Genomic DNA, 128,663 nt, shown 5'->3' with positions numbered 1-128,663 from the left:
TCCACTTAAATCTCTCTCACGCGCAAGTGTCTTTGTGCACACTCATCTATCATAGATGAAAACGCACAAAGACAATCGTCATCCTCGGTTACTGAGAGACTACTACTAGACCTTATCACCTGGGTACAAGTCACTGAGAAAGAAGTCTATAGGTCCTGCTTGTACAGCAGCTCCAGATTCATAGAATTCTCACAACTTGATTTGCAAATCCTGTATATATGAGGCAATAGAAGTATACCCCCCTAGTAATGATGTGTATACAGGCAAGGTTTAGCCTGCATAGGAGGATATCCAAAAAGCATCTTAAATGGTGAGATGTGTAGATCTCCCCGGGGCCAGCTTCCAAGATACAATAAGGCCAGAGGGAGAATTTCAGGCCATTTTAAATGAATCTCGGTACATGATTTGCCAATCATAGTCTTAAGATCTCTATTCATTCTCTCAACTTGGCCTTAGCTCTGAGGATAGTATGGTAAATGGAATTTTGGAGTTATCCCCAAACAAGAATAAATCTGAGACAAATCGAATCAGTGAAATGAGTTCCCCTGTCTCAATCAATGCATGCTGGCAGGCCAAAGTTGGCACATTGGCAACAAAAGCCACTGTGGCTCAAGCAGTTGTAAATGCTTCAAGTCATCTAGTCAGCTGATTTACTATGACCAGATAAAATTTATACTGTCCAGCTTTTGTCATAGTGATAAAATCAATTTGCAGGTGTTCAAAAGATGTGTCAGAGGACGCTCACCAAAAGCTTTGCCACAAAAGGAGTGCTGATTGAATGTTTGGCAGATAGGGCAAGTTGTACACATTTTAGAGGCAATGGGAGTTATTCCATGGGCTATGCCCTGGGTACCAAAATGACAATTTTTGTGAATGGATTGGCAAATTTGGTGATAAAAACTTCAAGGGAGTAGAGGTTTTCCTTCAGATGATACCCATACTCCCCTTTTCAATTTTGCTTTAAATTTATGCGTCCATTTTCCAACTTCCTTGTCATTATAAGAAAGGGACAAATTTAAGTCATCACTAGTTGCCAATGTTAAAATTAAGTCAGGCCCTTCTAAGACCAATAGCTTTGCAGTGGTATCGACTTGGTCATTCCCCCTAGAGACAAAATTAATGCCACCTTTATTGGCAGAGCAATATATTATAGCTAGGGTTTCAGGAAGCTGAAGGGCAGAAAGAACTTCTTTAATAATTTCTGCATTTGCTGATTTTTCAGCTGATGTTAAAAATCCCCTTCGAAGCCATAATATACCTACTGCAAGATATATTTCAAATGCATATCTAAAGTCTGATAAATTGCAGTCTTCTTATCTTTGGCAATTATACAGGCATGTTTTAGATCTATCAGTTCTGTACCTTGAGCACTTATATTTGAGGGCAGTGAAGCTGACCACACTGGCGAATTTTGTGACTACAGTAGCTCCAGTGTAGTGAATACCATCCCTCAAAAAAATAAAATAAAATAAAAAATCAGTGAATAAAACTAAGTCCGGGTTGTCTAAAGGGCAAGAAATTATCTTGAGGTTTTTCTGCCATAGACACTTAAGATTCACAACTGTGCAAAGGTTCTCCTGAAACTGGTAAACCAGGAAGCAAAGTTAGAGGATTACCTAACAAGCTTACTTCATACCCTGCAAGTCTCTGATCAGAAAATGCCTGTGTTCTAAGTTTTAGCAATAATGTTTCAACTTCATGTGGACACATTATGGTTAAAGAGCATCCGAATACTAATCCAGTAAATTTTGTTACTAGCAAAGCTGTGGCAACTACACCTCTAAGACATGGTGGTGCTTCTGAAGCTACTGGGTCTAACTGAGCCACGTAATAAGCAATTAGGCACTGAGCAGGTCCCAAAGTTTGAGTCAGAACACCTAAAGCTACCTTTCTCTGTTCATGTACATTCAAAGTAAACGGCTTATTGTAATCTGGGATTCTTAGAGCAGGGGCAGACAGTATAGCCTATTTTAATTTAAAAAGAGTTGACACGTATTTTACCTCTAAGTGATTCAGGGACTGATTTTTTGTCAGTTTTATAAGGGGTTTAGTAATTTCCCCAAAGCAAAGGGTCACTGCCTACAAAACCCTGTTGCTCCAAGAATTGCCCTCAACTGTTTCTTAGTGGAGGGTGCTCTCAATTTTTTAATTCTTCAATGTGCTTAGGGGAAATAGAACAGACACCAACATTTAAAATAAACCTTAAATATTTCACTTTGGGGAGACACCACTGAACCTTTCCCTTTGAGACCTTGTGGCCTCTCTTATGCAGCTCTAAAAGAAGCTGTTTGCTATCTTCCTGGCATACTGTGGCATTTGGTGAGGCCAAGAGCAAATCATCTGCATATTTAAGTAAATTAAATGGCTATTATTAAATTTAATATCTGAATCTTGATGTAGGGATGTCTACAAACCCTTGTGGCAGCTGACACCAGGTCCACAGAGAACTTTTCCAGGTAAAGGCAATTGTATTCCTGGAATTCTGATGAATTGGTATTGAGAAAAATGCTGAGCACAAGTCTACTACAGTAAAGTATGTAGCTATGCTAAGAATCGAGGAGATAATTGTGTTTGGGTTTGGAGCCACAGGATATCTCTTTATGACATGATTATTTACAGCCCTTAAATCCTGGACAAATCTATAGACAGTTTTCCCATCAGAGCTTAATTTTGACTTTTTTACAGGTAGGATGGGTATATTATATTCAGATTTGCATGGAATTATTATTCCTTGTTCAATTAATGAATATATCCCTGGGGTAATTCCCTCAATTGCCTCTTTTGATAGAGGATACTGAGGAATTAAAGGAGGTGGACCACCTTTTGTCCTAATTTGAACAGGAACAGCTGATTTAAGTAGGCCAACATCAGAAGATGATGTGGCCCAGAGAGACTCAGGTATATTCAAAAGTGGAAGGCTCCTTCATCTCCTGACTGTCTGAAAGAAGTACAGGGAGTGGGTTTCTGGTCAAGATGGTGGCTTAGAAGCAGCAAAAGTTCAGACCTCTGAAAACCTTTCCTTACCCATCACAAACTGAATGCTCCTAGGGAACTGAAATTCAAACTTAACAAAAGGACAGAGGGAGGGAACCCTGCTTCTGGACTCAAATCAAAAGGTATGTCCCCCAAAAACCAGGATCTGAGAACACTTGGGTCTAAGGGAAAGGAAGAAGATAGGTCCCAGGAACCCTCCCCCCCCAACCCAGAGTGCTGAGCCCCCAGCAGCAGCGAAAACCTCTGGGCCAGCAAAGGTGCTGTTCTGAAGGGTGCACCTTGAAAGCATCAACACAGATGGCAGGGAAGCAGCCGGAGGCTACGTGGCTGGGTCCTTCAATCAGAGTCTCACCAGAGGCTTTTGCCTCAGGGCACATCCAGACCAACCCAGTTAAACATAATCCCAGCAGGAGTCCTCAGAGCTCAGGGAGACCAGAACCCCTCCCCCCCCTAGAGTGCAGGGCCTCCTGAAAGGAAAAGAACCTCTAGGCCGGCAAAGGTGCTGTTCTGAAGGGTGCACCAGGAAAGCAACCTGGGCCAGGCGTGGGGCGTCCAACACAGACAACAGGGAGGGAGATGGGGGGAGCCTGCAGCCCAGTGGCTGGGTCCTTCCATCAGAGTCTCACCAGAAGCTTTTACCTTGGGGCACATCCAGACCAACACAGTTGAACATAATCCCAGCAGGAGTCCTCAGAGCTCAGGGAGGCCAGGACCTCTCCCCCCCAAGAGTGCAGGGCCTCCTGAAAGGACATGAACCTCAGGGAGGGCAAAGGCACTGGAGTACCTTGCGGACAGTGCTGTGTCAGGCTCAGAGCATTGGAGTAAGGCAGGGGAGAAGCAGCTGAAGAGAACTGAGAGCAGTAACACCCGAAATGCCGGCAGGCAAGGGAGGGCAGACCCTGGGCTTCCCCAGGAAGACAGCACAGCTGTGGAGAACGGACAATTTGCCTGGGGCTAAAGCCTCGGCTCATCAAACCCATAAACAGAGAGCCAGCCCTCCCCACTCAGATTTCTGCCTGGAAAGGGGAAGAAAAACCATAGAGATGGAAAACAGTGCAGATGTGCAATAGCCTCCAAACACCAAGAAAAGCAAGAAGAAGGGTATGACTTTGGTCACATTATATGGACCAAGATTACAACATACAATGGAGATAGAAGAGGAAACACAAACAAATGCTCCAAAACCTTCCAAAAGAAATGGAAATTCACCACAAGCTCTTGAAGAATTTAAATTGGAAATTATCAAAAAGATGGAAGGCTTCTGGCAGGAAAAATGGGAAACAATGCAAAAGGAACTCAGCAATCTGAGGGACCAAAATATGCAAATGCAGAAACAGCTCAAAGCCTCATAAAACAGGTCAGACCAAACTGAAAAGGAAAACCAGTCTTTAAAGGTCAGAATCAGGCAACTGGAAGATAATGATCTTGCAAAAGAGCAAGAATTAATAAAGCAAAGTCAAAACACTAAAGAATTAGAAGATAACATAAAATATCTCACTGACAAGGTGACAGACCTGGAAAACAGAGGAAGGAGATATAATCTGAGAATCATTGGCCTACCAGAAAAGCCAGAAATAAACGGTAATCTTGATATCATAATACATGATATCATCAAAGAAAACTGCCCAGAGATTCTAGAACAAGGGGACAAAATATGCATTGAAAGAGTTCACAGAACACCCTCTACACTAAATCCCCAAAAGACAACTCCCAGGAATGTAATTGCCAACTTCCAAAGCTTCCAAGCAATAGAAAAAAATCTTATAAGAAGCCAGAAAAAGACAATTTAGATATAAAGGAACACCAATCAGGGTCACGCAGGACCTAGCAATTTCCACTCTGAATGACGGTAAGGCATGGAATATGATATTTAGAAAGGCAAGAGAGCTGGGTCTTCAACCAAGAATCAGCTATCCATCAAAACTGACTCTATATGTCCAGGGGAAAGTATGGGCATTCAACAAAAAACAAGATTTCCAAGTATTTGTAAAGAAAAGACCACAGCTCTGTGGAAAGTTTGACATCCAAACACAAAGAGCAAGAGAAACTTAAAAAGGTAAATATGAAGGAAAGGGAAAAGGAGAAAAATGTTATCTTCTTCTTTTATTCAAACTATCTTCTATAAGGACTACATTTATAGCAATTTATATATATTAATATGTAGGGAAAATGTAATGTGTAACTCTCAAAAATTGTAAGGATCATTAGAGTAGTAAGAAAAATCACAAAGACACACATGGGAAGGGGAGGGGAAGAATTCTCCTATAAGAAGGAGAGGAAGAGAGTTTTTACTTAAATTTTAGTCTCAGTGAAATCAACTCTGAGAGGGAAGAGCATCTAGATCCATTGGGATCTTGAATTCTATCTTATCCAACAGGGTAAGGGAGAAGAGAAAACCAAGGGAGGGGGACCAAAAAAATGGGAGGGAAGGAGAGGGGGAGGGGAAGGGAACAAAGAAGGAGGGGCTAGAAAGGGAAACATGTCAAGGGAGGGGACTAGGGGGACTGATTTAAAGTAAATTACTGGCTTAAAAGGTTATAGATAAAGAAGAAAGGTCAGAATTAGGGGAGGATATTAAAATGCCAGGGAATTCACAAGTGACAATCATAACTTTGAACGTGAATGGGATGAACTCACCCATAAAATGTAGATGAATATCAGAATGGATTAGAATCCAAAACCCTACCATATGTTGTCTTCAAGAAACATACATGAGGTGGGTAGACACTCACAAGCTCAGAATTAAAGGATGGAGTAAGACCTTCTGGGCCTCAACTGATAGAAAGAAGGCAGAAGTTCCAATCATGATATCTGACAAAGCCAAAGCAAAAATAGACCTGATCAAAAGGGATAGGGAAGGTAAATATATTCTGTTAAAAGGCACTATAGACAATGAGGAAATATCACTAATCAACATGTATGCACCCAAATTTCTAATGGAGAAACTAGGAGAATTGAAGGAGGAAATAGACAGTAAAACCATATTAGTAGGAGATTTGAACCAACCACTATCAAATTTAGATGAATCAAATAAAAAAGTAAATAAGAAAGAGGTGAAAGAAATGAATGAAATCTTAGAAAAATTAGAGTTAATAGACATATGGAGTAAAATAAATAGGGACAAAAAGGAATACACCTTTTTCTCAGCACCACATGGCACATTCAAAAAGATTGACCATACATTAGGTCACAGAAACATGGCATACAAATGCAGAAAAGCAGAAATAATAAATGCAGCCTTTTCAGATCATAAGGCAACAAAAATAATGATCAGTAAGGGTACATGGAGAGCCAAATCAAAAATTAACTGAAAATTCAATAATATACTACTCTAAAATCAGTTAGTTAGAGAACAAATCATAGAAACAATAATTTCATCAAGGAAAATGACAATGGTGAGGCATCCTTTCAAACCTTATGGGATGTAGCCAAAGCAGTACTCAGAGGAAAATTCATATCCCTGAGTGCATATATGAACAAACTAGGGAGGGCAGAGATCAATGAATTGGAAATGCAAATAAAAAAATTGAAAGTGAACAAATTAAAAACCCCCAGAAGAAAACCAAACTAGAGATCCTAAAAACAAAGGGAGAAATTAATAAAATTGAAAGTGATAGAACTATTGAACTAATAAATAAGTCTAGAAGCTGGTACTTTGAGAAAGCAAACAAAATAGACAAAGTACTGGTCAATCTAACTTTAAAAAGGAAAGAAGAAAAGCAAATTAACAGCATCAAAGATGAAAAGGGGGAACTCACCTCCAATGAAGAGGAGATTAAGGCAAACATTAAAAATGACTTTGCCCAATTATATGGCAATAAATATATCAATCTAGGTGATATGAATGAATATTTACAAAAATATAAATTACCTAGATTAACAGAAGAAGAAATAGAATTCTTAAATAATCTCATATCAGAAAAAGAAATCCAACAGGCCACCAAAGAACTCCCTAAGAAAAAATCCCCAGGGCCTGATGGATTCACAAGTGAATTCTATCAAACATTCAAAGAACAGCTAATCCCAATACTATACAAACTATTTGACATAATAAGTAAAGAGGGAGTTCTACCAAATTCCTTTTATGACACAAACATGGTACTGATTCCAAAGCCAGGCAGGTCAAAAATGGAGGAAGAAAACTATAGGCCAATCTCCCTAATGACTATAGATGCAAAAATCCTAAATAGGATACTAGCAAAAAGACTCCAGCAAGTGATCAGGAGGGTCATTCACTATGATCAAGTAGGATTCATACCAGGAATGCAGGGATGGTTCAATATTAGGACAACCATCCACATAATTGACCATATCAACAAGCAAACCAACAAAAATCACATGATTATTTCAATATATGTAGAAAAAGTCTTTGATAAAATACAACACCCATTCCTATTAAAAACACTAGAAAGTATAGGAATAGAAGGGTCTTTCCTAAAAATAATAAACAGTATATATCTAAAACCATCATCAAACATCATCTGCAATGGGGATAAACTAGATGCATTCCCAATAAGATCAGGAGTGAAACAAGGATGCCCATTATCACCTCTATTATTTGACATTGTACTAGAAACACTAGCAGTAGCAATTAGAGAAGAAAAAGAAATTGAAGGCATCAAAATAGGCAAGGAGGAGACCAAGTTATCGCTCTTTGTGGATGATATGTTGGTCTACTTAAAGAATCCTAGAGAATCAACCAAAAAGCTAGTCGAAATAATCAATAATCAACAACTTTAGCAAAGTTGCAGGATACAAAATAAACCCGCATAAGTCATCAGCATTTCTATATATCTCCAATACATCTCAGTAGCAAGAATTAGAAAGAGAAATCCCATTCAAAATCACCTTAGACAAAATAAAATACTTAGGAATCTATCTCCCGAGGCAAACACAGGAACTATAAAAACACAACTACAAAACACTCGCCACACAACTAAAACTAGACTTGAGCAATTGGAAAAACCTTAACTGCTCATGGGTAGGATGAGCCAATATAATAAAAATGACCATCCTACCCAAACTTATTTATCTATTTAGTGCCATACCCATTGAACTTCCAAAGATTCTTTTTACTGATATAGAAAATACCATAACAAAGTTCATTTGGAAGACTAAAGGATCAAGGATATCCAGGGAAATAATGAAAAAATATTCAAAGGAAGGGGGTCTTGCAGTCACAGATCTCAAACTATATTACAAAGCAGCAGTCATCAAAACAATTTCGTACTGGCTAAGAGACAGAAAGGAGGATCAGTGGAATAGACTTGGGACAAGTGACCTCAGCAAGACAGTATATGATAAACCGAAATATCCCAGCTTTTGGGTCAAAAATCCACTATTTGATAAAAACTGCTGGGAAAATTGGAAAACAGTGTGGGAGAGATTAGGTTTGGATCAACACCTCACACCCTATACCAAGATATATTCAAAATGGGTGAATGACTTGAACATAAAGAAGGAAACTGTAAGTAAATTAGGCAAACACAGAATAGTATACATATCAGACCTTTGGGAAGGGAAAGACTTTAAAACTAAGCAAGACATAGAAAGAGTCACAAAATGTAAAATAAATAATTTCAACTACATCAAATTAAAAAGCTTTTGTTCAAACAAAACCAAACTAAAAACTAACTAAAATCACAAGAGAAGCAACAAATTGGGAAACAATCTTCATAAAAACCTCTGACAAAGGTTTAATTACTCAAATTTACAAAGAGCTAAACCAATTGTACCAAAAATCAAGCCATTCTCCAATTGATAAATGGGCAAGGGACATGAACAGGCAGTTTTCAGCCAAAGAAATCAAAACTATTAATAAGCACATGAAAAAGTGTTCTAAATCTCTTATAATCAGAGAGATGCAAATCAAAACAACTCTGAGGTATCATCTCACACCTAGCAGATTGGCTAACATGACAGCAAAGGAAAATAATGAATGCTGGAGGGGATGTGGCAAAGTAGGGACATTTATTCATTGCTGGTTGGGTTGTGAATTGATCCAACCATTCTGGAGGGCAATTTGGAACTATGCCCAAAGAGCGACAAAAGAGTGCCTGCCCTTTGATCCAGCCATAGCACTGCTGTGTTTGTACCCCAAAGAGATAATAGGGGAAAAGACTTGTACAAAAATATTCATAGCTGCGCTCTTTGTGGTGGCCAAAAATTGGAAAATGAGGGGATGCCCTTAAATTGGAGAATGGCTGAATAAATTGTGGTATATGTTGGTGATGTAATACTATTATGCAAAAAGGAATAATAAAGTGGAGGAATTCCATGGAGACTGGAACAACCTCCAAGAAATGATGCAGAGTGAGGGGAGCAGAACCAGGAAAACATTGTACACAGAGACTGAAACACTGTGGTACAATCGAACGTAATGGACTTCTTAATTAGTGTTAATACAACATCCCTGAACATTCTACAGGGATCTAGGAGAAAAAGCACTATCCACATGCAGAGGACAAATTGTGGGAGTAAAAACACTGAAGAAAAGCAACTGCTTTACTACAGCAGTGGAAGGGACATGAATGAGGAGAGACTCTAAATGAACACCCTAAGGCAAATACCAACAACATGGAAATGGGTTCGAATCAAGGACACATGTGATACCTAGTGGAATAGCGCATCAGCTATGGGAGGGGTGGTGGGAGGGGGGGAGGAAAAGAAAATGATCTTTGTTTCCAAGGTGTAATGTTTGAAAATGACCAAATAAAATAATGTATAAATTTTAAAAAAAAAGAAGTACAGGGACCAAATTTAAGGATTCCTCAGGCAATTCTAGTGACATAGAACCATCTGGAGAGCAAGTTGTTGTGGCTCTAGGCTTCCACAAAAATCTTTCCCTAGCAAATTTATAGCAGAGCTAGGCATTAGCAGGAAAGAATGTTCTGATGAATGCCCTACAGACACCAATTGAGGGGAAAGCTTTGGGACCCTTAGGGGTGACTCTATAACCCCAAATACATTTAGTGAGCCAATGGAATCACAATCAGAATCAGGTGTACTCATCAATACTGATCTGGAGGCTCCAGTGTCTAAGAGGTAATCATAATATGTATTTCCAACTTTCAGGGTTACATGAGGTTCATCACTATTCAGGGGGTGCGGGGAGGAGAGTGGATAAGAATAACTGGCATTAAAACATAAGGGTCTGGAAAAATCAGAGGTTTCATTCTCTGATTCCAGTGACCTTACCCCACTCCCACACACACACCTTCATAAAGATCTTTTGGTATTACCCTGGGATCCCCCACCCTGAGGAGAATTTTCACCCTGATTAAAATGTGGACGAGCCCCAGTTTGGATATATGGTTGCTGGGCTTTTTGATGTGAGTTATTGTTTGCCTAATTTGGATTATTATTTCTATAATTATTATTTCTAATCACCTAATTCTACTTTTTACAGTTCATCATTATGTGACTCGTTTTGCACAGAAAGGACATGTAGATGATTGATTTTTGGATTATTGCAAAGGGGAAATGGCCACTGCTTGACCTGGTTTTTATTTTTCATATCTTTCATTTAAAGCTTTTATTTCCTTCCTTAATGCCTCTACTAATTCATTGGTCTTATCATTTTTCTGTTCCTGGCCTTTAGATACATAAACTGTGACTCTCCTCAATTCTTTAAGTTCCATATTAGGCCAATTTGGGCAGTTTATCTTAAAATAATCTTTGACCACTTTGCAACAGTTATTTACAAACTGTCTCCTCATTTGCCTGACATTTCTTTCTCTGGAAAAGTCTAGATCTACATATCTACCTCCCAGCTCAATAAGTCTATCCATAAACTGGGAGGGAGTTTCCTCCTCTGATTGCTTATGACTCTCAAACTTGGTCCATATACCCGGCCTATTAGAACACTCTGTCATTGCTCTTAGCAATACCTCTTTGGCCTGGCATAGTTGCAAATAATCCCCCTCCTCATGTGTCAAGGAAGTTTATCCCCTTCCCCTCCTGAGGAGCATTTTCTGTCTATCAAACATACCACAGTTGCACCAAGGTTGAGTCTGTGTACATTCGGTACATCAATAAAAGTCAAGGTTGGGGGCTGCTCAGGGGAGAACTGTGGGAGAATTGAAAGGAAGAAGTCAAGATGCAGAGTAGACAGGTATGGGAGGAAGGAATGAGGAAGAGACATGTGGGCTAGGAACCACACGGTCAAATTACTTAGAGGAATTGTTGTCTACCCTTTCCAATAAACTTTATGAAATATATATCTGGGTAGAAATATTTATTTTAATTCTTACACTCATTAATAATTAATAATAATTTAAGATCTTGCTCAGGCCAGTAAACTACATTCTTTCCCCAGGTTTTATTAACAATTTATTAACGAGAGAAACAATTTTATTTTTCTCTCTGTCAAAAAGGCTTGGAGTAAGTTTTGTGTGTCCAACCATGATAGATCATATGTATGAAAAATGTTATCAAGTTTCTTATTGACTATGATAGGCTCATCTTCAAAAGAAGGGGTACTTTTCTTGAATCTCTTAATATCTTGGGGGTGTAAAAAGTAGATGGTGCATTAAGGTCACTACCTCTCCATCCTTATTTAAGATGGACACTTCTCTTAAGGGGAAAAAGAACCTTAACTGAATTATTTGCAGTTCTTGTCTCTTGGCTGGATGTCTGTGTTGCTACAGAAAGCAAGGGGAGGGGGAGGAGCTGGTGAGGTGAGAGGGAGGGGCTGATATGGAGATGGGGAAGGTTGGGGGCTGGGAGAAAGGACAGGGGAGGGTTTCAAGCTGGGAGAAGGGACAGGGGAAGGCAGGGTGGCCAGGAACTTCACAAGGTGAGAGAGGAGGCATTCCACCTGAGGCATAGATGGGGAGGGATCTTCCTTTTGCATCTTGAGACCAGTCAAGAATTTTTCAAAATTTTCCATTTGGGTTTGTAATTCAAGCAGGCTAGCTTTCTGTTGTTCATTCTTGACCAGAAGTAAATAATGTGGGAAATGTCTAATGAAAATAAAGACTTCCAGGAACAGAATTAAACAGAGCCAATCTGAACTTGTAAGCTTTTCTAACTCAGTAAAATTCCTTGGGAACAAAAATTGTTCCTTTAGCATTTCAACCATGCTTTGTAACATCATTACTCCTCAAATAAGCTCTCTGACTTTTGATTACTGGGAAAACAAAAGACCCTTAATGGAAGGTAAAAAAAAAACCTTCAGGAGTTAGCTAAGAGGTTTGGGAAAGTATTCTTCCTTCCCCGTCTCCCTAGGGGCAAAAACCACCAGGGAGAACAAAAGAGTATTTGAATAGGAAATACAGGCTACACCTGATGTTTGTGTCAGGAAAACTCAGAGGCTAATTTACAAAAAAAATTTAGCTTCAAATGCTACCTGCCTCCCATATTATGCTGGGTTTTAGGGTGTAGAGGGTGTCATAGGAAACCCCCCATGCAGCCTAAACCCCTCAGTTTCCACCCTCTCAGCAAGGAGTGTGAAACCCCACCCCCAACTCCAGGTAAGCTTAAAAATTGGCTTGGAAATTAAGAGGAGGGTGGGGTGGATAGTGTAGATTGACTGCTCCACCCTGTGTTCTCCTGCTGAAAAGTGACTAGTGCAGGCTTGAGACCCACATGAGTGTGGGGAGGGGTGTAGCCATGACTGGGAGGCAGGGGACCAGCTACTTAGCTTCTCACCTTCTGCCAGAGCTTCCAGGAATTCATAGTGCTTGGTGGCAGCAGCAAGGAGCACTCCTCATCAAGGGCACAGGGCAGGTGGAGACCCCACTACTCCACTCTTGTGGCAGGTGGGTCCCCACCACTGGGATAACTCACTATCTTTACTCAAAGACTATCAAAGTAAAAAATTGAGAATTTCTTTTCCAACTTCAGTGGTTGCCAGAAATGTAAGATTAAAATTAATATCCAATAACTCCAAGTATTATATTTTATAACATTTACTAATAATCACTTGAAGTAGAGGAAATAAAATGACAAAAGTAAAGCCTGAGTAAAGAGAAGTTTTCCCCAACCACTTTAGTAGTAGAAGGGGGCAAGATTACAGAAACTTTATCTCCAACATGTAAGGACATACCTGAGGACAAAAGTGGGATATTGGGAAATGGAGTCCTGGGGTACAAAATTCTAATAACATACCTGGCATATATAAAGTGCACAGTAAATGCTTGTTGGCAGTGATTTCACTTAATTTTTGTATTACCTAGTATAATGACTTTTAAAACAATTCCATTGCAGGGAGAAACAATTTTTGACAGTTTTCTGAAATTTCAAGATTTAGATTTTTCCCCTCTCTCCCTTCTCCTTCCACTCTCCCTAGTCAGTAAGTAATCTGATATAGGTTATACCAGTGCTTTCATTCAGTACATATTTCCATATTGCTCATGATGAGTCAGAAGAAACTTAACACACATACAATTAAAAAAACTCATGAAGAAAATAAAGTGGAAGATGGCTTGCTTTGATTTGCAATCAGACTCTACCAAATTCCTTCTTTAGCTATGGATAGCATTTTTTCATCATGGATCTCTTGTGAATATCTTGGGAACTTGCTTTGCTAATAATAGTTTAATTCTTCACAATTGATCATCATATAATATTTCATTTACTATATACATTGTTCTCCCAGTTCTCCTCACATCATTTTGCATCAGTTCATATATGTCTAACTTTTTTCTGAAATAATCCTATTCATCATTTCTTATGGTGCAATAGAATTCCATTACCATAACTTATTCAGTCATTCCCCAAGTGATGGACAACCCCTCTGTTTCTAATTCTTTACCAGTACAAAAAGAGTTTCTAAAAATATTTTGGTCCAGGTAGGTGCTTTCCCCTTATCTCTGATGTCTTGGGGATATATACCCAGCAGTGTGGTATTGCATAGTTTTATGACCCTTTGAGCATGATTCTATATTACTCTCCAAAATGGGTATATCAGTTCACAGTTCTACCAGTAGTGTATTACTGTCCCAATTTTCCTATAACCCCTCCAATATTTATCATTTTACTTTTTGGTCACATTAGCCAATATGATAGGTGTGAGGTGGTATCTTGGAGTTCTTTTAATTTGTATTTCTCTAATCAATAGTGATTTGTAGCATTTTCTCATATGACTATAGGTAGTTTTAATTTCATCTTCTGTTCATATCCTTTGACCATTTTTCAATTGGGAAATGCTTTATATTCTTATAAATTTGACTCAGTTCTTTGAGTCACTTTAAGACAGTGTCAGAGATACTTGCTATAAAAATTTTTCTCAAATTTGTTATTTCCATTCTAATCTTGGTTGCATTAGTTTTGTTTGTATAAAACTTTTTAATGTAATATAATCAGAATTATCAATTTCATTTTTTATACTGTCTTATTTGGCCATAAATTCTTTCCTTAATCATAAGTCTGACATGTAAACTTTTCCATGTTATCCTAATTTGTTTATGATGTCACCCTTTATTTCTAAACCAAGTATCCATTTTGACCTTATTCTGCTATGACATAGCAGCTATGTGGTGTGAGATGTTGGCCTCTGCCAACTACCATACTGTTTTCCAGTTTTCTCAAGTAGTTTTTTTCACGTTTTGAGTTCTTTCCTAAAAAGCTTGAATCTTTGGGTTTATTGAATACTAAGTTTCTATGAACATTAACTACCGTGTGTTGATTACCTAACCTATTCCATTGACCTACCTATTTATTTCTTATCCAGTACCAGATTCTTTTGATAATTACCACTTTATAGTATAGTTTGAAATGTGGTATGACTTGGTCTTTTTTCCTTCACATTTTTTAATTGATTTTCTTGACCTTTTGGTTTTCTGGATGAATTTTGTTATATTTTCTGACTCTATGAAACAATTTTTGTATAATTTGGTATGGCACTGAATAGGTAAATTAATTTATTTAACATTGTCATTTTTATTATCTTGATTCAGCCTATCCATGGGCAATTAATGTTTTTCTAATTGTTTTAGTATGAAGAGTGCTTTGCAATTGTGTTCATATAGTTGTGTGTTTATTTTGTTAGGTATACCTTCAGGTATTTTATATTGTCTGGAGTTATTTTTAATGGAATTTCCTTTTCTATAGCTTGCTATTGGACTTTGTTGTTAGAGAATAGAAATACTGATGGGTTTTGTGTGTTTTTTTGAATTGAATTGAAGCTCAAAATAAATTGCTGATAAAAGAATATTTAGCTTCATTCCATAAGTTTGAGTCACTGGGACCAAATGAATTACATGCATTCCATAGTAGTGAAAGAGTTTGCATATGTGATTTCTGAGCTGTTATCAGTTATCTTTGAAAAATGGTGAAGAGTAGACTAAAACATAAGTGTCTTGATGGCAAGAAATGTTTTGTTTGTTCATTTCTTTGTTTTTGTATCCCTAACCCTAGTACAATGTAGGCAAATATTTGTTGAAGGAATTTAGGAAGTCAAAATGGGCAACTGTTATCCCAATTTTGAAAGAGAGTAAAAGATGGATTCTTCAAATTATTCCAGTAATCCTGACTTCAGTTCCTCACAGAATCCTAGAATGTTTCATGAAATGAATTATGAGTTCTTAGATAAGAGCTGAACACTAGGGCTAGCAGAGCAAACCATGCCAGACTAACACTTTTTTTGATATAAAAGTTACTAAATTATAAATATAGAGGAGTGCCATTAACATATTGTACTCGAGTTTCAACTAGGCATTTGGCAGTCTCTTGTGCTTCCCTTATGGGAAAAATAGAGAGATATGGATTTATGATGTGGATTTGGACCTAGGTGAAAAACCAAACACAATGATTATTAGATCTAATGAGATCTCTAGCAGAGTATCTCAGGACTCTTTCCTTGACCTGGTCCTGTTCAACATCTGCATTAGTGACTTGAATAAACATGAACAGTATATATATATCACATTTGGGAGTAATAGACATCACAATAGATGTGTAAAAGATAATCTAATCAAGCAATTTCAGATTATATTGTTTTATGCCACTATATATCTGCATGTAACCCTATTAGATAATCATATTGTAATTATAAGTTGTAATCATAATAGATTTAATAGTAATGACTAATTCCAAAATTTTGATTAAGTAACTGTACATGAGGATCAGTAGTCAATAATTATAATGTGCTTAAAATTAGTAATAGGATTTCCTGTAAATCTCTTTGCCAAGGGGAATTTGTTCATGCCTGTGGTGCCTTGGAATATATCCAGGGGTCTCTCAGGCTATCTCATTTGGCTTTGAAGCTACAGAATAACCTTGGCTATCCACATTATCACCATATGTGGAACAAAAGGTTATATAATATGCCCTATGGAAAAGAAATATTACAAGAACTTACCTTTTTGCCAAGAAAAAACTCACCTGGAAGACTTTCTTGCCAAAAAGATGCCCTGCCTCCAAAGGGAAAATGACCTTCACAAGAAAGCCCTCACTTGGCACACTACCAAGAAAGTGCCCAATCTCCAAGGGAAGATGACATTCACAAGAAAAACCATACTTTCCCTTCCTCCAGGGGAAAAGACCTCACTTGGCAGACCTCCTCTAAACTGAATTTGCATGATAAGATCACATAGAAATACCAGTTCAGTTCAAAAGCTTGGGTCTCAGGCTCCTGGGAAGTCAGTAGGATTTATATGAGATGCACATGGACATTCTGTCTCACTCAGAAGGTTATTTCTAGTATTTTTCTTTTCAGATGAGATCTGAAAGTATCCCACTAGACAGCTAAATAATGTAAAAAAATAGACTCGAATACAGGACTACAATCCCCATGAGCCTTTGCTCCACTTCCCCAGGATGCCTTGTAATCTCCCCTGGGCCGAGATCGAGAAGGCATTTAAGCTGATTCAAAGGCTTTTGAGGGCTCTTGGCTCTTTTTGGACTTCCATAATGTAGGTGAGGTCTAGGCCTCTGGCCTAGACACGTGTTTTTTCTTATCCTGTATTTTCTTTTAATCCTTAACTTTAATAAACCTCTAAAAAATATAATACTCCTTGCAGAGAGAAACTAATTTCTATCTGCCTCAGTCTCCCCATCTCCCCTAAATTTTAATCTTTACAATATATAACGAAGCACAAGGCGATATCTGGAAATCAAAGAGAAAAAGGATAATTAGACTTAATAGCTCATAAGATTTCAACTTATAGAGTTGTTTCTATTGGTTTCTGTTTGCATTAAGCTAGGGCAGAAATATATTGATAGATAATTACAAGAAACAGACCACATAACTTGGCTCTATTTAGAGATAAAGCAAAATCTTCTATAAATAAGCTTTGTATCCTCTGCCACTAAGTCCTTCATGCAGTTAGCCACACTGGTTAACCACAAAGATTAATTGAATGACGAAAACAAAGAAAAAAATCAGTTACCACTTTCAGTAAATATGGAAAGAAGAATTTTCCAGTGATTTTTCAGATAGCATACAATGTTTGCATTTCTGCAAGAACCAACTAACAGAGGTAATCCATAAATATAAAGCCCCTGTATTTGGGCAGATGGAGGTTTCTTTTGCTTTCTTTTGGTTTTCAACTCAGCCTACACTTCCAAACAGCAGAAACAAGGTAGGAAGTAACTAACTATAAAGTAATGGTAATGTTATTAGTTACTACACTGAATGGGATTTAAAAGAAAAACACAACTTATTGGCAGCTATACTCACTAAAACACTCATCAATACAAGAGGAAGTGATTATTGGTCAGGTGACTTCCTCTGACTCTCTTAATTCTCCAGGGTCCTGCAGACATGGCTGCTAGGATGCTGAGGATACCAATCAGATTTCCAAAGTTCAACCAGAGGAGAAAGTAGGGGACTGAGCAAAAATTCCTAGAGAGAATGGAAAGTGGCTTTCCCTAAGAGAAGATCAAAATATCTCCTGTCCCTGAATGTTCTGATGAAATGCTTACTACTCAGAACATGGCCAATATTCCATCTCTCTATAGTGTGATATGAACAGTAGCTCTCCTCTGCCAATGGCCTTGTAAGGGCCAGATTGTAAGGGGTTAAAATTAAAGGGTTGGACTAAATTATTTAAGAGTATGGTCACCAGGAAGTATTACTCATTTCTAAATTATTTTTATGGTAATTTATTTACAAAAGGAGAAAGAATGAAAGTAAGAAAATCAGAGAGAGGATAGGGTAAGATATCTATCCTAACACACTAATATTTTGCTAGAGCCCCTGGCTCAACCCAGGCAGAGCTAATTAGTCCTCAGCAGAAGGGGCCTCAACCTTGAGCCAAGGGCCCAGGGATGAATAAAGCAAAGGCTTGAGTCACAAAGCCTCTCTCGAGAAGGAAAGCCTCTCCTGAGGCTGGTCCCTTCAGAAAATCCAGGAAAGGAGTCAGCCTTTTTTGCTCACCCACATGGTAGTTCAAAAGGAGAGATTTAAGAAGAGTCTCACCAAGTCCAAGGTCTCAGGTCCAATAAGCACATTTTTCATCAGTCTCCAACTTGAACTCAGAACTCCAAAGAGTGAAGTATTCCTCACAGGAAGTTGTAATTCCTTTTAAAGACACTTTTTTTTTTTTGCATCACATCTTGTGCCTTTCTCTTCTTTTATGTGGGCAAATTATAGTCAATAGTTTTGCTTAGTCAGTGGTTTGTCACCCACTTTCGCACATGTGGGTTACAGACCTCCTCCACTTAAGGATAAATGGGGTGTATACACTTCTGGTGATTAAATCTAGAAATGGGCAGGGGAGAGTTAATCCCATCCTCACAATCCCCCTGTGATCTTTTCGGAGACTAGTCTCCCCAGTAGATCATTTAACACAATCATCTTGTACCTCTAAAAAATCTTCTAACTACAGGTGTATACAATATTGAACCTTCTAAAAGGAAACTATAATAGTTAGAAATAAGAGGGAAATAGAAGAGAGAGAAAGCAAAACCAATGTTTGCTAGGCGCATTGACAAAAAGCCAATCAGGAGGTAGTCTCCTTTGGCATATAAGTGTACATTCAAAATAAATGTTCAACTCTCTTCAGTTCAATCAATTGCACCAAAAAGTTCATTCTGGATCTTCTTGACGCAGTGTAGGTTTCTGCAGAGGCATCTTTCTCCAAACAATTCATTCTCTGGATTCAAGGAGTTAGAAAGCTGCTTTCCCTGTAATTTTTCTTAAATAAAATTTTAAATTATGGATTTTATAAAAAATATATACCATTCCCCCTGTGGAGGGTGTTGACTAACACCTGCATCAACTCAGAATACATAGTTGAGTTATGAGGGTGTATGAGTCAATTATCAAAAGAAAAACAAAAACATAAAAAGAAAAACAAAAGAAAGGAAAAAATTAAACTTTGGGAGAAATAAAAAATTCAAAATCAGAATAAACATATTAAAAATCTATGTATATAAAAATTTTTGAGTAAACAAGAATAAATTCATAATTTATTTGTATTAGGACCCTTGTATTAAGGTCCAATTAAAGTAAATTTCTGTCCCACAAATCTGAAGTAAAAAAAATGCAGTAATATTGCACTTACCCATTATAAGCCAGGGCTACAGGAAGTTGCCATACTATAAAATAGAAAAAAGGACTAGAATTTTTGTGAAAGGGAAGTGTCATTCCCTTGTCTGATTTTACCTTCACTATCAGGGATAGAGGAGCCAGGATGATAGTCAAACTTCAGGACTTGTCTGAATGTTGCATGGGAAGGCATGCATATGACATATGTCAAACAACCACAACGTCAAACAAGTCCTCTGTCTTGGCACAGATTTCATCAATCCCATTGGGATTGGTTGGTCTCCTTGACCTTCTGATTCTTTTGTTCCCTTCTCCTGGAATCAAACACAAACATTAATCATAGTCCCATAACATTTATCAATAAATGGTAGGTTTCCATAGTCTAAAGCTTTTGGGTGTGCACTAATATTTGAACAAATATATATTAAACTTATTACTGCAAAAATAAAAAAGATTAATGTTGATTATATGTACTTTAAGTACAAGAAATGAGAAAAGAGAAAATTGAAATACTATATTGCGCATACAAGGAAAAATAATGATAGAAAAAAAGTTTAAACATCAAAAATATATATTTCTCAAACAGTGACAAGGAGAGGCAGAATGCAAAGATTGCTCACTCAAAAATCAGATCCATTTCCTTTTTCACTTAGCTATGATCCACAGTGTGTGAATCTTAAAATTGCTCATACTCTACCTTAGAACATTTGGTTAAGGCTATTCCCTTATTGTAACAAATGGAGGTACTTGATCAGGAATGTATTGGGAATTTTAACATTACTCCACCCATACTTAGGCATACTTTAGGGGAAGATAAAGTTGTAAACTCCTTACTGAACAATGAAAAGTCCCCAACTCATACTTATAGTGAAGCAAAAACCCTTAAGCTAGGTCTATTTTTAGATATAATACAAAAGGGTACTAAGTACCTATAAAGGTTAAATTAATCACCAAAAGGTCAAGAAACTTACAAAGGGCAAGCTTAGCAAGAGGTATGAAGTTTTAGTCTACTCAGGGAAGGTGATAACAAAAGATGTGAATTAAGAATGGACAGTCCTGGGGAAAACATCTACTGTGATTGGTAGATGTGAAAATTTAGGGGAGGTGACATAAGAGAAATTTCTCTTTAAAAGGAGCTGGTCTCTCTCTGAATGTAGTTGGGAGTTTGGAGTTAGGTTGGAGGAGCTGTCTCTCTGAACTTAGAGTGAAAGTTTTGGAGTAGTTGGAGTTTTGGAGTTAGTGTGGAGGAGCTGGCTCTTTGAACTTAGTTGGAGTTTTGCTTGGGACAAAATCTTATGGTGAGTGGATAAAAGACTGACTAGTCTCTCTTAAGGCTTAGGCATAGGCCATTTGGCCTAGGCCTTCTCCTACTATTCCCTCTTACTCTGTCTCTCTCTCTTCCCTTAATTCCTTCATTCATATTAATTAAAATCTCCATAAAACACAGCTGACGGGTATTTCATAGTTGGGAATTTTTCCCATGGTGACCACTTATTTTTGATAAAAATCAAGACACTAAAATTATCTTTACAGTTTTGGCAATTCACAGTCTTGAAAACCATATTTTTCGTGGTCACAAGTGTGAGTGTAAATGATTTTTACAAACTAACAGCTTTTCAAAACAATAGTGTAACAGCTATTTCACATTCAATAAGTACCAAAATCCCCAAAATCATAAGAGCACATTAATGACAATAGCAAACAAACCCACTATCATATAGTATTCACATGAGTTGCTGTGTGACATTTAAAAAAAAAACAACTTTGAAGCTCATGGACACTTGTCACATGTTCTACACATCTAGCAAATCTTTCAACTTTGGCTGATATTTTTTTTAACAAAGTCTATTACTGCCATCATTCGAAAATGTGGCAGAAGAGCCCAGAGAAAAACACAAACCTCTGTACTGCTGATAAAAACCTTTTGGGTCTAAAAATGTCACCAAGAACTTAGTCATTCTGATGGAATAGAGTAAGTTGAAGAGTTACAAGTATGAAAAACCATTTAGAAGCTACTAGACATCACAGGAAAAAATCCTTCACACTTCCGGGATGAAATTATAACTCATTACAGGGTAACTAAGCTGCTTAGGCTCCTTGCTCCCTCTGGTATAAGACTGTAACTGTGTAACAGACCTGTCTCCAATATGTCCCACCAATTTTATGTGGAGCTGAGGACTAAATAGTGAAAATCACTTTAGATGTCTCATCCATTACAATTTTAATAAATGTGGAGATAGGAAGATACAATGGTGCTATTATACTTCTCTTCAAATTGTGACATGGAAATCACTTTAAAAGAATGATATATATTAATTTAATGTGGCCAAGGAATTCAGCTATGTAATTCCTAAATGAAAACTCAAGTCAGCAGTCAACCTTTTATGGAGTATTTAATTACAAACAGGAGGAAGAAAGGTGAGAGAGAGAGAGAGAGAGAGAGAGAGAGAGAGAGAGAGAGAGAGAGAGAGAGAGAGAGAGAGAGAGAGAGAGAGAAAGGGGAGAGAAGGGAATAGGGCTTAAATACCCCCTTAGATAGCTGAGGCAAAGAAAAGAGATCAGTCCCTATCACTCACGTGACCAAAATGGAGAAACAGTCTCAGGGGCCTCCACCTCCAGCCTCCTTCAGAGTAAGCCCTCCTCTCAGACCTCTCCAGGACCTCTCTCCTCTCAGACTCTTTCAGAGCAAAACCTCTCAGAGCCAAACCTCCTCTGAGCAAACCCCCCCTCCTGTCCTCAGACCCTGCTATCTTTTACAAACCATCTAAGTCCCCTCCTCTCAGTTCTCACATCTACCAATCACTGTCGATGTCTCCCCTGTGCCAATGGTGGCTCTAGCTTGACCCAGGACCACCCAGAGGTCTGTTTCCTTTGCCCATGTCTGTTGAAGGTCATATTCTCAAATAATTAAATCTTGATCTTTGCTGCAGCCCTTCCTAAATCCTGAGTAGGGTGGAGATTGTAAGTTACAAGACCTGGTTCTGTCATTCCAAGTATCTCTATTGTATCAATTCTAAAATCAATCATGACTCAAAGAACTTCCTGTTCTATGCTTAAGCATAGGTCAAAGCCCTTTCCATTGTTTAGCAAAAGGTTTCTGTCCTAAAGTAGTCTTAAGTAGGGAGGAGAAGGATCCTCCCATGCCAAGGAGTTTCACATTCCAATAGAGTTCTTACTCTTAGTAGGAAATTTTTCAAGTATGAAATTTCCCAATGGGGAAATTTCCAACATTCATAAGTCTAAGAAATTTTAAGGTTTACAAAATGGACCTTTATCTCGTGTTACAAAAACCTCATAGGGAACTTCCGGTCAAGATGGTGATGTAGAAGCAGCGAAAGTTCAGACCTCGGAAACCCTTCCTTACCGATCGCAAACAGAGTGCTCCTAGGCCTCCGAAATTCAAGCTGAACAACAGGATAGACCTGGGGAAACCTCCTCCTGGACCTGGATCAAAAGGTACCACACCCCAAAAGCCAGAACCCTAGATCACTCGGATCTAAGGGGTAGACAGAAAGAAGGTCCCAGGACCCATTCCCCCCAACCCAGAGTGCTGAGCCCACGGCAGCAGCGGGAACCTCAGGGCTCTGAGGACTCACCTTGAAAGCAACCTGAGCCAGTCTCTGGGGCACCCAACACAGATGGCAAGGAAACATAGAGAGAAGGGGGAAGCCGGTAGCCCCCTGGCTGGGTCCTTCCGAGTCTCAAGGGAGGTCCCAGCTTTAGGGCACCAGCTGAACCCAATCCCATCAGGAGCCCCCAGAGCTACTGAAAGGACAGAAAACTCAGGGCTGGCAAAGGGGTTGCTCCAAAGGGCTTACCTTGAAAGTAACCCGGGCCAGTTTCCGGGCATTCAACACAGACTGTGGAAGAGGAGGTTACTGCTTTTTTTCTCTTCCTTTTTTTGGCTCCAGGATCATTCGGCCCACACCACCTGAACCTAATCCCATCAGGAGCCCTCAGAGTCCAGGCAAGCCATGACCCCTCCCCCCTTAGAGAGCAGGGTCTTCTGAAAAAACAGAAACCTAGAGGCGAAGTCAAGATGGCAGCCTAGAAGGAGCATAGACCTGGCAGCCTGGCCAGAGTTTGGAGATCCTCCATATCTGCTCCAGCCGTCCAGGAAGTTTAAAATTCAGAGTAAACCCAGCCCAACTAAGCTGAACTCAATCCCATCAAAAGTCTCCAGAACACAGGGAAGCCCAGGCTCCCCATCCATCCTCATTGACTGCTGGACTTTAAGCCAATAAAAAGCCTCCAGAGGACAGGAAAGCTCAAACCCCCAACAACCCTCCCTCAGAGATTACACCAAGAGATCCTCTGTTAAAGCTCCAAGAGGGGAGACTGATAGAAGTCCCCAAAAAACAAAAAAATGAGAGGAACAAGAGCACAGACAAATACGGGGAAGAAAGAAGAGGTGAATTTGAACAAACAACAGAAACAGAAGAAAGAAACTACAATAGACAGCTACTACTCACCAAATGGAACAGAGGGGGAGAGATCAGCAAATGATAAACCAGAAACCCCAGCGAATTAGATACAGGCTGTGGAAGAACTCAAAACACAACTAAGAGAGGCTGAAGACAATTGGGAAAAGAACTTAAAAATTAAGATAAGTCATCTGGAAACAGAGGCACTTGAACTAAAACAAGAAAATAGTGTCCTGAAAGCCAAAATCATCCAGCTGGAAAATGAGGCAAAGGACATGAAAGATGAGGCAAAGGAGACGAAAGATGAGATAAAGAGGATAAAAGACAATCTTCAAAGAAACTCAGACCAGAAGGAAAAAGATGACCAAAAAGCCAAAGATGAAATCCAATCTTTAAGAACCAGAGTAAAATAACTAGAATCAAGTGACCTTACAAGGCAGCAGGACACTATAAAACAAAACTAAAAGAATGAAAAAATTGAGGAAAATGTGAAGCATCTCATTCACAAAACAGACGATTTAGAAAATCGTTCAAGAAGAGACAATTTAAGAATAATTGGACTACCAGGAGACCACGACAAAAGAAAAAGCCTGGACATAATACTAGAGGAAATTATCCAGGAAAACTGTCCCGAAATCCTAGAACAAGAGAGGAAAGTGGAGATTGAAAGAATCCACAGATCACCCCCTGTATTTAATCCCCAAGGGACAACACCAAGAAATGTTATAGCCAAATTCAAAAACAATCAGATGAAAGAACAGGTATTACAAGCTGCCAAGAAGAAACCATTCAGATACCATGGAAACATGGTGAGGATAACACAGGATCTGTCTGCATCCACACTGAAGGACCGAAAGGCATGGAATATGATATTCCGGAAAGCAAGGGAACTAGGCCTACAGCCAAGAATAAAATACCCATCAAAACTGACTATATTCTTACAGGGGAAAGTATGGTCATTTAACACAACAGAAGAGTTCCAAGCATTCATAAATAAAAGACCAGACCTGAAGAGAAAATTTGAAGTCCAACCACAGAACTCAAGAGAATCATCAAAAGATAATTAAAAAAGAGGGGAAAAACAACAACAACAAAAAAGGGTTTTTTTAAGAGACTCAATAAATTAAAATGATATGTATCCCTATAAGAAAAGAGGCCATTGGCAACTCTTAAAAACTGTTGCTATCACCTAAGCAGCTAGAAGAACTACACTCAGAGGGAACAGTGACAAACTGTATAGGATGAAAGGACAAGACATAAATAGGTATATAGATATATGCATGCATAAATACATATACATGTGTATGTATATATATATATATATATATACATGACTAAAGCTAAAAAAGAAAAGAGGTTATGACTAAAAGAAATGGGAAAAGAAACAAATGGAGGTCAATTTATATGTCACAAAGAAGCTCATGGCGGGAGGGGGGAGAACATCAATACACTGGAAGCGTAAAGAGATAGGAAATACTCAACTCTTACGTACTTTGAAAATGACCCAAAGAGGGAAGAACAATCCAATCCATTGGGGAAGAGAATAGATTTGCTCCCTATAGGGGAGTAAAAGGGTAAAAAACAGACTGGTGGGGAGGGAAGCAGTACAAGGGAGGGAGAGGGTGGGGGGAAAATTTTAAAAAGACTACAGGGGAAAATAAGGGAGGGAATAAAAAGGGAGGGGGGTAGAAAGGGAAATACAAGGGGGGCTGATTTAAAGTAAATCACTGGACTAAAAGGTAGAGCTGAAGAAGAAAGGTTAGAATTAGGGAAGGATATCAAAATGCCAGGGAGTCCACAAGTGACAGTCATAACATTGAACGTGAATGGGATGAACTTACCCATAAAATGTACATGAATATCAGAATGGATTAGAATCCAAGACCCTACCATATGTTGTCTCCAAAAAACACACATGAGGCGGGTAGACACCCACAAGGTCAGAATTTAAGGATGGAGTAAGACCTTCTGGGCCTCAACTGACAGAAAGAAGGCAGAAGTGGCAATCATGATATCTGATAAAGCCAAAGCAAAAATAGACCTGATCAAAAGGGATAGGGAAGGTAATTATATTTTGTCAAAAGGGACTTTAGATAATGAGGAAATATCACTAATCAACATGTATGCACCAAATAATATAGCACCCAAATTTCTAATGGAGAAACTAGGAGAATTGAAGGAAGAAATAGACAGTAAAACCATATTAGTGGGAGACTTGAACCAACCATTATCAAATTTAGATAAATCAAATAAATAAATAAATAAGAAAGAGGTAAAAAGTGAATGAAATCTTAGAAAAATTAGAATTAATCGACATATGGAGAAAAATAAATAGGGATAAAAAGGAATACACCTTCTTCTCAGCACCACACGGCACATTCACAAAGATTGACCAAACACTAGGTCACAGAAACATGGCACACAAATGCAGAAAAGCAGAAATAATAAATGCAGCCTTTTCAGACCACAAGGCAATAAAAATAACAATCAGTAATGGTACATGGAAAACCAAATCAAAAACTAATTGGAAACTAAACAATATGATACTCCAAAACTGTTTAGTTAGAGAAGAAATCATAGAAACAATTAATAATTTCATCGAGGAAAATGACAATGGCGAGACATCTTTTCAAACCTTTTGGGATGCAGCAAAAGCGGTAATCAGAGATAAATTCATATCCCTGAGTGCATATATTAACAAACTAGGGAGAGCAGGGATCAATCAATTGGAAATGCAAATAAAAAAACTCAAAAGTGACCAAATTAAAAACCCCCAGCAGAAAACCAAACTAGAAATCCTAAAAATTAAGGGAGAAATTAATAAAATCAAAAGTGATAGAACTATTGATTTAATAAATAAGACAAGAAGCTGGTACTTTGAAAAAACAAACAAAATAGACAAAGTACTGGTCAATCTAATTAAAAAAGGAAGGAAGAAAAGCAAATTAACAGCATCAAAGATGAAAAGTGGGACATCACTTCTGATGAAGAGGAAATTAAGGCAATCATTAAAAATTACTTTGCCCAATTATATGGCAATAAATATACCAATTTAAGTGATATGGATGAATATATACAAAAATACAAACTGCCTAGACTAACAGAAGAAGAAATAGAATTCTTAAATAATCCCATATCAGAAAATGAAATCCAACAGGCCATCAAAGAACTTCCTAAGAAAAAATCCCCAGGGCCTGATGGATTCACCAGTGAATTCTATCAAACATTCAGAGAACAGTTAATCCCAATACTATACAAACTATTTGACATAACAAGCAAAGAGGGAGTTCTACCAAATTCCTTTTATGACGCAAACATGGTACTGATTCCAAAACCAGGCAGGTCAAAAACAGAGAAAGAAAACTATAGACCAATCTCCCTAATGAATATAGATGCAAAAATCTTAAATAGGATACTAGCAAAAAGACTCCAGCAAGTGATCAGAAGGGTCATCCACCATGATCAAGTAGGATTTATACCAGGGATGCAGGGCTGGTTCAATATTAGGAAAACCATCCACATAATTGACCACATCAACAAGCAAACCAACAAGAACCACAGGATTATCTCAATAGATGCAGAAAAAGCCTTTGATAAAATACAACACCCATTCCTATTAAAAACACTAGAAAGCATAGGAATAGAAGGGTCTTTCCTAAAAATAATAAACAGTACATATCTAAAACCATCAGCTAATATCATCTGCAATGGGGATAAACTAGATGCATTCCCAATAAGATCAGGAGTGAAACAAGGATGCCCATTATCACCTCTATTATTTGACATTGTACTAGAAACACTAGCAGTAGCAATTAGAGAAGAAAAAGAAATTGAAGGCATCAAAATAGGCAAGGAGGAGACCAAGTTATCGCTCTTTGTGGATGATATGTTGGTCTACTTAAAGAATCCTAGAGAATCAACCAAAAAGCTAGTCGAAATAATCAACAACTTTAGCAAAGTTGCAGGATACAAAATAAACCCGCATAAGTCATCAGCTTTTCTATATATCTCCAACACAGCTCAGCAGCAAAAACTAGAAAGAGAAATCCCATTCAAAATCACCTTAGACAAAATAAAATACCTAGGAATCTATCTCCCGAGACAAACACAGGAACTATATGAACATAACTACAAAACACTCGCCACACAACTAAAACTAGACTTGAGCAATTGGAAAAACATTAACTGCTCATGGGTAGGAAGAGCCAATATAATAAAAATGACCATCCTACCCAAACTTATTTATCTATTTAGTGCCATACCCATGGAACTCCCAAAAAATTTCTTTACTGATTTGGAAAAAACCATAACAAAGTTCATTTGGAATAACAAAAGATCAAGGATATCCAGGGAAATAACAAAAAAAAAACACAAATGAGGGGGGCCTTGCAGTCCCAGACCTCAAACTATATTATAAAGCAGCAGTCATCAAAACAATTTGGTACTGGCTAAGAAACAGAAAGGAAGATCAGTGGAATAGACTGGGGGAAAGCGACCTCAGCCAGACAGTATACGACAAACCCAAAGATCCCAGCTTTTGGGACAAAAATCCACTATTTGATAAAAACTGCTGGGAAAATTGGAAGACAGTGTGGGAGAGATTAGGAATTGATCAACACCTGACACCCTACACCAAGATAAATTCAAAATGGGTGAAAGACTTAAACATAAAGAAGGAAACCATAAGTAAATTGGGTAAACACAGAATAGTATACATGTCAGACCTTTGGGAGGGGAAAGACTTTAAAACCAAGCAAGACATAGAAAGAGACACAAAATGTAAAATAAATAATTTCAACTACATCAAATTAAAAGGCTTTTGTATAAACAAAACCAATGTAACTAAAATCAGAAGGAAAACAACAAATTGGGAAAAAATCTTCATAAAAACCTCTGACAAAGGTTTAATTACTCAAATTTATAAAGAGCTAAATCAATTGTACAAAAAATCAAGCCATTCTCCAATTGATAAATGGTCAAGGGACATGAATAGGCAGTTCTTACATAAAGAAATCAAAACTATTAATAAGCACATGAAGAAGTGTTCTAAATCTCTTATACTCAGAGAGATGCAAATCAAAACAACTCTGAGGTATCACCTCACACCTAGCAGATTGGCTAACATGACAGCAAAGGAAAATAATGAATGCTGGAGGGGATGTGGCAAAGTAGGGACATTAATTCATTGCTGGTGGAGTTGTGAATTGATCCAGCCATTCTGGAGGGCAATTTGGAACTATGCACAAAGGGTGATAAAAGAATGTCTACCCTTTGATCCAGCCATAGCACTGCTGGGTCTGTACCCCAAAGAGATAATGGACAAAAAGACTTGTACAAAAATATTCATAGCTGTGCTCTTTGTGGTGGCCAAAAATTGGAAAGCGAGGGGATGCCCATCAATTGGGGAATGGCTGAACAAATTGTGGTATATGTTGGTGATGGAATATTATTGTGCAAAAAGGAATAATAAAGTGGAAGAATTCCATGGAGACTGGAACGGCCTCCAGGAAGTGATGCAGAGCGAGAGGAGCAGAACCAGGAGAACATTGTACACAGAGACAAACACACTGTGGTATAATCGAACGTAATGGACTTCTCCATTAGTGGCAGTGTAATGTCCCTGAACAATCTGCAGGGATCAAGGAGAAAAAACACTATCCATAAGCAGAGGACAAACTGTGGTAGTAGAAACACCGAGGAAAAGCAACTGCCTGACTACAGCGGTTGAGGGGACATGACAGAGGAGAGACTCTAAATGAACACTCTAATGCAAATATTAACAACATGGCAAAGGGTTCGAATCAAGAACACATGTGATACCCAGTGGAATCACGAGTCGGCTACGGGGGGTGGGGGGGGAGGAAAAGAAAATGATCTTTGTCTTTAATGAATAATGCATGGAAATGATCAAATAAAATACTATAAAAGAAAAAAAGAAGAAAAAAACAAAAACAAAAACAAAAACCTCATAGGCCGGCAAATGGCCAATTAGAGGTATTGGATGCTACTAAATATCTAAAAATCACTTCTGAAGATGCCTTAAAATCAATTTACACTGGGACTATTAGTTCCTTTGGAAAAATAAATATCTGGTTTCAGTAATTAAAGAGTTAGTTGCTTTTACAAACAGACCTGGCGATTATTGATTCACTAAACAGCATGCCACTTGGAGTTTTATAACTGTGTCTTTTAAATTATAATTTCTTACACTTAAAGTATTTTAAACTATAATGGGAAAGTCTTCCAGGCTTCCTCCTTCCCAGCTCTCCTTTCTCATTGAAATTTTATCCAAATCAGATAGCTATATCATAGAATAACAGAACTCAAAGGGCTTTGAAAGATACATTTGTTTATCCCTCTTCATTTTAAAGGTAAAGAAAATAAGGTTAATAGAGGAGGTATAATTTGAGGAAGATCACACATGTCAAAAGTAGCAGACCTGGGATTTGAACCTATGATTTCTAACTCCAAATCCAGAGGTCTTTCCATTAATTCTGTGATAAGGACTTCCAGGTAAACATGACGGCAGTCTAGATGCAGGACTCATCCTGTCCTCAGCATCCACCAATGTGGACTGCCTCAAAAAACCAAAAAACCCAAATTCATATGAACAAAGGGACTCAGCAGTAGGGCATAGCATTGAAGGTATGTGGGATTTGGCTACTTCCACACTATGGGGGGAGGTGTAGAAAGCTCCCACCAAAACCATACTGATCTGCCCTCCCCCACCCCACCTACAGAGCCAGAGTTGGAGCCAGAATCAGTGAGTGAGTGAGGGGTAACTCTGGAGTGAGTGAGAGGCACCTTTCTTGGGAGCTGACTGGAACCACCAGGGACCTACCCCTAAGAGCTACTACACTTGAAGCTGCAGCAGACTAAGGAGCGCAGACCCTGGGCGCTGGCGGGAAGATGTCACAGAGAGGGGCTGCAATCAGCAGAGGCTGCAGAGAATCGAGAACTTGCCTCAGACAAAATCTTTGATCCTTAGCTCCATACACAGAGAGCCTTCCCATCTCACTCAGATTTCTGACTAAAAAGGGAAGGAAAAACCTCCACAGTGATGGCAAATTGTGCCCAGGAGCAGCAACTTCCCTCCAAGAAAAACAAAAAGAAGGCATTGGCCCTGGGAAATTTTTACGGAGAAAAAAACCCAGGCTAGAGATGTAATAAAGAAGGAAATTAAAATAAACTCAAAATCTTCCCAAAAAAAATAGAAATTGTCCACAAACTCTTAAAGAATTTAAACTGGAGCTTATCAGAAAGATAAAAGCCTTCTGGCAAGAAAAGTGGGAAATAGTTCAAAGAGAAAATAACAGTTTAAAGGACAAGAACTCCCAATTGGAGAAACATCTGGAAGCCACAAAAAGCAGGATAGACCAAACTGAAAAGGAAAATCAAAAGATTATAGCTGAAAATCAGTCCTTGAAGACCAGAATTAGGCAACTGGAAGACAATGATCTTGCAAAACAGCAAGAATTAATAAAGCAAGGTCAAAAGACTGACAAAATAGAAGAAAACATAAAATGTCTCACTGACAAGATGACAGATCAGGAAAAAGATCACGACGAGACAATTTGAGAATCATTGGTTTACCTGAAAAGCCAAAAATAAAGAGAAATCTCGACATCATACTACAAGAAATCATCCAAGAAAACTGCCCTGATGTTCTTGAACAAGGGGGGAAAATAGACATTGAAAGAGTTCATAGAACCCCTTCTCCACTAAATCCTCAAAAGACAGTTCCCAGGAATGTAATTTCCAAATTCAAGAGCTTTCAAGCTGAGGAGAAAATTCTACAAGAAGCCATTAATTCTGTGTTGCCTCTTCATAGATAACTCAAATTCTAGGGAAGACAGAGACTGGCAGAAATACAGAATACTCTCTGACTTCATACAGCTCTAGGAGTCTTTGAAGGTAGTGGTGGAGGAGACAGATAAGATGGGCCAGAGACCAGTATGCCTAGGTGTTGCCATAAAGAAGCACTAGTGAAAGAAGGGAAGAAGACCTAAAATCCACAAAGTTGGGAGTTCCACTCTCTCTACACTCTTCAATAAAAATGTGAGAATTAAATAATCACATGCATCTAGACAGTAGCCCTGGGGGAAAGTTCAGGCTGGTTGGAAAATGAAAACTCACTACCCCAAATACTCACTAAAGTAGACAACTGAACCAAGCAGTATATATGTATGTTTGGTGCCTTCTAGGGCCCAGCTCTCTATCCTATAGTATCTTCATTAGTTCTCTTATTTAGAGGCTCCTAACCCCATTCCAGCAATCCAAAACTTTCCCCTTCAGTTGATGCCTCTGACTCATAGTTCTAATATATCCCATGTGAAGAAAAAATCTGTACAATTTGCAATAAAACCACTGAGGCAGAACTCCAAGACAATAACCATTTATTAAAGGAACTTTCTCCCCTTCAATCATCTTCCTCACAGTCTGAGTTATCTCATTCCTTCCCTAGTAGCAGTTTTATCACCCTCAGGTCCCAGACAATCCAGATGGTGCACTACAAAATACATTTAATTGGTGGTTACAAAGTCACATTGGTGGTCCCAAGGCAACAGGAAGGCAGATTCAAGCTTGTAGCAGTTAAAATTAGTTTCTCTGCTAGAAGTATTATATTTTTATGAAGTTTTATTAAAGATTAAGAAATAAGAAAATACAAAATAAAATAAGAAAAGCACATGTCTAGGCCCAGAGAGCCCCTTCACAATCACTCACTCTACATCCTGCCTGATAGAGCCACATGTGCCCAGACCTTACCCACTGTATTTGATGGTTTTCTGGAGAAGGATCTGAATGTTGGAGAGAGTAGGAGCTCTGATGGGCTAGCACCTACTCTCCCTAAAAAAAAAAAAAAGTGTTTTGTTTCACCCTGCCATTCCTTCAACATATCTTCCATTATGGTTCTTCCATTTTACTGCCAAACTCTGAAAACACTCACTTTTCAACCTCTGATCCTCTTGCTCAACTGGAACTTCTTCAATGATCTCTTAATTGAAAAATTCAGCAGCCTTATTTTATTTGGTCATTTCCAAACATTATTCATTGGAGACAAAGATCATTTTCTTTTCCTCCCCCACCCCCCACCTTTCCCATAGCTGATGCACGATTCCACTGGGTATCACATGTGTTCTTGATTCGAACCCATTGCCATGTTGTTGGTATTTGCACTAGAGTGTTCATTTAGAGTCTCTCCTCAGACATGTCCCTTCAACCCCTGTAGTCAAGCAGTTGCTTTCCTTGGTGTTTTTATTCCCACAGTTTGTCCTCTGCTTGTGGATAGTATTTTTTCTCCTAAATCCCTGCAGATTGTTTAGGGACATTGCATTGACACTAATGGAGAATTCCATTACATTCAATTGTACCACAGTGTATCAGTCTCTGTGTATAATGTTTTCCTGGTTCTTCTCTTTCTCTCTGCATCACTTCTTGGAGGTTGTTCCAGTCTCCATGGAATTCCTCCACTTTATTATTCCTTTTTAGCACAATAATATTCCATCACCAACATATACCACAATTTGTTCAGCCATTCTCCAATTGAAGGGCATCCCCTCATTTTCCAATTTTTGGCCACCACAAAGAGCGCAGTTATGAATATTTTTGTACAAGTCTTTTCCCCTATTATCTCTTTGGGGTACAAACCCAGCAGTGCTATGGCTGGATCAAAGGGCAGGCACTCTTTTGTCGCTCTTTGGGCATAGTTCCAAATTGCCCTCCAGAATGGTTGGATCAATTCACAACCCAACCAGCAATGAATTAATGTCCCTACTTTGCCACATCCCCTCCAGTATTCATTATTTTCCTTTGCTGTCATGTTAGCCAATCTGCTAGGTGTGAGATGATACCTCAGAGTTGTTTTGATTTGCATCTCTCTAATTATAAGAGATTTAGAACACTTTTTCATGTGCTTATTAATAATTTTGATTTCTTTGGCTGAAAACTGCCTATTCATGTCCCTTGACCATTTATCAATTGGAGAATGGCTTGATTTTTTTGTACAATTGGTTTAGCTCTTTGTAAATTTGAGTAATTAAACCTTTGTCAGAGGTTTTTATGAAGATTTTTTCCCAATTTGTTGCTTCCCTTCTGAGTTTAGTTATATTGGTTTTGTTTGTACAAAAGCCTTTTAATTTGATGTAGTTGAAATTATTTATTTTACATTTTGTGTCTCTTTCTATGTCTTGCTTGGTTTTAAAGTCTTTCCCTTCCCAAAGGTCTGACATGTATACTATTCTGTGTTTGCCTAATTTACTTATAGTTTCCTTCTTTATGTTCAAGTCATTCACCCATTCTGAGTTTATCTTGGTGTAGGGTGTGAGATGTTGATCCAAACCTAATCTCTCCCACACTGTCTTCCAATTTTCCCAGCAGTTTTTATCGAATAGTGGATTTTTGTCCCAAAAGCTGGGATCTTTGGGTTTATTATATACTGTCTTGGAAGGTCACTTGCCCCAAGCCTATTCCACTGATCTTCCTTTCTGTCTCTTAGCCAGAACAAAATTCTTTTGATGACCGCTGCTTTGTAATAGAGTTTGAGATCTGGGACTGCAAGGCCCCCTTCCTTTGTATTTTTTTTTCATTATTTCCCTGGATATTCTTGATCCTTTGTTCTTCCAAATGAACTTTGTTATGGTTTTTTCTAAATCAGTAAAGAATTTCTTTGAAAGTTCAATGGGTATGGCACTAAATAGATAAATAAGTTTGGGTAGGATGGTCATTTTTATTATATTGGCTTGTCCTACCCATGAGCAGTTAATGTTTTTCCAATTGCTCAAGTCTAGTTTTAGTTGTGTGGAGAGTGTTTTGTAGTTGTGTTCATATAGTTCCTTTGTTTGTCTCGGCAGATAGATGCCTAAGTATTTTATTTTGTCTAAGATGATTCTGAATGGGATTTCTCTTTCCAGTTCTTGCTGCTGAGCTGTGTTGGAAATATATAGAAATGCTGATGACTTATGCGGGTTTATTTTGTATCCTGCAACTTTGCTAAAGTTGTTGATTATTTTGATTAGCTTTTTGGTTGAATCTCTAGGATTCTTTAAGTAGACCATCATGTCATCTGCAAAAAAACGATAACTTGGTCTCCTCCTTGCCTATTTTAATGCCTTCAATTTCTTTTTCTTCTCTAATTGCTACTGCTAGTGTTTCTAGTACAATGTCAAATAATAGAGGTGATAATGGGCCTCCTTGTTTCACTCCTGATCTTATTGGGAATGCATCTAGTTTATCCCCATTGCAGATGATATTAGCTGATGGTTTTAGATATATACTGTTTATTATTTTTAGGAAAGACCCTTCTATTCCTATGCTTTCTAGTGTTTTTAATAGGAATGGGTGTTGTATTTTATCAAATGCTTTTTCTGCATCTATTGAAATAATCACGTGATTTTTGTTGGTTTGCTTGTTGATGTGGTCAATTATGTGGATGGTTTTCCTAATACTGAACCAGCCCTGCATCCCTGGTATAAATCCTACTTGATTATGGTGAATGATCCTTCTGATCACTTGCTGGAGTCTTTTTGCTAGTATCCTATTTAAGATTTTTGCATCTATATTCATTAGGGAGATTGGTCTATAATTTTCTTTCTCTGTTTTTGACCTGCCTGGTTTTGGAATCAGTGCCATGTTTGTATCATAAAAGGAATTTGGTAGAACTCCCTCTTTGCTTATTATGTCAAATAGTTTGTATAGTATTGGGATTAGCTGTTCTTTGAATGTTAGATAGAATTCACTGGTGAATCCATCAGGCTCTGGGGATTTTTTCTTAGGGAGTTTTTGATGGCCTGTTGGATTTCATTTTCTCATATGGGATTATTTAAGAATTCTATTTCTTCTTCTGTTAGTCTAGGTAATTTATATTTTTGTAAATATTCATCCATATCACCTAGATTGGTATATTTATTGCCATATAATAGGGCAAAGTCATTTTTAATGATTGCTTTAATTTCCTCTTCATTGGAGGTGAGTTCCCCTTTTCATCTCTGATGCTGTTAATTTGTTTTTCTTCTTTCCTTTTTTTTTTAAATTAGATTGACCATTACTTTATCTATTTTGTTTGTTTTTTTCAAAGTACCAGCTTATAGTCTTATTTATTAGTTTAATAGTTCTATTACTTTTGATTTTATTAATTTCTTCCTTAATTTTTAGGATCTCTAGTTTGGTTTTCTTCTGGGGTTTTTAATTTGTTCGCTTTCAAATTTTTTTATTTGTATTTCCAATTCATTGATCTCTGCCCTCTATAGTTTGTTAATATATGCACTCAGGGATATGAATTTTCCTCTGATTACCGCTTTGGCTGCATCCCAAAAGGTTTGAAAGGATGTCTCACCATTGTCATTTTCCTCTATGAAATTATTAATTGTTTCTATGATTTGTTCTCTAACTAACCAATTTTGGAGTATCATATTATTTAATTTCCAATTAATTTTTGATTTGGTTCTCCATGTACCCTTACTGATCATTATTTTTATTGCCTTATGATCTGAAAAGGCTGCATTTATTATTTCTGCTTTTCTGCATTTGTATGCCATGTTTCTGTGACCTAGTGTTTGGTCAATCTTTGTGAATGTGCCATGTGGTGCTCAGAAGAAGGTGTAATCCTTTTTGTCCCTATTTATTTTTCTCCATATGTCTATTAATTCTATTTTTTCTAAGATTTCATTTACTTCTTTTACCTCTTTCTTATTTATTTTTTATTTGATTTATCTAAATTTGATAGTTCTTCATTGCCATTAAATTTTGATCCAATCCATTCCCAATCTTCTGGAGTCACTCTATACTGATCCAGAAACTATGGGGCTAATCTCCGGACATACCGGACAAAATCTCTTAACTGCCTCCCTTTTACTTTATCTCCATGTAACCCTAGGACTGTTCTAAGTAGCATTCCTGCAACCTGATCTTCATCTGAGATGAATTCCGAAATATTACCCATCTTATTTATACCAAACAAATGCAATCATCAGGGGGAAAATAACAACAACAACAACAAAAATAATACTAGCAAAAGACCAATACCTATTCCTATTAAAATACAAATTAGAAGAACTGAAATATAATTTCCCTCTCACCCTTAGAGTATCTCATATACTCACCACTGAGGGGATCTCCGTAGTGTCGGGACTTTGCATGACCAGCACACAGCGTCTGGGGTTCTTGGAAGAACTGGACAAGTCGGGGGTTCTCGGAAGAGAACCAAGGGGGTTCTCGGAAGAGAACCAAGGGAGTTCACCAAAAAGAATCAAGGGGGATTCATGGAAGAACCGGGGTTCCAATAAAAGAACCAGAGGGTGGTCCCTGTTCTGGGCACCACTTGTTGCGGACTGCTATGGAGTTGCAAGAAAGAAAGACTGGAACATTATCAAAGCAAGGATAATGAACGTTTATTGTAAGCAGCACACCAGATTTAAAGCTCTTCTTGAGAGACACAATCTATCCTCCCCAGAATGTGAACAGGGGAGTTAACCCGTTCCCAGGATTTCTTGGAACTGTTTATGCAGCCTTGAACTGAGATTTCTGTTTTGGCGTACTCAGGAGGAATGGTATGTCACAAACATCTGGGAAGAGGAACTCCATTCCATGAAGTCATGAAAGGTTTACTGCACACACTCAGTGGAGTCCCTGCTTAGAAGACCTCCAGAGAGATGGCTCTCTAACGCCCGCATTACTCAGTATCAGGCTCTCCTGCTCAACCCCCCCTACAGTGACTTTTTCTAAGACTTAAACTTTGAATCCAGCCACCCTCCTCCCAGAAACAGGAAAGGAGGCAGTGGTGGCCCATGACTGCTTACAAATTTTGGATTCTCTGACCAGTCTGTGCCCCAATTTGACTGATGTTCCCTTGCCTAGGGCTGCTCACACCCTCTTTGTAGATGGTAGCAGCTTCATACAGGATGGGATACATTATGCTGGAGCTGCAGTGGTGGAGACCCTGAGGGTGATCTAGGCACAGTCCCTGGGACATGGGACCTCGGCCCAACGAGCGGAACTGATTGCCTTAACACAGGCTTTATGATGGGGAGCAGTTTTTTGATAGGGGTCTTAGTATAGAGGGGTATCCTCTGTTTGCACCTCAAACATCACTAGGTTCCTCAAGATAGGAAAGTCACCCACCTTTATGATGTATGCTTCTGCCCCCAGACTCAAAGGCACCTCACGACATCATCTAATCCCCTTTGATAATCCCCCTTTTTATGCCCCTTTATACAAGTTATGTAGACCCTATTCCTATAGGATATAAAAATCCTGAACAAATTTTTCTCTTCAAGGAGGCAGACTTTGACCTGCAACTGTCTTCTGGGAGGCATTTTGGTCTTGCACTTTCCTTTTGGTCATTCAACCTAAATAAACTTCTCTATTTTTAAAGATAATCGTCAGAGCCTATCATTCTTGAGGGAGCACCCTTCCTGGCCCAGGCAAATTTCAAGCTCTCCCACATTTGCTCTGGCATTGATGGTGTATCTTTGACAAGGTATAAACTTGTTTTGTCTTCGTTTCCCCCTGTTTATACTATATTGATTATTATTGATTGATGATTCACAGCTAGTTTTTATGCCCAAGATACCCCCTTGGTTTGTCCTTTAAAAGGGATCTAGAAGGGCAGCTAGGTGGCTCAATGGATAAAGAGCTAGGCCTGAAGAAAGGATGTCCTGGATTTAAATATGACCTCAGATATTTCTTAGCTATGTGACCTTGGGCAAGTCACTTTACCCCCATTGCCTAGCCCTTACCATTTGTTTTATTTATTTATTTATCCATTTAATTAATTAATTTATAATCTTTTCCCATGGTTACGATTCATTTTCTTCCCTCCTTTCCTCCTTCCCCCCTTCCATAGCCATCGAGCAATTCCACTGGTTTTACATGTATCACTGTTAAAAACCAATTTCCATATTATTAATACTTGCAGTAGAGTGATCATTTAAAGTCAACATCCCCATTCATATCCCCATCAAACCATTTGTTTTTCTTCTGTGTTTCTACTCCCACAGTTCTTTCTCTGGATGAGGATAGCATTCTTTCTCATAAGTTCTGTAAAGGGGAAAAGAGGTTAATTTTTAAAGGGTTGGATTTTATATTTTAAGAGTGTGGTCACCAGGAATTTAACTAATTCCAAAGAGATTTTGGTTACAATTTCATTACAAAATGTAGAAATAGTGAAACAAGAAATCAGAGAGAGGATAAAGTAAGATATCTAGCCTAAACACTAATTAATTTGCTCCTAGCCCCTGGGCAAGGAGAGTTATTTTCTAGCCAGACCCCCCCTCCTTGTAGCCAAGGCCCTGGGATACAGGAAGCCTCTCTCAAGAGGATAACTTTCTCCTGAGGCTAGTTTCTCCAGACAATCCAGCAGTTAAGAGTCAGCTTTTCACTTACCATGTGTCAGTCCAGTCAGCAGATCCTTCTGCCCCTCTTCACCAGCCTTCACTCAAAAGCATGAAGAATTCTCCTTCTCACAGGAAGTAACAGCTCCTTTTAAAGACGCTTCCTTTGCTTTGTCTTCCCCTCATTTTACATCTACCAATCACAGTTGACACTCTGCTCTAGGACTAACCAGAAGGCAGTCATTCAATTCTTATTCGTCACCCACTATTGCTCTCAAGTGTGAATTGGGGTATTTGCACCTATGGTGATTAAATCTAAAATGGGCAGATCTTCACACTCAGCTTTAAGTAGGGTGTTCTAAAAAATAGGCAGGGATTACAATTTAATCTTTATAATCAGTGGAGAGTTAAGCATTTTCATTGTTATAGTCAGGGGAGTGTTAAATTTAATCTTCACAGTTCCTCTGAATTGCTAGTAGAGAAGTCTATTGCATTTAATTGTGCCACAGTTTATCAGTCTCTGTGTACAATGTTTTCCTGGTTCTGTTTCTTTTGCTCTGCATCAATTCCTGGAAGTCTTTCCAGTTCACATGGAATTCCTACAGTTCATTATTCCTTTCAGCACAATAATCACATTCAGCACAATTCCATCACCATCAGATACTGCAATTTGTTCAACCATTCCCCAATCAATGGACACCCCCTCCTTTTCCAATTTTTTGCCACTACAAAGAGCATGGCTATAAATATTTTGTGCATGCATTTTTCCCTATTATCTCTTTGGGGTACAAATCCAGCAGTGCTATGGCTGGACCAAAGGGCAGGCAGTCTTTTAAAGCCCTTTGGGCATAGTTCAATTCACAACTCTACCAGCAATGCATTTGTGTCCCATTTTTGTCATATCCCCTCCAACATTTATTACTTTCCTTTGCTGTCATATTGGCCAATCTGCTAGGGGTGAGGTGGTACCTCAGAGTTGTTTTAATTTGCATTTCTCTAATTATGAGAGATTTAGAACACTTTTTCATGTGCTTATTTAGTTTTTATTTCTTTTTTTTTTAACCCTTACCTTCTGTCTTGGAGTCAATACTGTGTATTGGCTCCAAGGCAGAAGAGTGGTAAGGGCTGGGCAATGGAGGTCAAGTGACTTGCCCAGGGTCACACAGCAAAGAAGTGGCTGAGGCCAGATTTGAACCTAGGACCTCCCATCTCTAGGCCTGGCTCTCAATCCACTGAGCTACCCAGCTGCCCCCTTTTCCCTTTCTTAGTTACCTTTTGCTAGTTCTCTTGAGTTCTGTATTTGGACATCAAATTTTCTGTTTAAGTCTGGTCTTTTCTTCAGAAATGCTTGGAAATATTCTATTTTATTAAATGTCCATACTTTCCCTTGCAAGAATATAGTCAATTTTGCTGGGTAGTTGATTCTTGGTTATAGACCCAGTTCCCTTGCTTTCCAGAATATCATATTCCATGACTTCTGGTCCTTTAGTAGCTAGGTCCGATGTAATCCTGACTGTAGTTTTATGATATCTGAATGGTTTCTTTTTAGCAGTTTGTAGTATCTTTTCCTTGGTCCGGAAGTTCTTGAACTTGGCTATAACATTCCTGGGCATTTTCAATTGGGGATTTAATGTAGGAGGTGATCTGTGGATTCTTTCAAATCTCAATTTTACCCTCTTGTTCAAGAATATCTGGGAAGTTTTCTTGGACAATTTCCTGTAGAATGATGTCCAGGTTTTTTCTTTTGTCATGATTTTCCAGTAGTCCAGTAATTCTTAAATTGTCTCTCCTGGACCTATTTTCCAGGTCTGTTGTTTTATCAATGAGGTGTTTCATATTTTCCTCAATTTTTTCATTCTTTTAATTTTGTTTTATAGACTTGCTGCCTTGTTAAGCCATTTGCTTCTAGTTGTTCAATTCTAATTTTTAAAGACTCAATTTCATCCCTGGCTTTTTGATCTTCCTTTTCATTTTGATCCATTTTTCTTTTTAGATCATCTTTCACTTTTTTTTTGCCTCATTTTCAAGCTGGTCAATTCTGGCTTTTCAGATACTATTTTCTTGTTTTAGTTCATGTGCCTCTGTTCCCATATGACCTATTTTGCTTTTTAAGTTCTTTTCCCAATTTTCTTCAGCCTTTCTTACTTATTTTTTGAATTGTGTTTTGAATTCTTTCAAAACCTGAGTCTAATTCACTGGAGTTCCTGAGTTTTTGCTTGCTGTTCCTTGTTCTTCCTCTGTTCCATTTGCTCTTTGTTTATTACCTGGATAGGAGCTGTTGATTGTAATTGTTTTTCTGTTGTTTACTCACATTTTTTCCCCTTTATTCCCCCTACTTATTGGCTGTATTCTTGTTCCTCTATTATTTGTGAGTTTGGGCTTTTCTGCCCTGAAGGGATTTCTTCTCTGCTCTGCTGATTAACTGGATTAGGCTAATGGAGCTGACCTGTTGTATTAATGTGCCCTGAGACCAGATTTTCCCCACCTGCTAGCAGAAGTTGAAGATGAAAATGAATGTGTGGAGGCTGAAGATAGTTACCCTCATCCTCCTCTCTTCCTTCCTGTCAGTCACCTCCCTGCAAGTTACCTAGTCAGAGCCCTGTGCTTCCTGTGGTAGTACCAAAGTACTCTGTCAGGGTTGCAGCCTTCACCCTGGGATCCCGGTCAGCTGGATTCTTATGGGTCTCAGCACAGTAGGTGGGGGAGGAGTTTGGAGATTGAGCTTTTCTGCCCTCTGGAGGCTTCTTATCTGCACTATTGATAGACTGGATTAAGCTAGTTCAGCTGATCTGCAGAGCTGAATGTGCCTTGAGGCCAAAACTTCCAGAGGCAAAGGCCCAAGATGGAGGAGTGGTGGCTGAAGGCTGAGACCAGGCTGCCCTCCTCTCTGCCCCTCTCCTCCAGCTGCCTCCCTGCCAGCTGTGGTCAGAGTCCTGAGCCTCTGATAGCTGTGGTAGCAAGGTACTTCCTCTGGACTGGAGCCCTCGCCCCAAGATCCTACCTACTGCCTGAATCTCAGCACAGTAGGTGGGGGAAGGTTTCTGAGAACTGTCCTTCTTTCTATTCCTTTGTGAGCCTTAAAAATTCTCAGACCCTACTTCATAAGGTTGGATTGTGAACCTCAAAAATTCTCAGACCCTACTTCAGAACACTTGGCTAAGACCATTCCCCACTTTAAACAATGAAGGAACTTAGATCAGGAATGTGAGACCTCTACTTAGATCAGGAATGTGAAGACCTCTACTCCACCCCTACTTAAGCCTGCTTTAGGGGAAGAAACTCCTTGCTGAACAATGAAAGATACTTAAACCCATACTTATAGTAAGACAAAAGTTCTTAAACTGTGCCTATTTTCAGAACTAATACAAAAGGGTGCTAAGTAGCAACTTGTGTATTTACAAGGAGCAAAGAGGTGAGAACTTACTCAGAGGTTTTCTGGTGTGAACTTAATAAAAAATTTAAGCCTTCTTAGGTGTGAACTAAGAATGGTCTGTCCTTTGGAAAACGTCTACTCTGATTGGTAGATGGGAGAACTTAGGGGAGGTGACATAGGAGAAAATTCCCTTTAAAAGGAGAGGAAAAGCTGAGTCTCAGACAGTCAGAAGAATCCCTCTCTGGAGATGGATGGCTGGCTGAACTGGTGTCTCTGAACACTAGAATCCTTGCTTGGACAGATCTTGTGGTGAGTGATTTAAGACTGACTGATCTCTCTCTTAAGACTCAGGTCTAGGCCATGTTGGCTAAGGCCCTTCATACTTATTCCTCTCTTATTCTCTCTCACTTTCTTTAATTCCTCATTTGTATGAATTAAAATCTCTATCAAACCCAGTTGACTTGGGTATATTTCATAATTGGGACTATTTCCCTGGAGACCACCTTATATTTGATTTAAAACAATGTCTTGAAACCATATTTACTGCGGTCACAATTTAAACCATCCACTCTTGTATCTGCCACAGTTCATGTCTTCCACTATTTTAATCATCACACCTTAAACCTGAAAATTCAACCTTCTCTGAGTACCTTTTAAATTGAATACAGCAGGAGGATCCCCTAGCTCTGTCTTATTGTTGTATTTGGTATTCTGTCCCCTTTGAAGTGCTTTATTTTTGATTGGTGTGGAAAGGTTTTCATAAAGGAATCAACATTTGCTACTTCTAAATCCAATCATGACTCCCCTTACCACTTTTCTGCCTTGGAACCAATACTTAGTATTGATTCTAAGTCAGAAGGTAAGGGTTTAAAAAAAAAAATCTCTGGTCTAGACCAAGCAGAAGGATTCTTAACTGAGTAGCGCAATTCCTGGACCATGCCAATTTCCAATTTTAAGTGGAATTCCTAGACCAAAAGAGGGTAGCTCTTTGAATAAGCAGAATGTGATCCAAGAATCAGCAAGGACACATTGAAGAAGCAAATCTAGACCTTTCTCTTCAATGGTAATGCGAATTATGTGGACTATGCAGGTCTGGAAGAGGTAAGCTATAAGAAATAAAAATGGTTTCCATAACCCAATAAATGCAGAAGTCCTAGGGAAGCTTAAAAACCTGAGTTATAAGACCTGCAATAATGATTGTCCCTCCCTTTTTTTTTTTTACTGGTGGGGAGTTTGAATATTAACTAGATAATTCCATAGGCATTCCCCCTCCCTTCCGCAGGGGAGAGAGCATCTACACACTAGGTCCAAGTTCCCCAATTTTTGCCTCCCATCTATTTCTATTTGACTGTGATAAGAACTATACAAAACTAGCCTGTTTCACCTGTATTGTGCAATTAATGCCATCTAGGACTTCAGGCAACTATCCTGTGCCCATCTTCTTTGATTGCCCTTTTGTTTTGTATTTCCCTTCATTTTCTGAAGCTTACTTTTTTTCCCACTTTTTAATTCACTCCTGTCTTGTACTGAATTTTGTGTGGTGGTGCTCCACCTCCCAGCCTCTTCAACTCTCTCCCTAGAAGCAACATCTGTATCATACAGAGTTGTGATTAATGAATGATCTCAGCAAAATGTAGAATATAAGGCTCTCCCTTTCACATGAATTGTGACTATGAGTTCAGGCCTTTTGTGTTCCTTGGGTTTTTTCCCCTAGCAACTAAGTAGCAATAAGGGAGATTTGTGGCCTTTCCCTAAACTGAGTTACTTAGCCCACAGAAATGAGAGGTCTAAACTCTAGTCTTAAAGATATAAACTTTATTCTCAACGACATTCCCGTGGAAAAACTTGTATCATTACAACTATTTTTTCAAATGAGCAAACTGAAGCTCAGAGAGAGAGCTATCAGAGAAGTGTCACATTTCCTATTTTTCCCGGTTATAACTAACTTTAACCACCATTACACTGTCCCTAATATAATTGTTTTTTTAACATTATCGGTTCCAAACAACACACTAATAGAACTTGAGGGGCATATGCACTCAAAAAAATTCAAAACAAACAAACAAAAATATATATGTAGGCTGTCTGTGGCCTGTGGCAGGGATGACTAGGTGGCATAGTGGACAAGCTGATAGACATTATTTCAAACTGTTTGACCTTGGACGATTCACTTAACCTTAGCCCCAATTTCCTGCTATATAAAATGAAGATAAAAACATCTATTTCCTAGGGCAAGATAATATGTAAAAGCCCTTTGCAAAACTTAAAGCGCTATATCCATTCCTGTAAGGAAGTCTCATTACAGCGAATAGTAAGCACCAAAAAGCTTTTAAGGTCCCCACCTAGATCTCCGGTTCTTCTAATAAACCCGCCTCACTTTCCTCCCCACCCCCAAGCTCAGCCAATCATTTTCCTAGTGCAGGGAGGGGGAGAAACGAAGAGAACGAGTTTGCGCGACCAAGGAGGCGTGTGGGAGGTGGAGCACATGGATAGGTTATATTTTGAGTGGCGTCTATATTGTCCAATCAATGAGCGACATGGGCATGGAAGGGGCTCGAGTCCTTAGGGAAAGGAATGGTGGGGAGTAGGAAGACTACGTCCCAGCACGTGATATAGGTGACAACCCGGAAGCGACGCCGCTTTTTGCCAGCTTTCTCCGCACCTACGGCCTGAAATGGTGAGAGACCGAAGGCGCATGCGCATTGTTCTTTACCCTTCTCTTTCTTCTGTCTTCTCCCCCCCTTTCTTTCCCCCCAACCTTAGTGCTGAGCCCCATACCCCCCCCAACCGCCCTTTAAGGAGGTGGCCCTTGCGGGTTGGGCCTAGGGAAAGTGGACGCGGCAGAGGATGGATGGGCCTGCGGTGGTGGTGGTGGGGGGGTTCGAGTGTGGTGGAGTCGGCAAGGGAAGAGAAGGGGCCCGGGTGGGATCTCCAGGATCCTAGGAAGAATAGAGGGAGTGGGGAAGGGGGTGTTTTCTCTGGGATCGATGGGAAGTGTGCGATGGCTTTAAAGGGAGGAGGCCGAGGGAGGAAAAGGCCCTGGACAGGCTTTATAGGGTTTCCCTTCAAAAGAACAGAAACTCCTTGAGGACCGAGCCTGTCCCCTCACTGCCTGGCATAATAACCGCTTAATAAATATATGCTTTTTGATTTGGAGACACGAGGGGTAGGGGGTGAAAATCCCTTAGTTTTTGAGATGGATACCTCACCCTCGTCCCCCCAAAAGGAAGCATTTTGGGGACATAGTCAGTTTGGTTTTGCCTTTTCATATTTTCTAGTACTATACCTTGCAGTCAATCAACAAATATTAAGCAATTCAGGTCTGCTTTTCTCCAACTGTTAGGGATAGAAAAAGGGAGTGGGTTTGCTCAAGAAAATTTTCTTTCTTTTGAGAGGAAAGAGATTACAAAATAAAAGTGGAAGGCCCCAGCACCTGGGGCAATCAGGATGGGCTTCCTGCAGTAGGTAGGACTAGTTGAGTTTTGATTTTTCTCTCTGATTCTCTAAGATTCTCTCATCATATCATCTGCAAAGAGTGATAGTTTAGTTTCCTCATTGCCTACTTTGATCCCTTCAATTTATTTTTCTTCTCTAATTGTTACTGCTAGCATTATTAGTACAATATTAAATAATAGTGGTGATAATAGGCATCCCTGTTTCACTCCCGATCTTATTGGGAAGCCACCTACTTAAGTTTTGAAGGAAGTTGGGGTTCTATTGAGAGAATTGTCAAGAAGTAGTGTTGAGTGCAGGGGCATGAATGAATGCTGGACTTGGGAGTCAAGACCTGATTCAATTCCCACCTTATGATGCTCCCTGTGAAACAGACAACTATTTTGTACTTCAATTTTTTATTTGTAAAATGAGAGGGTTGGACTAGTTTATAACTTCTAAAGTCCCCTGCTCTAAATACATGGCCCTATGATCCCATGAGTACATTCTAGGCATAAGGGCCCTCTTCAGCAAATACTGGGCATACCAGATTGTAATATAGGAGGAACATTGAGGAGGCACGAATAATGTTCAGTAAACCCAGAAAAGTAGACTCAAGCCAGATTATAAAGGACTTTAAGAATTAAGGGAGGAGTTTGCATTTTATTTTGGAAGCCAAAAGAAAGCCACTGGAGCTTCCTGAGCAGAAGAGAGAGAAGGTCAGACTTGTGCCAAAGGACTATCAATTTGGCAACTTAATGGAAGCTATATTAGAGGAAAGGATCTTGGGAGAAGGAGATCAATTAGAAATTAACTTCACATAAGTAAATAACAAATTTTTGTTGTGATTGAATTAGCAAATCTAGAGGGAAGGACTAGGAGTCTTGAGTGTGCAGAACATGAAGAAAGGAAATAAGAAATGGTAAGGAGGACACTTACTTGGGCACTAAGTAAAAAGAGTATTTTGGGCATCACAGTATATTGAAAAGAAAGTCCCACTAAAAATCAGGAGAAATTTCAAATTTACCTCTGACTGTGTTACTGTGGGCAGATCTCTTAATTCTCTTGATCCTGATTCTTTACATTTAAAATAGACATAGTACTTAACATTAGTAATTAACCCCTCAGGGGTGGTTGTGGAAATCAAAGGCGATAATACATGAAAAATGCTTGTCCTATATAAAATGTCAGCTGTTATTATTTGCCCTAGTCTAATATCTTGGCAAGGTGGGGAGAAAGGTAAGGAAATAGTGAACAGCAGCAGCAGGAGGAATGAGTATGAGTTTGCAAGTGACTAGGAAAGAACTTAGGCTACTCTTCCCTCTGATTTTCCTTAATCACTTGTTATGCTCTTCTAGACATCTGCATTGACCCAGGGGCTGGAGCGAATCCCTGACCAGCTGGGCTATCTAGTGCTGAGTGAGGGAGCCGTGCTGGCGGTAAGTTTTGGCAGAAAAGTAGAAATATGACCTGATTTCCTGATAGCTCTTTTCTGATTTATGACTCTTTCATTTATCCCTTCCTTCTTTTCCTAATTTGAAATATGTGCTATGGTTTGATCCATAAATAATGTATAATCTTCATCCTTAAGCTTCTGTGGTTTCAACTGTTATCTCTATGGAGAGAACACCCAGATCTGTACATATGTCTCTTATATTCCAGTCTCCTATCACTAACTTCCTGCTAGAAATATGGATATTCCATAGTGACCTCACACTCAGCAAGTTCAAAACAAAACTCAGTTTTCTTTCCTAAACCCATACCTCTTCCCAACTTCCCTTTTTCTGTTAAGGGTACTATCGTTCTTCCATTTATCCCTGGTTCATGAGACATATACCTTTATACTTATTCTCACCCACTGTGTCCAGTCATTTGCCAAGTCTTGTCAATTCTTTGTCCTATCAAATCTATCCATTTTCTGTACCCCACAGCCACTTTAGTCCAGCCTACAGTTACCCTCTTCTCCTTCTTCCTTTTTCTTATTCTCAGCCCACAGTGGATTCTTTTCCACCATTGCAATAGCCTTCTTATGGGTATCCTTGAATTAAGTCTCTCCTTTCTCCTCTCCATCCCCACATAGCTCCCAAATTGATCCTTCTCACCCTGTTCAAGAAGTTTCACTAACTTCTGTTTTATAGTTAGTTTTGATTTCAGTTTATCTTTCTACATGTTGGTTATGCATTCTTTTCCCTCATAGACATTTCAGCCTTAGTATTCTCCATATACAGAATTCCATTTCCTAACTCCTTATCTTTGCACAGCTGTACTTTATCCCCAAGATATTCTCTCTCCCTGGGAACTCTACCATTTAAGGCTCTGATCAAGGATTACCTCCTTGAAGAAGTCTTTTCTGATTCTTCTATTATTAATGCCTCTCACATCACTTTGTTTTTATCCTTAATGTACTTACTATGAACCCATAACCCTCTAGTTAAATGTGAGGGCTTCAAAAGATGAGAATAGGCTGTCTCAAATTTGATTTTGTATCCCTAGCACATAGTAGGCTCTTAATAAATGCTCATTGATAGTTTGATTCTAACTCTCATAGTTTGATACTTCTCCTGTTTCTTCTCCTTCATGTTTAACTCCTCAGAATCCTTTGTTGGATATTCATACCCTGCCCTCAAATTCTGGGTATCCCCCAAGACCCATCCATTTTTTTTCTATACCCTCTTGCTTAGTTCTGCATTCTCAGTTTCCCTGGATTCAGTTCTTTTTATGCAGGTAACTTCCAAATCTATATATTCAACCCAAATTCCTCTCAAGCTTCAATCCTGAATTACAAAACTGCCTGCCAGATATAGCTACCTGAATAACCCATAAGTATCTCTAATTCCATGTCTCATTTTCTTTACTTTTCCCTCTGCCTAAAACTGCTTTTCCTTTTTCTGTTTAGTATATTATCTTTTCAGTCATATATTCAATCTTAAGTTATTTATTCCCTTACCCCTCAAATTCATAGTTCTAATCATTTGCCAAGTCTTATCTGTTCTCTCATATCCATTCCCTTGGGTTCAGGCAGCTAACACTCTAATTCAGGTCTTCATAACTTCTTCTGGGGCAAAAATGGGTAGTAGTCTTTAATTCTATCTAGGACCAGATCTGTTTTGTATACCAGTCCTATATACATATACTTCTCATAAATGGGATTGGGAAAACAACCCAGACATCTTGGCTACTAGCCAAGTGCCTTACTGAAGCCCAAAGGTTTATGGGCATGGGGGAGGAACAGTAAGTGAACAGTGACTTTGAGGAGATTGGGGATACCAATGTGAGGCAATAAGAAATAACACCATTCACTCATCAATTCTTTTTATGAATTTTGTGGGGTACTCTAGGTACCACACAGAAGCTTCTTCCCAATGATACCTGGAAGAAATGTCCTTATATTTTTTTAATGAAAGACAAAGGATCAGGCCTTGGGATTTCCATTTCCTATTTCTTTCCTGAGCCCCGGGTACCAACCAATAGTTTTGCTCATTATTTGTCTTTGAGAAACCTGGTGTTTGTTTTTTATAATATGGAAATATTTAAAAAATGATTTGTAGATATTTGCTGATGTTTAATGAAAACTGCATCGGTATTTAAGAACAAAGAAATAAAATCTAGTTAAGCTGTATCTACAGATCAGAAGCCTAGCAAAACAGAAATAAGATTAGTCTGGTATGACCTGTTCTTATTCAAGTCACAATATGGTTGCTCTCTTTTCTTTTCAAGACTTCATCCCCCTCCCTATCTTGCCCAAGTTAGAAGTGCAATAGCTACTCATGAGGCACAGCCTTTCTAATGACTGACACAGAACTGCTTTGACCTCTTCCATTCACAAACTGGGCCACTTTGCCCCTTTTTAAGCAGTCTTGTGGCACCTATTTCTCCAAGTCAGGCTTAGTGCTGGCAGTTCAACCAGCTTTAACTCTACTGCTGCTTAAAATCCAAGGGATCTACCAACCTTACCCTTGCCAGTAGCAGGGAACATAAGTATGCAACACCATGTCTAGTAATGCTTTTCTTTTCTAGATATTTACTAACCTCATTATTAATGAAAGCTTTGAGAATTTTGAAAGGAGTAAAAACCAAACTCATTAACTCAGTAGCCTTTTTTGAAAGTCCTTGAACAAAAACTCTATGGTATCTTTCCCATTTCCATAGTTTAATCATATCAATCATATTTTCCAGTGCTTTCAATACCCTGAGACGAACCAGGATGTCCTGCCTCATTAAGAACTTTCATCTCTAGTAGCCTCTGTTGTTATAACCTTTCTAGTCCAAAGATCACATCATTTGGCAGAGAAAACAGAAAAATCAGGAAGTATTTATTAAGCACCTGCATGCCAGGAAGAGGATACAAAGACAGCCCCTTACTCATGAGGAGCTTACATTCTGCCATCTCTATCATTATCCCATCTACTCTGAGCAGTGGTATTATCCACTTGATCCTTAAGGAGTGGTAAAATGGAGAATACTAGATTGGAGTCAGGTTCTGGAGCTACTTAGAAACTGTGATCAAGAGCAAGTCACATATATTTGTTGTCTCAGTTTCCTCATTTATAAAATGGGAATATAATAATAAAACTCTACTATTGGCTTCATAGAACATAGATATCAAATCAGAAAATATCCTTAGGGCTTTACAAAAGTGTGCTACAGGGGCAGCTGGTGGCTTAGTGAATAGAGAGCCAGCCTAGACATGAGAGATCTTGGGTTCAAACGTGATCTCAAGTACTTCCTTGCTATGTGACCTGGGGCAAGTCACTTGATACCATTTGATAGCCCGTTATGCTTTTCTGCCTTGGAACCAAAACTTAATATTGATTAGAAGGTAAGAGTATATAAAAAAAAAAGTACCTCATAAGTGCCACCTATTTTCATCCTCTTCTCTAATATAAAAAACAAAAAAACAAACAAAAAAATCTTTTGAAGTCCTCAGCAGTCTCAGCATCTCCATGCTCATTTTTTCTTTAAAAGGCCATGCCATGTTTTTATATTCATCCTGTTTACCTGTTTGATTAGACTGGTGACTTCCCTGTGTGTTGGTCTCTTCAGACAACTCCCTTTTCATTGGATCTTCAAAATTTCATTCTTAAGAATTTCTCATCCTCTCTTGGACTCACTTTCCCTGTAAAATTTAGTCCCTAGGATCCCTCCCAATTCTTTCTCCTGCTTTAATTAAAGAGGGAATATCAGACTATATCCAGTTTTTATATTCCATATCACAAATTTTAAGATAAAGTTGTAAATTTGTTGTAAATTTGGATTGCCATCATTTCAAATTCAGCAACCATATCCAGAAGAGTAGTCAGGGGGACAGAGTTTGAATCATGGTTATGAGATTTGGTAGTTTTGTAAAGTTGGATAATACTCTCTGATCCTGTTAGCTATAAAATGGGGGTATGTCCTTCCTACTTAACAGGGTTGTTATGAGGAAACCTTTTTTGGTAAATCTTAAAGCACTAAGTTCAATATGGAAAACTTATAAGAGTTACCATCGTATTTGAGAATTAGAAGGAATCTCAGCAGCCATCTAGTTTAACTAAAGGAGTAATCCTCTTTAGAATATAAATGACGGGGGCAGCTGGGTGGCTCAGTGGATTGAGAGCCAGGCCTAGAGATGGGAGGTCCTAGGTTCAAATCTGGCCTCAGACACTTCCCAGCTGTGTGACCCTGGGCAAGTCACTTGACCCCCATTGCCTAGCCCTTACCACTCTTCTGCCTTGGAGCCAATACACAGTATTGACTCCAAGACAGAAGGTAAGGGTTTATATTTAAAAAAAAAAAAAGAATATAAATGACAAGTGATCATTCAGCCTCCCTTGTAAGACTTTCAATAAGGGGAAATCACTAAACTCCCAGGGCAGTCCAGTTCCACTTTTTGGATAGCATTGATTATTTTTCCTAACATCATGCTAATTTTGCTTTTTTGCAGCTTCCACCCATTGCAACCAGTTCTCTAGGATCAAAGAGAACAAGTTAAATGCCTCTTATACATGACAGTCCTTCAAATATTTGAACACAGATACTGTTTCTCCCCTGAATCTTCTGTACTCTAGGCCAGACATGCCTTCAAGCCTCATGTAAAATGTATTAAAAATCCTTCACCTTCTTGGTTGTCCTCCTCTGGACATTCCTGATTGCCAGTATCTTGGGTGTTTAGAACCAAAAAGAGTATTCCAGACCTGACTAGAGTAAAATGCAAACAGGCTGGTTGCTGATTGCTGGAAGCTGTGCCTTTTTTCCCTTTTCTTATACATTATTGAAGATGCCTCCATTATCCTCCTCAGGCAGTGAGCCTCTCAAAACAGATTTTCAAAAGGGGAGAGGTGGAGAGGGATTCCAGCAAAACAAAAAACTATCAACTAAGTTTAAGAGTATATACAGTATTTCACTCTCTATTCCCTCCCCACCCACTTCTGCAAAAAGAGAAGAGAGGTGAATTTTCTTCTTGAAGACCAAGCTTAGTCACTGAGTTTTGTTCCCTTTATGTTGTCACTGAGTATATTATTTTCCTGGTTCTGCTTCATTCTTTTCTTTAGTCATTATTTTATTCTATTTATGTACCACAATTTGTTTAGTCATTCCCCAATCAGTAGGAACCTATTCTCTTTCAATTAATCAACAATCATTTATTATACAAAAAAAAGCAAACAGTCCCTGCCTTCAAGGAGCTTACATTCTATGTTAGGGGATACAACATGTAGATACAAGAAACAGTAGATACAGGATAACTCAGAAGGCACTAGCCACCAGAGAGGCCTGGAAAAGCCTGCTGAAGATGGTGCTCAAACTGAGTCTCAAAGAAGACAAGGATTCTAAGATGTAGAGATGAGAAAGGGGAGAGCATTCCAAGCATGAGAACCAGTGCAGAATCATGATGTTGAGTGCATCCTATGTGAGAAACAGCAAGGGTAGTTGTGCAAGGATAGGAATAATATGGAAGATTGTAAGAGGCCACGTTATATGGAACTTTAAATACCAAACAAAGGAGTTAAAGACACACTGGAATTAACTGAGTTGGAGTGTGACACAGTCAGAACTTTGCTTTAGGTTACTCTTTGGTAGATGTACGGAGAATAGACTGCATTAAGAAAAGGCTTGAGGCAGTGGAGCCCTATTAGGAGACAACTGAAGTAGTACAAATGAGAAGTGATAAGGGCCTGAACTAAGGTGGTGACTGTGAGAGGACAGAAAGGGGGCCTATCTGAGACTATTTCTTCTGTCTCCATAAGATTTGCAGCTGATAAGATATAGCCAATTTTCCTTTTTCTATCACAAACTTGTTAGAGGAAGTGTCAAACTCCCCCTCCCCCCCCCCCCAATTCCTATCATTTCCACCCCCCAGGAACTAGCTTTTTCCTCAGTGAGAATCAGATATGAAGAATTTTCCTTTGTTAGTTTTTCTACCTTTTGAAGGATAAAATTATCATTAAGGCACATCAAGGTTAGTAGCCATTGTTTTTGGCAGAGAGTACCAGGTATCTTACCTGGTAATTGAAGTCTTCTATCACTACTATCATGCCTGTGTGCCAGGCTTGTAATCTGTTTCCTGCTCATCTACTCCCTCTTTCTGCCCATTTTTCTCTAGTATACTTTGATGACAAAACCACTGGTTTCTTCTTCTCTTGGTCTTTACCCAAATGCTTTCTTTTCTCCTGTTTCCATGATTATCTCATGAATATACTGCCTCAATAGACACTACCTACCTCTTTTTATCTGCCCTTATTACTAGTCCCCCCCCCCACTTAAGAAAACAAAATACATTTATTAAGTATGTGACTTATTCAAAGCAGAGTAAGTGCTTAGAAGACAAAAATATAAACATGGTTTCTATCTCCATGGAATTTACAGTAAAATGCCCCTGAGTAAAGAATGCTGATGTTAAAAATTATCATGAAGAATGGGACTTCCTTGATACCCTTCACCCCTTTGGTAAGAGGATATATGAACTCAAAATAAAAAATTAGGCTGGATTTCCTGGGGGAACAAAGAAAATTCTCAACCAAAAGCTATATTCCATGTATGGGTATTATTTTGCCTCCTTGTGTGCCTTTTATTTGCCTAAACTTTGGGCATTTACATATAGATGTTTGGAGCCATAGATTTTATAGTATCTACCTTAGTAGGTATACTTGGGCAGTTCTCTCCCTCCATCTTTTAATATTCTTTAGATTGCATTGCAAGTCACCCAACAACTATATTGTTAAACAAAAATTGAATGTAACTATAAAGCATTGTTATTTTTGATTTGAAGTTTGAAGTAACTGCAGACTATACAAATAAAAATGTCCAGTTGGCAATGAGAGATGAGGCTAGAATTTGGGAGATTAAGCAAGGTTGGAGATGATATTCTTCAACATAGTTATTATTAAAGCCTTAAAATGACTAAAGGGACAGCTAGGTAGCTAAGTGGATTGAGAGTTAAGCCTAGAGGTAGGAGGTCCTGGGTTCAAATCCAATCTCAGATACTTCATAGCTATGTGTCCCTGGGTAAGTCACTTAACCCCCATTGCCTAGCCTTTAGCCCTCTTATGCCTTGGAATCAAAGCATAGTATTGATTGCAAGACAGAAGGTAAGGGTTTGTTTTATTTTTAAGTGAATTTTTAAATATATACCATTTATTATAGAACTTTTCATAGTAACAAAAAACTAGAACCAAAGTGAGTGCTCATTGATTGGGGAATGGACAAATAAATTGTGGTATTGTTTGTGTCATAAAAAACAAAGTATATGAAGATTACAGGGAGACATGGGAAGACTTATTAAACTGATGCAAAATGAAATAAGAACCAGGAAAATAATATCCATAATGACTACTGCAATGTAAATACAAAGAACTGAAAAAAATAAAAACTGAATGTTGTATAAATAGAGTGGTTAAACTTGGTCCTCATGAAAATATGAGAATGCACCTTTTCCCATTTTTAGAGATAGGATGTAGAACCTGGCATAACTGTTAGAACTGATGTTTGTTTTACAGAACTGCTTTTTTATCCTCTTATGAGGGCTGGCTCTTGAAGTTATATCAAAAAGTGTTTTGTTTTGTTTTGTTTTGTTTTTAAAAAGAGCTGAACTGTCCAGTAAATTGAATATATAGAGAAAAAGGCAAAAGACATCTTTTGAATTATACCTGCTTTTAGGGAGTTTGAAAAGAAATTAAAGAACTAAAGGATAACAAAAAGAGTGAGCTAAGTGGCAAACTAGGTCTGTGCAGTGTCTCATAAATTGAGGGACAATAGCAAAATGGAAAGAAAAAGGTGCTCAGGTGTTGGATGGTCAACAAATTCATTAAATGCCTTCTGTAAGTTAGGAATACAAAAGCAAAAAAACAAAACAGTCCCTTACCTTCTACTGGGGGGGGGGAGGGGGGAGACCACAAAAAAAGTCCAGGAAAATGAAAAAAGCCTGTTGGGTTGGACAGTTGGAAGGTTACTAATAACCTCTGCATATAGTTTCAGTAGACTGAAAGGTATAGAAGCCAAATTTCAAGGGGTGTTGGGAGAGAATGAGAGAGGACAAAAGTAAACCATTGGTTGGTTGGAAAAGTGATGATAAAAGAAAGTTATGAGGTGGTCAGTCACCAGAATAGGTAGCAAGTTCAAGCAAAAAAATTTTGGTTTTTTTTTTTCTGTCCCCATAGCTAACCAAAAGGGGAAAAGAACCAATGTGGGTGGGAAGGGATTAGAAATGTTTTGTTCAAGAGATCTTTTTCTTAATTTTTAATCTCAAATCTAACCTTTTTATTATCTAGTCATCTGGTGATTTGGAGAATGATGAACAAGCAGCTGGTGCAATCTCTGAGCTAGTGAGCACAGCCTGTGGATTCCGGTTATACCGTGGCCTTGACATGCCCTTCAAACGCTTGTCTGGTAAGCCCCTGACCCCTGGAACATAAAAGGAGCTCCCACAAATCTCTTTTCCTCAAGAAAATATATTTCCTTTAAGTCTCCTCAGTGCCCCTTCCCCAAGTTTCTGGCCATTCCTATTCTGCTTTTGAACCTTTGAATTATTCGCCTTCAATTTCCTCTATCCTTGGGGTAGGGGATCTCTGGTCTTGATTCTAGCCAACTTATTGTCTGGGATGGGGGGGGCCTTTGTTCCTAGTGGTCTTCGGGGAACACACGTTGTTGGTGACTGTGTCTGGACAGAAGGTGTTTGTGGTGAAAAGACAGAATCACAGCCGCGAACCCATCAATGTCTGAGGCTACAGGGGACTGGAGGGGAAAGTTGAGAGTATCTCTGTAAGCTTACTGCTTTTCTACCTACCCATTTTTTACCACCTCCCCGAGTAGAATCTAGGCATTCTGCCTTGCCCTCATTCCTTCTCTCTCATCTCTGCTCATGGAAGAGAGAGTTGGGTTTCTTTCTCAGTGTTAAAGTGGATCATAGCAGGGACAATCTCCCTCCTTTCCAATAAACATGGTGTCTGACACTAGTGGTTATGTCCTATTTCTTTTTTCTCTCTTAAAAATAGTAATTTCTTAAATTTATAGCTGGAAGGGATCTTAGAGACTATCTAATTCAACTCTTTACAGATGAAGAAACAGGCCCAAGGAGTGAAGTGACTGGCTCATGGTCACCCCAGCTCTGACACTTCTGCCCACTCCTTTAATAGACAGACAGCAATTAAGTTCTCCTTCCTCCTGGACAGACATTTAATGGTCTCAATTCAATTGGAAGCAGTAGGAGACATGAAGAAATTACATGGACAGACAGACAAGGAATTTTAAATTAAAGTGCATGAGGATATAAACATGAATTGGGGGAGGGAAGGAAGGTACACACATAACAATGCCCCGCCCCTGGCACCTGAGTCTGGGGGGCAACCATCAAGATCCACTGAATCATTACCACCTTCCAAATATAGCCCCTGCTGGTTGGGGGAGGGGAATGTCATAAGCGTAAGAAAAACTATTTTGTAAACTTAGAATAAGAAAGAGGGGGTAGGATGAGGGAGAGTAGGGAACAGAACTAGGGATGGGACCAGCCCTCCCAGACAGGAAATACTGTTGGCTCCCCCCCCCCCCCCACTTCCCAATCAACAGCAGACACAGACAGACAGCTGCATTATCTCCTCCATGTTCCTTAGGGAGCATCCCAGGAGAGTCAGCAGCCACAAGGTGAGGACCCCTTCCAGGGGGTTTCCAATTTCTAGGTGTGTTTGAATAAAGAATAGGGATCCAGCTTCCCACTACTTGACAGGTTCAACCACCAAGACCTTGCACTCACGCTTGGCAATCTTGTCCAGAGAGAGCATGGCCTTATCCGGAGGCAGGTAGAGGGGACGGCCTACTGGGGAGGCCACAGGAGGTGTGATGGCACGGCGTTCCATCACACTGCCTGACCTAGAGTATACAGTAAGTGGTTAGTAGAGAAATACAGCCTTAGTTCTGGAACCTTCCCAGGACCCCAGATAACCAGAGCACCACTGAAGAGTTCACTTCCCTAGCTTCATACCTCATGAGGTGGCTGCGAGAAGGCTGCTGGTGGGAGAAGGACTGGGACCGGCCCAGGCTACCCTGATGTCTCTCCATGAAGTCTCGAACAGCAGGGCTGCTAGGACTGCTCTTTCGTGACAAGGGTCGGGCCTCAGGTGGGGGGTGGGATACACTGGCAGTAAACTGCAACTTCAGCTTCATGTGCTGGCTCAACTACAGTAGGGAGACCAGAAGGATTAGCCCCTGTACTATGACCCCTTTCTTGTGCTAGGGAGAGCCTTAATCTTACTTATTTTGTGGGAAGTCTTTATTTTTAAGGTCTAATTTCTACCTCTTCCATGCTGCAGCTTCCATCTTTTCATCCACTCTGAAAGCCCCTCTATACCAGAGTTGTCAGGGTTTCTATTTCTCCCCCCACCTCCATTCCCCCAAGTTACCTCGAAGAGTCCAGCCCTTAGGGCTTGGAAGGCCACACTGAAAGTGAGTGCAGTACCCTTTCTGGAGAAGCCAAGATTATTGAGAGGTGTGTGGCAAACAATAGAATCCAAGGCAGCCTGCATTGCCCGCCGCTCTTCTTCACATAGCTGCTTTCCTGACAAGAGGGGGGAGGGGAGGAAAATGGATCAGCAGAATTTTTAAGGCCTTTCATCCTTAATCTTTGGTGTGTGACACCAATCTACACTGCCTTCCTTCTTAAAGATTCCAGCTGCCGGCCTTGGCATGAATACCTACCAGTTTGTGCATGCTCTGGGGTCCAGACAAGCCTAACAGCAAGGAAGTCCTGTAGATTGTTGAGCAAAGTATAGGTAACAGTAAAACGCTCCTGTACTCGCACAGGAGACTCACATGAGGCAGTCATTACAAAGCATGGACGGTCTAAGCGAATGCTAGGTAGCCTGAGGAGTAAAAGCAAGAAAAGCATAATGTGAGGTCTAAAAAGGCATAAGATTGAACATACTACCCAAGGGGGTTCTTCTGAGAAGTGGGGCATGCTCACCTATAGTGGGTGTAGATACTTTGAGTGAATGGTAACTTGGGTGTAGACCACTGAACTATAGCAACAAGAGATACCTCTAGGCCCTATGAAAGGGAAGAAATTGAAGGAATAGACATTCTTTAGAGAACCTTCTCTTCATTATTCATTCTCCAGAATACTCTATCCATCCCATCATCTTTTACATCTCAATCTCCCTATGCTTACCTCCTGGCCTTTTGGAGGGGGTTGTTCACCTGCCCTCAGTTGGAACAGGAAGTTATGTTCCTCCAGAGCACTAAGAGGGCACGGGAAGCAGCCAGAAGAACCAGGGAGACGACAAAAGGAGCCCATGGAGATTTCCCCAGACTGGTGACTAATTCAGGAGGAAAAGGGGGATAAGACATGAACTCCCTATTCTGGACTCTTCCAGATCCCTTCCCTATCCCCCAACTTGTTACTTTTTCAGCCTCACCAGACATTATCCACCAGCAACACAGAACCATCAGGCATGACAGGCAGATAACTGGCATTGAAATTGGGGAGGATACGGATGTCCCAGATAGAAATTTCCTCTTGTGAGGAACTGTTCAGCACTGAAAAAGTTAACTGGATTGTTGTTCAGGTTCAGGGCACCTGTACCCCAACATCATACCCCAAGAACTCCACCCCAAAATAAATATCTACCACCACCATCCCCAACAGTCTATATGTCATCCAGGCCTCTAAATCTTATCTCCCTATGGAACAAAGGCAACCCTCTTACTTACCCTTGAGCACTGTCAGGTGTTTTCCAGCCACAGTGATCTGTCGACATTTCAGAACAGGAGGAGGAAGTAGGGTCAGCAGAGTGCTCACTGCCAAGAGCAAGGAAGGAAAGATTAGTCTAGGAGTTGTTAATCCTTGTTGTTTATTTAATCCACCTCCTCCCCATCACAGTACCACCCCAATAGTTCTGTCTTTTTCCAAACCAGGCAATTTATATTCCATCCATCCCAAACCCACTGGCAAACCCTCTACCGATTAAAACATGTGCCCCTTCTTCCTAGCATGGCTCTGAACTGCACACCTTGGGCCTTGAATGCATTTTGCTCCCCTCGGAATGTCTCCCCAGGGGCCCGGGTCTGCAGCAATCTCAGGTAGCCATGATCTCTGACCTCTGCTGTCTCAACCTCCCTTTTCCACACAGTAACTACAATCTGGATGAGGGAGAGACAGACAGATGGACTACTGGGGAGGGGAGAGTTTCTCTGGTAGGCAACAGCACCCTTCCCATCTCACCTTGGCCTTAAGTGTTCCTGGGGGTAGTTTGTCCAAAGAAATGGTTAGTGGAAAGATGACTTCATCTGTGGACACAATTGGTTCTTCCACAGGCAACTGGGGGAGGGGGTGAGTTTAGAGGTCAGCAAGACATAAAGGTGGTATCAATCGGTCCGAAGCAGTCAGTCCCACCCCCTTCCTGGGGTGCAGCGCCCACGCCCAGCCCTCTCCCCCTCGAAATGCAGCCTCTCCGAGGCTTCTGCCTCCCCAACATTTTACCTCGTGGACACCCGTAACCCCTGCTCCTCACCATGGTTGCTCCCCCGCCTGTGGCAGGGCCCGGGCCATGGGTGAGGAGGGGACTGCAGTCTGAGAACAGCCCCGCACCCCCGGGGGGTTCCAGGTCCAGGTCTCCGGAGCCGGGCGCCCCACTTCCGGCGCTGACTGAAGCCAGGGCCGCCAGGGCCTCGGCCAGCTCGGCCCAGGCGGCTCCAGGGGCTTCCCCAGAGCCGGCTTCGGCGCTCCCCCGGCAGCGCAGCACCAGCAGAAAGCGCACCGTTTCCCCCAGGTAAAGGTGGTTCCTCCGTGGCAGCGCTCGGTAGCGGCCGGGATCCCCAGCCAGCTCTGCCCGGGGGGGCAGCGGCACGGCGGGGAAGTACATCGAGTAGTCGCACTGGGACTCCATGGGCTGCGACCGCGCCGGGTCGGGGGCCGGGGCGGGGGGCGGGGGGAGGGCCCCCGGGACCCGAGACCCGAGACCCGAGACCCGAGACCTGAGACCACGGGACTTTGAAGGAAAGAGCCAGGGCCGAGGGGGCGGGGCGGAGGCCGGACAGAGCTGGGGGCCACAGGAGATGAGGGGCGGGAGCAGCGGCCCTGAGAGCCGGCCCAGGGCGAGGGTCCCGCCCGGGAGCAAATCCGGAACCTAGGCGGGGCGGGGCCGGAACCCGGCGCGGGGGAGGGAACACCAAGGGGAGAGGAGGAAGAAACCGGAAATGATGCGGGGGGCGGGGCTTCCGGGGGGTTTCCCGAGTTTGTCAAGACCTTCCTGAATCCTGAGGTTAAAGTCCGGTAGTTTTACCGCCATATCCCATTAACCTGTAAGGCCCTGCTGCCTCTCCGAGAGTGCTGAATTCGGAGGCAGGAAGACCTCGAAACCTCTGAACCTTGATTAACAAATATATTTGGGGGGGCAGGGGGAGGAGAGCGAGACACCAGACTTACGACTTTCCCAGTTTGTGAAACTCCCGGTATGGTTAACTCCCTCTTGTTTTGCAAATCTGTGCTGTATAGTGTTCTTAGAGGTTTAATAAATACTAAATACTAAATTAGAATGTAGCAGAGACTCGAATTCTAGTCCTGTCTCTTGGTCTACTGTATCAGGCAGCCTTTCTCTTCAGTGGGTATAAAATTCATAGTGTCTACCTAATGGAGGTTTGAAACAAATAATATGTATGAAATGCTTAATGTATGGAAGCTTTTGTTATTTCAGGGCATCCCAAATATTACAAGTATCAATATGAATCAGCATATCAGCATGAAGGTAAATTTCTGAATCTTTTTATTTCATATTTTTCCATCATTTTCCTACAGACTTCCTCACATTAACCTTTTGACTCTTCCAGGGAGTTGAGAGTTGCTACATGGAGCCTGCCAGGGGACTGGAAAAGGAAGTAGAGAGGATAGGAGGTGATAAGGGTTAGGTGTAAGACATCTGGAACCCCTAAGGGTTGGAAGCCTTGGAAGCAATGAGCTGCCCTATTCAGCACCTGCTCCCAGGGAGCTGTGTGATCTACAGCAGCAGATTTTCCTATTCTTTGCCCATTTTGGCTACTCCATCCATTTTATCTGTGTATCTCCTTTTAGTTTCAGCTGCCCTTAGGGCCTGGGTTTGTGGCATTAGGGTGAGAGAGTGACTGAACAGCTTTGGGGAACTGTTTGGCATCCAGCTTGTCTTTATACTGCAGCTCTGGGGTAGCAAGGCGCTCACACTCTTCTTGGTCTTGGGGGGTCAGCCCCTTTCTTAGTACATAGCCCAGAACCCCCCGTGCCCCAAACTGGAAAGGGCGGAGCTGGAGGTCAGCTATTTGACTAGGGTCCACAGCTCCTCCCCCCAAAAGACATCGGGATGCCAAAGCTGACCTACGAGCCCGAAGTTTGGCTACTGCTGAAGCAAGCCTCACCCTCCCATAACGGTCTGCACGGTCCCACAGGCTGTGATTGAAGTGAACATAGAGAGCCCAGTCTAAGTTGTTCCAAGCTCTAGCCCTTGCAATCATTTGCTTATCCTTGATTCCACCTTGATCTTTGACTTCCTTATGACCTCTCACACTCTTCATACCAGTTGCCTGGGCATTGTGTACAAAGCCTACCACATCATCCAGACCCCAGCACAGGGCATCTGCCAGAAGTACCAATGACTCATCAAAGTATTCTGCCACCAAGACCAGATCAAAAGTTGAGTCTAGCCAGGCCAGAGCCCATTGGATGAAGGATGAAGATACTGTGTCTGTTGCAGAAGGACTGAGGGGCATGGAGTGGTCAACTGATTGGACATTCGATTTGGGATGGGGAGGAGGTTTGAGGAGGGAGTTGGGGTCAGGCTTTGAGGGCCTGAATACAGAGCCAGATGGCCATATTTGTACACCTGAGGACTGGGTTCTTTTGAGGGGTTTGGGATGCCTCTTCAATGCTCTCATTTCTCTGGGTAAAGGGAGGCCAAAATCAAACCAGAGCAAGTTCCGGGCATAGTGGTCCCCACGTCCCCCTTGCCGGTAGAATGCTCGTGGTGAAGCCAGGAAGGCAGCTAGAGATGGTGCTGCACGGAAGGCAGATGATACAGATTTGTAGTAGGAGAAGGCAGAAATTGCCACTGCTGCAGGATCTCGGACAATGGAGAAGAAGAAACTGTCAGGGGGCATGACCCGGAGTACCTAAGGGGCATAAAAAGGGATGTGGAAAGAAATGAGGAATCAGGAGAGAAATAAGATGTCATTGTAGCAAGAAGTTAATCTCACCACTGTTTCATTGCTCTTTAATACAATAGCCCTCTACTTACCTCAATCTGCCCCACTATCCTGCACCCTCTACAGCCAGATTAATCTTCCTAAATTACCACTTTGAGGCACTCTACTGTCAGAAATACTCATTGCCTTCCCCATGATCTAATAAAGAATCCAAACCTCTCAGCATGGTGCCAAGACTACATTATATGACCCCTACCTTATGTCCTAGAACATGTATCCTAAACTACAAATTGGATCACTCAGTATATTTTAAATTTGCCTCATATTTTTTCCTGACTCAGTGTCTTTATTCCTGTAATTCATTCTCTTTATGATATTCTCCTTCTAAGGTCTGCCTATTAAAAGCCTATTTTGTGTTTCAAAGCATAGGTTGTGACCAACCCAGGTCAAAAATAATTTCTTCCTCCTTTGACTTAAAAGCACTTTGCTAGGCATGCAGACATATTACTTTGTGCAGAGACATCTCAATTAACAAAACCTGGTTTTAAAACAAAGTCAGTTTAGATATGGAGAGAATGGGAAGTTCTGGCATTGTCAGTGGATGAAAATGCTCTGAAAGAAATCACTTAGTTATAGACATTTCAAGGGAGGTTGAGCCATTCTTCTGATGAATGGACCTCTCTCTAAGGTCTCAAATGGTTAAGTTATTTAGGAGTAATAATACATGGGATTACCTTGGAGAGTTTACTTTGCCTAGGATTCAGTCTCATGGTCACTGTATAAGTGAGTCATGGGCCATTACCCCCCTTATACACTTTGCAATGTAGCCTTTTGAGACTGTTTCTGTGTCTGTGCTAGTTGTCCCTCATGTCACTCCCTCCTTATATCTGCTTCATATAATCCATTTGTTAGTTTTAGATACAACTCAGGCAACATTTTCCATTACCCTCTCCCCACTCCCCAAACTATCTTGTATTTAATTACTTTGTGTGTATATAAATAGTAATAATAGCTAACATTTGGGCAGCTAGGTGGTGCAGTGAGTAGAGTGTTGGGTCTGGAATCAGGAACTCATCTTGAGTTCAAATTTGGCCTCAGACATTTAGTAGTTGTGTGACCTTGGACAAATCATTTAACTCTGCTTCAGTTTCCTCATCTGTAAAATGGGCTGGGGAAGGAAATGGCAAACTACTCCAGTATCTTTGCCAAGAAGACCCCCAAATAAAGTCATGAAGAGTCAGGCATGACTGGAAAAAGGAAAAAAAACCAAAACTCCAACATTTGTAGAGCTAACATTTATATTACTCCTATGTGCCAGGCATTGTGTTAAGTGTTTTAACAGTTATATCATTTGATCCTCCCAACAACCCTGAGAGATAGGTACCATTATTATCCCCATTTTACAGAAGACAAAACTGAGACAAACAGGGTTTGCCCAGGATCATACAGCTAGTAAGTATCTGAGGCCAGATTTGAACTTGGGTGTTTCTGACTCCAGGCTAGCTTCCATATGTAAGATGTGTTTGTATTAAATAATATATACTATATATTTAATAGATACATGTAGATTGTTTGATGACCCTTGTAGGTAGCAGTGGCCCCAAGGAGCCACATCTTAGTTTGTGGAAATACAAGAGGAGAAAGGACATCTACAGCCTACCTCAAATTATTTCTGTCTCTGGTAAGCTTTCTAACAAGAAAATATATCAATAAAACATAGTCTCTTCATGAACAGAGGTGTGGCTATAATAGAGTTATGATTCATTTTAGATTGGTGGCTCCTTAAGGGCAAGTTATCTGCCTTTATCCAATGGTAAAAGCCATGGCGCAATGCTTAGTGGTATATCTTAGCCTGTCAAATGTTTATTGAGAGAGTGAAGAAATATGTTAAGCTCTTGGAGGTAACTAAGAACCCTCCACAGTGCTCTTTGTACATAGTATAGGCTGTCAGAAAATATTTCAGTTTCCATTAAGGTAATCATTCCTCAAAGCTTTTTTTTTTTTAAACCCATACCCTCTGTCTTGATTCTATAATTTTTTTTAAACCCTTACCTTCTGTCTTGGAACCAATATTGGTTCCAAGGTAGAAGAATGGTAAGGGCTAGGCAATGGGGGTTAAGTGACTTGCCCAGGATCACACAGCTGGGAAGTGTCTGAGGCTAGACTTGAATTTAGGACCTCCCATCTCTAGGCCTGGCTCTCAAGCCACTGAGCTACTCAGCTGCCCCCTTGATTCTATAATTTCTAAGGCAAAGAAGAGCAATAAGGGCTAAGGAGATGGGTTAAGTGACTTGCCCAGGATCATATAACTAGGAAGTGCCTGAGGCCAAATTTGAACCCAGTTCCTCCCCACTTTAGATCTCCTATGCTGCCTCACTGCCCCTCTCAAAATCATTAAAAAAATTTTTTTCCAGTATAATTTTCAATAATTGTTTTCTAACATTTTGTGATTCATATTCTCTTACTCCTTCCCCATACCATTCCCTTTTCTTATCGTCACTTTAAACTTCACCTCCAAGATTCTTAAACTCCAGAATTCCCCTCTGATTAGAATTACCTATTCTTTTACTTTTTTTACATTCCCCTCCAACCTGTTCTTGACCCTCATGAATACATAAGATCCCTCTATTCTTATTTTCCCAGCTATCTAGGGAAGCAACTCCTTTGGAGAAGGGACCTCAACTATCCCCCAAAACAGCCAACCAACTGCCACACATAGGATAGGCAAAACAGCCTCAACTGGAAGTGGCAGGGTGCCCTGAGAAAGAACCTGAATGCAGCAGGTACCAGGCAAATCAAAGCACAACCACCTTGTCTCTCCTCATACAGTCTCTGTCCAAGAAACTTGGAAATAGCATTAGCCCCAAAACAACCAGACCTCCTGCAAGTCCAGTTTCCACAATCATCATGGAAAGAAGTCATGGTGGACAGGAGAATCCGTCATCCTCATCACTAGTGACGATTGCTGACCAAATGCCACCCAGGGACCCTACCTGACCAAAAGTCCTACTTCAAGTCCAGCTCTCTCAACCATCAAAGCAACTTATAGACATGGGTACAGCCACCCACACCTACTACCAAACACAGGGCAGGCAAGCTGGCCTAACTGAAGTAGTGGGATACCCTAAGAGACAGACAGGAGGCAGAATGAGCCAGAGAAGACAGACCATCATGACTACCACCCCCTGGACCTTCACATCTCCCACATCAAATCCTAATGAACCCAAGAACTTTGGGAACAGAAATGCTTAAAACCCAATGCCCTTAGTCATCATCATCCTGGGAAGTAAATCATGTGGTGACTGCAACTTGGTTAACAGCTCCTATGAGTATTTCAGCCTTGAAGAAGAAGGAAAGAAAGTTCTTGCCACCAAAGTCTTTGGTAGTGACAAATGGTTCAAATCAGAAACTGTTATTTTATCCGTGGAAATGACATTAAAGAATCACTAGCATCTGCTTTGCTACTGTACCTTAAGGACAAAGGGACTTTTCCATTTTATTTGTAGCTGATATCTTCCATATTTGCTGTTTCCTCAATTAGAATGTGAGCTCCTTGAGAGCAGACTATCTTACTTTTCTCTGCACATAGAATTTAATAACTGCTTCATTCATTCTATCACCCCCCTCTCTACTCATTTAAAAAAAAAAATTCTTACATTGTGTTAGAATCAATACAAGTCCAAGAAAGAAGAGTGGTAAAGTAATCCAGGGCAATTGGGATTAAGTGATTTGCCCAGGATCACACAGCTAGGAAGTGTCTGAGGCCAGATTTCAGGTTCTCCCAACTCTAGGCCTAGTATTCTTTTTCACTGAGCCACCTAACTACCCCTCTGCTCAGTTTTGTAATACTATTTAGTCATTTCAACAGTATCCATTTCACCCAAGCCCTCCACATGACTTCTTACTCTGCAAATCTCCAACAACCTTCTCTTTATATTCTTAAGCAATTGAATTCCACAAGAATTCACAGAAACGTATTGATGGGGCCCACTGCCAATTTATATCCATTTAAATGGGCTCAAAGACAAGAAGTCCTGGGTTCTTATCTGGCCTCAGACACTTCCTAGCTAGGTGACCCTAGGCAAGTCACTTAACCCCCATTGCCTAGCTCTTACCACTCTTCTGCCTTTAAACTAATACACAGTATTGATTCTAAGACAGAAGATTAGGGTTTAAAAAAAATTGGCTACCCTGGCTAGGCAGCAATCTCTTTAATCATTCACTATAACAGCTGTTTCAGGCCTCCAAAAATCCCTTTTCTCCTCTCACCTGTAGCAAATGTCCTTAATTCTTATTTTATTGAAATGATGAAGGCTACCAGATGAAATGCTTTAAAACTTCCTTCTTCCTCTCCCTCTTGCTTCATTGTCTTCTTTTCTAGCCTGGTGAAAAAAGTATTAACTGGCATTCAAGGCTCTCTACAATCTGGCTCTACCCTAGGTTTCCATGTTATCATACTTTTTTTCACATCTAGCTCTAGAGTCTCTATATAAAGTGTTTTACACACAGCTCATCCCTCCCATAAAGGATTTCTCTCCCATATTTCTCTTGAGATTCCCTACCTTGAATAACACTTTCTTCAATGAAGCCTTCATGCCTCATAGCTCAAAAGAGATCTCCATATTCTCACATGTTGTATCTGTACTTCTTCCTTTCTGATTTGTACATACTATAATTCTGCTTTTCATTCTATATTATCTTACCTTCTTTCTCGGTATTGGTACAAGTATTGGTTCTAAGGCAGAAGAGTGATATGGGCTAGGCATGGAATTAAATTACTTGCCCAGGGTCACACAGCTAGGAAGTGTCTCGAGCTAGATTTGAACCCAGGTCCTCCCATCTCTGGGCCTGGTGCTATATCCACGGTACTAGCTAGCTGCCCTTCTATATTTGTTTACGTGTCTTCTCACCACCACCTCCAGTCTCCAGTCCCATTAGATAATCAGTTGCTTGATGGCAGAAGAATAAGATTGTGTCTAGCATATTGCTCCATGAATGTTTGGTGAATTGTATTGATGATACTGGCATGATTACTCAATTGGTCTTCTGCAAATACCATTTTCATCTGAGAATGAATATAAAGCATTTGGCAAACCTTAAAGCTATTTATAAATGTTACTAACCTCATCATCTGTTATCATATCTTTCTCTGATCGTGTTTTCACTATTGCCCCACAGATCAAATTCATGCTCAACCTGACATTAAAGATCCCTCTTTTAATTTTCTTTTTCACCTGACTATATATCTTAGTTCTTATTGCTCTCCCCAAATAGCTCTTTAGTTTGAACAAGCTTATTACTGTTGCCTATATTCTCATTTCCAACATCCCATACCATCACCTCCACTGGTCAGAGAGAGACAGAAGAATTGACCTTTAATCTAAATGCTATTTGTTACTAGCTCTTATTTCCTTAAGCAAGTTATTTTTCTCTCTAGTTTTCAGTTTCTTCCTCTATAAAAGGAAGGAGTTGAACTAAATATATTCTAAGGTCCCTTTCAGTTCTAATATCTTATATTCCAACTTCTGCCTTTCTCTTTGTCATCAATTTGTTTCTAGTACTTCTTTTAAAACTCTCTGCCTCCAGAAAGCTTTCTTGCCTTTGCTCTGCATTCCCTCAACATCTACATCTTCTTTTCACAATAATTCTTTACCCTAAGTCCTTTTCCCATGTGTCATGTTTTCTTCATAATAGATGTTTTCTGAGGATAAGGATCCTTCCTTGTTTTCTAACCTCCCTCCTAAACAGGGCTCTATACAAGGGGTCCACTGAAGACATGATAGAAATAGTTGAGAAGAAAACAGGGATCAAGAAGCAACAGATGATTTGGGGGCCTAGGACAAAAGGAAAGAGGATATAATATGAAGAAACCAGGTTGTAAGGGAGCATGGGATACCCGGTAGGAGTAAGGGAAAAGAAAAAATACCTTAGAGAATATGAAGAAAGGAGAAAAGGGATAAGAAGACCTTAAAAGGGTGAAAGTATACATGGAATTCTTAGAGGGAGGGAGAACCAGTTGAAGGAGGCGTGTCAGAACTTGATGTAGTGCAATTAATATGGAAAAAAGGAAGCAACAGATAAAAAGACACCCTACTTCTTTTTGCTTCCATTCCCACTATCTCCATCTCCCTACCAATCTTACCTCTGGTAAGTTGAATCTCATGTGGTGACAGAGGATGTGGAAGGCAGGCTGGGGTCCCCCACCATGGGGGAGGTAACCTTTGACTGTAGCAGCTTGGAAGGACTTCGGGTATCCAAATTGGTATCGAACTGGCAGAGCAAAGCGTAGGCTATGCCGGTCCCCGTACTGATGGAGAAGGCTTAGTACAGAGCTGCTCCCAGATTTATGTGTCTTCAAGAAAACAAGCTGTTGCTGGGGGTGACAGGAGGGGACCAAAGAAGAGCCAGGGGAGTCAGAGGTAGAAGTCCACAAATGGGGAAAATATAGTCCAGGAGGCCTAGAGAAGAGAGGGGAGAAAAGGGAGTGAGAGGCCTTGCACATATTAGGCACACAATATATATAGATATAGATAGATAGATAGATAGATAGATAGATAGATAGATAGATAGATAGATAGATAGATAGATAGATAGATAGATTTGTTGCTTTTATTTTATTTGGAGAAAGGTAAGAGAAAACATGAGATCCTTCTTTAGGGTAGTCCTCATTATGCTAGAGCCTTCTTTGCATCAGGAAGGCTCAGAGACTGGAAAGGGTAATATTAGGGTCTGGAGCCAGTAATAAAGGTGCAACAGGACTTGGGAGTAAGGGAAGCTCACCTCTTCTGGAAGGGCCCTCGCCAAATCTGGAATGCTAATCCAATGGTCACGAAGACTACCAAAGCAGCCCAGAGGCCCCTGGACCCCCACAACCAGAGACGCATTATCCTGGTTAGGAGAATAGAAGGGGTGAGTGAGACAGAACACAAGCAAAGAAATTGGTAGATTTAAAAAAAGGCATACAAAATCTGAACTGTTTCCAGGTGGGGAATCATTCCCCCTCCCCATTCCTTACCCTCTGGCTGTGAATGTTTCCTGAGTTGGCAGATTTTTTACAACCTCAGCGTCTGGAAGGGAGTGGGGGCTTGGGGGTGGGGTTTGAGAGCTGGGGATAAGACTGGCCAAAACCCAAGTAACTTCACTTCCTTTACTCTTTGATCTCTATTGCGTTCAGGCCCCCTCATCCTCCTAGATTCTCTATCCAGCTTTTATTCCCCTCACTATACCCACCTAATTGGATTCCCTTTCTGTTACTGATGCCCTTCAAGATGTGATAGTGGGGGCATGGGACATCTTGTCAGCTGCACCACCCAGGGCCCCCACATGAAGGGAATACTGATGCTTCCCAATCTTCATGCCTAGTCCTCCTGCTTCTTGTTTTCTCCCTGCCTCTCACAACAGTGCCAAAAGGGGAAGATAACTGATCCAGAGAGAGACAGAGCTAGTTTGACTCTATTAACAGACAATGAGAGATTCTGATGTCATCCAGCCCAATCTACCTGAAGCAGAAATATTTCTGCGACATCCTGGACAAGTGTTCCTCAGTCTGTGTTTGAAGACATCCAGTGAAGGGGAATTCCACTACCTCATGAGGCAGCTCATTCCATTTTCAGATAACTTCAATATAGTTAGGAAATTCTTCATCATAAGTCAAGGTCTCCTCTGTAGTCACCTTGTCATCTGTTCTTTAAAGCTAAGAAGAACAAGTTGAATCTTTTACCCTGACTCTGCCCCTAATCCTGAAAAGCAAGTTGGCTGAGTTTGCTTGGCTTCTTTAAAAAGAAAGGGAGTACTTGATAGGGAGAGATGGAAGAGAGAGAATAGAGATAAAGAGGTTCTGTGATTAGAGGGCTCTGACAGAGGGGGATGGAAGGGAGGAATTGGTTGGTAAGAATGTAGGAAGGGGACTTTCTGATGGGAACTGAAACTCAGGTATTTCTTTCCTCCCCACATTCCCTTAGCAGAGAACAGATAGCCACCCCAGTCCCACACAGTCCTCACAGCTGTAGCACCCCACCCTTGGGAGTGAAAGACTGGAGGAGAAATTGCTGCTTCCTGAGGTTCCAAACCCCTGACCACAGCCTCTCCTCTGGAATGTAGAATGGAGAGACAAAAAAGAGTGGAATTCTCAGGGGGGGGGGGTGGTGTCTGTCACCAAATTATGGGGCAACAGATACAGAGCCTCTGAGAAAGATAGAGAAATAGGGACAGATATCCCAAGAGGGAAAAGAGGGGGAAAAAAGACATTCTCAATACCTTCAAATTACCAAGTCAGTGGGTGGGGAGGCTGAGCCTCCTACATGTGCATATATAATCACATCCTCCAACATGCTGACACTCTCTGACAGCCTTCTGCCCACGTCATTTCAGGGACAGATGCCATTTCTACCACCAAATGACATTTCTGCCTTTCTTTTCTCCCCCTTGTCAGAATGACCCTAATTTCTGACCCACAGTTCCTGTATTAGACAATTCCTCTCCTACTACCCATCCCCTCCATCCCTCTTTCCAATCATCTCAACCATAGCTGTGTCTAACTAACTCCCAGCAAAACCCCATGTCTACCCATCAGTGTAATGTCTCTGCTAGCTCTCATCTGGCCCCCACACCCTACTCCTCACACACAGCCCTTCATCCCCCATCATTCTTTTCCTCTTGCCTTTTGGCTCATCAACTTCACTTACAAGATTGTTCTTAGGGGAGTGAGGTGGGGAGCTAAGCCCCTCTTTCCCTCTCATCCCAGCCACAGCTTGCTTCCTTGGAACTCAACTTTCTCTTCAAAACTTTCTCCAGTTCAGCTCCGCCCCAGATTCTCCTTTCCTCCTCCCTCTCCCTTTGTCCAGACTCCATCTCTGCCGCTGCGTCTGTGTGTCTTCCTCTTTCTCACATCTCTCCCAAGTCACTCACTCGCTTGCCTTCTTTTTGCATCGTTTCCCCCCTTCTCTGGTCTCTGCTTTTGCCCCTCCCTCTTCAGTTTTAGAAATGTGAAGGGAAAAAGTGAAACAAATCCCAACATAACCAAAACGTATGCCATGGCAGAAAGTAGCAGAAACAAAAGTCAGAGAGTAAGATCTAATTAAGACATTCGTAAGCACTTTGAGAGAAAAACAAGTAGGCAGAGGCAGACATGGTACACGGAGAAAACAGACGGTGGGCTCTTAAGTCCCTGCTGTGGGGAGTGGGGAGGGGAATGATCGAAAATTGGATGCACAGAACCATCAAATGATGCACACATAATGTCCAATAAATTAACCATTTATTTACAGAATTTTTAAAAATGTAAAACACTGAAAGAGGTGGGGACATGGATAAGAGGGAGAGGAATAATTAGTGATGGCTTTTTTTTTTTCAATTTGTGGTTTTCTTTAAGAAACTGAGACTGAAAAAAGCCAACAGAAGCAGAAACTTAAACAATTCGCTTCCTAACCTCCTTCCTACAATCAAGGTGTCCCTTCAACCAGTTTTTTTCCCCCATTCCCTCCCTCCTCCCAAGTCCCTTGGCTCCTACCTTGACAATTCTACCACCCAAAGAGTTAGCACTCCCAGCCCCAGGCTGGAGAGGACCTAGAGAACACTCCCCACCCCCCAAATAAATACCCTCCATCCCCTATCAAATGGAAAAATAAATATTGTTTAACTCCTACCCTCCTGTCCAATTGAATCTGTGACTCCAGCCACTCATACTCTTTTAGCTCTGCCCATATTCAGTGGTCCCCTTTAGCTCCTCCCCAGACATGGCTTTTGGGGAGGAGAGGTGAAAAGGGTTATTAACCTTTCAGTTGCTGGGGTACATGCTTTCTTTCTCCTTGCTCCTATTATCGAAATCCAAGCAGGACCAGAGTTAGGGTTAGGAGAAGGAGAAAAGGGTGGGTAGGGAGATTCCCAGAGGTCACTTGGCTCCTGGCACCATTGTGGTTGTAGCGACTACTGCCACCACCACCTTTACCCATAGGAGTGTTCCTTCTTGGGGGCCGGGCTGGTGGGACCACAGCTGCTGCTCCTGCTGTCCAGTCATCTGCATAGTGCTGCCCTTCCCCAGAACCACTAGCATCCTCATCTGAGGGAAAGAATCAGAATGTCAAAGATGGAAAAGTCCTTGTTGGTCAAACTGGACTATAAGCTGTCCCCCAAATCCAATGTGCCATCTTTAGGTTTTGTGAATTCACATAAGCCAGCCTCCATTCCTGAAATATACTCCCTTTCCTTATATTAGTCTTTTAAAATCCTTATCTACCTGCAAGGTATGGCTCAGGTACTACATGAACTCCATAAAATCTTCCTTGATCTCCCCAGTTTTTAGTGTTTTCTCTACTAAAATCTTTCTAGAGCATTTCATGAGCTAAGCTCTCTTTTACCACCCCCCACCACCACTCCCTACCTTGTATTTACTTATCTGTATACATTTTGTATCCCCTAGTTGACTGTAAGTTCCTTGAGGGCAGAGACTGCTTCGTTTTTGTCTTTGTGTCTCCAGTGCCTAGCATAATGCCCTGCACATGTAAACTATAGTAAATAGTATACTTTAGTATAGTAAACTATAGTAAACTCTTAATAAATATTTATTGAATTTAATATGTCCAGTCCCCCATTACAAAAACCCCCTTATTTTATAGAGGAAGGGAATTTGCCCAGTGTCAGAGAAATTGTAAGTGGCAGTTGGGATTCCCCTTTGCCTCCAAGACTAGTGCTTGACTACACTGGTCTCCATATAACTATGAGGAGGATAGGGAAAGGGAACCCAGAAATGGAAACAAGGAAACAATGGCAAAGGGCTATTCAGAAAGATAGGGAAATGCCAGGGGAGGGGAATGATCAAGAAAAAGGGTAGAAAGTAGTTAAGAGATCTTTGGGGAGTTTGTTCTCTTTGGCCATTAAGAAGGTAGAGTTAGTTAACAATTAAAGGTTGGGAGCTTTGGTTAAGATCAATAGTGGAAGCTCTGGAAACTGGAGGGGTCAGGGAAAGGCCAAAGTCCCTAAAAGATTAGGGTCAGTGTCAAGTCAGGGGTCAAAAGTAAAGGTCAGATGGGGATGATCCTCACCTGCATCTTGAAGGTCCAGGTCATGCCCAAGAGCTGCTGCCCTCATTCGAGCTGTGGCTGCCCGAAGCTGCAGTCTCTGCCGTCTAGTGGAGAGACTGGGACCTGAGATGTCCACTTCCAACTCTGGGTTTTTTAGCTGTTCTGCCAAGGAGCTTCCTACTACAGGTGGCAGGTACCTGGGGCCGAACACAATCAGAAAGTGTGGTTTTCTTTTCCCCCTTTCTCTCTGCCCTACCAATCACTACTTTCTAATCACTAAAGATTTCTGCTTCATCCCTACCATACACCATAACCCTCTTCTTACTTGAATCTTTCTGGCTCTTTGCTTATGCCCCACCCCTTGGAGAAGGCCTTACCGTCCCCATCCAGCCCCTGTCCAGCAGGGCATTGCCTCTTCTGTAACATCCATTGACATTCGTGGATCTCCACACAGTGTCAGGGGCAGCCCTGCCCAGAAACCCCGGACCCGGCTCAGTCGATCCCGGAGCTCCCACACCTGATAGGTAGGAGAAAGAAGAAAGAGAAATCTATGGAAAGTATAGGTCAGATAATTTTTCCCACAATTGTTCAAGTCACTCTCATCTGCCTATCCTTTATTAGAGATTCCCTCACCAGCCGGGGCAAATTGGTTCCTGCTGCTGTGGTGGGCCACTCTTCCTCAAGAGGAAATGTCCACAGTTGACCAACCTCATCCTGGGGTGAAGGAGCTCTCCGAGAACGGGCAGGGGCTGGATGAGGACCCCCACATCCCTGAAACACCTGAGGGTACAGTAAAGAATTTAGAAGACAATAGATTGGTCCCTGCTCCTTTGTTCCTCTCCAGTAATAATGGCAATGCTCCCACTCTCCCTTGGTAGACCATTCCTGGACTCTTCCAAGACACCACACCAATACCTGGGCTGAGATCCCCACACTGTTTTCCTGCAGAAACATCAAACCCTCAGAGATCTTCACTCCAATGGACTCAGATGCTAACTCAAAGGAGAAGGGACCTTGGAGCCTCTCTGCCAGGAGCAAGAGTGTATCTGGTAGGGAGAAGAGGAAACAGGACAGTATGATATCCCTTCATCTAAGATTTGTCCCACAAAGGCCCTTTTTCCAGGTTTTAATGTAAGGACGTAATGTAATTCCTTTTAGAGTCTTCATAGCCTTTTCTCAGCATATCACCCCTCATTTAAGTCCCTTTTACCCAGGTAGTCTTACCTCCCAGTCCTCCCTTGGCCCCTCTCACCCAAATAGCTCCCCCAGTCCGGCTCTAGGCCCCCGGTACTGAGACAGCCTCGAGCCACATTGAGGCAGAAACCCCGGCAGGGCCGCAGGGAGGGCGACCCTCGGCATAGGGGACAACCAGTCAGACGCATCACAGCTCGGACACAGCCCTCAGACATTGACACCTGGGGACAAAGAACATCATTATTACCATCATCAATCACAAACACTTTTTAAATGTTTACAATGTTTTAAGAGTACTATGTCAGGCACTAAAAGAAATAATGGAAGAGTAAGATCTCAAGGATTGCATAATTTACTTGAAGAAAAATACTAAAAAGGGACAGGAGATTCTGGGTTCGAATGTGACCTCAGCCACATCCTAGCTGTGAGATCTGAGGCAAGTCACTTAACCCCTATTGTTTAGCCCTTACTGCTCTTCTGCCTTGGAAATGAGACTTAATATCAATTCTAAGACAGAAGATAAGGGTTTAAAAAAAGAAAAAGAGAAACTAAGGCTTCTAATATTTTTGTCTGCTAGGAAAATTCGTAGGAAAATCACCTATGACTTAGTAAATTATCTTCAGAAGTTACTTGAGATATACTTTATCAGTGTGACTCTCTCATAATCACAATTCGCATCATCGAGATAATTTTAATCCAGGTCTTCCTCATTTTAAGCCCTGCATGCTTTCTATTATGCCATATGACCTTCATTAACAATGATCTAGTATATGATGAATATCAATAGGAGGGGTAGGAGTTCCTGAAGAATGAGAAATTACAGCAGGCCAAGGCTAAGAAGACTCCATGATGGAAGTGACCTCAAAGTGATGTTCAGATAAGCAGAAAGGGAAAAGAAGGATATTTTTAAGTGGAATGATAAAAACAAGGATGAAGAAGTAGGAATGACTAGGTATATGGACTTAAGAGATATCTCCTTTGGTCTAGATGAAGGAAAGGATTCAATGTACAAGATTAGTCTTGGGTTTAAATGCCAGGCTAAGGAAAATTATCTTGTACAAATTTTGAGAGCAAATCAGAAGAATTAGAGGCTGTACTGTGCTGGAATCAGCTCAAACTGACTTGCAAAGAGCTGACTTAAATTTTCAGTGTGAAGGTATTTATGTTTTGATAATTGGCAAATGCTACAAATCAGGGTTTGACTTATTGTTTTGTGGAGATTGTCTAGATTTAAGAGTGATGGAGCAATTTTCAGTCAAGGAAATCAAAACTATTAATAAGCACATGAAAAAGTGTTCTAAATCTCTTATAATCAGAGAGATGCAAATCAAAACAACTCTGAGGTATCACCTCACTCCTAGCAGACTGGCTAACATGACAGCAAAGGAAAGTAATGGAAGGAATGTGGCAAAATAGGGATATTAATTCATTGCTGGTGGAGTTGTGAATTGATCCAACCATTCTGGAGGGCAATTTGGAACAATGCCCAAAGGGCGATAGAAGACTGTCTTCCCTTTGATCCAGCCATAGCACTGCTGGGTTTGTACCCCAAAGAGATAATAAGGAAAAAGACTTGTACAAGAATATTCATAGCTGCTCTCTTTGTGGTGGCCAAAAATTGGAAAACGAGGGGATGCCCTTCAATTGGGGAATGGCTGAGCAAATTGTGGTATATGTTGGTATATGTTGGTGATGGAATACTATTGTGCTAAAAGGAATAATAAAGTGGAGGAATTCCATGGGAACTGGAACAACCTCCAGGAATTGATGTAGAGTGAAAGGAGCAGAACCAGGAGAACATTGTACACAGAGACTGATACACTGTGGTACAATCAAATGTAATGGACTTCTCCATTAGTGGCAATGCAGTGTTCCTGAACAACCTGGAGGGATCTATGAGAAATAACACTATCCACATTCAGAGGAAAAACTGTGGGAGTAGAAACACAGAAGAAAAAAACAACTGCTTGATTACATGGATCAAGGGGATATGATTGGGGATGTAGACTCTAAATGAACATCCTAGTGCAAACACCAACAACATGGAAATGTGTTCTGATCAAGGACATATGTAATACCCAGTGGAATTACACATTGGCTATGGGAGGGGTGGGGGGAGAGGAAGGAGGAATAGAAAATGATTTTTGTAACCAAGGAATAATGTTTGAAATTGACCAAATTAAAAAAATAGAGTGATGGAAAAAATGTAAATAATGTTGATTAAATTTAATAATGTATGTATGTGTGTGTATGTTGGGGGGAATGACAATTTTTTAACCAGAGAGCCAATTGCTAAACATTTATCAGCATTTTAAGAAATTACAAATTAGCCAGTCTTACTTATATTATTAATTATTAATCAGTTCTATGAAAACATCGTATTAGGTGAAACAAAGTTAAACAGAGCAGATATTTCCATAGAAACAAAAGTATAAAAGGATTTTAAAAAACTAACATATGTCACAGTAAGCTTCACCATTCAAAGAGGTTCTGTTATAATACATTAGTGATATGACATTACTGTGAAATGTTAATCAAAGGTATGTGACAAGGGACAATGCCCATATAACCTCCAGAGACCTACAATTGAGAAGAAGAGAGCCAAGAGGCAAAGAAGATCCTAGTTAGGGCATAGCCAGAGATTGTGATAATTAGGATGTCTCTTTCCTCTCCTCCTCTAAGGGCAGAGATTTACCTTAGGATAAAAAAAGGAGCTAGCCCTTTTAACCATAATCAAGGAGTAACAGTAAATAAAACAGGTCTCTTTAAATTAAAATTTCTGCTTTGGGGTCTCTTTCTACCTCCATCCTTTTTCCCTTGGGCCTATCCCTTCCCTAATTTCCTTACCAACCTTAAGTGCTGAGCTGACCACATCTCTTCCAGTTGCCAGTCCCTGGATGAAGGCACGAGCAGCTACGAGAGCTCGAGTAACCTAGACAAGGAAAGATATGGGAGAAATATAAACAACAGGGAAGTTGATGTCAGTTATTTTCTAGAGATGGGAAGGAATTTAGGAAATGGTCTATGAGTCCTGAAGCTTGGGTTTCTACGGCGATCTATGGAGAATTAAGGATTTGGGGTGGTAAGATTTTCAACAGTTGGAGTTGAGAAAGGTCAAAAGGAAATATTGTCTGAGGGAATTAAGAATTAAGAATCTGTGGGGAATTTGTTATCCAGCTAGTATGAAAGGATCAGAGTTTAGGGGAAATCAGGGGACACTAGGTCTAATATAGTAAGAGAATCAGGAATTTGAAGAAGTACAGAAGTGTGAATGTTTGTAGGATTAGAATGTGCCTGACCCTTACCTGCAGGCGGAGGCGTCGGGGTGAGTCCCCAAAGGGCTGTAGCTGGCCATCTGGAGATGTAGAAAGGCGGGCAAGACAAAGCAGGTAGTCAGGGGGGAAACTGTACTGTGGATGGAGCAGGGGAAATGCTCTTTCCAAGAGTTGAGTCCAAAATTCAGATAAGGCATCATCTAATCCTGCACTGGTCCCCCGGTAGTGGCCTCGTAGCTGTGAGAAGAGCCCACTGAACACTGGTGCATGTTGGACAAACAGGCGGCCATAGGAGCGAGAAAACAACTGGGAGAGGGAGCGTTCAGATGCAGAGAGCAACTCCTGGAAAAACTCTGTAATAGAGATAAGGATAGTGGGAGGTGAGGTAGGGCACAGGAAGAGAATGTGACCAAAAGACAAGAAACATGTAGACAAGAAAAGAAAGCAAAGAGACAGAGTGAAGAAGAGAAAAGACCAATTAATTTGGAGTTGCAGTGGAGTCAAGGCTAGGGGGAAGAAGAACTGGTTACCTTGAAAGGGAAAAGGGTGTTAGGAAAGGATTCCTGAGTTCCTGAGCACAGAGGGGATATAATAAAGCTAGGATTTTGGACACCAGAGTCCTCACCATCAAATTTCCGATGCCGAGCAGCTAGAGTATGGACAAGAAAGGATCCACTTTCTTCCACCAGACCCCGAAAGGTATCTTCTGTCTCCCTAGTGAGCCTCTGCTCTGTTTCACTGGAGCAGCAAGTATATTCCTGAGGGCAGACCCGGAGATGCTCACCTGAGGAAGGGTGACATGTCAGTGAACGTTAAGGAAATATTTTTTATTCTTTTCCCTCTCTTCTTCCTTCTTTAGCTGGACTGCTTGCCATTGTCTCTCCCCACCCCTTGACTTTGTTCCCCCTTTCTCAGTAAGTATCCAATGTTTCCCAGTTCACTAGTGAATAGCTATATATGGCTCCTGCTCAAAAGAACCCCAGAATGGACAATGACAACCCCCGACCCCTAGCTTTAATCCACTCTGGGCCCCTCAAAAGTCTCATAGTATGCAGATCTTATAGGGGAATTAAATTATGTGTAACAGAGAGATATTATAATGAGTAGGTGTCACAGGCATGGATTTATGAGAGAAGTTCCTACGGAAGGAGTGAGAGATCTATTATATGATCGAGAGGGGAAGGGTGTGGAGGAAGGGAGGGTTCTGTTGTCATGGTCTTGAAGAAAGGGGAATCATGGAGAAAGGAGGGTTCTGTAGGGATAGGGGAGCAGGGTCTTGAAAGGGGGTTCCGTTATCATGGGCTTAAGACACAAGGGGGGGTCTTCAAGGAAGTGGGGTACTATGGAGTAACTAGAGAAGGAATTATTACGGGATGGGGAGTGGTATTTATTAAGGATGGGCTACTATGGGACAGGGAAGACTCCGTTCCCCAGTCTTCTTGTTCTCCCCTTACCAGAGATCAGTGTGGGAGGCAGTAAGCTCAGGCTGTAACCCCGGGCTCCCAGCACCTGCCGGGTCTCAGCGCAGCTCCGAGTGGCTTTGGCCTCGCCCCCTGGCCCGGGGCACAGGGGCAGCAGCAGGAGCAGAAGGGGTTGCAGAGGGAACATGATTGCGACCGCCTCGGGGAACGGGAGTGGGTCCGAAGGATGAGGGAAGAACCACCTGAGCGTGCGGAGTTAGCTTGGGCTGTGGGACCCCTTCACTGGCCGGAGAAAGAACGAGCCTAGAAAACACAATTGCCCAGCACTGCCGCGGGATCAGGCAGCAGCGGTGGAGACAATGGGAGCCGGGAGCCGGCCAGGAGGCAGGGCCAGAGGCAGACTCCACCCAATGAGAGTAGGTGACTGCCTCAGGGGCGGGGCTAGGGCGGGACTCAGCCAATGTGAGCTAGGAAGACTACCCACGGGGCGGGACATAGCGAAAGCAAATAGGTAGGTGAGGTTGAGGAGGTGTAGCCCGCCGTGCGGCTCAACCAATGGAAAAAGACAATTCGGTTTGAAGGCGCTAACCAGACACTGGGCAGGGGCCAAGCCAATAGGAACCCCGAGCTGGAGATGGAGGGCGGTGCCTTTGGATATTTAAGCTAAATAGGGGTTTCGGAATAGAGGGGGAGGGAGAGATTAGCCCACGTGACAGCTTCTCGAGGGAGAGGCTGACACGTGAACTGAGAGACTGGCGGTTAGAGCGTGGCGGGCACGTGTCCTAGGCTTTCAGACCCTGAACCCCAGGGCCCTGGCCACTAGATCTGCGCGTGCGCAGAGATTCCCTCGCTGCTTCCCGCGCTTTCCTCGAGGACTGAGCCTGAGAAGTGGAGGCTTCAGGTACTGACGGGAGGGAGGAGTCGCCTCTTACAGGACGAGACTCACCCCTCCCTCTTCCTAGGTCGGGGATGTGCCCCCCTCGCGGACGGGCGGCTTTCACCTCAGGATGTGATTTCTGAGAGCGCCTATACCCTTTCCCATTGCAAACAAGCTCAGGGAAAGCACATTGCTGTGGTGTGAAAGTTTGTGTGGCAGGGAAGAGGCAGGAGAGAGGGGAAGAAACAGCAGCGGGGACCGGGCCCGGGGACCCCTAAGACCTACGGCGGCGGCGGGCGCGGCTGGGGTGCCGGGAGCTGCGGCAGCTGAAGAGGAAGAGGAAGAGGAAAAGGCAGCGGCCGAAGGTGGGGTAGGTAACTCGGTGCCAAATGGGAGTGAGGTTGAGTCCGGGGGCTCCCGGTAGGGGTCCCCCGTGGGGCCCTTGGGAAAACTAGGAGACTTGGAGCCCGAAGTTCCAGCAGCGGCAAGGTGGGAGGCCCAGGGCAGAATCCATACACCTGAGAGTGAGAGAAGGTCCCTTTGACCTTGGGGTTCAGAAGCTCCTACCTCCGGCACTTTAAAAATTGTGTCACGTTGTCGTAGCTCCAGGTGCCTCCAGTAAATGGGATGTGGGGTGATGGGTGGGAAATAATGTCGGAAGAGATTTTTTAAAGTAAGTTTTAAGCTATGTAAAATGTTCTTTGCTGTTTTTGTTTCCTGATGTGAAGGGTTTACTTTGACTTTCCCCTTGCGGTTCATTTTTCAGAGACCTCAAGGAGAAAAGAGTCATTTCCAGCTGCTTTGGAGATTGATCTCTCTTCCCTTCCCCCATGTCCCCTTCCCATTTGGCCTTTTTTGGAGAGCATCCCCTGGCACTGGCAGCACCCGGTCCCCTGTCAGCCCTTGTGTTAGAGGATTTGTCAGAATTGCATAACTACAGTTGGATATGATCTAGATATAGGACAGTGAGGGGGACTATTCTCCCACTGTCTTTTCTTGGGGAGGAAAGGAGCCCTTACCTGACCATTGCAATCACCTTCCATTTGGACTTCCTGCCTCAAGTTTCTCCTCAGATAAATCCATTCTTTATTCCAGCTGCCAAAATGATTTTTTTTTAAAGTATAGATCTACCTGTATCACACTTACTAGTTAATTAATTCCAGTGGCTTCTTTGTCAACAACCTCCAAGCTTACTTTAGGCCACTGTTTCGAATTAAAGCTCATCACAACCTGACCCCTTCCTGCCTTTACGATCCATTTTAGATTGGCCTCATTGCTTTTCCTACTATAGGACATGCCATCTTCCATATTTGTCTTTGTACCATTTGTTCCCTATGCTTCAAATACTTTTTTTCCTTACCTCTGCTTCTTACTGTTCTTGGCGTCTTTCAAGACAGCTCGAGTCCTGTTGTCTTCTGCCTTCCTGGGGGAGGCTTTTCCCAAATCCCTGAGTTACTAGATGGAAGTCTTCACCTTCCATCTGATGCCGTATACTTCTTTGTATGTACATAGTTATTTATATGGTCTCCAATTTAGTTTTGAACTCTTTGAGAGTAGGGGTTGTTTTTATCTTACTTTGTATCCAGAGCTCTTAGCACAGTTCTTGGCACATACTAAGCACTTAATAAATGCTTTTTGACTGGCAAGGATTTGAGCTTTGAAATAGTGTCCCCTTTGCTTTGCCTGCTTTAGACTCATCACGATGCCTGTGATGCGCTCCTCTTCTCTGTGCCATGGATTTTCTTCCAGTTCTGGATCATCTCCATGGCAGAATGGGAGGTCAGCTAGTCAGAGGTTTTCATCTGCTTCATCTACCTCTTCTGCAAGTGTTCCCTGGGGTGAAGAGAGGAATTCAATTTTGGTTTCAGATGTTGGGTGAGTAGGACTGAGGAGCAATTGTATAGCCCTGTGCCTGTATTCTGCCATTGTATGATTTCCATGAGAGAAGGAAACCAGGACTCATTTTTAAAACTCTCCAAGAATTTGGCAAAGTGCTTTGCACATTTCAGATGCTTCATAAGTTGCCATTAAATATTATTGAATGCCTTTCATTTCCCAAGCTAATTATTCTCTTATTGCATTAGTAACAATATTATTTATAATGATTATATCCTTGTATAAGAATGGAAAACTTTCCTGGTTCAGGACAACATCTGGACCAGAATTTAGATTGATAATTGATATAGGAAATGTTTTGTAGCCTAGCAATTGTTTGATCTTCCATTATCTTCAACAGATATGTATATATATATGTATATATATGGTACCTACTACTTGTAGAAAAATTATGCTGATCATAGTAGGAGATTTAAGATGATTGAGCTACTCCTTTTCTCAAGATTTCACAGTCACTAGCATTAGAATAAGGCATGTACACAAACAGCGACAAGATAAGGCACAATGTGATAATGATTTTTTTCTAACATGATCTTTTTGGCACTATGGTTATATGATTAATGCTTATGTAGTATTGCATATTTTTGTACTTTAGTCAAACACATTAAGAGCTTCCTAGGTACTATGCTAATTGTTGGGGAAAGAGCTCACTTTCAAATGAGGGAGACAACATTAAAGTAACTATGTCCTAACAAAATAGGTACAGGATAAATTGAAGTGTAATCTCAAAAGAAAGGCACTAGCATTAAGAAGAATGGGAAAAGCTTTTTCAAAAGGTAGGATTTTAGATGAAACTTGAAGGGAGCCAGAAGGTAAAAATGAAGAGGGAAAGCATTCCAGGGGTAAAGAATGGTCAGTGAAAATGCAGATTTGGGAGGCAGAGTGAGGAACAGTAAAGAGGCCATTGTCACTGAATTGTAGACTATATAGAACAGGGAGTAAACTTTAAGAAGACTGCAAAGGTAGGAAAGAGTTAGGATAAATGTTTTATCTCCTAGCCAGCTAGACTTTACTCCCTGAGGACAAACTACTATCATACTCATCTTTGTATCTGCCCCAGTGCCTATCAATGTTCAGCATGGAGTAGGAACTTACTAAGTAGATGTACTGTAGTATATGGTTACCAAGGAGTGGGAGAGATCACTTACAGCTAGAAGTACCAAAAAGAATGGATAGGATTTTTTATGGCTAGAAATCAGTATCGTAAAATTCCAGCCAAGGGATCTTTCTGTGATGGAGGTATTAGTTTTGGAGATGTTAGAGATGTTTTGCTTATCTACTTTGGTCCATGGAGTTTTCATACTGGGAGTTTTTATTCAATTTCACAATGAAGAAATTAAAGTTCTAGATGCACACCCTACCCCTAAATCTTCATGGAATTTATTTTATTGACTTGGTTATTTTAATTGTCCTTCTAGGAATCATTTCTAGCTCACTTAAACACTGCTCTTGGGAAATATAACTAGCATTGATACTTTAGCCATGTTCATTAAGGTCTTTAACATATTATACTTTAAGGGGTATAATTCAATTTTATGGAATATCTTCATGTTCTGCTCACATGAGCAACATAGCAACTTTGACTCCCTGAAGCCATTCTCATATTCTTGAGGTCAGCTATTCCCATAGGAAGGATAATTCTTATGCCAATTTTGACAGTTGTATGTATTTCAAGGAAAGGATTGTATCAACAAACATCTTTACTTTCTCATTACTGGGTTTCATGCTGTCAGTCAAGGGAAAGTTCTCCCATAGCTCTGACTTAATACACTTTTGGATATAGTAAACCCATCTCTCCTTTCCTTAGAAAAGATATATAGCCCTGGAGGGCAAATGTTAAATTGGAGAGGGAGAGGTTAGGGATAGAGAGAAACAACCCAGTTTCTTTCCTTCTATATAATAGAATGAGTGGAATGGGGATGAGACATTATAGAGCTAAGGGAAATCATGCTTTTCCATAGGGATAGTGACGGTGACTTTGAGGATGTCTGGAAACAACAGATGAAGAAGAGGGTGGCCAGAAAACAACCCAAGACCACCCCAGTGAGTCCTAGTTTTCATACTCTGATTTGGAAAATGGGGGTGGGTGAATGAACTGACTGAGGGAGATACTGGGGATGGGGTTGGTTAAAAGAATACTAGAAAAGATAATGAAGAACAGAAACTGGGGATAATGGAGATGAGAAATAAAGCTAAAGAAATAGAACAAGGGGTAGGACATGAAGGGACAGGAGTAGGGTTTGGAGCTCTGGGGGAAAAGCAACAATGATTGTTCATAATCCAATTCCATTTAGCTATTTAAATGAATAACATACAAATCATCATGATAAAGAAGGAGCACTAGCCAGGAAGTCAGGAGATTCAACTCTGCCACTAATTAGCTGTGGGACCTTAGGCATGTGGCTTCACCTCTCTAGACTTTAGTGCTCTCGTCTGTAAAATGAGAAGGTTGGACTACATTAACTCTAAGGAGGAGTCTCTCGTTAAAATTCTGTGAAATCTATTTAAAATGAATTCTGTCTTTAACAGCCGAAATACTTTCCCTTTGGTTTATAAAATCTCATGTATTGCTAGGTGGTGGGAGAGAAGAATGAGGGTTGGAGTTCAATTTTGTCCTTTTTTCTTTCTAACTCATGACTGTTTCTTCTTTGTTGATAAAATTTTATTTTGACACCAGACACTTCTCAACCAACTCTTATAAAATACATTCCTGAAAAAATGTTAAGCAAAACCTTCTAATGAAGTGATTTGAACTTAGAGTGCATTACTCTTGTTAACAGAAAGGATATGTACTACTTGAATAATTTGGTACCAACATTACCTATTGTATCTGAACTGATTAAGTGTTGTCTTTCTTTTTTTCTTTACAATGTTATAATCATGTGTATATTGTTCTTTTAGACCAGTCTTCTTTACTCTGTCACTTCATACAAATGTTCTCATGATTTTCTGAATTTTTCATATTTATCATTCTTTATAGAAGAGTAACATTCCTCTACCTTCAACTTGTTTAATCATTTCTCAGTCATTGGACACATGTAGTTGCCATACTTTTGTTGCACAGTAGCATTATTTATAATATTTTTGTATATAGAGATCATAATCCTACATTCTCATATTCTTTCTCTACATATCTCCAGGTGGCCAAGCATCCAAGGAAAGGGTCCCACAAGGACTGTGATGGCCATAGGAATCTGAAATCCTCTACTAATGATATCTTAGAAGCTGTGAAGACTGCCAAGAGTGCCATGCAGGTAAAGGTACAATTCGTATTCACTTTTATTAAACTATAAAAACTAAACTTTTTATTAAACTTCATAATGGGAAGACAAGGGCAAGAGGCCACAGCCTTGAATGTATATAGCTACCTTTTTTTTTTTTAAACCCTTACCTTCTGTCTTGGAGTCAATACTGTGTATTGGCTCCAAGGCAGAAGAGTGGTAAGGGTTAGGCAATGGGGGTTAAGTGACTTGCCCAGGGTCACACAGCTAGGCAGTGTCTGAGGCCAGATTTGAACCTAGGACCTTCCATCTCTAGGCCTGGCTCTCAATCTACTGAGCCACCCAGCTGTCCCCTGTATATCTTAGTGAATTGAGATTGGGGGAAAAATTGAGATAGGACAGAGAGGTATTGGACCTCAAGGAATAGAGAGACCTGGAAAATGAGAGAAATGACAGTGTCTCCTTTCTGGAGACTTTTCAGGATAGGAGAGGCCATGTTATTGTGGGCCAAGGATGGAATAAACTATAGTATAAGCCAGGGAAAGAACTTGGGTGTGAAATACATGTTTGGATTTTATCCTGGTCACCTCTTAGTCTCATTTTTTTCCTTCCTGACATTCATTCCTTCTCTAGGTTGTAGTGGATGACTGGTTGGAGAGTTACAAGCAAGATCAAGTTTCAGGATTCCTGGAGCTCATAAACTTTTTTATTGGGGCTTGTGGATGCAAGGGTAAGGAGATTCCCTCTATGCTCAGCCCTTTGTCCTATTCCCCAGCTCTCTTTAATTCCCTGGCTGTTACTCTCTCATCATAGATCCCCTACTCCACTTCCCTTTGTACTGAGCCCTTTCCACAATATCAGAATGGCGTTAGAAAGGACTTCATTGATCAAGTAGTTCAATCCATACATGAAAGGAGTCCTCACTATAACATAACCAACAAATAGTCATCTACTTTCTACTTGAAAACCTTCAAAGAAGAGGAACCTACTTTTAAGACTTTTAAGGCATTTTATTTTTCTTATTCTGCCCTCTATGGCCAAAGAGAACATGATGCCCTTAAAATACGAAGATGTCTCTCACGGTCCCTATAATCTTTACTTCTCTATATTAAACATTTCTAGTTTCTTCAGACTGTCTTCCTGTGATATGAATTCAAGGCCCCTCACCATCCTGATTGTCTTCTTCTAAACATTCCTCAGATTATTAATGTCATTCTTAAATCAGAGTACCCAGAGATGAACATAATATTCCACACTGTCCCCTTCCTATTTCTGGAAGCTATACATTCATATGTAACCAAAGTTTGAAATTTGTTGGGTTTTTATGTTTAGCTGCCACTTTATACTGAAATCCTCAGATAATTTTTTAAGACTGCTGTCTAATCAAGTTTCCCTCATCTTTATTTGTGAAAATGATTATTTTACCCAAGAATAAGACTTTGTTTATCCATTTTGAATTTTATCTTGGTAATTCAGCCCAATGCTGTCATCTATCAAGATCTTTTGGATCTGGACTTTGTCATCCACTGTGTTTAACTCTCCCTTCTGGCTTTGAATCATTTGCAAATTTGATAAGCATGCTATTTATGCCTTATCCAAATTATTGATATTGGTCCAAGTTATTGACAAAAAAGTTATCAATAACTTACTACTTCCCTTTCTAGATTTTTATCAGTGATCTGTGCTAGAATTTTCTTAGAAATCAAGTCAGGTTCACTTGTCTAGTTTGTGAACCATGTTCCCTTTCTTCATTTGAAAATTTGAGACATTTGCTCTTTTCCAATGGTATTGGTAGTAATCTCTCGGTAACCGAGGATGACAAATTGTCTTTGTGCATTTTCATCTATGGTGTATAGATGAGTGTGCACAAAGACACTTGTGGGTGAAGGAGATTTAAGTGGAAAAGTCATTGCACAGAGACAGTCCCACTCTCTCGGCATTGGAAGCCTGGGACCAATGGCATGAAAAATCGTTACACCTGGAGACTTCTTCAGCTGCATTGGATGGCCGTGTTGTCTTTTGTGCTCCAACACGCCCTAAGCACTCCACAGTGCTTTGGTGCGTCGCCATCTCATCCGTTGAACCTTCTTATTGGTTTCTTCTGTCTGTTCAGCTGAAGCAGTCTTCACATGCTGGGTGAGCAAAGCCTTGGTTCACCAGGGGTCTACGACCCATTGGTTACCCTCACAAGGTTTAGCCGGCCTGTCGAAGCCGTTGCCCGGGGTGTGGCCGCTGCCGCATGCTAGCAGCTACTGGGAGCCACAAGTGAGAGCTGGGTGTCAGGTGAGGGTCAGAGGTTGGAGAGCTGCCCTAGGAGGGCACGACAAGCCCTCCATACCAGAGATACTACCCCTCCCTGAGCACCCCATACACCCCTCTTTTCCAATACTGTAGCACTTAATCTCATTTTGAAGTTATTGATATAGAACCAGGCACAGATCCCTGAGGTGCTCAACTGAGACTTTCTGCCATATTGCCATAAGCATAAGAATTCTTTGGTTCTGTCTATCCAGCCTGTTCTGAATTCATTTAATTATTTAATTATCATCAAATCCTTATCTCTTCTCCACAAGAAGAATATATGAGATATGTATCCAAAGCTTTGTTAAAATTTAACTAAAGCAGGCACAACACAACTGTTATCCCTTCTACTAGAGAGGCTAATACTAGTGAATGTTTTGAATTTGGGGAAATTCTGAGCTGTAGTAAGGCTAATGTTGATTGAATGTTCACCCTAAGTCTGACACCAATATAGTGATCTCAGAGGAGCTAGGACATTTGGCTGGCTAAGGAAGGACATACCAGTTCAGATTAGAAACAGAAGAGGTCAGAACTTCTATGATAATCAGTAATGGTATTTGGTCTGTGAGTACCACACCAATCTGGGCAAGATAGGGAGAACCAGTCTCAAAAATTAAAAAAAAATAAATAAAATTTAAGCAAATTATATACAAGAGGATTCCCCTCCTCTGTTGGTTTAGCAATCTTTAAAAAAAAAAGGAAATTAGATTAGTCTGTTCTCATTGAGCATGCTGGCACTTTGGAATTACTAATTCATTTTCTAAATTTTCATCAGCTATATCTTCAATGATCTATTTTAGAATTTTCCCAGGAATCAAAGTCAAGTTTTCTAGCTTAGTTTGTAGACTGTTCCCTTTCAAAAACTGAGAAATTCATCCTTCTCCTATATTATGGCACTTGATCTCTTTTTTAATGACCTTTCAAATATCACTTCAAGTGTCATAACCATCAAATTAGTCAGTTCCTGATTGTGATATATATATATTTATATATATATATCACCTACCACACGCCAGGCACTGTGCTAAGTGCTTTACAAATATTTTCATTTTTTATCATAGCAACCCTAGGAAGTAAGGGCATTATTATCTCCCTTTTACAGTTGAGGAAACCAAGGCAAGGAGAGGTTAAGTGACTTGCCCAAGGTCACACAGCTAGAAAGTATCTTAGGCCAGATTGGAATTCTAGTCTTCCTAGCTCTAGGTCCAGTGCTCTAGCCACTGTGCCTATTATAGAATTGTCTCCAGCCACTGATATACCCAAAGATTCTAAGGAGTGTAGATGGACAGAAAGGTCACCCAGAAGAACTAACATTTAGATTGCACTTTAAGGTTTGCAGAGCACTCTTATCTGATCATCAAGGCTATGAGGCAAATGTTGGCTATACAACTGAGGAAACTGAGTTTGAGAAGTTGAGTGATTTGCATAATCTCACACAGTAAGGTAGAATTTGAACTCAGGGTCTTTCTGACTCCAAATCCAGTGCTCTGTCCAGTTATCACCTAGCTGCCTCTTTTTAGGGGTAGCAAAGATCTGGAAACAAAGTGGAAATTCATTGATTGAGAAATGACTGAATAAATTGTAATATTTAAGGTAGTATAATTTTTTTCTTTGCATTACACTTATGAAGAATTCCAAGGAAATTTGGAAAAGATTTGATTCAAGATAAAATAAATAGAACCTGGAAAACAATTTATATCCACAATAATAAAGAAGAACAATATTAAACTAGGGCAAGCTATATGTGGTTCAGTGGATAAAGTGCTAGGCCTGGAGGGGAAGGACCTGTTCCAGACACTTCTCGATGTGTGAATCAGTACTGATTGGGGTTTTGAATGATCCTTTAAATTAGATTACTGTACAGTATTGTCACCAGTCTTGACTTTAGAAGACTAATGGTGAAGCCTGCATCCTTCATAGTGGCTAAAGATGGAAAGAGAGTGTAGAATAAATTGGCAGATTATCACCAATGGTAGCTATGTTGGTTCTGATTATATTTCATTATTACAAGGGAGGAATGAGAGGTTGCTTTTGCAGGGAGTAGTCTTTGGAAGGTGACACTGGATGTTTTTTAAACCATTAATAAAACTTTTCTTTTTAAAATGTAAGTATAAATTCAGCATCAAGGGAAGAAAAAGCCATTGACAATAATGTGCCATAGGTTGAAAGAATAAATGAGACCTGGGTTCTATGTACCAGCTCAATTCACTCCTTCCCCAGGCCTCAGTTTTTTCATCTGTCAAATGAAGGAACTGAACTAGACAACAGCTCAACCACAGTAACAACACTTAGTTATATATTGTCATATAAATATATTCTATACCTTACCCCTATATCATAGCATGGACCTTTGCTGTCACTCTACCACTTACTAGCTGTGAGACCTTGGGCAAGTCACTGAACAACTCTGAGTCTGGTTCCTTACTTATGAAATGAGGATTAATTGTACTCCTAATGTCACAGTATTATTGTGAAGCTTAAATTACAAAATGTGTAGAAAATATTTTATAAATCTTAGAATACTACATAAGTTCTTATAGATGTGTCTTCAAATACCTAAGTCACTCTATCTCTCTGTCCATTCAAACCTAAACTCCTCTGTCCCTCAGGCATAGTAACCCATGAGATGTTCAAGACCATGCAGAATTCAGAGATCATCCAGCAGCTGACAGAGAAGTTTGATGAGGTGGGAACAATATGGGATAAAGATATTAGGAGCTTGTTTTTATCAAATTGAAAGACCATTGTCCTCTTCTTGTTGTGCAGAGTGTTTCAGGCCTGAGAAAGCTTTAATGTAATGTAATCTCAGTCTTTCTTCAGAGTCAGAGAGAGAGAGAGAGAGAGAGAGAGAGAGAGAGAGAGAGAGAGAGAGAGAGAGCGAGAGCAGTAGAGTCTTGTGGGTTAACAGAGCCACTTCAAGAACTGGGCTTTGGCCATAAGGGACCCCTTCCTCTTCATTAATTTCCCCACTGAAATGTCATTTCTATCTGTAGGATTCTGTAAAATACCCACTGGCAGCACCAGGTCCAGCCTGGAGGAAATTCAGAAGCAGTTTCTGTGAGTTTGTTGCTGCACTGGTGTGTCAGTGTCAGTATAGCTTCCTCTATGATGACTTCCTCATGGATACCCTCATCTCTCTACTCACTGGTCTATCTGATTCTCAGATCCGTGCTTTCCGTCACACTAGCACTCTGGCTGGTAAGTGTGTACTGACTGAAGCAGACTAAGGACATTGGGTTTAGAGTTTGTTGGCATCACACTAGGTTTTGGGAGTGGGGAAAAATTTTCTTGTTCAGGATCCAGACAGCTTGCTCTCTCACCCAGGATATCCTCCTAGTACTAGAACTGTAGTTCTTCAGGCCAAAGTTTTGCTTTTTTCTTGCCAACATTGGGGTACTTGATATACCTTTAGTCTAAGGCTCTCTATTTTAAGTAATCTACAATTAACTGGATTTGTGGGAGGCACTCTTCCCTGCTAGGAAAAATATGAGTACTTGTGATTTCCCATGTTTCATTTAATGAAATAAGAAGGTGGTGGGATATGTTGTAGTGGTTGTTCCTGGCTATACTATCTTCATAATACTCACTAAGAGTATTAGCCAAGGAGTGGGGAATAATATATGGAATACAGTCAAAACCTCCTGACCCAGGGACTGTTAGCTCATCTTTATATTTCAAATGAGCAAAGTAATATTTATAATGTAGTAGAAAGAATATTCAGCATACATTCAGAAGACATGCATATGAGCCCTAGCTATGATACTTACTTGTTAGATTAGAACTGGAATTAAATCTGTCCTCTTTAACTAGATTATAATAGCCTATGATAGGATTTCTAGTCATTGTAATTCATTGCTTCTGCACTTCATGCATTTGTTTTATTTTACCCTTTCCCCTTAGATGTTAGTCTAGTTCTTTTTGACAGTTTTTTTGATACAGTAAGGAAAGAAAAAAACAGTGCCTTAGGCCAAGAAAACTGACAGATACTTCAGTCAAGATTAGTTAGTGGCAATAGTACTATATAGAGAGAACCTCAGATAAGACTAGCCCAAGGTAAGGGAGTACTGCTCCCTATTCTCCCAGATTTGTATCTTTTTTTTTCTTTCTGATCCTGTTCTGTTTCCTCCTTTTTTGAGACATTTTCTCCTTCTGTAGAAATATTTTCCCTGATCCTTCTTGGTCTGCTCTTATTGTCCTCCCCTGCCCACCTCCTTTATAGCCATGAAGTTAATGACTGGCCTAGTGAGAGTTGCCCTTCACCTGAGCCTCCAAAAGGACAACAATCAACGACAGTATGAAGCAGAACGCAACAAGGGTCTGGGGCATAGGTCCCCTGAACGTCTAGAGTGCCTGCTGGAGAAACGGAAAGAGGTAAGGGATTCATGTGTGTGTTCTGCTCCTCTCAACTCCTCTCAAGTCTTTTTCAATGGCAGGTTACTAAATTTGTCCTCACTTTCCCACTCCACAATGGTATCAGGCATCATATAGACTTGTAAATAGGCATCTTATGATAATTAAATAGACTTAGACTTTCTAGAAGTCATTATATTTAATTCTCTTCCTCTGGGATAGATAACTGCCCCTGCTGCTCACCCTCCCCCCCCACCCCCACCCCCAGCCTTCTAATGGAAGTTTAAGATGATTCTGCATTTCGACAGAATACATTTTCATTTTCATGTCTATCATCAAAAGTATGTATGTACCAGCATATGATCATGGGCAAAGCTTCTAAAACTTGTTGTTTTGTGGCATATAGGAAAATCTTGAGAGCAGCTTGGTAACTAGTGCAGTAGGTAGAGTACTAGATCTGGAGTCAGGAACTCATTTGAATTCAATTCTACCCTCAGACACTTAGTAGTTATATGACCTTGGGCAAGTCACTTAGCCCTATTTGCATCAGTTTCCTTATCTGTAAAATGAGCTGGAAAAGAGAATGGCAAATTATTCTAGTTTCTTGACCAAGAAAGCACCAAATGAGGTCATGAAGAACATGAAGACGCAACAGAAACAACAACGGGAGAGTCTCTGAAACCTACTTCAATCCCCAGATCTCATGAGGGTTAGAAGCCAAATCACTGAGAAATTAGAAAGTTGAGAATTAACAAGAAGATATAATACCAGTGTGAGGTTCTAATGAAGGCTGAATGCAATACTTCCTGATGTCTGAATTGTTATCTATACCCTAGATCACACTTAGATTTTTCCTCATTTTCCCCAAGGCATCACATTCTCCCTTTATTTCAGAATTTAGCTTCACATTATGTGATTGATAAGGTACTACTCTGTGTTCTGTCAAAATAGGATAGTTCTAGTAGAAGTAACCTTTTTACCTCTTCTGTTATTTCTGGCCCCTCCAATTTGTCAGAATATCAATAATAGCTATAGACTATTTTCTTTGCACTGATACATCAGATCTTAAAAATGTCTTTATAATAATGATATTCCACATTTTTCTTTAGGATCTTATTTTATTTCATCAGTTATCACTTCTTCATTCTCTTCTATTTTTCTCCCTAGAATCTACGTATAATATTCAGACTACTTCTAATTTTTTAAAATTTATTTTTTATTGTCATATGCAAAACACACTTCCAAATTTGTTATTGTTGTAAGAGCACATTCATGCATAACCAAAACTCCAAAATAAAACTATAAGTACACTGATGTGAAAGACGACTCCAACAGTTCTTTCTCTGGAGAGGGAAATCATTCTCTGCCATGAATCTTTCAGGATTGTCCCAGATCATTGCAAGAGTAGTCAAGTTTTCACAGATAATCATCGTACAGTATTGCTGTTACTATGTACAGTGTTCTCCCAATTCTGCTTATTTCACTCTGTATCAGTTCCTGCAGATCTTTTTAGCTTTTTCTGAAATCATCTTGCTTATCATTTCTTATAGCACAATAGTCTGTCACCAACACAAACCACAATTTGTTCAGCCATTCCCCAATTGCTGGATATCCCCTTAATTTCCAATTCTTTGCTGCTATACTTCTAATTTTGAGAGAGAAAAAATGCTTCCCTTTACTCTCCTATCCCAACTATTTTATTTTTTATTCTCCTTTCACTGTCATCTTTCTTAAAAGTAGTTTGTATTTTCCTGTTTCCTTACAACTTTTTAAACTCTTGAAATCTGTTTTCTCTTCCTATTACTTTAATGAGACTATGATTTCCAAATTAACATGATCACAAATTTAACAACTAGAAGGGATCTTAGAGATCATTGAGTTCAACCCTCTCATTTTATAGATTAAGAGACCCAGAATTTCTGAATCAGCAATCAGTAAATAAGTATTTACTAGGCACCTGCTATGTGCCAAGCACTGATAGGCAGCTGAGGATACAAATATCATGAATGAAATAATCCCTTCTTATAATGAGCTTACATTTTAACCAATTTACTACTCTTTCCACTGTATTACTCTGCTATTCGTTAATGACCTTATCCTCAAATCCCATGTTGTTTTATCACTCTTTATTCTCCTCAACTTTCTTTGCATTTATTATACTTCATTTAAATAGCCATGTATCAGGTGTTCTCAAGGGATTTGTGGATAGATTTCAGGAGGTCTGTGAACTTGCATGGGAAAAAATTATATCTTCATTTTCTTTCTAATTAAAATTTAGCATTTCTTTCCATTAAGAATGTAGGCAATTTTTTTACATGTCAGTACAATTTTTAAATATTTATTTTCTGGTATTTTGCAATCCATGTTTTCTCTCTCCCTCCTACCCCTCTCTCCAAGAAGGCAGTGAATATGAATATGATACAGGTTGTATATATGTTGTAAATATCTATATTTCTGTGTTTGTCGTGTTGTGCAAGAAGACACCATTGCCCACACTAGAGAAAAATTCATGGAGGAAATAAACATATAATCTAGAAAAAAATAAAAATGTATTATGATAAAAAAAGAATATAGGCAACAGTCTGGTAAAAAAGTACATAGGCTTCACTAGACTGTCAAAAGAGGTCCATGACACAAAAAAGATTACCTATTACTATATGTGTATGTGTATCTGTAACATATACTGCATATTAAACACAAATGTATATATGTATATTTGAGAAGCAAGATCATTTAGGGCATAGAGCATTGGACTTATTGGAATTAGGAGATTATTGCCTCAGTACTAACTGGCAATTATTATGAGCAAGTTATATAACCTCTTAGAGCCCCTTATTTCCTCATTTATTAAAGGCTATAACTATATCACCTGTCTTATAAATAAGGTAGTTATGAGAATGGGCATTTCAAATGTGATGTTTTAAAAATTATAAACTTAAAACACTTTTGACAAATACTGATAAACAGAAGATAGAATAAAATCTCAAAAGGTAAGCAATTTAATTCAAATCAAGTCTAAGCATTTACTAAGTACTTACTGTATAACAGATAACCCTTGGGAATTCAAAAAATTATCTCCCCAAAAGGTACTGCTCTCAAAGATGATACATCTCTGTTGGGTAAAGTGATTAAGTATTTACTTCCTATGACATTTTTGGATCATTTTAACTTTGTGGGAGCAATTCTTTTCCATTGGTTAAATTTTTCTTAGTCTATGTGATCATTTTTTTTGAAATTTTTTCATCCATTTCCCATAGTCAATAGATTTAAATAGATCAGCACTATTTTCTTGCCATTTTCCTTCTAATTTGATATTAATTTTTACCATTGTTTAATCAAATTGATGATCTGCCCACAGACATCTGATTCTAAAATGACTCCTGCAACAAGTTATTTCCTTTCTGTTACGAGGTAATGTTTCATTTTTTTGTGACATTGTTTGGTGCTTTTACCTTTTCACACTTTTATTTTTCACACTCTTTAAGAAAATTATACTATACATGTGTGAGGCTTTTGAAATAGGCTCTAAGTCTTTTGTACCTTTAATTTCTTAATCCTAGACCATATTTTCCAATTTTGTTATTCTCCTTTGAGTCCAACTTTGCAAGTAAAGAATTCTAGTGCTAGCACTATCTTCTTAGGACTCTTAAGAACATTATTAAAATTGAGAAAAGTAAAAATAATTATAGTCATTTTAATATTGTAGTTGTAATAGGAAGAGAAAGATTTTTACCTTCTTTCCTTCTCAACCTTCCCAAAAATAAACCTAATTATTTATATGTTTTCTTCTTGTTCTTTCCCCTAACAAATCCCATAATAACATAGTGGAAAAAAACAGAAAAATACTGTATGTAATCCTGAGTTATGGGATTATAGGATCATACATTTAAAACTGAAAGGGACCTTATAAACCATCTAGTTCCAACTTCTCATTTTACAGATGAGGAAACTGAGAACTAATGGCTGGATAAACTCTGATATAGTAGAGAATGGAAAGAGCAGTTTCAGTAAAGTAATCTTTTTCTTATCTTCTTTTCTAACTTTATCTCCCATAAATACCTTCCATGTACCTTTTACTTCAGAAAAAAAAAATGCCTCTCCTCATTTTCTAGCATGCCTTGTGCATTTGAGCTTTGATAACCTTTCTCATTCTATGCCACTATTGGGGAATTATCCATCTCTTTAGTTATCTAAAGACCTTTCAAGGCCCAATTAAAATCCTTCTTCTGTAAAGCCTTCCTTGACCACATCAATCCATAGTAGCTCTCCTTCCTTTCTATCCTTTTAGCACTTACTGTTTATATCTCTTCTTTGGCCCATGACATGATTATATTATTGCTTATTTTATGTATGTGTTCAATATTCTCAACTGGATTGTTAGCCCAGGGAGAGCAGCAACCATATCTTAAATTTTAAATCAGGTATTGAAAACATTTTTCTTGGTGATAATTATAGTGCTTCCTTCCTTGTCCTAGTTCCTCTTCTCACCTCGTCTCCATCCTCTTAGTTTTTTTTGTTTTGTTTTGTTTTTTAATGTAGGATTTCCTGCCTCCTTGAGCCTTAATACTCTTGAGTTCCTTAGGATATTCTTGGGATATATACTGAGCCCACCAACCACTCTTATTATTTTCCTCTTACAGTCATCAAATGCTTCTGACACCTCCATCTGTCATTCCAAGGCCAGATAATAATAATAGGCTCTGGCACTGCTCTGCACAGTATTTAGTGTAGTGCTGAAATTGTATTAATATTTATTATAACAGTTCACAGATAATGTCTGAAATGTGGATCAGAGACTTAATATCCTATTAAATGTTTGGGATTGGGAGGTTGCTAAGCCCTATAGGGTATCTTCCCACATTGCACATTTGATAATGATTCATAGAAGGAGAGCATAGGAAACCCCACCCCAGGCATATTATATGCTATATCTAACATGATATGATGATAGTGGTGGGAGGCATGTGGGGGTTGTTGGGGGAATGAGGTCCCTTTGGACTTGAGTGGGTTCTGTGTTATTGAAGGTCCTGAGTAAATGGCCTGTGTCTTCAGCTAAAACTTCTGTTGTCCTTCTTCAATTCTCTTTCTCTCCATGTACCATGACTTAGCTCCAAGAACACCAAGAAGAGATTGAGGGAATGATGAACGCCATCTTTAGAGGTGTTTTTGTACACCGATACAGGTGAGGCAAGGGTCTTCTTTGTTCAGCAGGAAAATTAGATGAGGGCTGTGTCTTGTGGGATGGAATGTCTCTCACAAGATAGACCTAAGGTAGTACTGCCCTTTTATTTCTCTTGGCTCCAGAGATGTCCTCCCTGAGATCCGTGCCATCTGCATGGAAGAGATTGGAACATGGATGCAAAGTTATTGCACATCTTTCCTCACTGACAGCTACCTCAAGTACATTGGCTGGACCTTACATGATAAGGTTGATTCAGAATCTCTTCCTTTTTCTCTTTTCTTCTGGTCCCAGTTTAGCCTTAAGACCTCTCAAATCTACAGTCTTTCTGCTATTCGAAGACACTACTGTTCTTGGTGTTTTCTATCAAACTCCTAAGACTGTATGCTCTATGATTAACAGAAAAGGAGAGGGACTTTGGAGGGGTGTGTGTGAAGTGTTTCAGAGAAGAACTGATGAAAGTAAAGTATGTCGTGGGTAGTCATAAACACATGCACATCCACAAATACACATGCCTTTCATGGGTATATATGATATACATGCTTGTACATATCTTTATGAATGTTGGATATAGATATTCTAGTAATATAGTATACTAGTAGTGCCTCAGAAGTAAGAAACTTCTAATTAAAAAAAAAAGAAGAAACTTCTAAGCTGAAAAAGTGGGAATCCTATTTAAGATGATCCCCACTAAGTGTATGCCACACCTTTCCAGGGTAATAGAAAGGGTAGCTGTACAATTTTTTAGGGATTCTCTCAAGATTTCTTTTAAAGAACCCACTGTACACAATGTGTAATTTTTACAAGATGGAGAAATAAAAGTGATTGATGAGAAATTTAGCCACCTTTTCTTCCTTTTGACTTCCTCTCATAGCAACGAGAGGTTCGTCTAAAGTGTTTGAAGGCTCTTCAAGGGTTGTATGGCAACCGGGACTTCATTTCCTGTCTGGAGCTTTTTACCAGCCGCTTTAAGGTTAGACTGGGATAGTGGTGGGATGTTCCTTTCTCCTCTTCCCTTTGTTTCTCATTTGTTACCCTAGTGTAGTACTAATCTTGCCACTTCCATTGCTCCTATGCCTTCTCAGCCCACTCAGCATAATTTTCCATTTCCTCCCCTTAGGATCTTTTAAAATTATAAGAAGGACATGATATTTTAGAGTGGAAAATATTGCGGGTATTTGGCACCCCAAGATAAAGAGAATAGGGCAGTTTGTGGATTGTGTTCTTCCTCTATTAGGATCGAATGGTTTCCATGGTAATGGACCGAGAATATGATGTAGCTGTGGAGTCCATCAAGTTACTGACCTTAATCCTGAAGTGAGTTCTGAAGTGTGGGAGGGGGGAGTATGTGACTGTGATGATCACCTTGTGCCTTTCTAGTGCTGGCTGCCCTTCCAAAGTCTTCACACCTCTTCCCTACCTCTAGGTAGGCTGGGCCTTCCTTATTTGCTGATAGATCTTCACAGAAGGAGATCATCTATCTTCATCCTCTTCTTCTTCTTCTCCTTCTTCCTGAATATTCTTCATTTTGAAATTTCTTGTGAGTTTTATCTGCCATTCCTCCTGGTTCAGTTTTAGGTCCTCTCCCAGATGATAGCCATCCTGTTTCTGTAAAGTATTTGGAATTCTTTGACACTCTTCCCCCATCTTTTGGCAGGAACATGGAGGGAGTACTGACAGACACTGACTGTGAGAGCATCTATCCTGTGGTGTATGCCTCCAACCGACCTTTGGCCTCTGCTGCAGGGGAATTTCTATATTGGAAGTGCGTTCCTGATTTAGTCTCACACTGTTTACCTCCTACATCATCTGCTACCATTCCCCCATCCTCAGCTACATTCTACTATTCATCTCCTAATACTCCCTATGCCCTCTATGTTTCCCTTTTGCCTTGTGTTTCCCCTTCACTCCCTTCTCCCTCTAGCATTTATTTCACTCACCATTTTCCCCAGGCTTTTCTTCCCTGAGTGTGAGGTAGGAGTGACAAGTGGAAAAGAGCAGCATTACAGCCCTCGAAGGAATTTCTTCTATCTTCTGCTAGCTTTCTCCATGGAGAGTGAGGTGACTGCACAGAAGATAGTGGGGATATCGATCATGTATGTTTGGATGGTGGTGTGGTGGTAAGGAGTGGGCTACAGGAAGGACAGAAACCCTGAAGTGATATGCCAGGATTGGTTTGTGTATCTGTGGATTTCATGGGCCTGTGAGTATGGTGAGAGCAAGGTAGTTATGCATCAGTGAGGTTGCTTAGGGAGAGGGCAGGAATAACTACTTTATAGAAGGGCAGAGACAATGTCTCTTAAGTCTGTACAGTACATTCCCCAGCACAGAGATCTGTGGCCTATGATTCTCCCTCTTCCATAGCTCCATGACCATGCAGCTTATCTGGTGGACAGCCTGTGGGACTGTGCAGGGCCTCACCTGAAGGACTGGGAGAGTTTGACAGGGCTGCTGCTGGAGAAGGATCAGAGTGAGAGCTGTGTGATGGGCTGGGGAAGCTGGACTATGTGTTTTTTGAAAGAGTCAATTCAGCCAGTGTTTTATTAAGCACCTGCTATGTGTAAGGCTATGTGCCAGATAGATGGGTATAACACTTGGCTCTATCAAAGAATTGGAGGGAGGGATTTCTTGGAGGCTGGGGAACATGGACTTGAAAATCTATACTATATGAGAGTGTCTTATAAGTAGATATGAAAGGTCCTGACAACATGCTATGAAAAAATGTTTCAGAACCGAGGAAGCTATGCCTCTCTTTGGCCTCAGAGAGTCTAGGTAGGCAAAAACAAAGGGTGGTGATAATTGATTATGAGCTGGTTTGTGACTTTGTTTTTATCTCATTGCTCATGCAGGCCTGGGGGATGTGCAGGAGAATACTCTGATAGAGATTCTTGTGTCTAGTGCCCGGCAAGCTACAGAGGGTTCCCCTCCTGTGGGAAGGGTCACTGGGAGAAAGGTATGAACTTGTAAGTAGTATGGATGGTAGGAGGGAGGTTGTATTGAATGAAGACAGGTGATAGGTATATTCTGGAGTCTTGGACAAGGGTATTCCTTATCTCACACCAAAACCATGTATAAATCCCCTTCTAGGAAAATAGAATTTCAGAAGAATTATTTCTTCATTCTTGGGCAAGTGAATAAGAAATGTTTGAAAAAATTTTTTTAATTCTTAACATTTAGTAAGGTGTGAGGTAGTTTGGGTAGTCTTTAACTGAAATTTCTTTCCATTCCTTTTGCACCCTGCTGATTCTTAGGGTTTCACTGCTAAAGAGCGTAAGATCCAGGCAGACGACAAGATGAAATTGACAGAGCACCTCATTCCTCTGTTGCCTCAGCTTCTAGCCAAGGTGCAGCATTCTTTATTATCAAAAAATGAGGAAATTCCTTTAGGGGAATGGGAGCTGGAGTAGGAAATGAAGCAACTTAATATGTATTTCATTCTTTAACCACCACAGTTCTCAGCTGATGCGGAAAAAGTGTCCCCTCTGCTTCAACTTCTCAACTTCTTTGACCTCAACATCTATTGCACAGGACGTTTACAGAAAGTAAGTGAGGAGTGGGTAGAATGTTCCTCATTTATTACTTCCCCTTTCCCTTGTACTCTGTCCACTGACCTCTGACTGTTCCCATCCTGGGACTAGGTGCCTTACTTTCAACTCCTTGTTCTTCCTTTTTAGAACTCCAGTATTTTATTGCTAACACCAAAATTTCTTTACCCTGGCATTCTGTCATTGAACTCTCCCTGCCAAACCCTGGACTCTCATCTGGTGACTTCTCTTATGCCTTCTATCCTCAACTCCCAGAATTCTACCCTTCACTGACCTTTTATTCTCTCCAGCACTTAGAGTTGCTCCTTCAGCAACTTCAAGAAGTAGTGGTGAAGCATACAGAACCAGTGGTATTAGAAGCTGGAGCACGTGCCCTCTACTTGCTCTGTGCCCCGGAATTCACCTTCTTCAGCCGTGTAGACTTTGCCCGAAGCCAGCTAGTAGACTTGCTGACTGATAGATTCCAACAGGAGCTAGAAGAGCTACTACAGGTCAGGAACCGGGTGTTATTGAAGGGAATTAAGAGCTGGAGTCAAAATGTCTAGGTCTCAGGAGGGGAATGAGGGCTAAAGATGAAGGACAAGTGGATTCTTTGGAGAAAATTCTGATGTAGGGACCATTTTATCCTTTAGGGCTCCTTCTTGGATGAGGATGAGGTGTATAATATGGCAGCAACTTTAAAGCGTCTTTCTGCCTTCCACAAGTGAGCATCTCTTCTTCTTTCCCTCCCCACACTAACTTCTCTCCTGGCACAGTCCATTTTAATCCTTTTCTTCTCCCTCCACCCTAATTTCTAGTGCCCATGATCTAACACGCTGGGAACTGTATGATCCATGTTGCCGACTCCTACAGAAAGCTGTGGATACTGGAGATGTTCCTCGACAAGTGAGCCAGAGTGAAAGAGTATAGGGAAGAAGATTAAAAAGTACTTCTGGGCTTGCTAAATACTATAAGCCTTTTCCAATTCCAGGAATATTCCCAGGGATTTGGTGGGACGTTTCTCTTTTTTACCCTATTGGGAGGTGCCCCGCTATGGTACCCCCTCAGTGGTATCTTCTCTTTGCCTGGAAGAAAAATATCAATATCAACTCAGTGTATTCTAGGAGACTTTGACAAATATTTATTTATTTTATTTATTTGACAGATCTTGTATTGACAAGTTTTTCTAATGCCCTAAATCATAGATCTACACATATTCCCTTTAAAGAAAAAAGTCAGTTGGGTAGCTCAGTGTATTGAGAACCAGGTTCAAATCTGGCCTCAGACACTTCCTAGTTGTGTGACCCTGGGCACGTCACTTAATCCCCATTGCCTAGCCCTTACTGCTCTTCCACCTTGATTCCAAGGTAGAAGGTAAGAATTAATTAAAAAAAAAAAAGAATGGAGAGAATGTGGTAGGAGATAACCCTGTAGTCAGAGTTAGCCAGCTTCCTAATTGGCTTTTGCCCTTCTCATACCTTTCAACTTTCTATTTCTCTACCTTCTGTTTTTCCAACCTTTATTTCCCTTCATTGAATCACACAGATAATCCTTCCAGCACTGACTCTCATCTATTTCTCTATCCTTTGGACACTGGCTCATGTCTCTGGATCAAATTCTTCACAGGTGACTATGAATCTAATGAGAGGAAATTGGATATAGGGGAAAGGAAACTTGTCTTTGTCTTTATTGTAATCCTCTTCCTCCCCAATTTACCTTCTCCATAGAAACAGGTGCTAGGCTTGAGGGGTAAACTGTTGACCTTCTGTGATCTCTGCCAAAGCTGCCTTTCAGATGTGGATTCAGAAATTCAAGAACAAGTGAGTCTATTACTGAAACTTAGAGTAGTGAGACATTTCCAGTAGGGCAAAAAGAGTGACACACCAAATAGAAATTACTTTTGTAATGTAGCCTGACCCCTTGTTCTTTGTTTTTGGCTTCATCTCTCCCTTCAGGCTTTCATCTTATTAAGTGACCTGCTCCTCATCTTCAGCCCTCAGATGATTTTGGGGGGTCGAGATCATCTGAAACCTCTTATCTTCCTTCCTGAGGCCACCTTGCAGTCAGAGTTAGCCAGCTTCCTAATGGACCATGTCTTCATCCAACCAGGAGAGCCAGGCAGTGGTACTAGAGAGAAGTTGGGACTGTGGGTGGGGAGAACTCTTAAGGTCTGGGATCAGATCACAGAGCCAGGGGAATATAGCCTTCATTTTACTAGTTTCTTCTTGGTATTATGGCTTAGATAACAAAGATACAGAAGAGGAACAGGCACAGATTGAACAGCTGCACCAGCGTCGTCGTCTCTTGGCTGGATTCTGTAAGCTATTGCTCTATGGGGTTCTAGAGATGGAAGCAGCCTCAGATATCTTCAAACACTACAACAAGGTGTGAAATAGGGCTGATTGTAAATGGAGATAGAAACAGAGTTGGGCGTGGAGACTGCAAAGGGTAGACCAAATTGGAGTTGGAGCTAAGAGAACAAGGGTAGAAAAACAAGGATGGGAGATGGGGAAGATTAGAAAAGAGAAATGAGTGGTGGCCAAGGGAAGTCCTTTATTCCATTTATCCAGAATTTTCCTTACCCTGCCTTATCTAGGAAGGAAAGGAAAAAGGATGGGTGAATTTTAAGAAGAGAGAGGATTTAATGAGGTATAGAATTTAGTTCTGTATGCCCCCCAAAATCTTTCTCCATTCCATGTGGCTACTAATAATCATTGTGAAGCCTGTGATTCTTCCTGAAAAATGTTTGAGATCTAGAGAGATGTGGTATAGGGTTTCCATCCTCATTTATATTTTCAGACATGATTTCTTTGGAAATTTTTGTTGGAATTATTTCTTTATATTTGTTTTTTTTTCCATCCTGACCAAAGAGAATGCTTTGGAAAAATAAATTATCAGTAGTAGCAAGAGAAAAATTTTTTGTGTTTCTCCCCTCAGTTCTACAATGACTATGGTGACATCATCAAGGAAATACTAACACGGTCAAGACAGATCAACAGAAAACAGTGTTCTCAAACTCTGTTGCTTAGTCTTAAACAGGTACCCACTTCCTTCTCAGGACCCCCAACCTGATGGCATCCTTTCCTCAGAGCCTGTACATGTTTCTACTCAACCATCACCATTATATATATATATATATATATATATATATATATATATATATATATATATATTAAGTGATTCAAGGACAGGAATTTTGTTTCATTTCCTTTGAATTCTCCATATCATTTTTTATGGAGAGGTATTCAGTAAATGCATGTAGCCTGGCTAAGCAGGTTCCACATAACTTTCCCCTTCTACACAAAAATTGAGTCCTAGAGATAAGGTAGGGGTGATTTCCTTCTTTTCTGCTCTATTTTAATTTCCTCAACCTCTATCACAGTTCATTCTATTGGGTTGGGATAAAAGATTTGCCTTTCTGAGGGGCTAAGCACAGGTTTGGAAGAATTGCTGTGGGGTCATGGAAAGAACCCTAGATTTGAATTTAGATGATCTAGTTCCATTTGTTATATTGTAATTTTGAGGAAATCACTTAACTTCTCTGCAAATGTTTGTTCCTTGTTGGTAAAGGTTCAAATGAGATGTTTATAAAAGTACTTTGTACATAATATGAATTCTTCTTATTTTTTTCTGTCTTACACTGTTCTTCCCTTCTCCAAATATGCCACCACACAGTTGTACACAGAGCTGTTACAGGAGCATGGGCCAAGGGGTCTGGATAGTCTTCCAGCCTTTATGGAGATGAGGGATCTGGCCCGAAGGTTTGCCTTGAGCTTTGGACCTCAACAGCTGCAGAACCGTGACCTCATCGTCCTGCTGCACAAGTGAGGGTGCCTTGATGTACTCAAAGGAAAGAGCTGATATGTGGGGTTGCCTAAGTCTTGAACAGAATTATGAGGTTGGCTGGGAGAAGAGGGGAAATAAAAGGATATCTATAATCCTAAAAATGAGTTGTAGGGATTTGGGGGCATTGGGGGAAATGCTGGATAAAATACATTGGTGGGGGCAACTGGGTGGTTCAGTGGATTGAGAGCCAGACCTAGAGACTGGAGGTCCTAGGTTCAAATCTGGCCTCAGACACTTTTCAACTGTGTGACCCTGGGCAAGTCACTTAACCTCCATTGCCTAGTCCTTACCACTCTTCTGCCTTAGAACCAGTACACAGTATTGGTTCTAAGATGGAAGGTAAAGGCTTAAAAAAAATACATTGGAGGAATATGACAGATGACCACCCACCTATGATAATTTTTTTCCCTATCAAGAGAAGGCATCAAGTTTTCCCTGGCAGAATTGCCTCTGTCTGGCTCCTCAGATCAACCTCCGAATTTGGCATTTTTGGAGCTGCTTGAAGAATTTTCACCTCGTCTCTTCCAACAGGATAAACAGCTCTTGTAAGTCACTGCAGGCATATGAAGTAGATGTGGTTATAAAAGGATAATGGAATGGGAAGAAGATGTTAACTCAAACCTCTTTTCCCTTTCTCTCCTGCCTCAGACTGTCATATCTGCAAAAGTGCTTGCATCAGGTCCCACAATTATCTACCCATTCTTGGAGTCCAGTCATTTCCTATTGCCGTTCCCTTAACTCACAAGAAAACAGTGCCGAAAGCAGTTCTCAAGGGCATCCCCAGCCCAAGAAAAGACGTATAGAAGGTAAGGGACTTTCTGCATACCTCATTAAAATCCCTACCCTTTCCTCCAGTGGATAAGAAACCAACAAATATTGCTATTCTTTTAACTATCAATAGTTGCTCTTCTCATGGTCTGTTTTTTAGTTCACTAAGTTATATCAAGGAATTCCAAACTGAGGGGGGGAAATCAGATTATTATAAAACCAAACTCAGTCAATAGACAGTTATCTATTAAATGTCATGCCTATGTGTCAAGAATTGTACTAAACACTAGTGACGCACAGAGGTAAAAGAGGTTCACGGTCTCCAATGAGGAAGACAACATGCAAATAGTTTTATACAAGTAAGCTATAAACTGAATAAATAGAAAATAATCAACAGAGAAAAGGTACGAGGGTTAAGAGGGATTAGGAAAAGCATCTTGTAGAAGTTAGAATTTTAGTTGAGACTTGAAGGAAGCAAGAAGAGTCTTAAGATAGAGATGAAGACAGAACATTCCTAATACGGAGGACAGTTAGTGAAAATGCCTCGAATCTGGAGTTGGAGCATCTTATTCAAGGAATAAGAGAGGCCATTGTCAGTGGATCAAAGGAGTGTAAAATGAGTATAAAAGCGTGGGTTTGTGGAGGCCAGAGAATCCTTAAAATAATCCTAAAGGTTCTAGGGAGCCACTGGAGTTTGAGTAGGGCAGTGAGTGACATAGTTCAGATCTTAGATTTAGGAAGATCATTTTGATAGCTGTGTGGAGGCTTGACTTGGAATGGGGGAAAACTTATGACAGATCAGTCTTTATTGTTATAATCCCAGGATGATGAGGTGATGGGGGACAGTGTCAAGAAGAGAGAAGAAAGTGTATAAAAGAAATGTTTTGAACATAAAATCAACAGGCCTTAGCAACAGATTACATAAGGAAGGTGAGAGACAATGAGGATTTGAGGTTGTCAGCCTAAGAGGACTGAGAGGATGTGGTTACACAAATAATTTTAACATAATAGGGAAATTTGGAAGGGAGGAGAATTTGAAAGGGAAAATGAGTTCTGCTTTGGACATGTTGTGCATGAGATGTCTATGGGACATTCGGGTTGAAGTGTCTAATAGGCAATTGGAAATGAAATACAAGAGGTCATTGGAGAGATTGACTAGACAAGTAAATTTGAGAATTATTTTTCATAGAGATGATAATTGAATCCATGGGAGCTGATAAAATCACCAAGTGAAATAGTATAGAGGGAGAAGAGAAGGTGCTACATTCCACTGGACAAGGAAGTGACCTGGGAGTTAAGAGATCTAAGTTCAGTTAGCCTTTTAACTTTTGACCTGGTTATTTCTCTTTTCTAGACCATAATTTCTTTATAAAATGAAAAGGTTTAATTGGATTTCTAAGATCCCTTGCAGCTTTTTAAATTCTGTGATGCTGATTATCTACTATATACTACTACTATGCTGATTATCTATTAAATCATTGTGTTGAGTACTTTGAGGAATATAAAAAAAGGAAAGATAAAAAAAGATAATTGATTACTTACCCTCTTAGGGAGGGGGGAAGGGGAAAGCAGAAGGGTGAAAATTTGACTCAAACCTTTTAAAAATGAAGGATAATTTTTTTTTTTGTATATTGTATTGAGGGGAAAAGGTAACAAAAGGAAAAAATATGAAAAAATAGTTAATGGTGCTAGGCTATAGATGAGTATTTAGAAGTAAATAATAATTTAAGAGTTCATGAATTCCAAATTCCTTTCTCTAATCATAATCTATTATTCTAACTTTCCATCTGCTAAGTTACCACCTCTAACTCTATTCTTCATCCTTCCGATGGCCTGTCCAATACCTTCCCCACTCAGTTTTTTTCTTAAGCCATCATGGAATATCAGTCAAGAAGTGTGTTGAACACTAGGAATAAAAGGAAAAGGGAAAAATCAAAACTTATCCCCTATTATCAAGGAGCTAATGGGAGCACAAACTACTAGATATATAAACTAGATAGATACAGGATAAATTTGAAATAATGAATTCCTTAACAAAACCTTATGAGCTCCTTGAAGTCAGGGATTATATATGACAAAAAAATGGCTAAAATGCTAAATAGACCTCCACAATCCCACCTCAATTGGTGTATTAATGCCTCATCCTTGTCGTGTAGATGGAGTCATTCAAGTTGTCTTTCCCTTGGACCTAATGTCACACTCTGTCCTAAGCAAAAATAAATTTAGGCAAGTTTTGAGAAAGGGCAAGAGATTGGTATTCAAGACTTCTGGGCTAGAAGTTAGTGTGTTTGTCTCTACAGCTACCACCAAGCAGGGTCAAGAACTCTTCTGCCCACCTCAAGAACAGAGCCTACTTTTGAGCAGTGCTCCACAGACTCCCACATTCACCTCTACTACTGTGAAAGGGAGGTATTCCCTTTGGAGACTAAAGGATGAAGAAGAGGACTCTGCATCAGAGTTTACCCAAAGGTGAGGACTAGGGAGAAGGGTCCAAGTCTTGGCCTTAGTTTCTGTGTCTTGGTATAAGTTTTACCTTTTTTGCGAGTCTTTCTCTCATGAGCCCACAATGATCCTATGCCATAGTTATCACTTTAATGCTCTATTTATCTTGCCTGTTCAGTATTTGTATTTCTTATCTTACCACCTCACAAATCCATCTACTTCCTATTCAGGTTTACACTGATCCTTTCAAAGATGTTCAGTAACTCTACCTATTAGAACTACAGGATAAAATACAATCTCTCTAGTCTCAAGGCCATTCACAGTTTAGCTTCATTCAGTCTCTCTTAATCAACAAATAACCCTTTTTCAGTCTTTATCTTACTTAAACCTCTTTGAAGCCTTTGATGCTGTTGATCATCTTTTTCTCCTTAATAATCTATTTAGGTTTTTGTAACACTCCTCTCTCCTGGTTCTCTTTCTACTTATCTGACAGTTTCTTCTTGGTATCTGTCCTTTTTTTAAACATTCATTAAAATTTTTTTTCAGTTCCAAATTCCCTCCTTCCCTCTAGACTCATCTCTATTCATTAAAAAGGCAAGAAATATAATATCCAGTATACCTATGAAATCATGCAAAACATATTTCCATGTTTAGCCTTGTAGGAAAAAAAGAAAGCAAAATTGAGAAAGAAAAAAATATGCTTCAGTTTTTACTTTAGGCCATCAGTTCCTTATTGGATATGGACAGCATTTTTCATCGTGTATCTTTTGGAATTGTCATGAATCATTGTATTGATCAGTCTTTGTACAGATCATTATATTGCTAAGTCTTTCACAGTTGACTTATTGTTATAATATTGCTGTTATTTTATATATTGTTCTCCTGTTTCTATTCACTTTGCATTAGTTTATCTAAGTTTTCTCAGGTTTTTCAGAAACCATTTACCTTGTCATTTCTTGTAACACAATAATCCCATCACAGTCATTATCTACAACTTGTTCAGACATTCTTCAGTTGATACTCATCTCCTCAATTTCCAATTCTTTGCCACCACAAAAAAAAAACTGCTATAAATATTTTTGTACATATGGATCTCTTAAAATCTTTTGTAGGTCCTGGACACTTTTTCTTCTCTTGCTATAATTTCACCAGCTCCCATGGCTTCAACTATCATCTCTATGTGGACAATTCTCAGATTTATATATCCATCCCTATCCTCTTTCCTCACCACCAGTCTCTCATCTCAAATTGGATATCCCCACAGACATATTTAAACTCGATTTTTCCAAAACAGAACTCATTATCTTTCTCCCCAAAACTCTTCCCTATTATTGTCAAGGGCTCTCCCATTCTCCCAGTCATCCTGGCTTATAACCCAAGAGTCATCCTCAATTCATTACTCAATATACATATTTACTCTATTGCCAAATCTCATTCTTTCTTCTTCACAACATTTCCTATAGATCTGTCTTTCCACTCATTTGCCACTCTGACGTATGCTTCATGTCACACCTGGATTATAGTAACCTGCTGTTAGACTTCCTCATTTCTCTTTCCTATTCCAGGCCTTCCTCCCCTCATATTTGTCAAAGTGATCTTCCTAAAGCCAAGTCTGACCATATCACTCTTATCCATTCCTCTTCATTGCCTCTTTGGTTTCTCCAGTATCAAATATAAAATCCTCAATTTGTTTTGTTTTATTTTTAAACCCTTACTGTCGTAGTATTGATTCCAAGGCAGAAGATTGGTAAGGACTAGTCAATTGGGGTCAAGTGACTTGCCTCACACAGCTAAGAAGTGTCTGAGGTCAGATTTGACCCCAAGACCTCTTGTCTCCAGCTCTGGCTTTCTATCCAATGAGCCACCTAGCTACCCTCTTTCAGTTTATTTTTTTTAAAGCCCTTCATAACCAGAACCCCTTCCTACCTTTTGAATCTTATTACTCCTTATACTTCAAAATATTCCGTGATTCAGAGACACTGGCCTAATTTCTGTTCCTTGAATTAGACATTCCATTTCCTGTCTACATATATCTTTATTTGCTATTCCTTATGCCTGGAACTCTTTCCCTCCATCCTTCCCTGGTTTCCAGGTTTCCTTTCTGTAAGAAGCATTTCCCAATCCTTAGTGTTTTCTTCATTACTGATTATATCCAGTTTGTCCTGTCTATGTCTTGTTTGTACATAGTTGCTTACATGTTGGCATAAATCAAGTGCTTAATAAATATTTACTGAATAGAAACTCCACTTAAAAATCTTTCATTTCCTTTGAAGCTCAGTCTAGGTATCATTGCCATCTCTATGAAACATCAACATCCCCCAATACTTTGGCTAAAAGTACCTCTGTCCTTCACTATTCTTCTCTTGTTTAATATCCTGTACTCAAACATCACATTTTAGTATGTGTAATGGTTATTTGTTTAAATAAATATCTTGTCCTACCTTGAAATTGCTAGCTCCTTAAAGGCAGAGAATAAGACATTTTCTTCTTTTTGCTAAGACTCCTTGTCTAATAGTTCATTGCATATGGTTTATGCTTTTAAATTGAATTTAAAAACTAAAATTAAGTCTAAAATATGCTTTAAAATTAATTAATTCTATCTCTTTGTTCATATAGCCAGCCATCCTTGTGCTCCCAAAAGCCCAAACACTCAAACCCAGAGAGTTTCCACAACACTGTACATAACCACTATGGACCTAGTCTGGGCAGTCGGCTAACCCGGTTAGTATCTACTCCCACCCTCCTCTTCCTCTATCATATTAAAATCTTTTAATTTCCCATTGTGAAAGAACCTTCTTCTGGTTCTGTCTCTCTATGCAACCTCCACCAGACTTAGCCTTATGGAGGAGGAGGAGGAGGAGGAGGAGGAGGAGGAGGAGATAGTAATAGAAGAGTCAAGTGAAGACGAAGCAGGGGAATGGGAAGACACGGACAATGTAAGTTTGGACAACGTAAGTTGGGGAAAGAAAGGAGACAAACTTATCCTAGTTCTTCCTTTCTGTTTATAAACACACTTTTCTCTTATTTCTTCTGCCATTACCTGTGCTTGGGGATGTTGACAGTCAGGAGAGCAACAAAGGGAAGAGAATGAGGAGACTAAGTATTCTGGAAGGGAAGAGAATGAGGAGGCTAATTAAGTGTTCAGTCATGTTTGTACCTGCTTAATTAGGACACTGGCAACTAAAGTGGTGAAGCAGAGTCAGGAAGACCTAAGTATAAATCTAACCTTAGATACTTACAAGCTCCATGACCCTGGGTGAGTCCCTTAACCCTGTTTGCCTCCAATTTCTTATCTGGAAAATGACTTGGAGGAGGAAATGTTCGCAAATGACTAGTATTTTTGTCAAGAAAAACCCAAATGGGATCACAAAGAGTCAGACATGACTGAAAAAATGTCTGAACAACCAAATAAGGGTACTTGGGTTGGGGGACGGAACTGGAGTGTACTCATCCCTTTTTGCCTTCTTGAAAGTAATCCCTTTGCCTACTACATCAGCAAAATTCTTCTTCCCTTTCTCATTTTTTCTTTAAAGGGTTCTCCTGATCCCAGATTACTCTACTTACTCATATCCTGAGCTTCTCACTTCCCCTATCCCTTTTTCTTTCCCCAGTTGCTTTAAGAAGGGGAAAGAAACCAGGCAGATCATAGGAGGAGTGGTCATAGGATCACATTCATAATTTAAAGCAGCCTCAGAGGCCATCTAATCTTTATAAACCCATAATGTTTATAAATAAAAAATTGAAATGCAGGGTGGTCTCATTTCACATAGTACCAGAGTTGGATTTTGAACCCATGTCTTCTGGATTCAGGTCAAAGGCCTTTTTCCCTAAAGAGAACTAGAAGGGGAAGAAGGAGGAGGTTTGGAAGTTTGAAAATATAAAAATAAAGAATAAGACTGAGTGGAATGTCTCCTTATCTGAAAATCTTTTATGTGAGAAACTTTTCATCTGTCTGGGCTAGGGAAGGGGCTCAGAATAAGCTTTAGGATACTCACTTTATAGAAGTCAGTGAAGAAAAAGACTTTCTCTTTTTTCATTAACTATAATTGAACTGGTAGGTCATTCCTTGAGACATTTAAGCAATTCACCTCCCCTTAAAGCTAGGAGAATGGGCAGTGCTAGCTTCTACATAAACAAAGGGAAGTTGTGAGAGTGGGAAGGAAGATACTCTTTAAACCTTTAACTCCACTTTTTTCAGAATTCACGCCCTCATTCTTCCTTCAAATACCAGCGTGACCTCTTTGACTCTGCCGAGGCTGACTGTAATGTGAGTATGCCTAGGAACAGCTATGGGAGCAAGGGAGACAGCAGTGGGGGATTGCTTTTTCTTGGGTGACCTCAGAAGGGAAGGTCTTCAGGTCTTTATTTTTGAAGCAGTGAGGTAAAAATCAAAATCTCTATTTCAGGAATCAGTTATGAATAGAAGAGGGCTATATACATTTGAAAAAGATGAACATTTGAGTTATCTAATTTTCTTTTTTCTTCTATGAATCCCTTTCCTTGTCTTTCCAGGATTTCTGAAACCATGTTGTGCTTTCTTCAAGCTGATTGCCCAGTCATCAATATATGACCACTTGGAATATAAAAAGAAGTCTGAAACCATCCCAGTCACAGAGGAAAAATAAAGGAGGAGCTTTCACCTGTTTTCCTCCTCTCCCAATTTTATCTTATCTCTTATTTATTCCCCATGAGTTCTGGATTGGGAAAGCCATGGTTTTCCTATTCTTCCTGATTCATGTTTAACCAGGGTTTTGTCTCACTTGTTATTGAGATTTGAGTTTCCTTACACAATAATTTGGGAGAGGAGAGTCCATCCTTTTTTTTTTTGCAGAGGTATATTATGTTTCTACTAGGAAAGAACCTTTGTTTCCCCATATTTGTGGAGACATCTTATCTCCCAGCCTTTTTTGTGCCTCTTTTGGTGCTTATTAGCTCAATAAAGGTGTTAGAAATCAAAATTGATCTCTAGGAGTATGACTTGTGAGGTTTATGCTGCTGTGTAGAGGGAACCTTTTCATCCAGGATTCTATAGGTAAGTCTAGATCAGTGAATTACACAATATCTGATGAATATTTGTTGATTGAATGAGACCTTCAGGGTGAAGAACTTTTGATCCCTGAGTGCTTAGAAGGTTATTAAATTTGAGAAGTTTTAAGCTAAGTGGGAAGAGAAGGATTGTTGTGGCGGTCTTGAAGTAAACCCCAGGGTTCAGGAAAGGTACCTTTTTTGCAAGGATGCAAGACTCTGAAACTAGCTTAAAAATAAAAAGAGAAATTTATTCATTTACAAGGCAATGTTGAATCTAGCCAAGAGGACAGCATAGGAGGAAGACTGCCTCCTAGGTGGAACAGCATAGATAGAAAGCTGTTTCTGGGAGGTCAGCGTAGATCAGTGGTTCTCAACCTTTCTAATTCCGTGACCCTGCAATACAATTCCTCATGTTGCAGTGACCCCAAACCAAAAAATTATTTTGGTGGCTATTTCAAAACTGTTAATTTTGCTACAGTTAAGATTTGGAATGTAAATACCTGATACGCATTATGTATTCTCATTGCTACAAATTGAGATGTTGAGAACCGCTGGCATAGATGGAAAGCTGTCCTCATCATCAATTCTGGGAGTTTTGATACTCTATACAACAGTATACATGTAAAAACCAACATTTTTCTAGAATATTGTAGGGTTAGTAGTCACAAGGATATAAGGGAGCAAAGGAATTTTTTGGCTTATAGTTTGCCTGGAATATTTCTATAATTTGGGGGTACAATGTCCCATGCCACTATGACAAGCTACATTGAGTAGATTGGGAAGGTGATATTTTGGGCAGGTGTAATATTGTAAAATTTTCTTTTTCTTTTTAAATTTAATTTTAATTTTTCCCCAATTACATGTAAAAATCAACATTTTCCTAGAGTATTGAATCTCAAATTCTCTCCCTCCCTGCCCCCTAATTCCCAATACCCTAGATATGGCCAGCAATCTCATAAAGATTTTACATATGCGATCATATAAAATATTTTTCCTTATTAATCCTTTTGTGGAGTAAAACTCAAATAGAAACAAAATTTAGAAAGTGGAAAAGTTTGGTCTGGATTTGGATTTTCAATTCTTTTTTTCTGGAAGCAGATGGTATTTTTTTTATCAAGAGTAACCTTTGTCAGCATGAATTCTGGAAGCCCCAAGTTTGCCCATTTGCCTTACATACTTTAAGAGAAGTCCCAAAGTGACTTTGTCTTAGACTGAATAAGTAATCTCCCAGTGCACATTAAGCGTCCTGAATAGGAGTAATAGAAATGCTCAGATCACCCTTTTAGTCTTAGAAGTTTACCCCTTCATAACAGAAATCAGTTCCCGAGAAGACCAACACCTATGCAGGAACCATCCTTTTAGTATCCATTGCAGTAGACCACTCCCTGATTCCCCAGCCTCTGGCTACAGCCTCTTTTCCCAAACCTGCTTACAACCTGTCAATGTATGTTTGATGGGCTTAATTATATAAGATCCCTATGTTCTATTATATGGAGAATCATTTGGTATGGTGATTCTCCCAGAGATATTGTCCCCAGAGCCCCAAGTTTCTTCTTTTGTGTAGTATTTGGCACTTGATTCTGTGTGGCAGCCAATTATTATGGACCTATCTCTTTGAGATAGTTTTGGATCCTTGTACTGCTGAGAATGGCTGTTATTCATAGTTGTTCCTTGTAAAGTATTCCTGTCACTGTATAGTCTCTGGTTCTGCTTATTCCACTCTGCCTGAATTCATGTTAAGTCTTTCCACATTTTTCCAAGTCCCTCCTACTTTTCATTTCTTACAGCACAATAGTATTCCATTATAATCATATACTATAAGGTACTCAGCCATTCCCCAATTGATGATAGGTATCACCTTACTTTCCAAATCTTTGCCTCACTAAAAAGAGTAGTTTTAAATATTTTTTTACATGTAGGTCCTGCCCCTCCCATTTCCCCCCAAATGTCTTTGGAATACAAATTTAGTAATTGTATTGCTGGGTCAAAGGGGTAGGTACTGTTTTATAGCTCTTTGGGAATAGCTCCAAATTGTTCTCCTGAATGACTGAACTAATTGATAACTCACCCAACAGTGCATTCATATCTCCTCTTAAGTTTTGGCATTTTCCTTTTCTTTCATAACAGCCAATCTGAGAGCTATGGGACGGTACCTCAGAGTTATTTGAATGTGCATTTCTCTAAATAATACTGATTTTTTGCATGAATATAGAGAGCTTTAATTTCTTTGAGAACTTCCTGTTCATATCCTTTGACCATTTATCAATTGGGGAGTGACTTGTATTCTATATTCAACTAATTTCTCTGCTTGAGAAATGAGGCTTTTATTACAGATTTATTAAAAAATTAAAAACAGCCAACTTCCGGTCAAGATGGCGGCTTAGAGGCAGCGCAAGTTCAGAACTCTGAAAACCCTTCCTTACCAATCACAAACTGAATGCTCCCAGGACACCAAAATTCAAACGGAACAACAGGATAGACCCAGGGAACCCTCCTCCTGGACCTGGATCAAAAGGTACAGCCCCCCCAAAAGCCAGAATCCTAGATCACTCAGATCTAAGGGGTAGGCAGAAGGAAGGTCCCAGGACCCATCCCCCTCAACCCAGAATGCTGAGCCCACGGCAGCAGCAGGAACCTCAGGGCTGGCTATTCTGAAGGACTAACCTTGAAAGCAACCTGAGCCAGTCTCCAGGGAGCCCAACACAGATGGCAGGGAAACATAGAGAGAAGGGAGAAGCCTGTAGCCCCCTAGCTGGGTCCTTCCATCTGAGTCTCAAGGGAGGTTCCAGCTTTAGGGCACCAGCTGAACCCAATCCCATCAGGAGCCCTCAGACCTTCTGAAAGGACAGAAACCTCAGGGCCGGCAAAGCGGTTACTCCAAAGGGCTTACCTTGAAAGCAACCTGGGCCAGTCTCCGGCCATTCAACACAGATTGTGGAGGAGGAGGTTTTTTGGTTCAGGATCACTCGGCCCACACCAGCTGAACGTAATCCCATTAGGAGCCCTTAGAGCCCAGGGAGGCCATGACCCCTTAAAGAGCAGGGTCTTCTGAAAGAACAGAAACCTAGAGGTGGACTCAAGATGGCAGCTTAGAAGGAGCATAGACCTGGCAGCCTGGCCAGAGCTTTGGAGATCCTCCATATTTGCTCCAGCCGTCCAGGAAGTTTAGAACTCAGAGCAAACCCAGCCCAACCAAGCTGAACTTACTCCCATCAAAAGTCTCCAGAACACAGGGAAGCCCAGGCTCCCCACCCATCCTCATTGACTGCTGGACTTTAAGCCAATCAAAAGCCTCCAGAGGACAGGGAAGCTCAACCGCCCAACAACCCTCCCCCAGAGACTACACCAAGAGATCTTCTGTTAAAGCTCCAAGAGGGGAGACTAATAGAAGTCCCCAAAAAACAAAAAAAAATGAGAGGAACAAGAGCACAGACAAATACGGGGAGGAAAGAAGGGGTGAATTTGAGCAGACAACAGAAACAGAAGAAAGAAACTACAATAGACAGCTACTACTCAGCAAATGGAACAGAGGGGGAGAGATCAGCAAACGATAAACCAGAAACCCCAGCGAATTGGATACAGGCTGTGGAAGAACTCAAAACACAACTAAGAGAGGCTGAAGACAATTTGGAAAAGAACTTAAAAATTAAGATAAGTCATCTGGAAACAGAGGCACTTGAACTAAGACGAGAAAATAGTGTCTTGAAAGCCAAAATCAACCAGCTGGAAAATGAGGCAAAGGAGATGAAAGATGAAGTAAAGAGGATGAAAGACGATCTTCAAAGAAAATCAGACCAGAAGGAAAAGGATGACCAAAAAGCCAGAGATGAAATCCAGTCTTTAAGAACCAGAATACAACAACTGGAATTAAGTGACCTCACAAGGCAGCAGGACACTATAAAACAAAAAAAAAGAATGAAAAAATTGAGGAAAATGTGAAGCATCTCATTCACAAAACAGATGATTTAGAAAATTGGTCAAGAAGAGACAATTTAAGAATAATTGGATTACCAGAAGACCACGACAAAAGAAAAAGCCTGGACATAATACTAGAGGAAATTATCCAGGAAAACTGTCTCGAGATCCTAGAACAAGAGGAGAAAGTGGAGATTGAAAGAATCCACAGATCACCCCCTATATTTAATCCCCAAATGACAACACTAAGAAATGTTATAGCCAAATTCAAAAACAATCAGATGAAAGAAAAGATATTACAAGCTGCCAAGAAGAAGCCATTCAGATACCATGGAAACACGGTGAGTTAACACAGGATCTGGCTGCATCCACACTGAAGGACTGAAAGGCATGGAATATGATATTCCGGAAAGCAAGGGAACTAGGTCTACAACCAAGAATAAAATACCCATCAAAACTGACTATATTCTTTTTTTTTTTAATCATTTCCAAGCATTATTCATTAAAGACATAGATCATTTTCTTTTCCTCCCCCTCACCCCCCATAGCCAACACATAAATCCACTGGGCATTACATGTTTTCTTGATTTGAACCCATTGCTATGTTGATAATATTTGCATTAGAGTGTTCATTTAGAGTCTCTCCTCTGTCATGTCCCCTCAACCTCTGTATTCAGGCAGTTGCTTTTCCTCGGTGTTTCTACTCCCATAGTTTATCCTTTGCTTATGAATAGTGTTTTATTCTCCTAGATCCCTGCAAATTGTTCAGGGACATTACACCGCCACTAATGGAGAAGTCCATTATGTTCGATTATACCACAGTGTATTAGTCTCTGTGTACAATGTTCTCCTGGTTCTGCTCCTCTCGCTCTGCATCACTTCCTGGAGGTTGTTCCAGTCTCCATGGAACTCCTCCACTTTATTATTCCTTTTAGCACAATAGTATTCCATCACCAACATATACCACAATTTGTTCCGCCATTCCCCAATTGATGGGCATCCCCTCGTTTTCCAGTTTTTGGCCACCACAAAGAGCGCAGCTATGAATATTTTTGTACAAGTCTTTTTGTCCATTATCTCTTTGGGGTACAGACCCAGCAGTGCTATGGCTGGATCAAAGGGTAGATATTCTTTTGTCACCCTTTGGGCATAGTTCCAAATTGCCCTCCAGAATGGTTGGATCAGTTCACAGCTCCACCAGCAATGAATTAATGTCCCTACTTTGCCACATCCCCTCCAGCATTCATTACTTTCCTTTGCTGTTATGTTAGCCAATCTGCTAGGTGTGAGGTGATACCTCAGAGTTGTTTTGATTTGCATCTCTCTGATTATAAGAGATTTAGAACACTTCTTCATGTGCTTATTAATAGTTTTGATTTCTTTATGTGAGAACTGCCTATCCATGTCCCTTGCCCATTTATCAATTGGAGAATGGCTTGATTTTTTGTACAGTTGATTTAGCTCTTTATAAATTTGAGTAATTAAACCTTTGTTAGAGGTTTCTATGAAGATTTTTTCCCAGTTTGTTGTTTCCCTTCTGATTTTAGTTATATTGGTTTTGTTTGTGCAAAAGCTTTTTAATTTGATGTAGTCAAAATTATTTATTTTACATTTTGTGATTCTTTCTATGTCTTGCTTGGTTTGAAAGTCTTTCCCTTTGTCAGAGGTTTCTATGAAGATTTTTTCCCAATTTGTTGTTTCCCTTCTGATTTTAGTTACATTGGTTTTGTTTGTACAAAAGCTTTTTAGTTTGATGTAGTCAAAATTATTTATTTTACATTTTGTGATTCTTTCTATATCTTGCTTGGTTTTAAAGCCTTTCCCCTCCCAAAGGTCTGACATGTATACTATTCTATGTTTACCCAATTTACTTATGGTTTCCTTCTTTATGTTTAAGTCACTCACCCATTTTGAATTTATCTTGGTGTAGGGTGTGAGGTGTTGATCTATTCCTAGTCTCTCCCACACTGTCTTCCAATTTTCCCAGCAGTTTTTATTGAATAGTGGATTTTTGTCCCAAAAGCTGGGATCTTTGGGTTTATTGTATACTGTCTTGCTGAGGTCGCTTTCCCCCAGTCTATTCCACTGATCTTCCTTTCTGTTTCTTAGCCAGTACCAAATTGTTTTGATGACTGCTGCTTTATAGTATAGTTTAAGGTCAGGGACTGCAAGGCCCCCATCATATGTGGTTTTTTTTTTCATTATTTCCCTGGATATCCTTGATCTTTTGTTCTTCCAAATGAACTTTGTTATGGTTTTTTCTAAATCAGTGAAGAAGTATTTTGGTAGTTCAATGGGTATGGCACTAAATAGATAAATAAGTTTGGGTAGGATGGTCATTTTTATTGTATTGGCTCATCCTATCCACGAGCAGTTAATGTTTTTCCAATTGCTCAAGTCTAGTTTTAGTTGTGTGGAGAGTGTTTTGTAGTTGTGTTCATATAGTTCCTGGGTTTGTCTCGGGAGGTAGATTCCTAGGTATTTTATTTTGTCTAAGGTGATTTTGAGTGGGATTTCTCTTTCTAGTTCTTGCTGCTGAGCTGTGTTGGAGATATATAGAAAAGCTGATGATTTGTGTGGGTTTATTTTGTATCCTGCAACTTTGCTAAAGTTGTTGATTATTTCAGTTAGCTTTTTGGTTGAATCTCTAGGATTCTTTAAGTAGACCATCATGTCATCTGCAAAGAGTGATAACTTGGTCTCCTCCTTGCCTATTTTGATGCCTTCAATTTCTTTTTCTTCTCTAATTGCTACTGCTAGTGTTTCTAGTACAATGTCAAATAGTAGAGGTGATAATGGGCCTCCTTGTTTCACTCCTGATCTTATTGGGAATGCGTCTAGTTTATCCCCATTGCAGATGATATTAGCTGATGGTTTTAGATATATACTGTTTATTATTTTTAGGAATGACCCTTCTATTCCTATGCTGTCTAGTGTTTTTAATAGGAATGGGTGTTGTATTTTATCAAATGCTTTTTCTGCACCTATTGAGATAATCATGTGGTTCTTGCTGGTTTGCTTGTTGATGTGGTCAATTATGTGGATGGTTTTCCTAATATTGAACCAGCCCTGCATCCCTGGTATAAATCCTACTTGATCATGGGGAATGATTCTTCTGATCACTTGCTGGGGTCTTTTTGCTAGTATCCTATTTAAGATTTTTGCATCTATATTCATTAGGGAGATTGGTCTATAGTTTTCTTTCTCTGTTTTTGACCTGCCTGGTTTTGGAATCAGTACCATGTTTGTGTCGTAAAAGGAGTTTGGTAGAACTCCCTCTTTGCTTATTATGTCAAATAGTTTGTATAGTATTGGGATTAACTGTTCTCTGAATGTTTGATAGAATTCACTGGTGAATCCATTAGGCCCTGGTGATTTTTTCTTAGCAAGTTCTTTGATGGCTTGTTGGATTTCATTTTCTGATATGGGATTATTTAAGAATTCTATTTCCTCTTTTGTTAGTCTAGGCAGTTTGTATTTTTGTATATATTCATCCATATCCCCTAAATTGGTGTATTTATTGCCATATAATTGGGCAAAGTAATTTCTAATGATTGCCTTAATTTCCTCTTCATCGGAGGTGCTGTCCCCCTTTTCATCTTTAATGCTGTTAATTTGCTTTTCTTCCTTCCTTTTTTTAATTAGATTGACCAGTACTTTGTCTATTTTGTTTGTTTTTTCAAAGTACCAGCTTCTTGTTTTATTTATTAAATCAATAGTTCTATCACTTTCGATTTTATTAATTTCTCCCTTAATTTTTAGGATTTCTAGTTTGGTTTTCTGCTGGGGGGTTTTAATTTGATCGCTTTTGAGTTTTTTCATTTGCATTTCCAATTGATTGATCTCTGCTCTCCCTAGTTTGTTAATATAAGCATTCAGGGATATGAATTTACCTCTGATTACCGCTTTGGCTGCATCCCAAAAGGTTTGAAAGGATGTCTCGCCATTGTCATTTTCCTCGATAAAATTATTAATTGTTTCTATGATTTCTTCTTTAACTAAACGGTTTTGGAGTTTCATATTGTTTAATTTCCAATTGGTTTTAGATTTGGTTTTTCATGTACCATTACTAATCATTATTTTTATTGCCTTGTGATCTGAGAAGGCTGCATTCATTATTTCTGCTTTTCTGCATTTGTGTGCTATGTTTCTGTGACCTAATATATGGTCAATTTTTGTGAATGTGCCATGTGGTGCTGAGAAGAAGGTGTATTCCTTTTTATCCCTATTTATTTTTCTCCATATGTCTATTAATTCTAATTTTTCTAAGATTTCATTCACTTCTTTTACCTCTTTCTTATTTATTTTTTGATTTGATTTATCTAAATTTGATAATGGTTGGCTTAAGTCTCCCACTAATATGGTTTTACTGTCTATTTCTTCCTTCAATTCTCCTAGTTTCTCCATTAGAAATTTGGGTGCTATATTATTTGGTGCATACATGTTGATTAATGATATTTCCTCATTGTCTAAAGTCCCTTTTAACAAAATATAATTACCTTCCCTATCCCTTTTGATCAGGTCTATTTTTGCTTTGGCTTTATCAGATATCATGATTATCACTCCTGCCTTCTTTCTGTCAGTTGAGGCTCAGAAGGTCTTACTCCATCCTTTAATTCTGACCTTGTGGGTGTCAACCCACCTCATGTGTGTTTCTTGAAGACAACATATGCAAGGGTTTTGGATTCTAATCCATTCTGCTATTCATCTATGTTTTATGGGTGAGTTCATCCCATTCACATTCAAAGTTATGATTGTCATTTGTGGACTCCCTGGCATTTTGATATCCTTCCCTAATTCTAACCTTTTCTTCTTCTGCTCTACCTTTTAGTCCAGTGATTTACTTTGAATCAGCCCCCCTTGTCCCCTCCCTTGATGTTTCCCTTTTTAGTCCCTCCCTTTTTGTTTTCCCTCTCCGCCTACCCCCCTTGGTTTTCCCTTCTCCCTACCCTTGTTGGGTAAGATAGAATTCAAGATCCCAATGGATCTGGATGTTTTTCCCTCTCAGAGTTGATTTCCCTGAGATTAAGGTTTAAGTAAAAAACCCTCTCTTCCTCTCCTTCTTATAGGAGTTTTCTTCCCCTCCCCTTCCCATGTGAATCTTTGTGTGAGAAAGATTATTCTATTTGGTCTTTCTTTTTTCCCCTATTTATACATTACATTTTCCCCACATGTTAGTACACATAGATTGATATAAATGTAGTCCTTATAGAAGAGAGTTTGAATAAAGGAAGAAGATAACATTTTTCTCCTTTCCCATTTCCTTAATATTTACCTTTTCAGGTATTCCTTGCTCTTTGTTTTTCGGTATCAAACTTTCCACAGGGCTCTGGTCTTTTCTTTGCAAAAAGTTGGAAATCTTCTATTTTGTTGAATGCCCATACTTTCCCTTGGAAAAAACTGACTATATTCTTACAGGGGAAAGTATGGTCATTTAACACAACAGAAGAGTTCCAAGCATTCATAAATAAAAGACCAGACCTGAACAGAAAATTTGATGTCCAACCACAGAACTCAAGAGAATCATCAAAAGGTAATTAAAAAAGAGGGGAAAAAAACAAAACAAAAATTTTTTAAGAGACTCAATAAGTTAAAATGATATGTATCCCTATAAGAAAAGAGGTCATTGGTAACTCTTAAAAACTGTTGTTATCACCTGAGCAGCTAGAAGAATTACACTCAGAGGGAACAGTGACAAACTGTATAGGATGAAAGGACAAGACATAAATAGGTATATAGATATATGCATGCATAAATACATATACATGTGTATGTATATACATATACATGACTAGAGCTAAAAAAAGAGGATATGACTAAAAGAAATGGGAAAAGAAACAAAAGGGGGTAAACTTATATGTCACAAAGAAGCTCATGGCGGGAGGGGGGAGAACATCAACACACTGGAAGGGTAAAGAGGTTGGAGATAGGAAATACTCAACTCTTATGTACTTTGAAACTGACCCAAAGGGGGAAGAACAATCCAATCCATTGGGGAAGAGAATAGATTTGCGCCCTTTAGGGGAGTAGAAGGGTAAAAAACGGACTGATGGGGAGGGAAGCAATACAAGGGAGGGAAAGGGTGGGTGGGATTTTAAAAAGACTACAGGGGAAAATAAGGGAGGGAATAAGAAGGGAGGGGGGTAGAAAGGGAAGTAAAATAAGAGGGGCGGGGCGGAACTAGGGGGGACTGACTATAAACAAACATTGGTGTAGAAGGAAATAGTGAAAGAAGAAAAGGCAGAACCAGGAGTAGAAATCTAAATGCTGGGAAATATACAGCTAGTAATCATAACACTGAATGTAAATGGAATGAACTCACCCATAAAACGCAAGCGAAAAGCAGAGTGGATTAGAATCCAAAACCCTACCATATGCTGTCTGCAAGAAACACATGAGGAAGGTAGATACGCATACAGTGAAAGTGAGAGGATGGAGCCAAATCTGTTGGGCATCAAATGATAAGAAGGCAGGAGTAGCAATCATGATATCTGACAAAGCCAAAGTAAAAATAAATCTAGTTAAAAGAGATAGGGAAGGTAATTACATCCTGCTAAAAGGCAATATAGACAATGAGGAAATCTGTACTCAATATGTATGCACCAAATGGCAGAGCATCCAAATTTTTAAAGGAGAAACTAGAGGAGCTCAAGGATGAAATAGATAGAAAAACTATACTAGTGGGAGATCTGAACCTTCCCCTATCCGAACTAGATAAATCAAATCAAAAAATAAGAAAGAGGTGAGAGAAGCAAATGAAATCTTAGAAAAATTAGTAGACATATGGAGAAAAATAAATAGGGACAAAAAGGAATACACCTTTTCAGCAGCACATGGTACATTCACAAAAATTGACCATGTACTAGGGCACAAAATCATTGCAAACATGCAAAAGGGCAGAAATAATAAATGCAACCTTCTTAGACCACAATGCAATAAAAATAATAGTAAGGGTACATGGAGAGATAAATCAAAAATTAATTGGAAATTAATATGATTCTCCAAAACCAGCTAGTTAAACACAACTGCTTAACTACAGAGGTTGAGGGGACATGATCGAGGAGAGATGCTAAATGAGCACCCTAATGCAAATACCAACAACAAGAAAATGGGTTCAGAGCAAGGACACATGTGATACCCAGACAAATCATGCGTCAGCTAGGAAAGGGGTGGCGGGGGTGGGGGGTAGGGGAAATGGGGGAGGAAAAGTAAATTAACTGTTTCCAATGAATAATGTATGAAAATGACCAAATAAAATAATGCTTTAAAAACAATTTTTTTTACTTTTTTAATTTAAAAAATAAAAAAATTATACCATTATATTTACTGTGTATTACTTTCCATCATATGTATCTCTCTTCAGTTTCTGATTTCCACCTCCCCCAATTTTTGCCTCTTTTCTATCAGCCCCAACCCACTTCTCTTATTCCCTTCCCCCTCCTACTTTCCCATAGAGTAGATAACTTTCTATACCCATTAGTTGAGCCAATTCTAATGAGAGTAAAGTTCTCTCCTCCTCACCTCCCCCATCTTCCCCTCCAATGTGAATGCTCTTTCATGCCTATTTTATATGCAATAATTTGTCCATTCTATTTTTTCTTCCCCCTCCTCCCAATGCATTCCTTCTTCTCATGCCTTAATTTAATTTAAATGTTTATATCCCATCATATTCAACTCACATTCTTGCCCTCTGTAAAGATTAAAATTTAGGGGAGACTGAGGCAGGAAGAAATTAGTTTCTCTATGCAAGGAGTATTATATTTTTAGAGGTTTATTGATGATTAAGGATTAAAGAAAATACAGGATAGTATAGGCCAGGGGCCTAGACAACCTCACCTACATTATGAAAGGAGCCACGTCTGCTTGCAAGCGGAAACAGGAAAAAAAGAGAAAAGAGCCTTTCCAATCAGGTTAAATACCTTCTTGATCTCAGCCCACATGAGAATTCAGATTACAAAGCATTTTGGGGAAGTGGAGCAAGGGCTTCTGGGGATTGAAGTCCTGGATTCAAGTCTATTTTTTACATTTCTCCATGTGATCATTTTTGGAAAAAAATTTTTCCCCAAAAGGATCATGAAAACATAATCAACTTAAAGATTACAATAATGTGAGGATAAGAGGGGGAAAAAAACAAAACCAATACTTGCTGGTCGCATTGACAAAAAGCCAGTTAAGGGGCAGTCCCCTTTGGCATGAAAGTATACATACAAATAAATGTTCAATCAACCACACCCAAAGTTCATTTTTGTGCACTTGTGGTCTGGAGGCTTCTTCATGGTATCTTCTCCAACAGTTCAGTTTCTGGATTCAGAGAGGTAACATCTTTCTTTACCTAAAATTCTTCTCAAAAAAAATTTAAACTTTGCAATTTAAATCATATTTTTTTACATTTCCCCGTGTTGTGGGTGATTGAAAAATACAGGATCACTTAGGGATGCATGGCTGAGGTATGAGGTATATGAACCAATTGGAAAGAGAAATTAAAAAGACATCAGAAAAATCCAAATAAAAAAAGAAAATACTGGATGAAAATATAGACTATCAAAGTCTTATGTGTAAAAAGAAAAATAAATCTATAACAGGCCCTTGAATCACGGCCCAATCAAAATGATCTAAGCAATGATGCATTTACCCAGTCAGTAGCCAGGACTACAGAAAGTTACCACACTATGAAAGGCAGAAAAGGGGACCAGATTATTGGAGCCAAGGTTTCGAGGATACTCATCTGTGAGTATTTTCAGAGTGAGTGTGGACACAAGGAAAGCCTAATGTCTAGCATGTTAAACACAGTAACCTCAAGTCTTCACACTAGGTTCAAGACCTTTGTATTGGCCTAGAAGTGCATCAATCCATCCTGGATTGGCTTTTCTTTGGCTCTGTGCAATGGCTCTTTTGTGTATATCTTGTCATTAAGCAAAGTCCCCTAATTTTTAAATAATTAGTGGCATCATTTTTATAGTCACAAGCTTTGGGGGCATGCATTAGCAAATGTATACTGAAAAGTAAAAAAGTTAACGAAAATCTTAATGCTGATGACATGTGCTTCAAATATAAAAAAGAGAGAAAATTTTTTTTTTAAAACTGGAAAAGTATATTACACATGCGAGAAAAATATAATAAAAGAGTTTTTAAAAATTCAAGAATGTAGCTTATAATCATTGACACTCTGTGTCAGCTAAGAAAATATAGAATACAAGGCTTTCTCACTAAAAATGAGATCCATTTCCTCTTCATGTGGCCATGATCTGCTGTATGAGCAAATGAATGTTACAAGGTTTTTTTTTTTCATTTTTAAAGAACAGTAGTACAAATATGTAGTATCAATATCCCAAAAATTCTCAATAGCCCAATTAATTACAATAGCAAACAAACACACTGTCATATTTCACATGAGTTGCTGTATGACATTTTTTAAAAATCTATGAATTGATGGATATTTGTCACAATTTTTACAAATGTAGCAATCTTTCAACCTTGGTAATAAACATATTTTTAAAACAAGGTAAAACTTATCTTGGGTTAAGAACATAATCAAGAAATCTATATATCATTCTGGTGGAAGTAAAATAATGAGCTGAAGCATTATAAATGAGAGGTGCTCCTTTTTTGGAGGCTTTTTTTTAGAGATACAAATGCCCTGAGATTAACTGCCCCAACTTCCTTCACATATTTAGAAATGCGGGAAGGTTGGGGGTTATAATTGTATTTCACTTCAGCTAGAATTGGCCTTACACCTCGTGTTAGGGGAAGGCAAAAATAACCAGAGATTGTTAAAAAAAAATTACAAAAACCATGTTTAAAAAACCCTTAAAATCAGTTGAGATGTTTAGCACATTAAATTTTCCAAAGGTTGTTATAGCAATTGTAACCAGTTCTGAAGTCCATCTATCCTCTATGTGACAATTTACAAAGGCAAAAATAGAAAGGCTGTTTTTTCATAATGGGCTTAATTACAATGATATTTGTTCAATAGTTATAGAGGAAAAGCAACAGAATTTTAAAAATTAGTACATTAATGAACAGTATAACAGAATAATATTGAATCCAGTAATATATGAACTTAAAATCACAAAGTTAAACCTTAAACAAAACAAACAGTAAAATGCAATAGAATACAGAGATTTTTTTAATAAACCATTGGAATCTGAAATGCCTTAAAATATATAACCTCCAGTCTTTAAAGTTACTTAGGTGTGTTTTTTTTTAATTATTAATTAACCATTTAAATGTCTATTGTCCGAAGGCAGAGTGGTAAGGGCTAAGCAATGGGGTTTAAGGGATCTGCTCAGGGCCACACGTCCATGAAGTGTCTCAGGCCAGACTTTAACCAGAGGCCTCCTATCTCTGGGCCTGGCTCTCAGTCCACTGAGATGCAGAGTTTTTTTCCCAAAGTTAGTTAAATGGTTGTAGGGAGCTAAATATTTTCCCTGACACACAGGTGAAGTCAATAAAATCACCAGAACAGTCAAAAGGTATCCCTTTAAATAGCCCATTACTTTTAATTTCCTATTTGGAAAAGTCTGTTTCTTCTCTCTCCCTTTTCTCTCTTTCCTCCTATGATCCGCCCACTTGGTCAATACCTCCATCCAAGTGGAGGCTTAGCCTAAGGGAAAATTACCCGTTCTCCTTTCCCTTTTATCTCTCCCCTCCGCCCATGTGGCCAATACCCCGTTACCAGCTGATATAAATGAGTCTTGAGTGATGAGCAGATCTGCTCTAAGGATAGAGTTTGCTGGGCTGGGACAGGAACGCAGGCAAGCAGGGCCGGGAGCTGGATCAGGCAGCCGGGGTGGACAGGCGAGCTGCAATCTGCAATCAGGTCTGCAGGCAGGGAGAAGCGGCTGTCCGAAGTGGATGGCAGCGGCAGGCAGGCAGGCAGGCAGGGAGAAGCGGCTGGGAACCAGGTGAGAGGCAAACAGCAAACAGGCAGGCAGGGCCGGGAGCTAATGGCTGGAACGAGCAGCAGCTTTGCAAGAGTGAAAAAAAAAAAACCTCGGCCAGAGAAACATGGATCAAAAATATTTCTAGGCACTAGCTATTAAAGCTGAACTTAGTAGATAAAGGAATCAGAAAAGAATCAGAAGATTGAGATATTTTGCTTTTCCAAAGTGGTTGCCAAATCTGTAAAGATTAAAATTTAGGGGTGACTGAGGCAGGAAGAAATTAGTTTCTCTATGCAAGGAGTATTATATTTTTAGAGGTTTATTGAAGATTAAGAAGGAGTATTATATTTTTAGAGGTTTATTGAAGATTAAGGATTAAAGAAAATACAGGATAATCTAGGCCCAGGGGCCTAGACAACCTCACCTACATTATGAAAAGAGCCATGTCTGCTTACAAGAAGAAACAGGAAAAAAAGAGAAAAGGGCCTTTCCAATCAGGTTAAATACCTTCTCGATCTCAGCCCATGTGAGAATTCAGTGAGATTACAAAGCATTTTGGGGAAGTGGAGCAAGGGCTTCTGGGGATTGAAGTCCTGGATTTGAGTCTATTTTTTACACCTCTATGTATACTTCTAAATGTCCTAATGAAGCTAAAGTTCTTTGGAGTTACAAGAATCATCTCCCCATGTAGAAATATACACAGTTTAATCTTATTGAATATCTTTTGATTTCTCATCCCTGTTTACCATTTTTATAATCATTTGAGTTTTTTTTTTAAACCCTTACGTACGGTCTTAGAATCAATACTCTGTATTGGCTCTAAGTTAGAACAGCAGTAAGGGCTAGGCAATGGGGGTTAAGTGACTTGCCCAGGGTTGAACCGTATCTGAGGCCAAATTTAAACCTAGAACC

The 128,663-nt window shown here is 39.9% G+C and overlaps 5 protein-coding genes and 1 long non-coding RNA gene across 16 annotated transcripts; 3 read left to right on the top strand and 3 right to left on the bottom strand.

Annotated features, from left to right (window-relative positions):
- The first annotated feature begins 45,002 nt into the window (after window positions 1–45,002).
- LAMTOR4 (late endosomal/lysosomal adaptor, MAPK and MTOR activator 4) lies at window positions 45,003–56,411 on the top strand. Of its 2 annotated transcripts, none has more exons than XM_016430866.2 (4): window positions 45,003–45,229; window positions 47,343–47,423; window positions 55,728–55,845; window positions 56,081–56,411. In XM_016430866.2, exons 1-4 carry the CDS (start codon window positions 45,227–45,229, stop codon window positions 56,176–56,178), a joined length of 300 nt encoding a protein of 99 aa, XP_016286352.1. In that variant the 5' UTR covers window positions 45,003–45,226; the 3' UTR covers window positions 56,179–56,411. The 2 variants fall into 2 exon arrangements, with proteins under 2 accessions (XP_016286352.1, XP_007483381.1); XM_007483319.3 differs by lacking the exon at window positions 45,003–45,229 and adding an exon at window positions 46,479–46,906.
- A 191-nt stretch (window positions 56,412–56,602) lies between these two features.
- TRAPPC14 (trafficking protein particle complex subunit 14) lies at window positions 56,603–60,618 on the bottom strand. Its single transcript, XM_001367060.4, has 11 exons — window positions 59,958–60,618; window positions 59,669–59,764; window positions 59,457–59,586; window positions 59,158–59,244; window positions 58,863–58,983; window positions 58,616–58,763; window positions 58,412–58,494; window positions 58,147–58,310; window positions 57,852–58,006; window positions 57,434–57,627; window positions 56,603–57,321 (listed from the first exon to the last, which is right to left on the bottom strand). The coding sequence occupies exons 1-11, from the start codon at window positions 60,330–60,332 to the stop codon at window positions 57,168–57,170; spliced, it is 1,707 nt and encodes a 568-aa protein (XP_001367097.1). The 5' UTR covers window positions 60,333–60,618; the 3' UTR covers window positions 56,603–57,167.
- Window positions 60,079–62,291, top strand: LOC107651399 (uncharacterized). The gene is made up of 3 exons (XR_001628197.2): window positions 60,079–60,215; window positions 61,140–61,190; window positions 61,992–62,291. It is a non-coding gene; the product is annotated as an uncharacterized LOC107651399 (long non-coding RNA).
- GAL3ST4 (galactose-3-O-sulfotransferase 4) lies at window positions 61,192–71,740 on the bottom strand. 3 transcript variants are annotated; one of them, XM_007483312.3, is made up of 5 exons: window positions 71,298–71,740; window positions 70,113–70,306; window positions 69,394–69,501; window positions 68,756–69,071; window positions 61,192–62,580 (listed from the first exon to the last, which is right to left on the bottom strand). In XM_007483312.3, the coding sequence occupies exons 2-5, from the start codon at window positions 70,136–70,138 to the stop codon at window positions 61,516–61,518; spliced, it is 1,515 nt and encodes a 504-aa protein (XP_007483374.1). In that variant the 5' UTR covers window positions 70,139–70,306; window positions 71,298–71,740; the 3' UTR covers window positions 61,192–61,515. The 3 variants fall into 3 exon arrangements, with proteins under 3 accessions (XP_007483374.1, XP_007483376.1, XP_007483375.1); XM_007483314.3 differs by lacking the exons at window positions 70,113–70,306; window positions 71,298–71,740 and adding an exon at window positions 69,629–70,055; XM_007483313.3 differs by lacking the exons at window positions 70,113–70,306; window positions 71,298–71,740 and adding an exon at window positions 69,844–70,055.
- A 112-nt stretch (window positions 71,741–71,852) lies between these two features.
- GPC2 (glypican 2) lies at window positions 71,853–79,708 on the bottom strand. Of its 3 annotated transcripts, XM_056817782.1 has the most exons (11): window positions 79,555–79,708; window positions 78,726–78,884; window positions 78,131–78,453; window positions 77,677–77,757; window positions 74,884–75,046; window positions 74,547–74,677; window positions 74,265–74,411; window positions 74,009–74,148; window positions 73,653–73,828; window positions 72,992–73,103; window positions 72,535–72,670 (listed from the first exon to the last, which is right to left on the bottom strand). In XM_056817782.1, exons 1-10 carry the CDS (start codon window positions 79,706–79,708, stop codon window positions 73,027–73,029), a joined length of 1,551 nt encoding a protein of 516 aa, XP_056673760.1. In that variant the 3' UTR covers window positions 72,535–72,670; window positions 72,992–73,026. The 3 variants fall into 3 exon arrangements, with proteins under 3 accessions (XP_001372022.1, XP_056673760.1, XP_056673761.1); XM_001371985.4 differs by lacking the exon at window positions 72,992–73,103 and having other exon boundaries at window positions 71,853–72,670; XM_056817783.1 differs by lacking the exon at window positions 72,535–72,670 and having other exon boundaries at window positions 72,992–73,116.
- Window positions 79,709–79,812: 104 nt separating this feature from the next.
- STAG3 (STAG3 cohesin complex component) lies at window positions 79,813–112,883 on the top strand. Of its 6 annotated transcripts, none has more exons than XM_056817779.1 (35): window positions 79,813–79,937; window positions 80,484–80,768; window positions 82,091–82,273; window positions 84,256–84,337; window positions 85,435–85,554; window positions 86,149–86,245; window positions 90,426–90,502; window positions 90,810–91,014; window positions 92,036–92,187; window positions 97,275–97,348; window positions 97,471–97,594; window positions 98,220–98,318; window positions 98,583–98,662; window positions 99,003–99,110; window positions 99,298–99,406; window positions 99,710–99,815; window positions 100,195–100,298; window positions 100,597–100,689; window positions 100,798–100,887; window positions 101,181–101,381; window positions 101,523–101,593; window positions 101,688–101,775; window positions 102,415–102,495; window positions 102,597–102,689; window positions 102,825–102,993; window positions 103,112–103,254; window positions 103,807–103,908; window positions 104,545–104,693; window positions 105,132–105,260; window positions 105,364–105,521; window positions 107,784–107,952; window positions 110,542–110,646; window positions 110,756–110,876; window positions 112,124–112,192; window positions 112,438–112,883. In XM_056817779.1, the coding sequence occupies exons 3-35, from the start codon at window positions 82,101–82,103 to the stop codon at window positions 112,444–112,446; spliced, it is 3,750 nt and encodes a 1,249-aa protein (XP_056673757.1). In that variant the 5' UTR covers window positions 79,813–79,937; window positions 80,484–80,768; window positions 82,091–82,100; the 3' UTR covers window positions 112,447–112,883. The 6 variants fall into 6 exon arrangements, with proteins under 6 accessions (XP_056673757.1, XP_056673754.1, XP_056673755.1 ...); XM_056817776.1 differs by lacking the exon at window positions 79,813–79,937 and adding an exon at window positions 79,994–80,422; XM_056817777.1 differs by lacking the exon at window positions 79,813–79,937 and having other exon boundaries at window positions 79,994–80,763.
- Window positions 112,884–128,663: the final 15,780 nt, after the last annotated feature.

The sequence above is a fragment of the Monodelphis domestica genome, chromosome 2 (genome assembly GCF_027887165.1).
Source record: "Monodelphis domestica isolate mMonDom1 chromosome 2, mMonDom1.pri, whole genome shotgun sequence".
In the NCBI taxonomy this organism is placed as follows: domain Eukaryota; kingdom Metazoa; phylum Chordata; class Mammalia; order Didelphimorphia; family Didelphidae; genus Monodelphis; species Monodelphis domestica.
Note: the sequence above shows the minus strand (reverse complement) of the source record. Positions and strands in the feature narration are given on the sequence as shown.

Bases quoted from the DNA above. Each gene is read 5' to 3' on its own strand.
- LAMTOR4 (XM_016430866.2), top strand. The intron at 47,424-55,727 runs GTAAGTTTTGGC...TTTATTATCTAG, and splicing joins GTGAGGGAGCCGTGCTGGCG to TCATCTGGTGATTTGGAGAA. The intron at 55,846-56,080 runs GTAAGCCCCTGA...CTTTGTTCCTAG, and splicing joins GCCCTTCAAACGCTTGTCTG to TGGTCTTCGGGGAACACACG.
- TRAPPC14 (XM_001367060.4), bottom strand. From the start codon at position 60,332: ATGGAGTCCCAGTGCGACTACTCGATGTACTTCCCCGCCGTGCCGCTG. The intron at 58,764-58,862 runs GTGAGGCTGAAA...CTCCTGAATTAG, and splicing joins TTGCTGGTGGATAATGTCTG to TCACCAGTCTGGGGAAATCT. The intron at 57,628-57,851 runs GTAACTTGGGGG...TCCCTACTGTAG, and splicing joins TAAGGGCTGGACTCTTCGAG to TTGAGCCAGCACATGAAGCT.
- GAL3ST4 (XM_007483312.3), bottom strand. From the start codon at position 70,138: ATGTCGCAGAAATATTTCTGCTTCAG. The intron at 69,502-70,112 runs GTAGATTGGGCT...TCTCCTAACCAG, and splicing joins CAGAAATATTTCTGCTTCAG to GATAATGCGTCTCTGGTTGT. The intron at 69,072-69,393 runs GTGAGCTTCCCT...TCTCTTCTCTAG, and splicing joins CGAGGGCCCTTCCAGAAGAG to GCCTCCTGGACTATATTTTC.
- GPC2 (XM_001371985.4), bottom strand. From the start codon at position 79,708: ATGTTCCCTCTGCAACCCCTTCTGCTCCTGCTGCTGCCCCTGTGCCCC. The intron at 74,149-74,264 runs GTGAGGGAATCT...CCTACCTATCAG, and splicing joins GAACCAATTTGCCCCGGCTG to GTGTGGGAGCTCCGGGATCG. The intron at 73,829-74,008 runs GTAAGGCCTTCT...GTTCGGCCCCAG, and splicing joins ACAGGGGCTGGATGGGGACG to GTACCTGCCACCTGTAGTAG.
- STAG3 (XM_056817779.1), top strand. From the start codon at position 82,101: ATGCCTGTGATGCGCTCCTCTTCTCTGTGCCATGGATTTTCTTCCAGT. The intron at 97,349-97,470 runs GTGAGGCAAGGG...TCTTGGCTCCAG, and splicing joins GTTTTTGTACACCGATACAG to AGATGTCCTCCCTGAGATCC. The intron at 100,888-101,180 runs GTAAGTGAGGAG...TATTCTCTCCAG, and splicing joins GCACAGGACGTTTACAGAAA to CACTTAGAGTTGCTCCTTCA.